This window comes from Passer domesticus, chromosome Z (genome assembly GCF_036417665.1).
Source record: "Passer domesticus isolate bPasDom1 chromosome Z, bPasDom1.hap1, whole genome shotgun sequence".
In the NCBI taxonomy this organism is placed as follows: Eukaryota; Metazoa; Chordata; class Aves; order Passeriformes; family Passeridae; genus Passer; species Passer domesticus.
Genome location: NC_087512.1, coordinates 76,107,935 through 76,245,836, shown reverse-complemented (window position 1 = coordinate 76,245,836; position 137,902 = coordinate 76,107,935). Strand labels below are relative to the sequence as shown.

Genomic DNA, 137,902 nt, shown 5'->3' with positions numbered 1-137,902 from the left:
CCTGGCCAGGGAGCCTGCCCAGAGCCGTGCCCTGCTGGCCGGGGCCTTGAGGGGCAGCTGTCCAGCTGGGCCCAGCTGTGCCAGCAGCTCCAGCCGTGCTGGGGAGCCTTGCCAGCTCTGGGCCCTGCTGTGCACGAGGGTCCCTGTGTGCCACTGGCAGCTGGGGCCTCAGCCACCTCCTCTCTGCACAGGAGCACCCCGGGACAGGAGTTGGAAGACAGTGGCTGCACCTCACACCGACAGCGTGAGCAGCCCCACCAGCAGCAGTAACGGCCTGGACAGCCCTCTCAAGTGTTCTGTGAAGAGGACCCCAGAACAACCATCTACGACGAAGCCACCTCTTACACTGTAGATCCCACTGTGACCTGCTCTCTCCATGGGCCTCCCCAAGCTGCCTTCATTCCTTTTTTTCTCTCCGTCTGTCCCATCCCAGTCAACCCGAGTTCCGCTAGGGACCCCAGGACCAGCCCAGCACCTTCCAGCACCTCCTGAGACCAACACATCCCTTCCTCTGCCCCTGAGCCCCCTGGCCTTGCCCTCTAGGCAACACTGAAGGTGATACCCCACCCCACCCCACCCTCCCCCCACCTCCAACTCCCGCTTGCAGGGTAGGCAATGGCCCATTCCTGTGTTCAAATAAAGAGATGGATTTGTGTCCTAGTTTGAAAGCAAAACCAGTGAGAGGCTCTCTTATTTAAACTGTGACCCTTTGGACGAGGACATGAGGCTTGACTCCATTTTCATCAGAAGGCTGATTTATTATGATATATATTATACTAAAATACTACATTACAACTATACTAAAAGGACAGAGAGAAGAAGATCAGAAGGCTACCAAGACAAGAATAGAATAGGAATCAATAACAAAAACCTGTGACTGCTCACAGCCTTGACACAGGTGGCTGTGATTGGTCACTGATTGAAAACAATCCACATGAACTAATGGAAGATGCACCCATGGCATTCCACAGCAGCAGATAGCCATTGTTTACATTTCTTTCCTGAGGCTCTCAGCTCCTCAGGACAGGAAAAATCCTAGCAGAGGCTTTTTCCCTAAATTATCATGGCAACATCTCACCCTTTTAAATTATTAAATTAAATAGAAAAAGAAATGTTTGCAATTTCTTCTACTAGGGCTTTGTAGAAGAGAGAACAACACCTCTTGAGGTTCATCTGTTGCCAGTTAAAATCTCAATCATTTGCTGATGTGGAATGGTCAGGGAAATTCTTCACCTGTAGAACATTCAGAGAAATTCTTCACTTATCAAACATCTAATTATATCATATCACTAAAGCAATCTTAAAAAATAAGAAAATGCAAAAACTCATGCAAGGAAAGTTCATTGTTTCAAGTCCAAGCAGCTGAATTTCAGGACAGAGTCTATGGACTGAAGAGGTTCTTTTTTGACATCTCTGGAAGTCCCCTTTGGTCCTGAAACAGGCTTGCAGAATTCTGAAATAAAGAACTGCTAAAGAAAACAAGAATTAGCAAACAATTCATTGACAGTCATGAAACAATTCAGAGAAAATTTCTGGAATGCCCTGGCCACAGCCCTTCATTGAACCACTTGGGCTGAGGCTAATTTTTGGCTTTTCAATGCTTTTGAGCTGCTAGCTCTTTCCACTTTTCTTTATTAATTTTTTTTTTTTTTTTTTTTTTTTTTTTTCATTAGAAGAAGAGTAGCAGCAGCAGAGGGTCTCAAGGACCCTTGGGTGGCTCTGGTCTTGGTGGGCGGACCAGAGAACTGAGACTTGGCTCACAGAATGGTGGCTTAGGTTCTTGTGGGGAAAACAAAGTTTTTAAACTCAGCACTGGACGGGGCGATGGCCCCGGCCCAGGGAAAAGAGTTAAACGGCTTAGAACTAGCTTGTGAGGCGGGCTCTGCACGCTCAGAACTTGGTAGGACTATGCTGCTAGTGTTTTGAGGTTTTGAGAGTAGAAATGACAAAATGTTGTTGTTTTTTTTTAGAAGCACTGGTGCACACTGGCAGCTGGAGAAGTTTTCTCAGGAATTGTTATTTTAGATTTGAGGGTTTCTTGTCTCCAGAGCAAGCGAGCAGTGCTTGCTTTGCTCTGTGTCTCTTGTTTTTGTAAGGTAAATGTTATTTTTTCTGCTTTTTACTTTTTGGCACTACTTTTATCTCTACTGGGCTGGGAACTAGAGGTAGATGTTACAGGAGCCAACTCTCCCACGCCGCTGGGGCGCTCGGGGGTAGGCAGGCACTTTAACTTCTAGGGAGAAGCTCTCGACTATACGCGAAGTGATTTAAAAACTAAATTGATTTTGAACACAGCCAGCCAAACTGCTCCTGCAGTCAGCTGGAGGGTTATGCTTTTTTTACGGAAGGATAGGCTTTTCGCAGGGTTTGATGTGAATGATGGAGTTTCGGAAACCTGCGGGACAACTGGGGTGGGTGGTGCGGGCAGCACGGGCGCTGGTGTCGACTCTTGAGGCGGTCTCGTGGGCTCAGCACTATTCTCAGCAAGCTCTTGCACTGCAATTGGATCGGCAGGGAGCGGCGGGACAGGCGGGGGCGGCGGGCTCGGAGCGGGGTCGGCCCGCACAGGCGCCGCCTGCACCGTTGCGAATTCAGTTGCCGGCTGGGATGCAGAGGAAGAAGACACGGAGGCAGCTCCTGCAGCTCCCGGGAGCAGCAGCACAGCCGGGGAATCACTGTTGTTGATCGCGTTGCCTGGCAACACGGGCGGATCGGCGGGAGGCGGTTCCGGGTGCCGCGGCGCAGGCGCAGTCATCAGAGCCGGCGGAGCTGGCTCGGGCGGCTGCGGGGCCAGGGGCGGAGCCGGCTGAGGCGGAGCCTCCGGCTGAGGCGCCTCCTGCGGGGCTGGCTGAGGCGGAGCCTCCGGCTGCGGAGCCTCCTGCGGGGCTGGCTGAGGCGGAGCCGCGGGGTCCGGCGCCTCCCGCGGGGCTGGCCGAGGCGGAGCCGCGGGGTCCGGCGCCTCCCGCGGGGCTGGCTGAGGCGGAGCCGCGGGGTCCGGCGCCTCCTGCGGGGCTGGCTGAGGCGGAATCGGATCCGCCCCCTCCCGGGGTGGGGAAGGCGGAAAGATCCGCGATGAAGTGGGCGGGGCCGGCCCGGAAAGCGGCGGCCTCGGCTCCCCATCCCCCCCAAGAGAAGGAGCTGGGGGGGGGGAAGGCAGCTCTGTCTGCTCCGAAGGAACAGAGAAAAACTTTTGCTCAGCTGTGGGCAGTGCGGGGGGGGCTGCAAACCCGCGGTTCGTCTTTTTGGAGAGGCTTCTCTCGTGCCGAACCTGGCGGGTACGGAGCGCGGCCGCGCCACCGAGCCATGACGTCCCCCCCAGCCTTTTTTACTGTCAAAACCCAGGATAAGATGTCTTGGGATACTGAATATATCAACGGGCGTTTAACACCCTGGTGCTCTGTCCACTCAACAGCAGCCTTCATGAACTCCCAAACATCTAAATCGAGGGAGTATATCACATTTGTAAAAAATCTATGAAATTTTGCCCATCTGAAAACGTCATAATAATCTTCCTTCCAATAAATCAAATCGTGTCCCCATTTGCACCAGAGTTTAATAACTTTCTCCTCTGACGCAGTAAACGGAACCTGAGCTTCCGAAGGTACATTTTCCCAACTTTCCTCCCACCTTTTGCGAATGGCAGGATCTTCAGGAAGGGAAAAAATAACAGTACCTTTAGACAGTGTCCTTGTGGATCCAGCTGTGCAGCTCTGCTGCTCTGCGGTCTCTGGACACAATCTCTAGGAAAGTCCAACAGGTTCTCCTGCTTGCCTTGGCTGTGAACTCTGCCCATCTTCAGGGTCTCGTTTCTTCAGCTCCAGGCTAGATTCCATGGTCACTCTTGGGGTGACCATCAGTTTCACACGTCCAGGGGTCACCAATTCTTGCTTTGACTGCAACCCCTGGTGCGAGGACACGAGGCTTGACTCCACTTTCATCAGAAGGCTGATTTATTATGATATATATTATACTAAAATGCTACATTACAACTATACTAAAAGAAGAGAGAGAGAAAGATCAGAAGGCTACAAGGACAAGAATAGAACAGGAATCAATAACAAAAATCCTGTGACTGCTCACAGCCTTGACACAGGTGGCTGTGATTGGTCACTGATTGAAAACAATCCACATGAACCAATGGAAGATTCACCTGTGGCACTCCACAGCAGCAGATAGTTATTGTTTACATTTCTTTCCTGAGGCCCTCAGCTCCTCAGGACAGGAAAAATCCTAGCAGAGGCTTTTTCACTAAAAATCCTGGCAACACCACATTTTGCCCATCTATGGTGATCCAGCAGAATGTCAAACTCAAGAGCAATGCCCCAAGAGCAGAGGTGGTGCTGGGGAAGAGGAGGCAGGTCTTCAAAGCATGTCAGGATGGGTCCCCAGCTGGACTTGGCTGTTATTTCAGCCAGAGCTTGGCCAGCTCTGTGTGACTCCAGCAACTGAAAGCTTAAGGACAATGACTCATCTTTGGGATTATGTTTTGCAATTCCTCCTTCATCACAGGGACCATGCTTAGAAGGTTTGCCTCCTTGCATGGTACGTCCATTCCCTCCCTTCTCTTTCTAGCTCCTCATATGTTCCTTTGTCCTCCATTTTCTCCAGGCCAAGACCCAGCACCAGAAGCCAAGAGAAGAGCCCGGAGTATGCAGGTAGGTACAGGGCTCCAGTGTACTTTTCACCTCACTCTTCCCATCTCCTGTGGTGGTTTGGCACAGTCAGCTGTCCCATGTATTTAGGCGAACTTTTCTGTATTCCACATTTTGTCCGAAAGTGGCCTTTCTAGTCTTCACACTTAGTTGACATTTGGAAATCTTGGTTAACACCCATTCATTTAAAGGTATCTTTAAATGTATTTCAATTTCCTAATGGGCTCAGTGGACTCTCCCAGAGCCCAGTCCCTGGGAGTGTTCTCTGGTGGTGCAGTGAAAACTCCTCCAGTGTTAATTGTTGATTGACAGGAGCTGGAGGGGTACCTTGGGCTCCTGGATGTGCTGTGCAGGAAGAGAAAACATTCCTCTCCTTCTTGGTCATGCCTTTTATCTCCCTGCAGCCTTTCTAGTTCCAAACTCAGAATGGAAAAATAAGACAATTAGCATGAAATGAGAAATGTTTCCACTCCTTCTGACTGCCCTTGAAGGAGAAAACCATTCCTTGGGGTAGTTTCTGATCTGAATCCCTTGAGATTTGAAGGAGGTTCGTGTATATTGCCTGGTTTTGCACTGGGAGGAATAGGGAAACCTCCTATGATGGAAAGTCCTTTTGAATTTTCCAGTGAAGGAGAAGGAGATTTCCAAATGGCTGCAGCCTAGGCAGGGTGTGAGTTTGTCATCCTCTGACAGCACAAGGCCAAAGCCACCTATGGCAGGTTCCCAATGACAAATCTCTTCCCCGGCTGTCTCTGCCTGTGTCAGTGCTGCAGGCTGAGGCTGGGAGAGGAGATGACTCCTGCCTTGTCCCTGTCCCTGCCTTGCCTGATCCCTGACAAGTGGAATTGTGCCAGACAAAATGCAGTCTCTGGCACCTCTGGGTCATCCACTGCTTTCAAGCTGTAAGCTTCAATGACACTGTTGTAGTTCCTTAGGCATCTCTGGTTGCGTAATGATAGGAGAGATGAGACTTGGAGAAGTAATTCTGCTGATGCAGAAAAAGGGATCAGATCACCTGGTCCGTTTGCTCAGGGTTTGTTCTGCCAAATGCTGGGTATGGCCCCTTTGGAATGACTCCTTCATTGCTGGAATGCAGCTGCAATACTTAATGCAGCAAGGGAGTAGTATCACTCATCAATGTCGTTGCCAATTTTGCTGTATGAATTCTGGACTAGGAATGAACCATCTCATTAATCCATCACTGTCTCTCTTTTGTTACTGACCGGGATGTTTTATAGCAGGAAACAAATCCAGTTTTAAGAGAGCAGTATTCCTCACTAATGACCTGTATACCACATGGTTTTATTCTTGGTGAAACTATGTAAAAACTTAGTTCTCTTACTTCCAACAGTTCAGTTGGAGAATATATCAGAATGACCTGCCCTGTACTATTTCCACTGAGAAAAATTTGACTTGATAGTATTAGCCAAGATCAGAAATGTTTTGAGGCAGATCATGTTTATGTAGGTTTTGGGTTTTATAATGGTAGTTTGTTGACTGCATGAAAGAAATCGGGAAGAAAAACCCATGGAGCAATGAAGCACAGCAAAAGTGGCAATTTCCAATTGAATGGCCAGTTTATGCCCTGCAAATGCAGACTCCTTGAGTACTGGGGACATGTAACCTGGATTGCAAAGCTTCTTCCAACATGAGGTGCCATTGTTCATGTGCCAGCACTTCCTCTGTTGTGAAGAGAAAGAAAAGCAATGAAGCAATAAAACCCAACCTGGAACTGAGTGGGAGTTACTGAAACAAAGGCCATGAACACTAACTTGGAAAGCAATTACTTCTGAGTTGTAATTGTCAGATTCTGTTGACCACTGTGGGTTGCCCACAGTTTAGAAGGAAAGGGATTTCAAAGTAGTGGATGGGTAATGAACAACACATAAGCAAAGTTGTAGAAGCTTTCTCTCCTAGTTTGCCAGCTCCATACATTTCAAAGGAATTCTAGTGATGGTAGTTCCATGAAAAGAAAAACAGAGAGATCTTCTGAATAATGAAAACACCCCTTGCATGCCTCAACCATTAGATGGATTGATTGTAAAGGTGGGAATTCACCGAACTCACTTGTTCCCTTGTGAGCGTGGCTCTGCCTCACACAGAGGTGAGGTGGGAGCTGGGCCGCTCTCTGTTGGGAGGAAGGGTCTTGTGGCAGCCCAGAGAGGCTGTGCACATTGGCAGGGAACAGCTGTGCCCTGCATGTGGCCCTGCAATGAGCTGTGCTGCTGGCAGTGCCCCGTGGAGCTGTAGGGCTGCTCAGCTGTGGGGCAGGGAGAGCAGCAGCAGGGTGCATGTGCAGCTGAGCCATGGCTGGAGAGCACAGGGCTCTGGGCTCCCTGCTGTCCCAGGGCAGCCCAGAGGCCAGGCTGTTCCTGTGGCAGCTCTATGGAAGTGGGGCAGGGTTTTCCCTCTGGTCTGCTTCAAGCTGCTGGTGGCAGTAGCATGTTTCCCTGTGCAGCTCTTTAGAAATTTCCAAGGAATCTGTCCCATGAAATACGGAGCTTCAGATGCCTTAGGTTGGCACTGAGGGCTCTGTTACATTTTTTGTCTCCACGTTGCAGATCTGACTGGCTACCCTTCTGCCACGAATCTTCCTCAGACACATCCCGCTTCACTGCTTCTCTTGAAGCCTTTGCCTCCCATCCAAGAGAGCTCATCCATCAATCTGAGCAAGATGTATGATGGGGAGGAAGGGAAAAGGAAAAGTAGCACTGACAACAAAGATGTCAGAAGAAACATCGCGGAGCAGAGTTCAGAGGGAAAAGGACATAAGGTAAGGAGACCAAGCTAAGTCCTGGATGGTAGATTTTCATTTTATGTGCTGTAGGCAGAGCATGGAGGCCTTTTCCTGTGCTGTGAGCCCAGGGAAGCAGCTGAGCCAAGCAAGCGCTCAGCTGGACGCTGCGCTTCAGGCTGTCTTTGCAATGGGTGTGTAGTGCAGACTTCATGTCCTCAGCATGTATCAATAGCAGGAGAGGTCTTTGAATGGTTTCTGGGCTGTGTTGTGGTTCCTCTTCTGTCTTATGGCTGAGAAAACACCAACAAGCAGTCAGAGCAGCTAAAGCTGTGCAATCTGGGAAAGCAGTCCTTCCCCATTGAGTAATCTACAGGTATCTATGATGCACCTGTATGTTTTGCTGATGTTTTCTGTCAGCTGTGTCTGCTTTGGATGGAAAAAGATGATTGCTGGAACCTGCAAAGTCAGGCTGTCTCAGCTTGTGAGTGGTACAGCCATGCCCCCTGCACAGCAATCTCTGATGCTATTTCCAGAGTTCATCAGATTCTGGGTAGCTGTGTGCTCTGGCATGGCTTTGTCCATAGGAAAGGGATGGCCTGTGGCCATCGGGAAAGCAGCCCGGATCCCAGGCACATGATTTTCTTTGCACCAGGGCCAGGACGTGCAGTTGTTTTGGGTTTGCTGTGGGGTGCAGGAGGAGACAGATGAACAACAGTTTTGATTGACAGAATGTCCAATCAAAGGCTTGGGCACTTGATTTCAGCCTTGCAGAGAAAGGGCTCAGTGTATACAGGAACTGACCCTTTCAGTGAACTTTGAACAGGTCCTGGCTTGGCTCTCTAGCGGGGCCAGAAATGATGGGATACTAAGCATGGGTGTGCATCTGCCCCTGCTGCCTCCACCCCCATTCCTGGCCATGGCATGGGGGCCCTGGAGCAAGTTGGGCAGGCAGAGACCTTGCAGAGAGCAGCAGGGCAGGGAGCTGTGCTGAACTCCCTGAATGGCAGTGAGGCTGAGATGATGGATGTGTGGGAGCTGGAGAGCAGCGAGCATCCCGAGAGCTCAGCAGCAGCATCTGGGCTGCAAGGCTGCTGGGGAAGTGTAGGAGGGAAGGGCAGCAGCAGCAGAAATGAGGGGCTTGAGACAAGCAGGTTTGGACATGCTGCAGAATGGCTTTGTGGGGACTTGGCTGGAGATCAGCACTGGCTGTGAGACACCTTAGGGGCAGGGAGAGAACAGTGATCTAAACCCACTGCCATGGCATCCAAAAGGCCAGGGGAGGCAGTGGCACCTCAGAACACCTTGATGTCAAACGTGTGGATGTCAGCTGGGAATGCAGACACACTTGCAAAGAAATGAGCATGAGGGGAGAGGTGTCAAATATGTGACATGGTCTCTCCCTGTCCAGTTCCCTTTGCATTCCCCATCCTGTGCCAAGCTGCTGCATCAGTTTGTCTTGTTTATTACTGCCAGGTCCCAGTTGAGGACATGTGTAAATGTCTTGAGGCAGAGTGGAGGCAAGTGTGGATGATGGATCTGAGCACTGTGTTCTACTCTTTCCAGACATCCTTGCCTTCTCCTGTTGGTAAAGAAATGAAGAAGAGATCATTGGGAAAATCTTTGATCCCCCGTCGTCACAAGGCAGGAATTCCCCGTGTGGGCAGTGCTGCTGGGTCTGTGCACAGCTCTCCCCAGATGGAATTGCAGGAGTCCCAGGAGATGAGGTAAGCCAAGGTGTCTGATGCTCCAGTGTGCTCTTCACTTCACTCTTCCCATCTCCTGTGGTGATTTTGCACACTCAGCTGTCCCATGTATTTAGGCAAACTTTTTTGCATTCCACATTTTGTCCATCTATGGTGATCCAGCGGAATGTCAAACCCAAGAGCAATGCCCCAAGAGCAGAGGTGGTGCTGGGGAAGGGGAGGCAGGGCTTCAAAGCATGTCAGGATGAGTCCCCAGCTGGACGTGGCTGTTATTTCAGCCAGAGCTTGGCCAGCTCTGTGTGATTCCAGCAACTGAAAGCTTAAGGGCAATGAATCATCTTTGGGATTATGTTTTGCAATTCCTCCTTCATCACAGTGACCATGCTTAGAAGCTTTACCCCCTTGCATGGTACGCCCATTCCCTCCCTTCTCTTTCTAGCTCCTCATATGTTCCTTTGTCCTCCATTTTCTCCAGGCCAAGACCCAGCACCAGAAGCCAAGAGAAGACCCTGGAGATGCAGGTAGGTACAGGGCTCCAGTGTACTGTTCACCTCACTCTTCCCATCTCCTGTGGTGGTTTGGCACAGTCAGCTGTCCCATGTATTTAGGCGAACTTTTCTGTATTCCACATTTTGTCCGAAAGTGACCTTTCTAGTCTTCACACTCAGTTGACATTTGGAAATCTTGGTTAAAACCCATTCATTTAAAGGTATCTTTAAATGTATTTCAATTTCCTAATGGGCTCAGTGGACTCTCCCAGAGCCCAGTCCCTAGGAGTGTTCTCTGGTGGTGCAGTGAAAATTCCTCCAGTGTGAATGTTTGAGTGGAAGGAGCTGGAGGGGTAGCTTGGGCTCTTGGATAAGCTGGGCAGGAAAAGGAAACATTCCTCTCCATCCTGCACATCCCTTTTCTCTCCCTGCTGCCTTTCTAGTGCCAAATGGGGAATGGAAAAATAAGCCAAATAGCATGAAATGAGAAATGTTCCCACTCCTTCCGACTGCCCTTGAAGGAGAAAACCATTCCTTGGGGTAGTTTCTGATCTGAATCCCTTGAGATTTGAAGGAGATTCGTGTATATTGCCTGGTTTTGCACTGGGAGGAACAGGGAAACCTCCTATGATAGAAAGTCCTTTTGAATTTTCCAGTGAAGGAGAAGAAGACTTCCAAATGGCTGCAGCCTAGGCAGGGTGTGAGTTTGTCATCCTCTGACAGCACAAGGCCAAAGCCACCTATGGCAGGTTCCCAATGACAAATCTCTTCCCCGGCTGTCTGTGCCTGTGTCAGTGCTGCAGGCTGAGGCTGGGGAGGAGATGTCTCCTGCCTTGTCCCTGTCCCTGCCTTGCCTGATCCCTGACAAGTGGAATTGTGCCAGACAAAATGCAGTCTCTGGCGCATCCGGGTCATCCACTGCTTTCAATGTGTAAGGCTCAATGACACTGTTGTTGTTCCTTTGGCATCTATGGGCATGCAATGATAGGAGAGATGAGACTTGGATAAATGATTCAGAAAAAGGGATCAGATCCCCTGGTCCCTTTGCTCAGGGTTAGTTCTGCCAAATCCTTGGAATGGCCCCTTTGGAATGACTCCTTCATTGCCGGTATGCATCTGCAATGCTGAATGCAGCACTAGACCAATATTGCTCTGTAAGCAGGCGGATAGTTTTTTCTGGATTAATTCTGGAGTGGAAATGACTTATGTCGTTGAATGTTTCCTGTGTCTCTTATGTTACTGACCAGAGGATTGCACAGGCTGAAAGGACCCAGTTTTAAGAGAAGTGTTTGTCTTGTATTTTTTGGCTGCCTTATTATTTTACCCTTTGTGAAACAATGTAAAAAATTAGTTCTCTTCCTTGTAACTGCTCTGTCACACAAAGGTGAGGTGAGGTGGGAGCTGGGCCGCTCTCTGTTGGGAGGAAGGGTCTTGTGGCAGCCCAGAGAGGCTGTGCACATTGGCAGGGAACAGCTGTGGCCTGCATGTGCCCCTGCAATGAGCTGTGCTGCTGGCAGTGCCCTGTGGAGCTGTAGGGCTGCTCAGCTGTGGGGCAGGGAGAGCAGCAGCAGGGTGCATGTGCAGCTGAGCCATGGCTGGAGAGCACAGGGCTCTGGGCTCCCTGCTGTCCCAGGGCAGCCCAGAGGCCCGGCTGTTCCTGTGGCAGCTCTGTGGAAGTGGGGCAGGGTTTCCGCCTGGCCTGCTTCAAGCTGCTGGTGGCAGTAGCATGTTTCCCTGTGCAGCTATTTAGAAGCTTCCAAGGAATCGGTCCCATGAAATATGGAGCTTCAGATGATTTAGATTTACTTTGTGGACTCTCTTATATTTTGTGTCTCCACTTTGCAGCTCTGACTGGCTACCCTCTTGCCAAGAGGTTTTCCCTGGCAAGTCCCTCGATGCTCCTTCCCTCCAAGCCGTTGCCTCCCATCCAGAGGAGCTCTCCTTCTGCCACGCCAAGCAAGATGTGCAGCGGAGAGCAGGAGACTGGGAATGCTGGCAATGTCTGGGATGAGGAGAGTAGAAAAAGCCAGGAGCTCAGAGCAGAGGGAAAAGGAAGAGAGGTAAGGAGACCAAGCTAAGTCCTTTGTGCTAAATTTTCATTTCATGTGCTGTCAGCAGAGCTCTGAGATCTCTTCCCTGACAGGAATTGACCCTTTCACTGAATTTTGAACAGGTCCTGGCTTGGCTCTCTAGCGGGGCCAGAAATGATGGGATACTAAGCATGGGTGTGCATCTGCCCCTGTTGCCTCCTCCCCCATTCCTGGCCCAGGCATGGGGGCCCTGGAGCAAGTTGGGCAGGCAGAGACCTTGCAGAGAGCAGCAGGGCAGGGAGCTGTGCTGAACTCCCTGAATGGCAGTGAGGCTGAGATGATGGATGTGTGGGAGCTGGAGAGCAGCGAGCATCCCGAGAGCTCAGCAGCAGCATCTGGGCTGCAAGGCTGCTGGGGAAGTGTAGGAGGGAAGGGCAGCAGCAGCAGAAATGAGGGGCTTGAGACAAGCAGGTTTGGACATGCTGCAGAATGGTTTTGTGGGGATTTGGCTGGAGATCAGCACTGGCTGTGAGACACCTTAGGGGCAGGGAGAGAACAGTGATCTAAACCCACTGCCATGGCATCCAAAAGGCCAGGGGAGGCAGTGGCACCCCAGAACACCTTGATGTCAAACATATGGACGCCAGCTGGGAATGTAGTTGCATTTCCAGGGAAGTGAGAAGGTGGGGAGAGCTCAGAAATGTGGGACATGGTCTCTCCCATTTCGCTTTGCATTCCCCATCCTGTGCCAAGCTGCTGCATCAGTTTGACTTTTCCTTCCAGGTCCCAGTTAAGAGCATTGATAAAATTCTTGAGGCATCAAAGGGGGCAAGTGTGGATGGTTGATCTGAGCACTGTGTTCTACTCTTTCCAGACCTCCTTGCTGTGCTCCACTGGTGGGGAAATGAAGAAGAGATCAGTGGGAAAATCTTTGATTCCTCCTCTGCGCAAGGCAGGAATTCCCCCTGTGGGCAGTGCTGCTGGGTCTGTACACAGCTCTCTCCAGATGGATTTGCAGGAGTCCCAGGAGATGAGGTAAGCCAAGGTGTCTGCTGCTCCAGTGTTCTCTTCACCTCACTCTTGCCATCTCCTGTGGTGATTTGGCACAGTCTCCCATGTATTTAGGCAAACCTCTGAGTATTCCACATTTTGCCCATCCAATGTCAAACCCAAGAGCAATGCCCTAAGAGCAGAGGTGGTGCTGGGGAAGAGGAGGCAGGCCTTCAAAGTGTCTCAGGATGGGTCCCCAGCTGGACTTGGCTGTTATTTCAGCCAGAGCTTGGCCAGTTCTGTGTGACTCCAGGAACTGAAAGCTTAAGGACAATGAATCATATTTGGGTTTAGGGGTTGCAATTCTTCCTTCATCACAGTGACCATGCTAAGAAGCTTTGCCTCCTTGCATGGTACACTCATTTCCTCCCATCTCCTTCTAGCTCCTCATATGTTTTTTTGTCTTCCATTTTCTCCAGGGCAAGACCCAGCAGCAGAAGCCAAGAGAAGACCCCGGAGCATGCAGGTGGGTACAGGGCATATCTATCCTAAAATGATCATTGGGATCTTGACTCAGAGGTGACACTTGGAAAGCTTGGATAAAACACATTCATTTAAAGATATCTTTAAATTAATTTCATTTTCTTGATGGTCTCAGTGGACTCTCCCAGAGCCCAATGACTGGGAGTGTTCTCTGGTGTTGCAGTGAAAATTCCTCCAGTGTGAAATGCTGAATGGCAGGAGCTGGAGGGGTACCTTGGCTCCTGGATGTGCTGTTCAGGAAAAGAAAACATTCCTCTCCTTCTTGTTCATGCGTTTTATCTCCCTGCAGGCTTTTTTGTGTCAAAATTAGAGTAGGAACTGAAGGAATTTTGTATGAAATGAGAAATGTTTCCACTCCTTCCTCCTGCTTTTGAAGGAGTAAACCATTCCTTGAGGTAGTTTCTGGTCTGAACCCTTTGAGATTTGATGGAGATTCATGGATTTTTGGTCTGCACTTGGTTATTCGTGGTTTTGCACTGTAAGGAATAGGGATACCTCCTATGATGAAAGTCCTTTTGAATTTTCCAGTGAAGGAGAAGGAGACTTCCAAATGGCTGCAGCCTAGGCAGGGTGTGAGTTTGTCATCCTCTGACAGCACAAGCCCAAAGCCACCTATGGCAGGTTCCCAATGACAAATCTCTTCCGCGACTGTCTGTGCCTGTGTCAGTGCTGCAGGCTGAGGCTGGGGAGGAGATGCCTCCTGCCTTGTTCCTGTCCCTGCCTTGCCTGATCCCTGACAAGTGGAATTGTGCCAGACAAAATGCAGTCTCTGGTGCATCTGGGTCATCCACTGCTTTCAAGGTGTAAGCCTCAATGACACTGTTGTAGTTCCTTTGGCATCTCTGGTTGTGTAATGATAGGAGAGATGAGACTTGGAAAACTAATTCTGCTGATGCAGAAAAAGGGATCAGATCACCTGGTCCCTTTGCTCAGGGTTTGTTCTGCCACATCCTGAGTATGGCACCTTTGGAATGACTCCTTAATTTTGTATATGCAACTGCAATGCTTACTGCAGCTAGGGAGTGGTAGTCCTCAGTAAGTAAATGACATTTTTTCTGGATTAATTCTGGACTATAAATCACTTCTCTCATTCATCCTTTCCGGTCTTTCTTTTGTTACTGACCCAATCATTCTGCAGGGTGATAGAATCCAGTTTTAAGACAGGTATACCTCTCATAGTGCTTGACTGCTACATGATTTTATCCTCTGTGAAACCATGTGTAGAATTTGTTCTCCTAGTTCTACCAGCTCTGTTGGGGAGTGTTTCAGAATGACCAGCCATCAGCTATTTCTATTAAGGACATTTTGAATTGTCAATATCAGCCAAGATCAAAATTATTTTGGGCTAGGTAATGTTTATTTGGGTTTGGATGTCTCTGCTGAAAAGAAAGCAGAGAATAAACCCCTGGAACGAGGAAGGAGAGCAAAAGTGGAACTTTTGGATGAGCACTTTGTTCCCTGCAAATACAGGATTGCAGAATACTGGGCACATCTCATGAGGAAAGCAAAGCTTCTTTTGCCTCCAACACGTGGTGTCAGAGATTTACAGGAACCTTTGCTTCCATTCCCAGGCCTCTCACTGAGTCAGGCCAAGGAGACAGATCATCCCAGCAGTCCTGGTCTTAGGAGTGACAAGGAGCGGAGGGACAGCTTTGGAAAGGTAAGGGATAAGAACAGGGATGAGCAGACTTCCTTTCCAGTGGCTGTTTAGTGCTTGGCCCAAAATGTCACTGAAAATCATAATCTTCCACTCCTTGGGGGATGGGGATTCTCTTGGGAATGTATTTGACAGCTACAGAGCAATTGCTTGGCTATTTCCAGTAGTGCCAAGGTGACTGGTTTGGAGATGGTGCTAAGGTCACACCAGAAGCATTCTTTATGTGCAAAGGCTGGTTTAGAGAAGTTCTGAATGGCAGATCATGCTAGACATCAGTGAATGTGGGAGAAGTGCATCCTTGGATGCAGAGAAACAAAGACTCTAATATTGAGTGTAAGCAAGGCTGCAAACTAAAATGGGAGAGTTTGCTTTTTCCTGGTTACCTTTGTGGCTGTATCTCACAGCCCTCTCATTCTCAAGTTTTCTGCTCATTAACATCTGCATTTGTGCAACTTGTTTTCACAAGACTCCTCCTTTTGGTCTGCTGGCCTCAGAGACCAAGTCCTTCAGAGCTGAGTCCTTCAGAAGCCAGGAAGTGAGAAACAGCTGCAATTCCTGGCCATGAGTGTTAAGCAACAGCCATTCCCCCTCCTTGCTGGGTATTGCACATGGTTTTCATTCTTCTGCCATGGCCTGTAGGAGCTGCACTGCCTGCTCACTGTCATGTGAGCTCTTCATCTGTCTTGGAGCACTCCTATGACTTTCATGCTTCAAGCAGGGCTTCCTGACATAGGTTGCAGTTGCAGCAGTGTGAGGTTGTGGCAGTGAAGTGTGTTCCACGTCACTCTGTGTAATTGCCAAGGTGAGCATGGGAGACATTCCTCTGAAACTATTGGAATGGATATGGAGCTGCATGGAAGACTATGGCACTCTGTGCACTCTGTGCTCCTGATGAGATGTTGTGTCTGTTGGTGTGTCTCTGCTTACAGTCTGTGATGTGTTTCCATTGCACCTAGACCCACGCTGAATTGTGCAGGTTGGCTAAAGAGAACTTGGAGCTGAAGAAAATGGAAATTTTGATGGAAGAGATGAAGAGGAGACAAAATGAAAAATCCTTGCAGCTTCCTCCAGAGACATTTGAGCCTGGGGATGCAGCTGAAGCAAGTAAGTGGTGGCTACACTTGTAGTGGTCCTTTTTGACCACTTGCTTGCCCTTTGCACAATGTTGCAATCAGACTGAGGGGGCTGTTCTGCTTGCATCTGAGTAAGAAGCTTGCATTAGGATTTAATTCTGTTTCCCAAAGAAAAACAGAGAGACATGAAGTGTCTTGCCCATGGCCTCATTGAGTCAGTAACAGAATATTAGCTTCCCACCTCCACTTGTAAAGTCTTTCAGAGTAGAAAATTCTGTCTTGCAAAGTACACTGGGGCTTCAGACTCTCTCCTGGAGAGCAGCCTCCAGGGAAGTTGAGGCCAAAAGGATCTTTTTCAACCAGGCTGCAACCTGGAAGGAACAAAATTCCATTCCTTCTGATGAAAACACCAGAGATCCTTCTCCTGCCGCTCCCTGCTGAGGAGCTGGCGCTGTAGAGCTGTGCTGAAGCCCCAGGCAGTGCTTCTGTTGTAGCTCCAGGAGCAAGCAGCGTTCCCCACTGAATCCTGGCAGAGGGGCTCAGCCTGCAGGGCTGTGAGCGCTGCCCGAGGGCGGCAGCGGGGCCCTCAGGGGCAGCACTCAGCCCAAGGGCATCACACCAGGCTATCTGCACTTTGGTAACTTCCCTGCCTGCCTCTGGAACAGGAGAACAAAAGCAAAGCAATACTCTGGGTTTTCTTTGTTTCTTAGGAGAAGCGTCACTGCAGTTTGCTTTTAAACTAGAAGAGGGCAGATTTACATTAGATATTAAGGAGATTTTTTTTTTAAATGAAGGGGATGAAAAGCTGGCAGGATTTGCCAAGGGAAGCTGTTGTTGGTCTATCCTTGAAGGTGTTCAGGGCCAGTTTACGTAGGGCTCTGAGAAACCTGATCTAGACAATGTCCCTGCTCACAGGGGTTGGACTAGATGGTGGTTAAAGGTGCCTTCCAGCCCAAACTCCTCTGGGATTCTGTGATCACTGTCCCATGTTAGTGTGCCATTGTTATACTTGAAGTTCTTTGGGACAACAAAGAATGTTACCCAGCTCTAGCAACTTCTCTGTCCTTTTCCATCGTCACCCCGTCCAGCACTCTCCACTTACAAGCTCCTCTTTGGTCCCTGCAGGCTTCAGCCTACCACCTATCAATGGCACAGCTCCCAGTGTCCAGAGAAAAGACCCTGGTAGCGCCATGAAGAAAATGGTTGTGAGAAAGCAGGACACGGTGCCCTTACAGCCCAGTACGCCCACCCTCCCTGGAGATGGCAGCTTCCCATGCAGCTCCTCAGGTAAGCCTGCTCCGTGGCAGCATTTTCCTGCAGGGGTTTGTCCTTGCAAAAGGAGCACAAACTGCCTCCTGCCTCAGCCAGCATAGCCGGGATCTTGGGTCCATAGTCTGTTCTAAGAATGAACAGCAAATCTACTTTGGAGTTACTCCAGCTTGGTAGTCTAGAATATTTGCAGTCAATGGAAACAGAGGCACTGTCAGGTGTGAAGGGTCAGGTGTGGCTGTTCCCTGGTTGTTGCTCCCTGGGGACTGAGCTGGGCCCAGCAGGGCTGGGTTCTTCAGGCTTGGCTTGGTGCTGTCATGAGGCAGCTGCAGGTCTCTCCTCAGGGATTTGCCGAGACCTCCTGTCCTCAGGACTGTGGGAAATCAGAGTGGTGAGACAAAAGGGGCACCTGAGGGGTTCCCTCCTGGGCTGTCCAGTCCTGCTGTTGGCACTGCCTGGCAGGGAGTGGGAGCTCTGCGGCCTCAGGAACCTGCCGCTGGCTGTGGCACCTGTGGCACTTGGAGCTGGGGCTGTGGGGCAATTGTCAGGTTTAGCCTGGAGCTGTGCCTGCTGGGGAGGCTGAGAGAAAGCAGGGAGCCCCAGGATCCAGAGAGCAGGGAAGTCTGTGCCCCAGTGGCAGTGTGTGCCACAGGGAACCCTGGCTGGGAGATAGGCTGCAGGCCGCTCCATGGCGGGTGCCTTGCCCGGGCCTGCAGCGCCCATGGCCGACCCTGTCCTTGCAGAGACCTCGCAGACAGCCACTGGTGCCCTGCGCCGAGAGGAGCCGCTCCGTGGGCACAGGCAGAAGGACAGAGCCTTTTCGGACCCACAGCAGGCCTTGCAGGAGGCACTGTCCTTGCTGGGCAGCGACGACTGGTAAGAAAGGCCCCATCACTCTGTGTCCCTCTTGGCGTTAAGGTCGGTCAGAAGAGAGTCTTGCTGGTGATTCTGAGCCCCGAGAGCCCAGAGGGCCAAAGGGCACTGCTGAAACCTCTGTGGAGCTGTGAGAGGATAAAGAGTGGAGAGCAGCCTTTTCTTGGCCTTGCTCTGCAGCACTGCTCCAACTGCAGCAGGTCCATGCTGTTTCCTGGCTTTGGCTGCTGCAACATGGAGCTGCAAAGGAAATGCTGAGGGAAGAGAGAAAGCTGTGGGACGAGATGCTTTGCTGGCTGAAGGCAGAAGCAGGATGGCAGCAGTTTTGAGTGTAGAGATTTGGGTGCCTTGGGCCACTGGCCCAGTGGGACTGAGTAAGATTCCTCTCTGCTCCCACTGCTGACAGCAATGGCAGGGACTCCTGCATGTGAGTCCCAGAAGCTGCTCCAGGCAGCTCCTCTTTTTGAGAAATGGACTGAGTTGTGCCTTCAAGTCCTTCTGCCTACCATTACTCCTGAAGGGCTCATGGCAGAAGAGAAGGAAAGAGAAATAAAATCCTCTGGGAATCTTGCACTTTTGCAATTCAACTTTTCCTTCTCAAGGAATCATACAGGCTTGAGATGTTTTGTCAATACTCACAATGTGTCCCAAAACTCTACACAGACAGAAGGAGGCCCAGAGGTGATACCCTTCCAAATGTTAGGTGATATTGGTTGTCTTTTTGATGTCTGGGTTAGCATCCACTCACTGGTGGATGCTTCATTCTCACAGGGAATGAAAAATTTCACAGCATGAAAAATTAGCCACGTTGCATCTCCTTGTGCAGTCTTCTTTGCTTTGCCCTTTCTCTTCTGCTTTCTCTTCCCCATTTCTCTTTGATGCCCTGGGAGGTGCAGAGAGCTTCTGCAGGTGTGGGGGTCCTGATGACACTCAGGGGTGCCCATGGGATCAGTTGCCAGCCCTGGCTGCAGCCCTGATGCCTCACACACCTTCCTGGAGCTGAGGGCCTGCACAAAGCAAGTGCTGAGAGATGGAGTTGTTTGCCCCTTTTCAATAACACTTTGCTGTTGTGGGCATTGTTTTAGGTCGGAGTGTTCTGGGAAAAGCCAGAGTTTTAACAGTTCTTGCCCAGGGGTGGAATCTTAATCTTCTGGGACATCCTGCTGCTTTTTTGGGGAACGTGTGAGGTGGAGTGGGTGACACACAGGCCTCAATTGTAGAGTGGAAACTCAGCTCTAGAGTGCCAGTGCAGACTCTCAGTGCTGAACTGCCTGCTGGGGCTGCCAAAGAAGGAAAATGTCCCAGTAACAGCCCAATGGGACTGTGTCTCAGGGACAGGTACAGGGAGGTGACAAGAACCAGCAGCATGGCCTGGCCTCACAGCTTCTAGGAAGCAGTGATGACAGAGGGACTTCATAGCAGAGATTTTCAGAAAGGTCACAAATGAAGAGTCTGAAAGCCCTCTCTTTGCCTCTTGGATTTGTGTATGCTTTTGACAGCCACAGCATCCTGTGGCAATGTGTTCCACGATTTCATTAAGTACTCCTTGAAAAGCACCTGCCATGCTTTGAGTGAGCTGCCAGCCTGGTGATTTCAAAGGGTGCTGCCAAGTGCTTGGGTAGAGAGAAAAATCAATCTTTTTTGTACTTGCCTTTCAGGGAACGGAAGAAGAAGGGACTCTTGAACATCACACTGCTGGCTGAGTCCCATTCAGAAGTCCTGCTCTGTCGACTTCGTGAGATTTGCTTGGCAGTTACCAGTGAGGTGAGAACATCGCTCTGAATTGTCCCCCATACTTGATACACGGCTTGTAGAGTAGAATATGTGCTTGTTCATCTCCATGTGTGCTCAGGGACTGCCTTCATTCTGGTTTTAGACCTTCTATTTCTAATGTCTGTCAGCCATCTGTAGGATCTGTGTGTACATGTAGCTGTATTTACTGGCAGGTCGGGTATCTGACACTTGTCTGTGAGTGAGGTACCATTATAATGCAAGGCAGAAAAGAGACACTAATGCCATGATATGCCAGATTCCCAATCTCTGCCCAAGCTGTAATTGAAGACTGCAAATGAGTCTGTAGACCTGAGCCTGTGTTTTCTGTTTTCTGCCTGGGTGCTTCAACTACAGGTGTTGCTTTTTTGAACAGGAGCATCTGACTGTTTTATCTTTATGCCTTGTGCCTTTATGGTTTGAAAGCATATGGTTTCTTTATTTTGCTTCTATGTTTTTCAAATAAAAGGGCCTAAAATCAAAGCAGTAGACATTATAGAAGGGTTAAGTGGAACACTTTAGTGAAGCCTATTTTTCATGCCTGCAGTAAGAAGGTGTGTGGCCAGAAAGTGGTGCCAGAGTAAGTGCCTTTCTGTGCTTGGGCTCTTCTGCTCCTACTGTGCTTTTATACACAGTGGGACGTGTTGTGATTTCCTGGGAGTCTTGTCTAAGGAAACTGGTTTTCTTTGCAAGGTGATGCTTATGTTTCCCCTCATGACTTCCCCAGGTGACCAACCTCCGGTCCAACGTGTCCTGCTCTGCAATTGTCACTCTGGGAGAGCTCTTTGCGATCTTGGGGAAGGACATGGACTCCGAGGTGGATCAGATTGCTGCAGTCCTTCTCCACATGTTGCGGAATTCCCCAGAGTTTATTCAGAAGGCAGCCTGTCAGAGCCTGGGCATGATGGTAGAGAACGTGACTCCTACACGAGCAATGACTGCTCTCATGGACAATGGAGTCAAGTAGGTTCTTCTTCTTTCTGTGATATTCTTGACCTTCTAGTGTGTGGGTGAGGGAAGGGATGACAGAGAGAACGGGAATGGTGGAAGGGAAGGGCCCTGTATCCTGCATCTCCTGTGGACTCAGTGACATGATTCTCTGATCAACCTCATTTCTCCTTTCTGAGAAATAAGGAGGGTACTTGCTGGGGCATGGAGCACATCAGGGAGAATGTGCTGGGTGTGGCATAGCCTGCACAGCAGGTGCAGCTCCTGCCAAAAGGAGACTTGTGTGACTGTCCTGGCCTTAGAGCTCTGCTTTCTATTCAAACTGATGTTTCATGTTAGCCCTGAGATGATGGAGCACTTTCCAGGCACCCTCACTGGCTGAGTGCCATGTGACAACTGAAGCAAATGCTGCCTTAAGTGTTGGTGCTGGGCCTGATAGTTCCCAAGAGACAGTCTCTAGAATAGGACAAGCTGGATAAACTGACTGCCACCCTTTCCTCAGCTTTGGAATAGGGTAAAACACTCAGACGTATCCCTTGCCAAGCTTTACAAAAGAAACAGGCTGCATTGCTGGGTGTTCCTCAACTTCATGGCCCACGGCGTGTTTTCTCTGCATTTGTGTTTTCTCAGGGGTCTGCAGATTTGGGGATGAATGGGTGGAAAGAGCCTCATCCTGCTGCAGCTCTGGGTAGTGGGTGCCCTCTGATGGGTCAGCACGAATTGTCCTTAATTTCTAAATAATTCATATGTAACCTATTACTTTAATCTTTCTCTGAGTAAACTTCAGGAAAGAAATTGAGCATCCGATAGTGCAGGGAGACTGAATGCTTCCCTATTCCGTGCAGACAGCCCTTCTGTACAATGCTAACTTTGTGTTTATCTGAGGACAGAACCTTCTACAGGTGTCTGCAGCTGCAGGGAGAAGCCAGGCTCCTTCCCCCAGCAAGGACAGGGAGCAGGCTGTGGTCAAGGCCTGTGCTGCTGCTGCTCCTTCTCCCTGTGTCCCAGGGTTTGCTCTCTCCTTCCCAGGAGCCGCTACGTCCCGGCACGGAAGTGTACGGCCGAACTCCTCCTGTCCTTGATGGAGAAAATGGGAGTCACAAAGCTTGCAGGCACACCCAGGGCTGAGAGCCTGGCACAGGTGGCAGGGACACTTGCTCAGGACAGTCACAAGGACACGAGGTAATGATCTTCTTTCACCTCCTAGAACAGGAAAACCGTTTTGTGTTTGGCTTTAAGCTAAAACCAGAAAGAGTGGAAACTCAAGGCAATAATAAGTGACCTCACAGTGTGGCTAAGGGGCACAGAATCATGGAATATGCAGAGTTGGAGGGGACCCATGTGGGTCATGCAGTCCAGCTCCTGGCCATGTGCAGGACAGGCCAAGAGTCACTCCACGTGCCTGAGAGCATTGTCCAAACGCTTCTTGAGCTCTGTCAGGCTTGGTGCTGTGACCACTGCTCTGGGTTGTCTGGGGACATGACTATACTGGGTAACCTGAGGTTGGCAGCAAGGAGCATTGCCAGCTCCCTGTGACTTGCGAGATTCTTTACTGAGATCACAAGAGCTCTGATTAGCCAGTCCAACAGTTTTGTTTAGCCTTAGGTGCACAAGAGAAAGCCAAGTGTAGGCTAATGTTCATCACTGAAGGATCCCAAACATCTGTTTCTCATTAACTTAAGACTTCCCTAGAAATATTTTAGAGGTCTTTAGCCAATGTATTCAGTCTTTCTAAACCTCTTCTGCAGATTTCTAGAGTGCTATTTTCTCTGGCTCAGTGACCTCCAAATTTCTTCTTGAAGAAAATTGTGGTTTCCTAGTGGCAAAATCACCCCAAGCCACCAAAATCCCCTTCCTTTGATGATGAAATTCCCATTAATAGCTGCCAAGAACACCAGAGCAACTAGCTGCCCATGTGTATACAGATAGTATAGAATAATCAAAAGCAAGGATGAGGTGTTTTGTCCTGGCTTCCCTGCCAGTTAAAGAAAGGAAAATGGATGTGCAAGGGCAGCAGAACACTGCTAATAGGCTCTGACAACAAAGCAGATGTGTTTCCCTTGTTGCCTGGGGTCCTTTGATCCCACAGAAGCACACCCCCAGTTTCAGAGAGAAATGGTATTTTTCTGTTGCCCCACATTCTCCTCTTGCCTCTTGTGTTCAGCTGACAGCACTGTGCAGTGTCAAGTGAGGTAAATCTCCCTCTTTGCTGAGTGTAGGTAACGCCTTCTCACGCAAACATTGCACCCGATGAGTTTAAGGTATCAGCTTCTTCTGTTAACACTCTTCCTTTGTTCACTTTTCTTTTGTTTCCTTCCTTCCTTCCTTAGGCATTATGGACAGGAGATGGTGAAGATGTTGCTTAGTAATCAAAAATTTAAAAAGCTTTTGGAACAATCTCTTTCCACGCATGACCTGGAAGATATCCTGAAGAGAATTAAGAAGAAAGTAAGTGCTTGGCAGGACAAATGTCTCCTTTGTGCAAGTATTGCCACTGCTAATAGGAGATCAAACATACCCAATGTGTCTGTATCTCATTCCTCTTTTGCTGAATCATTTTATTCCTGAAAATGAGCTGTTAATCCTCAGCCTGTTCTTCTGCAGACCACACAGGAACTGTATTCTTAGGGGAAAAGTAGGGTTTTGAATACTTTGAATATGGGTCACAAAGAGGAAAGGGAGAGAGGAGAAAATGGGTTTACATTCATGTGTAAGCCCCCACAGCACTCTCCCTACCCAGCCCTCAGTAAAGCAATTAAGTGACAATAGTGCTTCTGAACATAACAGAGTCTTTGCAAAAGAGACTCTAAGTCTCTTAGTAGTACCAAGAAAATTTCCAAATATACAAAAGATGTCCAAGTCAATCCTAGTTACTACAATTATTGTCTGTCTTTTAGGAATACTGCCCTGCTGTCAAGCCCTGTGGAGCTGGAAGAAGCTTGGTAAATTCAGCAGCATCCAGTGGAAAACCATTTCTTTGATTGGGAGGGATTTTATTCTTTTTATCTACATTACAGAAGGGAGTTTTTCTTTGTGCAGGGGCAGGGAGAGTAAGTGTTGAACCAAATCAACTTCCAACACAATGGGCCAACCCCCAAAGAGTCCAATTTTTTCTGCTGCTTCCTTTAAGACCACTCATTGCCTACCAGTTTGCATAATTCCCATTTATGGTCAAAACTCATAAATTTGGGATTTTAGACAGCAGCTCAGTCTGGTAGCACCCATAACCTGCCTTGGGCTACCAAAACCAAACAGCTGGCATCACTGAATCTCTGGTCTGTTTATTTCTGTAAGTTAGGAAATGTTTCCCTAGGCCTTGGTAGCAGTGATCCTGGTTCTAACTGGTGTTTTAAAGAGGGAATTTCCTAGTTCTATTCTAAAGATTGATGGGGTTTCTCTGTGTCTCTGTAGGGGATGGAAAACAACAAGGCTGAACTCCCACCTGTGCAGGAGCCGGTGAAGAAGAGGAATGATGGCTCCCAGAAGCCCCAGGCCACATCGCCTCCTAGCAAACGGTACTGAGCACTTTTGCCAGATGTGACAAAGCCCATGACAAGCTTCACATGCCTCTTCCTCAGACACATCTTTCTGATGGAGATGACCAGTGCCAAAGATTGTTTCCTTTCCCTACAAATGCTCTAGGATAAAAAATATCTATTTCTGCATTGTGTTGAACACAGTTTCTCTGGAGGGCTTTCCACAAAAACTGGGCGACAAAAAGTCGCCCATTGCTTGCAGTTCAGATGATCCAGTGCAGTGGCAAGGGCAGGGCTGTGGAGGCTGGGAGAGAGGGCCAAGTCTCTGCTGCCTCACTTGAGAGAAGTTGAATTTACTTCAAGGGTTTTTTTCATCCAAGTGGAGTCCTTTTTAGATGGGTGTTTTAATGAGAAGTCCCAGTCTAGAGGCAGGATGCCATTCCTCAAACAAGCAGTTCCCTTCCATGAGGTTTGGTCTAGCTGATTGTTGGTTTTCTTACCCTCAAACAGCAGTACCAAGTTTGAGTAGTAAGGACCAAGACAATTCCTAAGCCATTTTGGTCAACAGGTATCTCAAGGTGGACTTTTTGTCTTGCGATTCCTGTCCTTCCTACAGTTTGCTTGATGGACAGCGTGTTTGGTTTATTTCCCCCTGTGCTGCAATCAGCATTTAAGACAGGAATTTGGTCCTTGCTGTCTCTTCATGCCAGTGGCAGAGCTACTTGTACTGTTTTCCTCTGACAACAGAGGGGATTTATTTAGCTCTGTCATGCTCAGCAGTGGCAAGACAGTGACCACATGCCTCAGTAGCATAGCTAGCATCTTCCCATTCTCATGGAAGAGGCAGGTTGATCCAAGAGGATTATTCCCAGTGGGTTTGTTACACTGTGCATCTAGTTTCTAGGGAAGCAAATGAAATGTGAGCGTAGTTCTGGGATGTCTGATTTCTGTTTTTCTCTCTGTTACTGATTTTCTGGATCATTTAGCTATGCCCCTCTTCATCTGTTCAGATGCATCTGAGCTACTTTTGCAGATTGTCATGCCTGGTTGTAGAGACACTTCTCCAGAGTGATGAGTTTCCTTATTGTAAGACACACATGTCCCGTATGAGGAGGCATTTAAACTTGGAAGCAGTGTCTCTCTTTCCCCACAAAGCAACGTGGCCTGTGTGTCTTAGAAGCCATCTGAAGCTAGATCAGATGCATCTCATCCTTGGTTTTCCTGCGTGAGCACTGGGAGAATGTGACTTGCAGATTGTTTCCCATAATGATTGTCATGAGGTCCACGTTGTTCTTCACTTCAGAGCCTCATGATTTTCTAGCTTGAAACCACATCATTAGGAAAGCTCCCCAAGATGTTTGGCTCACAATTAACTGAAGGGATTATCAGAAACAGATCCTAATTTGACTTTGTTTTCCAGGGCAAAGTCAGCCACTGATGGACGCCACCTACACCATGCAAGAGCCCAAGTCACATTACCTGCATCTGTGGAAGAAAGGGAGCTGCTCCAGAAGCTTTACCATCTCCTGGAAGCCAAGGCGTTCCAGACACGGATGGAAGGAGTGGCACTCCTCCTAGACCTGTCCAAAACCAGACCCCAGCTCATCTCCACTAACATTGTCAAAGTATGTAAGATATCGTCATTGCTCCTTTCATTTAGCTCCTTTCCCAAGCCTGCAGAAGTAAAGTTAATTCAGTGTGTCTTGGCACTATATCCTGGCTGTTTGGGACAGACTGGCCCTTCTTATCCAGACAAATTAATTGAGCTCCAGGCTTCAGGACAAGTTATTTCAGTCCAGCTGTATTTGTCTGGCAGGTGCCTATTGCTGCTGTTCATCAGATGATGGCAGAATTTTCTGCTGGTGTAACCTCTGCTGTCTCCTACTCCCAGTTGGGTTAAGTGGAGGGAATTGAGCCATTGAAGACATGGCAATTATTCTCTCGAGAAAAAATGGGTTTGCATGGGGAAGAGAAATATCAGGTTGGATTGGTTTAAACAAAATGTTTTTAAAAGGATACTTCTGTGAACTCCATCTTGTCTTGCACAGGTAAAACTCATTTCCATCCTTGTCCCTATTCCTCTTGGTAAAGATGGTGCTCACCCTTCTTGGGGGGCCTTTTTTTCTCTTTGGAAAGGAAGAAAACAAATAAGGACAGATCCATCCGCTCTCCTCCCAGTAGCTGCTTTTCCCCTTTTTCCAGAAAAGTGTGCCTGATAATGTGGCTGTCAAGGGACTGAACCTGCTGGAATGAGAGCTGTACAGCACATTATATTTCACAAGTCCACCTGTTAGTCAGAGCAATGGTCTGGATCCTGGAAGAGTTGATCTGAGCCCTGCCCTTCTCCAGACACAGGTTCTGAGACAGAGAAAATAAAACTTAGATCTCCTCCAGCCATAGTTTAGGCAAAATCATAGCTGCCCTCAATACTTGAGGCAACTGTATAAAAAAATGGGCATTGTAAACATCTGCTTCCATACTTGTAAAGCAAAGGTAGTCTTTTGAATTAATAAATGGAATTGATTCAATGATTTATAGGTGGAGAGAAACACCATAGGAATTTTTCTGTCCCCACCCAAACATCTTAAAAACAGATGAAAATCTTTCAAGCAGCATGAGGTTGTGCAACCATTCCAGTGAGTGGCCCACAGGAAAACAGTGAAATTGTGCAAGCAAGGGCTGACCTGACAGAAAGGATCACTTTCATCTTTTAGATTCCTGAGTGCTCATTTCTACATCGCCTCTTCAAAAAAGGTCATTTTAATCAAGTTTTCATGTTGTTTGTTCTCTTCACAGATTTTTGATTATTTTGGCCTGAGAATCTGTGACACACATAAGAAAGTGAAGCAGAAGGCGCTGGAGGCGCTGGCAGAAATCATAGGACTGCTGCAGGATGCCATGAACCCGTTGATGATCCGTTTGGTTGAAGGCATAACAAAGAACCTAAACTCAAAGGATCCTGGGGTTCATGCTGCAGCTATGACGGCTCTGGACCAATCTGTTGTGCATTTAGGTAAGGCTGAGCCCTGGCATGGACTCTCCTCACCTGTGTCTCTGTCTCTCCGACACAAGAGAACGCTGAGTGCCTTGGTAGCTGTTGCTGTCTGTGGAATGCTCCAGCTGACACCCACCAGAAGCTGTGCAGGTGCAGTCCTTATGCACCATCCCCAACTGGCTGGAATGTGCAGCAGCATTTCACAACAGTCCCAGGAGCCCTTGGCTCTGTGCTGCTGGTCTGAAGAGCAAGTCCTGGACTACAGCTTTGCTGCAATTCAGAGGCAAAGGGGTTTTGGAGTTTGCTTGGGCCCCGTCTGACTTGCCAAATGAACAGTTTTGCTGTTGGCATGAAGGGACACCGGCCCATCAGAGCTTCTGCACAGCAGCCACCTGGAAGGCTCTACATTATAGGCAGTAGCTGCCTGTTTTCCACCTTTCTTCTTTGTATTCTTTTTTCAAAGGAGAACATAGGATTCATCAAGTTCATTTCTTTATAACACACGGGTCAAAATCCATCTGTCAATGATGCCTTGTTCCACACGTTGTTTTGCATGGGACAAGAAGGAAATGGCAAATACCTACAGAGGCAAGGGCAGCTGTAAATTTTTCTGCCATACGGATTGATGTCAGCTCTGAAAATGCCACACTGGGGGAATATGGCTGAACAATGGAGTGTTGAAGAGGCAGGTCTTCAAGGGTAGTTTCCACTTTCTCCACCTCAGCTGCTCTGTGAAGTCATGGACTGCCTGACTCAGTGCTTTTCTGTGTCCCAAGTATGGGCTTCTTCCTTTTGGCTCTGGGATGCAGAACCTTTTCACTGCTTCCATGTGACTGAACTCTCGAGGACCCTGATGTGAAATGTTTTAACATAGCTCCTGGTAGAGCAGACAACTTTGGATTTACAAATGTGAAAGGAGAGCTTTTCTTTTGGCGTTTTAAACACTGACAAGTAGGCTAGAAGGAAAGAAGAAAAGGATTCAAAAATCAGCAGAAATGGACTTTATTGTATAAAATGGGTTGCCCCTGTCCTTTCCCTCGCCACTGTCCTCTCTTCTATGCCCTCAGAAGAGTGAACAGAAACGTGTGTTTCACTTGTAGATGACGTATCACTGATGAAAGAGCTCTGCCACCAATGGAGTCATCTGAGTGGCCAAGCTCTGCTGGATGTCACAGAGCGTATCACAGGTACGGCCTCCCCTTCTAAGCCAAGAGGTCTCCGAGGGAGTATTTACAGGGAATGCCAGTGAACAGACAGTAGAGTAGCTCCTCCACATCAGGAGGTGCTGAGCTCTCACTGGGGCCCTTCTCAAGTCCCATAGTGGCCAGTGTCTTTAATTGCATTTAAACTCAAATGAAGTCCAGTTTTTGAATGGGTACCATAACCCTTTTCCTGCTTAGCCAAATTGGTTTGGGGTACTTTCAGGAGCTCTTTCAATGTTGATGACTGCTAGTGGATTAACAGCATAGAGGAAATGAAGTTTCTTCCGCCACAGAATAGTAAATGGCTACTACATAACAGTTTGCCTGATCAGGGAACAAGACTGGTCTTCTGAGCATTTCAGGTTTTGATCTTTCAGCCAAATCTGCCATGCAAGGAGCCTGTTGGTAGTCACTTTTTGTCTGTGTTTGGTATAGTTCAGTTCAGAAAATGAGCAGAGAGCAGATTCCAGAGGCAATGTGAGAAAACCCTCGTGTTTTGGCTAAATTTCAGTCCCCTGTGTAGCCTTTTTCTCTCTCTATGCCCCTATTTCAGTGCATGTTGTAAGAAGAAATGCTATTAACATTGGGAGGGGAAATGTCATTAAAATGTGGAGATGCTCAAGTGCCGGGGCAAATGCCAGGGCAATGGGTCTGGGTAATTCTCCAAGACACCCTGAGGTTTGAAACAGCTCTTTGTTGGAAGCCACAAAAGCATTCCACCAAAGACACTAGCTAGTCTCTGGTGGTTCTCATCCAGCTGTCAAGTAGCAGCCATCTCTGGTGGGCTGGAGTTTTGAAGTGTGTTCTAATACTGCCCTTTGCTGTGTGCCACAGAGCAAAGGGGAGAGCCAGATTAGACTTTTGGCCCTTGGCATCAAAGTTACAAAAATGGAATCATTGCTTTTATTAGAAATCTCTCAATTGTCTCTCTAGGGTGCAATTCCAAATCTTCTATGTGGCTTTAGACAACTTGTTAATGGAAATAGAAGGCAATTTGACGTTTCATTCATTGTTCATGCAGAAAGAAATTGTGCAATAATTGAGTAAAGGTACAAAGTCTGCCACAGGTACAAGGCTCTGGTTGGAGATATTAGTCCCGAGGGGCTGGTGGTTGTGTTTCAAGGATGATCAGCGGCTTTGCCCATTTCTGGGTCGTGGGGCTGTGTGTGCTGTTTCACTGATCTTGGCCCGAGAGGCTTCCAAGAAGCAAGAGCAGAGGTAGATCCCTGTTTGCATGGAGGTTGGTGGGTAAGCAGCTGTGTCTCTCTCCCGGCAGTGCTTGTGGAATGGGCTCATGCCAGGAGCCCTGAAGCGGTCGAGCGCTACGCCCTGCCCGTGCTCTGGTCCTGCCTGGAGAACAAGGCGCTGCCTGTGCGAAGCGCCAACGTCTGCGCTGTGGTCACCAAGCTGGCCTGTGCCCTCTGCGAGGCACTGGGCAGCCAGATCATTAAGTTTGCTGACAGCACACCTCCACACGTGCAGGAAAACCTCAACAGCCTTCTGGGCTGGTGAAGGTTTGATGTTCTCCAGAAAGTGGACAAAGTTCTGAGCTGGACACCACCGGACGTGACTTTTCAGCTGTGCCAGAAATGACAAAATACTAAGGAAGGGTGTGCATCTGCCCCCACTCTGTTATCAGCATTGCCCTTCCTAATCATGACATGGGGGGCCTCAAGCAGACTGATGACAAGGTGAAGATGAAGTATGGATCAGCCTCAAGTGAACCCAGACAGAGGAAAAGGTGAAGATTAAGCATGGATCAGCCTGAAGCAACTGCAAACTGAGGACAAGGTGAAGACCAAGCATGGATCTGCCTCACACAGAGGTGAGGTGGGAGCTGGGCCGCTCTCTGTTGGGAGGAAGGGTCTTGTGGCAGCCCAGAGAGGCTGTGCACATTGGCAGGGAACACTGGCTTGAATTGCACAATGGCTGTGCACATTGTGCCCTGCATGTGCCCTGCAATGAGCTGAGCTGGTGGCAGTGCCCTGTGGAGCTGTAGGGCTGCTCAGCTGTGGGGCAGGGAGAGCAGCAGCAGGGTGCATGTGCAGCTGAGCCATTGCTGGAGAGCACAGGGCTCTGGGCTCCCTGCTGTCCCAGGGCAGCCCAGAGGCCAGGCTGTTCCTGTGGCAGCTCTGTGGAAGTGGGGCAGGGTTTTCCTCTGGTCTGCTTCAAGTTGCAACCAGCAGGAGCAGGTTTCCCTGTGCAGCTGTTTAGAAGCTTCCAAGGAATTTGTCCCATGAAATAAAGAGCATCAGATGCTTTATGTTAAACTTTCTGTCTCCACAGATAAGACCGGCTACAGTCTTTCCAAGAAGTTTTCTCTGGACATTTCCAATATTCCCTTACCAAGAAAGTCCTTGCCTCCAGTCCAGAAGCGCTCTTTCCTCCAAGATCAGGAAGAAGATGCCGACTGTCCAAAGAATATTTCAAGAATAGGATTTAGGCTTTAGGATTATCAAGAATAGGATTCATCAAGAATAGGATTCATCTGCAATAAGATTCATCTGCAGTAGGAGTTAGGATTTTGGAATAGGTTTAGGCTTCATAGTTACAGATGTATCTATGTTCTGATAGTTTTGAATAAATGTGTTTGATTGTATATTTAAATTTTGATTAAATATTATATATATTTTATTTTGATGATTTAAAAAAAACCTAAATAAATCAATTAAATTTAAATAAACCAAAAGAAGAATGTGAGACCAGGATCTCCTAGCCTGGGGATTATGGGAGTGCAGCTCACTCGATGAGCCAGTGTCTCACCACATCCTTTCTTCACTGGGCCTCTCTTCTTGCTCTTTTGCCATGTTTTCTTTGTGTCACTTGTGCTGCTGTTTTTAACTTGTCATAACAACAGGGCCACATTGACATGTTTGGGGGACAATGGATCCAAAAGATCCTGTATGGTCAAAAGTTTTCTACCTAGATGGGTTCTGTGCTCACCAAAGGCCTGAGCAAAGCAACAAAGACAAGTGTGACCAAATGGCAAAGCTTTGCTCCTTTACAATCTCACACAGAGCTGGCTCAAAGGTGTCTTCAATCTCAATTACATAGGTAAGAAGAGGTCGTGTATTTCACTGGGAAACGATGAACTGCTTTGGAAAAGTCATCTGTATGTAGATTTACCCAGGCCAGCAGTCCAACTTTGTTTGCAACTTGTTTGCAGAAGGATGAGTGAACTGTGAGGCCAATAACGAGTGACAAGGTTTCCTCAAACCTAAAGTGCAGCCTGTGTGCCATTCAGCCCAGAGCTGAGGGATCATTTGTTCCCATGGACCACTGCCTGCCAGGGTAATGAATTCCTGCATAGCTGGAACAAGCAATTCGGGATTCCGCTCCAGAATTGCTTGGTGGGCTGCATGATCATTGACAATACTCCCTATCCAGAAATTCTTTTGCAGTTTCCTTTCATAGTCTTTTGAAGCTTTTAAAGTTCACATTTCAATTTGCTTTGCCTTAAGGGAAAACACTTCCTGGGCCCAATGCATATGGTAAGCTCTTGACAGCAAAGTCCTCATGGTTGCCAGCTTCTGATATTACAGAAGAAACTGTGTGTGAATGTGTTAAATAGGTTTTCTGATGGGAAAACTCTATATCACGTGGCTGCATGTGTTTGCTTAGCTATGAGTCTAGTCCTGGTCTAGTAAAGCCCAGGCAGGGTGGCGTGTTGCAGGGAAAACAAGTCCATGTGCTTATGGGGTTGCCATCAGCAGCAGAGTGAACGTGTGCTTTGGGGCTTTCTCTGGAGACACAATTAGGGACCTGCTCCATGCCACAATATTCTCTTAGATCTTTCTAAAATATTCTAAAAAGGGCAGTGAAACTTCACATCTCCTTGCACAGCCACTGTTTGAATAGGGGCATTCTTGTCCCTCCTCAAAGCCATTGCTGTTGCAGCCCTGAAACATGAACATCCACAAACAGGAACAATGCAAGGACCTCCAGCTGCTGCTTCAGAGCACTGGGAAGTGCAGACCTGGGTATTACTAATGTGAACACTTAATTAGCATTTCATTCTCCTTCATGATATCCAGATCTCAGGGCTTTTAGTTTCACCAGCCGCTGTACTGGCTCTAGGGAAGGACAGTAAATGGGAAACAGCAACTGCCAGCCTTGCAGGGGTGGGGGAAAACCTGGAGTGTCTGCGTCAAAAGATGAATGGGAAGAGTGTAAATGCCAAAGCCAAAGCTTTGTTAGGATAGCAGGATCAGTTCTTTACTGCATGCTTGCATGAAGGTCATGTGGGACCTCCTTTTTGTATCTCATGCAAAAAAGGAGGTCTTAATAATACCATGCTACTTAAACCCACATTGTGATGTAGCTCTGTAGTGGTTCACAATGAAGCAGATTGCATGCTTTGTCACTGCCAGCCCTGGTGATCCTGTGAGGACTGTAGTGTATGCCGTGCCTGTTTTACATCCAAGCAAAGCTTGATTTTGCTTATTAGTGTAGAATAAATACAAGAATAGTAAAATGGACAACTAAACTGGCCACTCTGGAGGATATGCTCATGGTTTCGCACATCACTCCTGTACCTCATGCTCTCGAGGCTTGCACTCATCATGAAATATTTTAATAGAAAAACTCAGATCCCATGTTACATTTGAATAAAATTTCATCAGATCATCAAGAATTCTGCAGGCAGGAACAAGACAAAAGCCTTCTGACTCTCGCTTTAAGCTGTCCTGGATTTCTGCAGCCCTTTCTGAAAGCTGCTGTAGGCAGTGTTTGGAGTTGTTTTTATGGGCTTTATGAAAGATATGTGGAACAGTCTGCAGGGCTCTCTGAGCAGAAAACTGTTTGTCCAAGCCCAGGGACATTGTGCTGGCAGAAGCGGAGCGGCCCCGCTCCCAGCCCGAGAGTGTGAGCTGTGCCACGCTGGGCAGAAAAGACACGAGGGGCTCCAGCCCAGCTGATTCCCCTGCCGTGAGCACTCCACAGAGCTCTGCCATTGGGAGAAAGTCCCAGATGCCAGACGAGCCACCGAACTTTCATCTGCTGCTGGAACTGCTCTGTGACAGCTCCTGTTCTTCCTGAGGGAGAACCCGGAGCCATCTTGTGACGCGTGTCCTGGGGGGATTGTCCTCCGGCATTTTGGGCCTTTGTTGCAGAGGGGGGACAGTGAGGTCTGACAGTTTGATATCTAGAAGTCACTGGCCTTTTTTCTTTAGTTTTCATTTCCTTTTGCTGGAAGGGGATTGTTGGAACAGTTTAGAGGACGCAACTTATGTTTTAAGTTGTCTCAAACTGCATGGGATAGATGGCTTCACACAGGAACATCCGCAATGCTGCTGAGGGGAAGGCACAGAGGGAGACAAACCCAGTCTTTCTGAGGGAAAGACACCAAACCAACCTGAGTCATCAAACAGTGCACCTGATGTTTCGAGACATGGGCCAAAGGGGAAACCTTGCAGTGTTTTTGGTCCAGGCCGGGCTATGCTCAAGGCAAAGGTGTGTCAGTGCACTTGGCTCCTTGTCTCCTCCTTGTGTCCAGCACAAACAGGAGCCCAGAGGTCCTGCAGAAACCATCGCACCAGCCAGTGGAAGCAAACTTTTGCCCAGTGCTCACACAGAGCTGTGGGGTCCAGCACTGCACCTCACTGGGATGAGGAACTCTTCCAGCCCTCTTGGGAGGAGCTAAAAGGGGGTTTGGCCTTCAGATCAGCTCCTTCCCTGCTCTGGATTTGCTGCCCTGGTTGAGCTGCTGCTTGTGGCAAGACTTGTTTCCCAGCTGCCAGCCCTGCTCTGCTGGCCAGCAGCCATTGCAGGAGCTTGTGCTAGTGACACTGAACCTTTCCAATCTTCCTCAGGAAAGCTCAGGGCAGAACTTGTCAAAAGAGCATTGCCTGGGCGATGCCTTTGATATTAAATCTTTCCTCTGTTCTCTGTGCCACACACAGTAAATATTTGAGGAAGCAAGTTCGCTGCTCCAGAAATTCCTTAAATCAGTCAGTTAAACGGTAAGAGAACATGATTTGGGATGTGTAATCTCACTTTAATTCATTGTGCAGAAAGCTACAGTGAGCTGTGTGTCTAACCTAAATGACCTTGCCACCAAGAACTTAGGAAAGTGGGAGAGATGGAATCAGTAGTACAAGGATCTGCATTGTGATTCTCCCACAGGCCTGAGGACACAGCCCACTTCCACTGGGCCATGGCTTTTTACCCTGCATCAAAACTTTGTGCTTCAGATTGTGGTGGTGAATGCCCCCGGCCCTGTCCAGCCACATGGTGGCCTGAGAAAGGCTTGTGAGGCCTGGGCCTTGCTGAACAGCCCCTGGGCCCAGCTCCTCCTGAGCTTGTCAGAGACACTGAGCGCTCCCAGGAGCTTGTGCTGTCTGACGAGCTCCTGGGGTGTCCTGTGAACAGCCTTGGAAACCACTTTTCTTGCCTCAGTGGCACAACATCCTTCTTCTCCCACTTTCAAAGACAGGCTGCTGACCCACAGTGTGGCCATGATGAAGCATTAACAAAACACCCAATAAATAGAGACCTATCTTGCAAAGTTGCCTTAGCCAAGGTGCAAAGCTCCATTCTTGGAACAGATCATCCAACCAGGATTCACCATCCTCTTTAATTTGGGCTGTCAAATCTTTCAGTTTTTGTACACTTTTGTGAATGGATTCCGAATGATCAGACAGGTTCATACAACACAGTCCTTCAAATTCCTCACAACCATGTCCATGTGCCAGTAAAAGAAAGTCAATTGCTGCTCTGTTTTGAAGGGTAGCATGTCCAACACTATCAACATCGGACAACATATCACTAATGGCAGAGGATGTGGCATTAGTTTGCTTGCTCAGCCAACACCCAACTGGATCTAATTGTTTCAAAGCCACTGCTGAAGTCAATTGGGGTAAAAATATACTTGCTGAAACCCTTCTTGCAGCTTTCCAAGGCATGAAATCACTCTGACAGTTCTCATCGTAATGATGAGCAGATCTTGTTTTCCTTTGTTTCCTTTTCATGACCGCTTTAGCTGAGGGTGCGATTACAGTGAGCATCCCAATGCCACAAGGGTCACCTTTAAGGTGTGCTGGAATGCCTTGCCAAGCCCTGTCTCCACAAATGAACCAATATCCCTTAGGCAATTGCCGGGGATATAGGTCAGCCTCAGGAAGCACATCCCAACTGTTTGAAGAATTACACCAAAACCTCAAATTTCTATATGCAAAGTAATGGGGAGTAACATTGAAATTTGGAGGATCACCTTTTCGCCAAGCACTAGCTATGAAGGTAAAGCAAAAATCTATTGTTAAAGAACCAAGGATTTCCAATTCTTGGGGTTCAGAAGCTGACCTCGGAAGTTTTTTGGCCCAAAGGTTCCAATTCAGTGTGGGATTGTTTCCATTGTCAATTTCACCTGGCTTACCATTGGATTGTTTTTTGACTAAAGGCAACTCTTTTACTGGCACACCAACCAGACAGGTTGAGAAAGGTTTTTCTGGTTCCGAATTAGACAACCATATGGTATCTGAGCCGGCTGCCTTGGCTAAGGTCACCCAAACATTTGGTTTTGGTTGTTCCACAGGCAAATCTGCACGACAAAAAAGAATTAAAACCCACCAATACCAACATACAACTTGCATTTGCTTCATCCTATCCATGAGCTAAATTTTGGCAGAATCCTTACATATATATCAATTTCTAAAATTTTGCTTTCAACGAAAACAAAAATCTAAACTTTAGCCAAAAGTCAGCTCTACAAAACAAACATTTGACATACAATTGACACACTTAAAATAACATTAATACAAAGCCAGAATTTGCAGGTTCCACCGATGAACAAGGAACGTCAGGCGTGACCAGGGATCTCTGTGCTCGGCTCACATCTGCGTACTTGCTTCCTCGGTTCTGGACTCGTCAACACGTTCTGGGGTGCGATATGGTTTGACATTTTTGGCTGGGACCCACCTAATTCCAGCACCTGTAGAGACAGAAGCATACCCTTTGCCCCAGGTTATTAATTGTAAAAGACCTTCAATTTGTCCAGATTCAGGGTTTCTAATTAAAACAGGTGGATTTTCTTTCAGTTTCGCCTGCGTGTTATTTGAAAAATGCCTAAAAATTGATGGATCAGGTTCTGCAAAACGAACTGTTTAGGAAATTAAAAACATACAAAGCTTTGTTCAGTCTCATCTGCGGTGTGACCTCTGCTCCCCCTCTCTGTTGATCTAAAATGCATTTTAATGTTTGATGTGCTCTTTCAATAATTGCTTGGATTGTGGGAGAGTGAGGAATACCACAAACTTTGATGTGATCTTTTGCTTGAGCGAGTGTGGCAGTTGCAGGCTCCTTTATCCCTGTTTTTGGACTTGACTTAACTTTTAGTTCAGGGAGATTAAGACTCAGGCAATATAGATGGGGGTATTTCCTGCTGGATTTCTCAAGTGATGGAATGTAGGAAGGCCTTCCAGGTGGAAAGAAGTGACGGAGTGCCTGTCTCAGATGAAGAAAGCGAGGCACTGCAAGAAACCAGCATGCCAGGGCACTGCTGTCCTGGGCTCACGAGTCCGACTGACGGTGGTCCTGCAGGCCTTTGCCCATGCCTGCTCCAGCTGGGCCATCTGCAGCCAAAGCTGGAGGTGTGAGTGCAGCAAAGCTGCTGTCCAAGGAACGCAGCACAGCTGCTGTTGAGGCTGACTGTTGCCTGCAGTGTGTGGGGAGGATATTGCCGGCAGCAATTGCCGGAGAGATGCTTGAAGGCATCTCTGGACAGTGGGCTTTTGGGGGGGTCCTTCTACTTCTTGCTCGGGTGGTAAAGACTGTCCCAAGACAATGCTCTTCCCTTTGAAGTGATGAAGAGGAACCACTGAGCTCCTCAGCCTTGTTCCTCTCCTCTGCTCTCCACAGCAGCTCCAGCTGCGCCTCTGCGCTGTCTCTCATGGGCCTGTCTGAGATAGCAGCAGCTCTGAGATAGCCACCTCCTGAGAGGGCAGCCCAAGGCTCTGTTGAGAAGAGAGCTGTGCCTCAAGCCTTGAAGCAAGCCTGACAAACTCTTCTCATATAGACACCCATACTTGCAGCCTTCCAGATGCACAACTGAGAGCTGTGGGACATATGCATGCTCATGCCCTGCAGTGCCCTTTCTCAAATGCCTCGGCTGCTTCTGAGGGAGCTGACATGCCACTGCGGCAGCAAAAGAGCTCTGGATTCAATGGGGTCCGGCAAAAAGCGTGCCTGGCATTTGCCTTGTGTGTTGCTCTGTCCAGTGGCCAGTGCTTTGGTTTGCCACCTCATCCCTGCTCTCTGCCACTGGGGCCGGGAGGGGCGGGCCCGGGGCTGTGGGGCAGTGCCGGCCCCGCTTCCCGGGCCACAGCTCCAGCTGCCGCCGCTGCCTGGGAGCGGCCCCGCTCCGGCACGAGGGCCGAGGCACCGGTGCCGGGCCCCATTGGCCGCTGTCGTGCCGCCGCAGGAGAGCTCCCCGCCGCGTCCCAGCTGCAGAGAGCGGCTGCCGGGGCGGTTGGCCTGGGAGTCTGAAGCGAGCATGGCCCAGGGAGCGAAGCCGAGAAATAGAGACCGAAGAGACAGGGGCAGGAAGCAGAACGGAGAGACAAGAGGAGCAAAAGAGGGCCAGGGAACGGGGCCGGAGCTGCGGGAAGGGGCAGCAGGGACAGAGGAAGAGACGCAGAATGAGCAGGAGGGAGCAGGAGAGAGCGAACGCTGGGCTGGGGCGGGATGGAGACTGTTGAAGAAGCTTTGGAGGGACAACAAAATAGAGAGCGAGTGGCAAAGAACAGGGCTATAGCGGGCAAGCAAGGGACGGGCAAGTGGCTAGAGCAACACAAAAGGAGAAGCCCAGGGGCAGTTTCTGTATGCACTCCAGTAAAGCCCGAGGTGTTTTCCTGCTGCAGTGGTCACTGCGAGCCAGCGGCAGCAGCTGGGGCTGAGGCCCGGCAGCCCCGTGCCCGCCCCTCAGGGCCCCGTGCGCAATGGCGGCAGCAGGGGACGAGGAGGCCGCGGGCTGCGGGCAGCGCTGCCGCCCCGCCGGGCCACACGCCGCGGGCGGCTTCAGCAGCAGCACAGGAGCTCTGGGGACACTGGTGCCACAGCTGGTGACGGGCTGCCGAGCAGCACAATGGCGCGGAGCGCGGTAAGGGAGAGCCTGGGCGTGTGGCCCCTCAAGGAACAAAGGAGGGCTGTGTTCATCGGTGCCTCCCCTCGGGCAGGAATGGAGGGCCCGAGATGACGCTCAGAGCCAAGGCCGAGGCAGCTGGGCAGCCTGCCTGGGTGCTACGTAGGAAGGAGATGTCACCAAGACACCCTCCAGCCTGCTCTGGCCCTCTGCTCATTATGGGCTGCGGACTTCACGGTGGGCAGTGATGTGTGCTTGATTCCAGAGGATGCCATGGGCCGAGTTTCTGCAGCTTGTCAGCTGCATAGGACTCTTACGAGCCTTGGAGAGAGACCTGAAGGGTGGAAATCTGTCAGTGCCTCTTTGCTTGCAGCTGGAAACACCTGGGGCTTAAGTGGTGCTTCAGGGACAACTGTACCAAAGGTGCTCTAGAAGGCTGTCCAAGAGCTTCTGAGCGGAGGTTGCCTGGCACACATAAGTCATGCATATTTATTTGCCAGAAGAGCTGCTCGGCTAAAAGGCCAGCAGTGTTACCTGATATCTGCAGCAACCAAGACATTTGTGTGTGTCCCGTGGCGGTGCCTGATGGTGTCCGAGGACAAGGCAGAGGGAGCTCAGGGGCTCTGGATGACTGCTTGAGGGATCTGGGCCGCATGTGGTATTTTCTTCCGCCACGTGCAGTGAGCCAGACCCAGGAAGGCTCTAGAGGTGAATGGCCGGCAGCCTGGTGTTCCCAGCAACAGTGTGGGAGTTTGAGCGTGGGTTACTCTACAGGACAGCAGGCCTGATGGTGGCACATGGGCTACATCTGCCTCAAAGGGAAAAAGGCTCTTGGCTCCAGAGTTAGCAGGGCTCCTTGAGAGAGCTTTAAGTAGCATTGGAAGTGGAAAAGGGAGTAAACCAGGCTGACGGGGGAGATGCGTCAGCACTGCACAGCCATGTTTGCGTGACAGTGGAGGATGGAAGCAGTGCTGCCATCAAAGGTCATGAAAGTGTAGCAGAAGTCATGGGAAAAGCAGGTTTTTGCCACAATTCTTTCAGACCAAAATACTACCAAAGAAACACTCTTGAATTTGGGCTTTTTACAGCAGCCTTCATCCAGGTCTTCTTCTAGGGAATTTCGGAGGAATAAGACATGAGTGCCTCTGCATTCCCATGCACAATGCTGCCTCCAAAATACTCCAGCCCTTCTCCATTTGGCTCCTTCCATTCCTGTGCAGAAGAAGGAAATTCAGTAGAGGGGAGGTGCAAGAATTCACAGGCAACGTGGGTGTACATTGGGGCCTTCACAGCCATCACTTTGGTATGAGGTCACAGAGCTCTGTTTGATGTCAGGTTCCAGAGCCCCACTGTGCTCTTCAGTGCTCACTCTGGGCAACACTGCAGCAGCAGCAGCAGCAGCAGCAGCAGCAGAAGAGTGTTTCTAGCAGGGGGGATCATGGTCCTGAGCCGCTACCTCCTGCTGCTCTTTCTCGTGGCCCTGCCCAGAATGCCCAGAGTGCTCCAGCAGCTGGGCAGGGAGCAGGTAGACAGGCAGGGGCCAGCACACAGCCCTGGCTGGCAGCAGCGGGGCCGGGAGCAGGGATGGCTGAGCCAGGAAGGCACCACGGGGCAGGCAGAGGGGCAGAGGCTCCAGGGGAGGTGTGAGGGGCTGCAGCTGCTTTAGGGTGCAGCATGGAGAGAGCTTCCTAAGGAGCAAGGATGTGGGGAGGGTCGGGTCAGGTCCGGAAGCTCAGCAGCAATTCTCCATCACTCAGCAGTGGCTGTCCGTCCTTCCGCTCTGGTTGGCCAGCCTTCTGGTCCGGCTCCAGGGCTGACCCGCACACAGATCATGTGGGCACGCCACGGCTTTTCCCTTCATGTGGGAGCTGCCAGCTCAGTGTCCCAAGGGCAGCCAGACCCCCCTGCAGCTGTGAGGATGCAGACCTGCCTGAGCGTGCCCTAGCAGTGCCTCCCACATCCAGGCCTTGAGGTGTGCCCATCAGGGCAGTGCACGTGATGGTAACTTCTTGTGGGTGTTTGCTTGTAGTTGTGGACACAGAGAGTGCTCTTTCAGCCCCTGAGCGAGGGGCAGATACCGTGCTGACTCCGAGCTGGTACCTCAAGCGTGAGTAGTCAGTCTGTCCTGCCTTCACAAAAAGGAGCGCCCCTTTTCCCCGTTTTATTCACGAGAAAAATACCGTCATAGGTTAACGTGCTTTTGTAAATCTAACAATAGGGATGAACGATGACAAGGTTCCTGAAGAGTTCCCTGAAGGATTGCCGGATGTTCCAGAGGAGCTCCTGGCAGCCTTGCATGAAGCCCCATCTGGTTAGTATATGCCACTCTGTTAACCCTGGCAGCCGGGAAGCTGAGCTTTTGCTTCCTGTAGGCATGTGCTGTATCCTGGACAGCCAGAAGCACTCAGTCAGAGCCTTGCTGCAGGCCCACTGCATTTCACACCTCCTGCAGGGAGCCCTAGAGATGGTCCAGCACAGCCTCTGCTCGCAGCTGTGCTTCCAGATGAGTGCCAGGGGCTTCTCCAGCTGCTGCTGCAGTTGTAGCATTCCTGGCCAGGGCTGCTCTGTGCAGACTTTGGCATCCAGATGTTGCGCAAAGGCCAGTGCTGAATTTGGGTTCGCCACACGCTCAGCACAGCATGGAGGCAGCAATGACATCAGAGCAAGCCTTGGCTGCCCCTTGCAAAGCTCAGGCTCAGGGACGGCTTGAAGCTGGAGTCCAAGGGTGAGGGGGAACCTGAAGGTACTCCTTCTGTGGGTCATTTGGTTGATTAAGTCTTGGCTGGTTTGGGTCTGCACTTCTTGTTGCACTGCAGAAAATCCAGCTGTCGATTCCTCCTGTCTTGGGGGGGACAGCGGCCTCGTCAGCGCCGCTTGCCGCAATGCCCAGGCCATGGTACCCTGCTTGTGCTGAGGGGCAGTGGCTTCTGCTTAATGTGTGCAATGTCTTGTTTTTCTGAAGAGACAGATTCGGAGACTGTGCCGGAGACCTTAGCTGTGGAAGAAAGTGACATTGTGCCAGGCTCACATGAAAAAAGAGAACCAATAGAGGACACCAGGACACTTGCTGAGCCTGAGGAATATTCAGGTGAGTGCTTGCTAGATGCTGTCTTGGGCAAAGAGCAGCATTTCTGCTGCATCCCTGCAGTGCTCTCCATGGGTGAATTGCAGGTGCCCAGCACGCAGCCCGGGCCTGCAGCCCGGAGGAGTAGATGGGGCAGTGCTGCTCCCTGGCACACACTGGCCTCTTGTGCATGAGAGCTCGATGGGATCCCTCTTGGTCCCTGATGCTAAGACACCAGAGCCAGAGGAAGCCATCTCTGAAGACAGCATCAGATGTCAGTTCTGATCCACTAGCAGTGCCAGTCCTTGGGCATCTGAAGCACACTGTGGGGTTATGCCTAGTGCAGAGCACAAACGCTGACTCTTGCATTGTCTCTTCTCCTACCAGGGTCATCCGGTGGGCAAAAAGCCGAGACTGCTGGACACCGTGACCCGAGCAAGTACTACATCCTAGTAGGGACAGTAGCAGCCTCAGCTTTGCTTCTGCTTGGGGCAGTGTCTGGCTATCTAGTCATGCATCAGCTGCTGAAGAGAGACAGGTGAGTTATGAATTGCTGCCATTGGCAAGGAAGTCTTTGCAGCATGCAGGAGCGCCCAGGCGGCTCCTAGCAGGGCTCTGAGGAAACTGTGCTCCAAATTCCTATCTGTGAGGAGTCTTCTTGGAAATCTGTTTCTACAGGAGGAGCCAGGAGGACAAAGAGGCAACAGGACAGGACTGGGACTCTTCCTGGGAAAGCTGTGGTCAGCCTAGAGGTGAAGCAGAGCCAGGAGAAGGAGCGGGAAGTGGCGAGAGAGCCCAAGGCAACGGGTTCAGGGACAGCTGCCGCCTGTTTCCTGAGCTCTTTGCAGCAGAGCTCGCCCAGCTGTACAAGAACATGAGCGCAGACCCGTCACCTCTGCCCACCTGCTCCTTCTGTTCTCTGGCTGACAACGCCTCTTCACGGGACCACTGGATTTCCCTGGAGTCACCTCAGCCCACAGCATCCTCTTGGCCCTCCTACCACCAATACCTGCAGGACTACTATCTCTTAGAGGATGATGATTAGTGATAGTGATAGCCATAGATAGTGATAGTGATAGCCATAGATAGTGATAGTGGTAGTGATTCTTTTAGTGATAGTGATAGGGACGCTTGATATTAGAGGGTGGTGGTTGTTTTAATGATAGTGATAGTTAATATTAGAGGATAGTGATGGTTTTAATGATAGCGTTCTTTAATATTAGGGGATAGTGATTGTTTCAATGATAGCGTTACTTGATATTAGAGGAGGGTGATTGTATTAGTGATAGTGATAGTCATAAATAGTGATAGTGGTAGTGATTCTTTTAGTGATAGTGATAGGGATACTTGATATTAGAGGGTGGTGGTTGTTTCAATGATAGTGATAGTTAATATTAGAGGATAGTGATTGTTTTAATGATAGCGTTCTTTGATATTAGAGGACAGTGATTGTATTAGCGATAGTGATAGTTAATATTGGAGGATGGTGATTGTTTTTGTGATAGTGGTACATTTAGTGATAGTGATACTTGGTATTAGCAGACAATGATTGTTTTCTTGATCTTGATAAATAAATATTTTTCCAAAAGCAGTAAGTTCTTGCCTGCTGCGGCTGTTTCTGTTGGGGCAGAACGCACAGAGCTGGGAGCAGGGCTGGGGCTGTGACAGGAGCTCTGAGAAACTTGCACTGCAGTGCAGGAGCTGCTTGTGCCACCTCAGCCTGCTTTCCCAGCAGTGGCCGTTCACAAAGCTTTCCTGCACCAGCATGGGGACACGCTGGCTAGCAGTGACATGCAGAAACTTCTCTGGGAGCTCATTTGGGATGCTGCCCTGAATCAGGAAGGTCTGGGCAGAGAGGGAAAGATGTTCTGCGAGGGATGGCTGTCCAGCAGTGAGCACATCAAGGAGACCCGAGGTGGTGACTTAGGTCGTGGCAGTCCCTCCCCGAAGAGCTTCAAGAGAGGAGCATCAAGGAGCGGAGAGCTGGAGCCGGGCTGTGTGAGAGGGGAAGGAATGTCCTATCAATCACAAGAGCCTTCTTAAAAATTAGATGGCTAACAGTGACTATAATTATAACAAAAATTACAGTCTTGTCGCACGCAGTATGGGAAAAAAGCCCAGAGCTGGAATACAACAGAGAACTTTTGTGGAGGATTTTGTGAACAGCTAGCTAGTTGACAAAGGTCACACTGATATAATACCGTTAGTTAAGCAAGTAGATGAGGATAGGAGTCAGCAGTCAATGTCCAAACCTGGCAAGGGCACTGTGCCCTTGGTGCAACATCAGGATGGGGGAGAGGATCGTTAGTTAGAAATATGAAGAAAAGATGTGGACAGCTGCAACATAGTAGCCACAAGAATGCTAAGGTAGGCGTAGTTAGCTGATAAGTAACTAAGCAATAATGAGCTCGCCTTTTGCAATATGTATTGGCCTCATTAACACCAATATAAATGTATGTGCCTACCAATAACGTTTTGAGATTTGCTGATCACTCATATTGAGTGCCGCATTTCTTCCGCTGATTACCACAGGCGTCAACCCACTACTTTTATCCCAGCAAGTACAGTGAGACAAGGGCACTCCTTTAGATCCAATGCATTGAATTCAGCAAAGCCTTCCCAGCCACTCCCAGCTGAGATGTTCAGGACTCAAAGGAGGAAGCTCCACCAGGATTTCATTGGCAGTAATGGGGACACGCCTCTGGAAGTGCTGCCAGCTGAGCCAGGGGCTGGGCCTGGGGGGGACTCCTGTGCCCCCATTGCTCTCTCAGGGCAAATGCCGTGTGTGCAACACCAAGGAAATGTAATGAACACTGCCTCAGGGATTTCATACAGACAAAAAGGCAAAATGGAACAAACTTTGGTTTAATGATACAGACAGATCATATCTCAACAAAGACAAAATGAGAAAAGATGGAGCATAGTGAACATATAACCTCTTACATGTCATGATAAATAACACACTATTAATCTACTAGTAATCTAACACAACTAATCATCTCATACTACTAATACATCTTGAATATTACTAATGTATCTTAACTAATAAATTGAGAAATTCCTATCACGTAAACTTAATGGACAAATAAAGAATCCTAAAAATTTAAAAAGCTATCTTATTTCTATCTAATCCTCTTGAGGCCTAACTGTTGCTAGTCCTGGACAAGTGCAGGGCTAATTTGGCCTTTTCTTCTTGGGGAGAGGCTGTGCATCCTTGCGTGGGCGATGTCTTCTCCTGTGCTTGTTCCTCTCCTTGATGGTTTCAAACTCTCTGGAAGACAGGAAACAAACCATCCATTGTTAACTTCATACACACCATTAAGCCAAGCGCCGAGATCTCCCTTTTTGGATGAATTTTTGTTTTTTCAGGCTGACACATTTGTAAACTGGAGAGCACCGTGAGTCTGATCTTGCTGGTTTCAATTCTTTGAAATGTCTTCCTCCTTTTGCTTCATCCTAGGTTTAATTGGATCAGCAGCATCAAAGCAAGCTTTGACGCATCTGTTCCTGCTTGTATGAACTGTGTCTTGTTGGGGCATGGCAAGGTTTCACTGGGAATGCTGGGTTTGAACGAAGCTGTTTGGGTTCCAAGTGGGCTGTAAGCTTGAGCACGGCTGCCAGGGGCGATCCTACAAGTGGCCTCAGCTTGCCTTTGGAAAGGGTCAGCGTGCTTTAGGCCAAAGGGGCAGCTGGGAGCAGAAGGAGGAGGAGCTTGTGCACCGTTGGCACTGCCCGCACGGAAAGGGGCCTCCCGCCGGCTGGGGCGGCTGGCGCGGTTGGCAGCAGGGACACTCCGCGCTGCCAGCCCACTTGCGGCTTCTCTTCCCTGTCTCCCCAGTCTCCTTCCTGGGAGGCCTGTTGCTCCTCTTCCGTTTGCCCGCAGTCTGGAAAATGAAAGAATGCTTATCAGCGCTTCTTTCCTCTCAGAAAGCTGGAATTCACAGCGCCCACCCCAAAAATCTATTGGCCTAAGCAAATTCTTCCAAACCGCGAAGAGCTGAGAAGAGGGCTGGATATGGCAGGGGGCTGCGGCACGTTGCCAACCCAGCACTTGCAGGAAAATACTCCTCTTTACCACAGCTCTAATAGATGGGATAAATACGTGGCTATCTCTAGTTGTACATGTCTGATTTCTACCTCTCTGCCTAACATCTGTTTATCTCTGGTTTTCCTCCCCACATGTCTAGGGCATGGCTTTTACATTCAGTCAAATTATTGAAGACACATGATTACCCATTTTCTGCTACCCCAAATAATCTCTCTCTTTCCTTATCTTCCACTTGGAATTTTTGCAGCATTGCTTTTTCTTTCCCCTTGATCAGTGCTAAAATGAAAGTTTCTCTTCCTAGCTTCAGTTTCTTCAGTGATCCTGTCAAGCATTTTCTCAGAAGCTTTTTTCATGCAATTGAGTGTTAATTTCAGCAATTTTGGTGATTTTCTGTGTGATTTCTGCAAGTCTCCTGTTTATTAGGGCACCGCTTGGGAAGGCAGAAAGAGAAAAAGGATGTTTCTGTATGTCAGTTCACTAGTGGAATATTCTTGGATAGAGAGAGTGATTAGCTGCATTTTACATGTATAGCTAACCTGAAAGTGCAACAGGTAACTTGGGGAGAAATCAAAGCCAGATCTCTCCTTCTACCAGCCTGTATTCAAATGGAAAGTAAATAGAGCAGGGTGAGAATGTTAGTGCTCCATTAGTGCATCCATAGATTCCTGCGATGCCTGGGAACCTGATGCTCTTCCATGACTTCCAGAGTCTTCCATGTTAAGGGGAACTGCATTTCAGCGAACTGCATTTCAGCAAAGAGAGTCCCTGTTCACAGGCACCAAAGGGAAGAGGGTCCCACGGAGAGTCGGCCAAGGAACGACACTCACAGCCCATGTGGCTACATGCTGCTCCCCTTTGTTAAGCAACTTTGGCACATTTATCCTTCTCTAGACACTGTATCACGCCACTAATGCTTAATGCCGCTTGGTTCAGTAGCTGCATTCACACATGCATGTTAATTACTGATTGGCTGTCACACCATAAGCATCTTTAGCTAAGGTGTGCCAAATTAGCAGCTCCCATTTGTGTGTGCTTGGCATTTGGTTTCATCTGGGCACAATGCTCCTTCTTCCTTGATGTATCTGTTGGAGGACAGTACATGGTCTGTCTCGTTCTGGGGACAGTACATGGTCTTCAGAGTAACTGTAAACTGCAGACCAGATTTTCCAATTCTCACAGGAGAATATCATGGCCTTGTTCAGTCAGGAATCCTTCTACAGTTTGTGGACCCACTTTCTGTATGGCCAGAGGCTTTTTCTTGTCACAAAAAAAAAAAAAAAAACAACAACAGAAAAACAACAACAACAAGAAGAAAAACCCACAAACTTTCAAATAGGAAACCAAACCAAAACAAAGCAAAAACAAACAAACAAACAAACAAAGACCCAAAACAAAACAAAACAAAACCACCACCCAAAATCAACAATAGCAACAATAGCAAAAAACCCAAACAAACAAACAAACAAACAAACAAAAACCCCCAAAAAATCAAAACCAAACCAAAAATGTAAAAAAAAAAAATCAAAAAACCAAAAAACAAACCAACTCAAAGAATTACCTCAAGTAATAATAAAAGAAAAACTACTAAGATTAAGATCCATTGATTCCTTTTGGAATGTCATCCATAGAGATTCTCATTTCAGAGCTGAAACTGTACAAAAGTTATGTAAAACACTGCCAGTTAAATGGGACCTACTCAGCCCATGGAGGTCATTTCCAGCAGCAAGGCTGAGAGAACAAATCAGAGTCTAAAACCAGAAATGAATAAAAGTGGCCAGGAAAACTCACTGAAGTGGCCGCCAATGTTTCCTCTTGCTCTCTTGAGGTTCAGAATTCCAGTGGCTTCTAAAGAAAAAAGTGAGCCCATAGGAAATGCTCTATGGAAGGCACTGTAAAGTTCCAATGCTTTCTAGAGAAAATCATATGATAGGAAATGATAATTTCAGTCCCTTATCATCTTCTTGGAAAGTGATCTCATCTTTCCACAAGCCTCTGCTGTGACCAACCCTGGTGACTTTGGATACTCAGATACACCCTCATCAACCTGGGGACTGTGTCTTATGTCAGAAAGCAGAGCAACAAGCCACCTAAAGAAAAGTGGAAAGGGCCATTTGAAGTGTTCCTAAGCACTCGTGCAGCAATAAAAGGGGATGGGATCAGTACATTGATACACCTGCCCCCAAGGGAAGACAGCCCCAACACATAACGGACTGGAGGGGAAAATATAAATGAGAATTTGAAGCCTCAATTTGTTAAAGCATGGAAATAAAACTTTCTAATGCAGTGTAGAGTGAGTTAGAAGAAAGTTTCAAGGGAAAGATATGTCATGAAGAGGTAACTATGAAAAGTCCTCAGTCTCAGCCCACCCTGGGCAGCAGCACTCTGGCACGCTCTGTCAAGCAGCAGCAGCCAGCAGGCCCAGGGGAGGCAGCCCAGCACAATTCACCCCATGCCCCCCACGGCGGCGTCCCTGGGGCTGCTGCACTGCAGAGCTGGAGGAGCACCCCCTGAGCCAGGCAAAAATGGACCCAAGTCTCAGGGTTTAGGAGGTGACATTTTCTTGAACTTGGCTTGAAGGAGAGCAGAAGGGCAACAACTGCTCAGGTGTTCAATCACAAAACACCCCAAGGGCTCTCAGGTACAGGGACTCAACATCGTTGGATTGGAGAAAATGGAGGAATTTGTAGAATGCTCTGCAAGGAAGAAAGGGGCATTCCCAGCCACCTTTGAGTGTTCCCAAATATTATCCTCCCTCAGACAATTTCATATCCTTTCCCAAGAGATGATTATGGTCTTGTTGCTAACATGTCCTCTTTTTCAGCTGAATAAATAAATGGCAAGAAATTTAGGAAAAGAACTAGACATCAAAGTCCCTATTGGTCTGTGCAGGAATCAAGATCTGTGTCTCTCTAGAAAGACAGGTTGTGACTGACTAGTTTGGAGAAATCTACAAAACTGGTAGCGATCCTGAAGGGACACTGGAACTGAATTTCTCTTTTTAAACCTATTGTAGTACCTTGCCTCCAACACTTCTCCATGTCTTTTATAAAATCCTTACAGAGATCTGGATCTTCCCTGGCTCATGACAAGGTGAGGCCATGATCTCCAAGCAGTCCTGAGAGCTGCTTCAGCTGACAGCTTAGAGCAGCCCATGTGCACTTCTCTGCAACCCTCAACAACAAGGTCATTTGGGGTGGAAGTTGTCCTCTATGCCTTCCACCCCTTAAGGCAAAGATCTTAAATTAACAAGAAAATCAGAAAACAGGCTTATTCTTATCATAAAGAAATTCCATTTGCTACAATATTTTCTTAATAGGTGCACAATATCATAATAGAAGTACTGGGCTCCCATTCTCTACTGATAAGTTTCATTCAGTGGACAGAGCTAAGTCTTGAAGAGAAGAATTGACCAGAAGAAAGACTCTCCAAAGATGATAAAACTGACAATAAGAGGAGTTAACAATAATGCAACTTCTTTATTGCTAAAGATCAAGACTAAATTCTCTAATCTTAGACTAACTAATCCTACATTTTTAACAAATAATCATCTCCTTATTACTAACTTGAAGAAACCTAAAAAGCTAATCTTCTTTCAAAATAAAACAGCTGGAGCTCATAGATGTTCCTTTGCTGAAGCAGAAGACTGGTGCCAGGACTCCAGGACTTGCTGCTTGCCAAATTCAGATATTCATTGCTGAATGTGGGACAGCTTTTTGTGGAGCTGCTGGCACCTGCTCTTCATCTCAGAGTAGCTGGGGCTATCCTATGAAGGAGAAATCAAAAGAAAATTAGTGCATGCCAACATTTCTGCGGAGTTTAGAATTTTATGACCTTTCCTACAAAACAGCCTTGAGGCACACTCAGTTAGTCCAGTCTGGCTTTATTCATGTAGAACAGTAAAAATACACTCAGTTTATCTTTTGAGCTATTTTTCTCTGTGAGCCACCACCCTTGAGGGAACTTGGCAAACTGAGGCTGTTATAATGCAGACCGAAAAATAAACTCTAGACAAGTCAGAAACGACAACAACAAAAACCCAAAGCACATCAGCTCCTCAGGCGGCCAAAACTCATTAATGCTCAAAGCCACCGATGGGAGTCAAACCTTCTCCATTCCCTTCTCCCTCAAATCAGCACGTGTGAGGTTTATCAAGCTCATGATCAAATCCAAGATGAAGTGGCAATGAGAATAATAGATGCCACTTCCCAGCACTCTCACACCAATGCTTCTGCTCCTATGGGTCTTAAGGTCTGGTTTTTATTGGATGACAAATCTCCCTCCACATGGAAATGAACATTTCAAATCACCCTGAAATGAATATTTACAAGCCACACATCTTTAACAAGTAGAAATTCAGTAGCAGGACAGACAACAACTTGTGCATCCCAGGCCAGCTACACCTGACTGGTGTGTTGGACAGGTTTGAAAAGAAAACTACAGATGCCTTTCCACATTTTGAGAGGCACCAGAGAAGCAGTAGCCTGCACTACTGGCTTCTGCCCAGTGACATTTGCTGGCAAGAACCCTGGCACGGGCCTCACTGCACTGCTGCCCTGCAGGGCCAGACCTGCCCTCAGCCTGGCACGGAGCATCCCTGGCTGTATCCAGTGTGAGCCGGGGCCCTGCCGCGCCTGCTCCAAAGGCCGCAGCTGCCCCAGAGCCCCAGAGCTGCAGGAGGCCTGGCTGCCCCTGCCAACATCACTGCCCTGACACAAGCTGCCAGCAATTTCCAGGGCTTTAGACCACACACACACTTCTCCCTCCTCTCCTGCAAATGCCATGAGGGGATGCAGCAGCACTGCTGCAGCTGAGCCTGTGCAGCTGCACTGCAGGAAGGGAGGGCCCCAAATAACATCTGTAGTATTAACTCTGAAATATGGTCTTGCTTGCACCAAAATTCGGGCAGAGGCTTCTCTTAATAATCAAATTTTGCTCCATCATTGTCCACACTGGAGTTAGGAAAAGCAGCACATTAATACCTTCATTGAAATCCAAGGGACACTACTGCTTCAGCCTCCCCAGCTCTCTTCACATCTTTTTGGATATGGCAGTCCTCCACACAAATGTTGGCATTCTAGAACTCCAGTATTTGTCTTTTTTTTAACCTAAAGGGTGCAGGGAAATGGAGCCCAGACTTGGAGGCAGGGTGCTGGCTTTGACATCCCATTCCATGGGGATGGCTCTGACATCCCTGTAGAATAGGATGTCAAAGCCAGCACCCAGGAAGAAGAGCGGCCACCAGCTGCTGCCTGGAGGTAACTGGGCTACTGCTCAGTTCTCTGCTTCTTGCTCCTCACAGGACTGATAAAGCCAGAAGCCCGAGGCCGTTTCTGCAACAAAAACAAAATAATTCATTCTTCTATGATCACAATCAGGTTTTGCTCTCCATTCTAAAAAAGAAGCATCTGTGAATTGGCAAAGTTTTAAAATGCACCATTTGAAATTAAAAATAACTGTCAAACCTGGAAGACCTGCAGGTAAATATCTGCTCTGCTGCATTCCTACTTTCTCGTCTTAGCACTTAGCAAGTCCTTCTCCAAGTCTACTGCTAAAAGGCTTTGGGAAGTAGACACTCCCTTCAGCAGCTCCAGCAAAGCCTCCCCAGAATGGGGATGCCAGGTAAGTTTTGACTAGGTCCCAATTACTGCTTGCACACACCAGGAAAAGACTCAGCTTTTGCTATCAAACACCCACATAATTTGTTACAGAGGAACATGGCTGTTTTAGAGTTTTATGCATTAAAAACAAGATTAATGCTTCACTATTACAACCCCTGAGTACAGGATGTTATGGTTGGTTGTGAATTCTCATCAGGATGAACACAGACACCAGTCACATGTCCAGAAACTCTTGTGCATTTAGCTACAGCTGTCTTAAATCCAGCAGGCTTACCCACTCCGCAGACTCAAAAGCTGTTGGCTAACAAGTCTTTAAACTTGTACAAGAGAGTTTCACAAGTGGTTACCAACGAGCCCTTGATGTTGCTCAGGGCCCTTCAGTCATCTCTCAGCTCCTCCCAAGGAGCTTCTCAAAGGTGCTGCCTCACGAGCCACAACACACGGCCACAAACTCCCCACAGGCACAGCAAACCTCAGGGCCAGGGATGGAGTAGAACAGGACAGCCGTGCTGTGCCCAGGCAGAGGGAGGGAGGAGAGAAATTAAGGCAGAGGAGAGAGTGAGGGAATAGCACCATTCCGTAGGTGCTGTGTTTGTCCAGCCATGTGGATAGTGCGGAGGTGGGGTCAACAATGACAGTGACAGAGAGACAGAGGGAGAAGAGAGCAAGAGGGCCCCATCTGCCCCACCTGGTGCAGCCTCTTATGCACAGGAGATTTTTCATGCAATTCTGTCACACAAGCAGAGCCAGAACTTTGAGCCCTTGTCCAGGGCATGAGTTGAGGGTGGGGACTGAGCTCAAGTCTCCAGGCAGAGTAGAAAGTTGGATCAGGACAATGCTGCTCCACCCCTGCTGGATCCTCTCTTCTTATCACAAGCTTGAGGTCACAGCAGTGTGTGGCAAAACATGCCCAGGCCTGGTCCTGCACATTCCCATCACAGCTTTTACATCACCAGCAAGTCTGCTAAAATGTAATACACAGTGCAGAATGTTAAAAATGCACAAAATACCTGAGCAGGTCTTGCTGGAGCATCTGTCTCAGAAGGCCTTGGAGATGTTGCTTGGCTGCTGCTGGTGGAGTTCTGAGATGGAGCTGATTTTCTGTATGGATGGTCCAAGAGTTCATGTTAAAAAGCCTAAATATCAACTGTCATAGTTCTTTCCTTGCAGGGAAAACAGACCTTCAGTGTCAGGACTCAAGGGAAAAACATGAAGCAGAGTTGAGGGAGCTTTAGACAGGACATCAGGAAAACATTCATGGCCCAGAGGGTGCTTGAGCACTGCAACAGGCTCCCCAGGCCAGTGGTCACTGCAGCAAAGGCTCAAGAACAGTTTGGACAACTCTCTTGGGCACAGGGTGTGATTCTCGTGGTGTCTGTGCAGGGCCAGGAGTTGGATTCCATGACCCTGATGGGCCTCTGCTGGTGCAGCATATTCTAAGAATCTAGGCTTCATTTCCCAGGGCTTTTTTTCTGAAAAGGCTCTTTTCCTTCCCCAAGAGACTGAACTTACCTAGAAAGTATTAACTTCAAACTCTTTCTTTCGATTTTACTGTAGCCAGGCCAATCAGTCTGAAGGGTTTGAAATAGATGTTCCTTCAGACTGAAGGAATTCTCCTTTGCATTCAGGTTGGCTACCTACAGGCAAACGTTTTGGAAAACAAATCTTCATTACACCTACATGCAAACTACAGAAATCTAAAGGAGCTACTTCAGCTGGGATGGCAGAACATGGTTCTCATTATGTTGTGATTGTCTGCAGGGTGAAAAAGCCCTGCCACTGCCCTGGGCAAACACAGCAACAAACTTTGCAGGTTCAGGGAATGAGTTCTTAAAAGTCACCCTGCGATCAACTAAAACTGTATCCACGTTGAATTTGAGTCCTTTGCCTAGGCTCCAAAACTCTTTTTCTTAGCTAAAGAGGAAATAATCCTATTTAATATAATAATGCTTGCATAATTCAGCAACAGCACCATTCAGGTGCATGGGGAATATTTAAAAAGGAAAGAAGGAGCTACGGCATCTTTCCATGGGTGTGCCTCTGACGAAAGCCTATCAGAAAGAAATACCAGTGGAACTTATCTTGAAGGAGTATTGGAAAAGTCTCTAATCTGAACAGGTGAGGAAGTAGTAAAATTATGAACAGCAGAACAGCATGATGGAAGAATTGCTGGCACAAGCTCCATGATCTCACCTGCTGAAGGATGTTTCCAAGGGAGTCCTTGTCCTTTGGCCTGACTCCATCTCTCTGCAGCCGAGCAAGTAACTCTGGCTCCTTGTAATCCCTCAGAGCAAGCAGATGAATCACCCTGTCCCTGTAGGGTCGGCCGTAAACAGCAGCGCAGCCGCTCCAGTCGATGTCTGCAAGTCTCACAGGCACCATCCTCTTCTTCTCAGGCACAGGACCTGGATTGTTCTGTTGGGCTCCTCTGACCTCTGCTTCTTCTCCTAAAGTGAGGGAAAACCAGAAACAGAGAGTTCAAATTGCAGGTTTGCAGAAGGCAAGGTAGTTGATTCCAAAGGATGCACCAAGAATGTTGAACCTCTATTGGTTGGGCATTTACAAATCTAAAAGAATCCAAATAGTAAATCATTAAAAAGAAACAGTTAGTAAAATGCCTGGTAAAGGAGTGATACTGGATGGGAGGTTTTCATGAAAAATTCTTTTATGCATGGTGCTTTTATATGATTTCCCCAGTTTGTAAGCTCAAGCATTGGCTATGGCAAGAATGGCATGGACAGTGGGAATATGTGCACTCTCAGCAAATTTGCCAGCACCAGAGGCATGGGATGCCATCCAGAGGGACCAGGACAAGCGTGGCAAGTGGGGCCCTGGGAACCTCATGAGATTCAACAAGGCCAAGTGCAAAGTGCTGCATCTTTGGGGCTGGGACATGCCCTGGCACTGAGGCACACTTGGGGATGAAGGTGGGGAGGACTTGGAGGTGCTGGTGGATGAGAGGCTGGATATGAGCAAGAAACCATATAGATATCCAGTAAAAAAATGAAATGGAAGCATATCTGAAAGGGGTCCATCAGTTTAATACCCTTTGCACTTGGATTGTGTGATTCCTTTTCTGCCTGGGTCCTGAGCTCTCTGCTCTTCTCTTTGGCTTTGATCATGGCAAGCATTTCATAAAAATCCAAAGGATGGGATTTTTTTACCCTGTCTCATTCTGTTTACTCACCCTTGGACTTGGGAGTCTTCCCCTGCACCCTGGCAGACACTGGGAATCCAGAATGTGTCTGAAACTTATTTTTCTGTTGTTCTTCCGGGGTGGAAGTTGAAATCAATCTGACAATTGGAGATGGGTTGAAAGTTGAACAGGATGTGGAAGGCAGGTCCAAGAAAGAAGGAGAGTGGCCACCAGCTGCTGGCTGGACATCACTGGGCTCTTGGTCAATCCTCTGCTTTTTGCCCATCACAGGACTGAGAAAGTCAGAAGCCAGAGGCCGTTTCTGCAAAGATGATCCCGATTAGTTTTGCTTCCATTCTGAACAAACAGCATTTCTGAACTGGCAATGGTTGAAAACACACCTTTCTTACCTAAAACAGCCTGTCAAACAAGGAGTGCTGCAGCTAAATATGTTCTCTATTTCATCCCTACTTTCTCACCCCAGTATTCAGCAAGTCTTTCTCCTAGTCTGTAGCTCAGAGGCTTTGGGACAAAGACACTCCCTTCAGCACCTCTATCAAAGGCTTTCCCAAAATGGGGAGCTCAGTCTGGTTTTATCTTGCTCCCTGTTTCTCCTTAGACACACCAGGAAAACACTCAGCTCTTGCTGTCACACACCCACACGATTCCCCAAAGCAGCCCCAAGGAGCCGCCGGTGCGGTGCCGATCGCAGCGTGTCCAGAGCAGAGATGATAACAACAGAGAGAAGCCCCAGTCTGGCTGCAGGTCTCATTCCTGGTGTTCTCCAGAGGAAACCCTGGATCACAGCCTATTCCCTACCGAGCAAACACTGCTCCTATCCGTGCACATCAGCAGCTCAGAGCAGGAGTGCCAGACACGGCTCCGTGCCTGCCTGCTGACAGAAATGCTGTGGGCAAGGAGCCAGGACATAAGAGGATGCTGGGCCCTGCAACATTTCCTGCTCTGGCTGGGAAAAGAGTAGGGAAAAACAGAGCTGTGTCCTCCCTCCTCTATTTAAAGAGTATTTTTAATCTTTAGGAAACTAACTTTTCATGCAGTGTTTTCCAAGATTCTTTCAAAAGGTTTGCCTTGCCCTCTTGTATTGGTAAGAAAACAGACCATGCTCTGATTTTAAGCCTGACAAGTCTGAGGTATTCCATGATGATTCAGAGTCCCCTCCTCTCACATGGGATAGTCTGAATCAAAATGGGAGCCTAAATGCTGCTTAGGACAGAAAAACAAGTTTCCTACAAATGCCTTACTACTGGAATTTGTCCTTATTCTAGACTTCCCTAAGATTTCTCTTCAAACAGTAGCACTGGCATGTCTGTGCATGTTTTAAGGACTAGAGGTGCCATATCATCAAGAACCCTGCACAGACACAGCCAGGTACCAGAAACATGTCCACATCTTGTCCTTAGCAGAGTTTCCTATGCACCATGAGAAACAAGTCATGTGTGCAAGCTTGTTGCAGGCTTTGACATTGCAACCATCTGGAAAAGTATACAGGAATCCCATTGGAAGTACATGCCTCAGGTTCATACAATATAAAGAGAGCACTACTGCTTCATATCACAGCTTGGGCACCAGGAGCAAGTGGGATAAAACATCATTCATAGTAGAGAATGTTAAAAAAGTCACAAAATACCTGAGCAGTTCTGAGTGGAGTATCTCCTTCAGAAGGTCCCAGAGATGGTGACTGGCTGGTGCTGGTGGCATTTTGAGATGGAGTTGGTTTTCTGTAAGGATGGCCCAACATTTCAGGTTACAAAGCAAAACTATCAACAGTCATCGTTCTTTTCTCACAGGGAAAACAGAGGGTTTCATTTCCCAGAGGGTTTTTTGAAATTATTGTTGTCCTGACTGAACTTACCGAGAAAGGGTCACCTCCAATGTCTGTCTATCTCTTTCAGTGTAGCCAGGCCAATCTTCCTGGATGTCTTTAAAGAAATGTTCCTTCAGGCTGAAAGAATTCTCATTTGCATCCAGGTTGGCTACCTAAGGACAGACATTTAAAACATAAATGTTCATTACACCTAAAGGCAGACTATAGATGTAAAACTGGTACTGCAAAGCTAAAGCAAAGCTGAAAAGAAATCATGCACCAGTTTTCCTGGACTTTTGTTCAATGTGAAGAACAAAGGAGCTGACATGTAAGAGGTAACAATATTAAAGAGGTGTGGTCCATTTGGGCTCTAGAAATTTGGAGGTAAGTAAATGCCAAAGTGCTGCAAGCATGGAGGAAATGGATGCTATGAAAACCTCTCCCTGCACCAGGGATCCAGGTTTTTTGGTCTTTAACACAGCTTTGAGAGTCAAAGTCCCCTATGCCAGAACTCTCAACCTTCACCATTTGAAATACAAGGAGAGGCCAGGCTTTTCCTTTCTGTTTCCTTTTCTTACTCAAGTAAGACCTGAAGAACATCATCTCCATGGGCAAATCCATATTTTTCCACCCTCAGGAGGACACTGGCTACCCTCTTGTTTCACCCAGCTGCATTGCCATGGCAGAGCACAGCCTGGGCCTCTAACGGGGCATGCTTTCACCATCCCGTGAAGCTCCACAGGATGCTGGCATTTGTCTCTGCAAACAGAACTGCTTTTCTTTCTCAAGTGCTTGCTCAGAGGAAACTACAGCTTCCTATGGAACACTTGTAGGACATAACCTACCTAGAGCTACATTTCAACAGCTAAAAAGTAACCAAGATACCCAGAATCAGGAATTCACTTCTTAAAAGCAGAACTAAGGCTGTGTTGGAAGAAAAGGAAGGCTGGGAGTCTAAGCGCTCAGCAAGTTCACCCTACTGGTTTTTCATCTATACCCCAAAAAAATGCCACCTCCTTGTGAAGCTAAGAATAATGTGAATAATCGTTTTCAGGATGAAGTGCTGTGTGCTGAAGTTCACACAGCCCTTTCAGAATGCAAACAGTACCTTGAGGCAGTTCACACGGCAAACAAGAAAATACTCCTTCAAAATCTCCTTAAACATTGACAAGAAAAAAGGGAAAGGAGAAATTTTTTTCACCTCTTACCCTCTAAGGAGCTGAGCTTTGAAATCCTATAATCCCTTCTTTCATAGCTAAAAAGGAAATATTGCTACATGATATGCTACCTAATACTTGCATGATTCAGTAACAGCCTACATGGACGGGGAATATTGAAAAAGGAAGGAAACAGCCACTGAATCCTTCCATCAATGTGAATTGTAGGAATGATCAAGAAATAAAGTGATAAAGAAATACCAGTGGAACTAAACAAACACCTGGAAAAGTTACTGAAAAATAATAGGTGCCAAGGACTTTGAAGACTCGATCACATAACAGCAAAGAACCCCTGTGCTCAAAGCTGGCTACCACCCTTATCATGGAGGATTTGCCTGGAACACCCTCCCCTGGAAAGCAATCCCCACAGATCCCAGCAGCAGCCAAGTACCATCGAGTGGCCACCAAATCCTTCAAGTGAAATACTGCCCTAGGCAGCTACCAAAATTCTCTCCTCTGAAACTTGTCCCAGGATATTTTAAGGACCTTAACTAAGTGTTTCATCCAGTTGAGACTTTCACCCTGTGGAGTTAGTCCATGAAGCAGTTAAAGAGTGCAAGGAAAAGACAGAGGATTACAAAAAGGCACGAGAAGCAAGTACATTACAAAAAATTTATCATTGCCAGCCATTCTAGAAAAACAACAACAATGCCTCCCAAGTTTGGAAGGTTTCTTTCTTTCCTCACATGGGCTTGCCATTGGGGGGGAACTGGGTAAAGCTGATGGAAAAACCTAAATCAGGAGTATTTCCCAAGCCTCTCATTAGTTTCCAATTGAAACGCTGAAGTAAGACAGCTGAGAGTTAGCATTGCTGGCAGTGACTCCAGGATCTCATCTCCTGAAGGATCTTTCCAAGAGATTCCTTGTCCTTTTCCACAACTCCCTCTCTCTCTAAGCGGGAAAGTAGCTCTGGCTTCTTGTAATTCTTCAGAGCCAGTAAATGAATCACCCTGTCTCTGATGGGTCGTTGTGAAACAGTCCTGGAAAGTCTCTGGAAGAATTTGGCAGGGTTCGTGGGCATCGTTCTCTTCCTCTCAGGCACAAGATCTGGAGAGCTGCATGGGGCTCTCCTGAGCTCTGGTATTTTCACTTCAGTAAAGGAAAAACAGAAAAAGAGATGTTAAATGGGGTGTTGGGAGAAGGCAAGGAAGTTGATTCAAAAGGATGTACCGAGACTGCTGAAACTCTGATTGTTCAGCATTTATAGATCAGTTTTAAGAATCCAAATAGTAAAGCATTAGGAAGAAACATTCCTTAAAAATACCTGGTAAAGGAATGCTATTGGAGGGGTGGTATTTGTGAAAAATTACTTTTATGCATGGTGCTTTTATATGATTTTCCCAGTTTGCAAGCTCAAGCAGTGAGCTCTGTCAAGAATGATATGGACAGTGGGATTAAATGCACCCTCGTCAAGTTTGCCAGCACCAGAGGCATGGGATGCCATCCAGAGGGACCAGGACAAGCTTGGGAAGTGGGGCCCTGGGAACCTCATGTGGTTCAACAAGGCCAAGTGCAAAGTGCTGCATCTTTGGGGTTGGGACATGCCCTGGCACTGAGGCACGCTTGGGGATGAAGGTGGGGAGGACTTGGAGGTGCTGGTGGATGAGAGGCCAGGCATGAGCTGGCACCGTGTGCCGGCAGCCCAGAAAGGCAACCGTGTGCTGGGCTGCACCAGGGGAAGCGTGGCCAGCAGGTCGAGGGAGGGGATATGACACACCAGGCACTGCTTTGAAACCAGGAACTCGTGCTTGGTGTCTGATGGAGACTCTCTGAGTCCTGGTGAGACATCCGGGAGCTTTGTGTCTTCCATCACACACACAGAGACTGACCTTTCTTTACACGCTCCTTCAATCTTTCAATGTAGGTCAAACTTTTAATGCCTTTCTCCACTTCCTCTTCCTTGGACCATGCCTCTCTGATATTTGCCTGCAAACCTAATGACACAAACATCACACACTTCAATTACTTAGAACAAGGTAAACATGCCAGTTATGGAGTGGGGGCACTGCTAGTGTTTTCAGAAGTTCAATCTGATGGAGTTACAGAAACTTCCCACAGCATTCAAGCAAAAGAACTCCCAAAATGATATCCCTGAATGACTTCTAATGAAAATTACCTGAAACCATAACCAAGCATTAAGGTGAAGATTAGGTAAGAGTTCTTCACCACAGGGTGGTCAAGCATTGGGACAGGCTCCCTTAGTGGGCTCATGGCACCAAGTCCAGCAGAGCTCATGAAGTATTTGGACAAGGTCCACAGGCACCTGGTGGGATTCCTGGGGACAGAGCTGCACTTGCATGTCCTCGTGGATCCCTTCCAAATCACATATTCTCTGATTCTGTGACAAACACCAGTCCCAAACTGATACTGCATGGAGCATGTTGCAAAGGCACCCTGTACACTACCAGCAACCAGAGCTGTCTCACCTGAGATTCTCTGTGCCAGCCCAAAGCAAAATTGCCACCAAGTTCCACAACTGTCTCACTACTGCCAGCCCTCAGACCCCAGCTACTGAATGTTAAATATTCCCTTAGGATCTAAGTAGACCACCACCAAGAATCACACAAATCTTCATTCACATGTGAAACAGAATGTCCTGAGTGAGAAATTCAGAAGTTTAGTTTTGTCTCTCCAAAAAGCCACCATTGTGCTGCCTTAAAATGCTCTGCACTAGGCTAAGGCAGAGCAAGAGCTGCACGTGCAGGGGCAGGGATGTCCCTGCAGGCAGGTGACCGCAGCCACAGCCAGGTGAGAGCCTGTTTTTCTCAGGGCAGCTGGCTGTACCTGGCTCAGCTCACTGCTGCAGGCAGCACCACAGAGTGCCTGCAAGGGGAATGTGCACCTGGTGTCTGCCTGGAGCCAGGCTCCTTGGGGAAACAGCACTCAGAACAAGTTAACAACAAATGGCAGCCCCTAAGCACATTGTGCTTTGTGGGGAGTGATGGAATCCACTGGGAAGATGACATCAATATCTTCCATTCAATTTCCTTGAAAAGAACCCAACACAGTAATATGGCAGCACTGACTTATTAATGACCAAGACAAAAAAAATTAAATCAAGCATGGTTCTCCCCAATGACTTTATTGAAATTCTCTATGCGACTTCCTCACAGTCATTTTTCTTTCAATTTGCAATTAATTCTTATGGATAGGCACTATGCCTAGGTACTCCAAAATCTACTTGCAAATCCAAAACATTAGCTACCACAACTGTGAATTTAAATGCATAAAGGTGCTCCAAACCTTGACCTTTATGCTCCAAACTCCAGCCCATCAAGCAGTATGGGAACAAGGAAGGACTGGCAGTCTTTCTCAGGGGAAAACAAACCAGTGCCTGAATGCACTGACAAGAGACTGCAAGGCTGACCTGAGGCCAAACCACCTCCAGCTGAGAGCTCTGAACACAAGAGATCCCCTCTCCCAAGAATATGCTGCAAAAATGAATTGCCAAGGTGAAAATTATACAGACATTGAGCAAAATATGAAAGACAACCATACCTCCAAGTGGGTTATACAATTTGATATCATGCGCACTTCCATTGTACGACGCCTCGCTGGCATTTGGCTAAAAGGAAGAAGAAATTTTCTGTAAAATCTTCAGCCTACTCTCCATCACTGCTGATTAACTCGGCCCTTCATTTTAAACAAGAGCTGCACTTGCAAAGGTTTGCTGTCCCATCACTCAAAAGGGCTGCTTTGACACAGTTCTCCCTCTGAAAGCAGCCGGCTACAAAAGTGCCCTGAGAGAGCGACCCTCACTTAGCCTCTAATGCAGCCAAGCCTTCAAGTAGCAAGTCATCCTTTCCCAATTGCTGGAATTTATAGGCACAGGCTTCCCTTGAAATCAAGTGCCTGAGTACAATTGAACTGGGCAGTGCTCAGCTAACAATCCAGGTGAGAGTGGTTCACAAAAAGATTAAGAATTCAGGGCAGGACCTGACACTGGGATTTATCTGGCACTATGGAAGTACATCCTGGAGTCAGCTCCAAGAAGAATTTCACCTGCATGAGGTGAATTTCGACTCTCAAGAGGCATGAAAACCCTTTCTCTTTTCCTCACCTCTAGATGCAATTTTGTATAGATGTGAAGTGGAAACAGTTTCTCCTTGGCAAGACAGATATACCAAAATTGGGGTTACTTGGCTGATCTCATCATTTAGTAAAAATTGTGTCACATTCCAGTGGAGTTTAAAAATCTGTAAAATCTTTTTCAGCCTAAGTACATTTTTTAACAAAAACAACTGCTGCCATCCAACTGCTTCATTCTGAAGGCACAATTGGCTGAGATAAAATCGAAAATGTATGATAAATGGACTGAAAAATGTGGACTAATTAGCATGAGAAAGGAGACATCAATTCCAAATAGAGGATGGCATATTACTTAATGGTATTGTACTTTAGAACCCATGAAGGTTAATTTCTATGTTTGCTAAAACTGTATCAAAGAGTGGAAAAGCTTTGAAAATGATGTGCATGTGGCTGGAGTTCTCCACTAGGCATCACAGCTGGGAATATACTAATACCTCCTCCTAATACTAGAAAATACTGTTAGAGAGTTTCCTTTACCCTGACATGCTCGGTGAGTGCAGTACAATGTGGAACAATGAGAAATCCATGCATTGTGGCCAAGAGCCATGCCCAGAGCATGAATTTCCCAAGTGTCCCAGCATGGAGAACATGTGACTTTCACTGGCACCTCCTCAGTGTCATCCCTGAGTGTCACATCCATCAGAGATCCTCCCACTTCCACTGGCACCTCCTGCGGGTCATCCCTGTGAGTGGCTCCCACCCGGGCAGCTGCCTCCAAGGGGCCCTGGAGCAGCAGTGGGGCCCCAGCCCTGCCCAACATGTCCTGCGGGCTCAGCAGCACCTGACACCAACACCATGGCCAAGCCCCCACCCGCTGCCAGCCCGCAGAGCCCCACAGCTGCCCCTCACCTCTTGGTCCTGGGGCCTCTGGGTCACCCTGACGGGCACGGCAGTGCTGCTGGGCGCCCTGCGGGACGCAGCGCGCGCTGGGGCCCTGCGGAACACACTGGATCCTGCCCAGGCCCGCAGCTCCGCCATCCCGCTCTGCCTCGGCTGCTCCCGCTGCCACAGACACTGATCCTGCTGCAAAGTCTGCAAAATGCAAAATCCTTCTTAGCAAAATGTGTTCCTGGATGTTTGGCCTTGGTGGCTTTCAAGGCTCATCAAGAAGAAGGGAGATCACCCCCATGAAACAAGAAGCAGCCACCAAGCTCAAAGGGATGGCCCGGCCTTTGAAAGGCAGGATACTTGTTGGCTCAATTGCCTTGGTGAGGTGCAGGGCTTGACAGCCTTCAGTGACCTCAGACAAAGGGGAGGTCAGCAAGGCTTGGGAGGAAGGATGCACCTCTGATAGTGGACACAAAGAATGCCAGATTTATGGACACAAGGACATTTGGCAGAACCCCCAAGAAAAGGAACAAACTGATGAAGCCAACACAGCAACTGTGCTGAATCAGCTGTGACAGGGTAAAAGGCCATTTCAGCAGGGGCAGACCATGGACACCCACTCAAAAAACCTCTCACTGTGAATAAGGGGGAGACTGAGCATGCAGACTATTGGGCATGAGAAGTGAGAGGAAATTACCCAACAGCAGACACAATACTAATTATGAAAAGAACTAGGAGATTTGCAGTCAATGAACACTAATTCATTTCTTTGCTCAATTGTATAAATACTAAGACACTCTGGCTCTTATGGTGCCAGCTTTGTGAATTTGCCCCTCAGCCCCTCCTTTCTGCCCAGAACTGTAAATACCTCCACTCAGTGTGTGGATTGGCCTCTTGAACAACGAGTGCTGGAACCACCAAAGCTGGAACAACACTCGCTGTTGCTCTGACACCTCCGCTCTGGTTGCAGCCGCCGAAGGGTCTGAGCGGTCCTGCCGTGTGCCGGTGACAATGGCCACGTGTCCTTGGAAACGGGGAGTTCCATGTTCCAGGCTGGGCGGGATGTCACTGAGGAGCGGGACGCGTCACAGTCGGGGCAGAGGGAATTCACAATGGGCACAGGTCGGGAATGCCCTGCCCTGGCCCATGACTGACTCAGCCCATTTCCACGTGCAGAAAGGGGCACTCCACCAACCCCAGGTGCTGCAGCTGTGCAAACCAGGCCTAGTGAAGGGTTTCTGCACTAAAGTGCTGCGCTTGGCTCTCTCGGAGGTGAAGGAGCAGCTTAACACCTCTAACCAGGGCAGCAAGGTGCAGCCCTCCCAGCACTGGGCGCTCCTGTCGTGGGCCCGTCAGTCTGTGAGGCTTCCAGCACGTACACAGTCACTCAAACATCATTTCTTTAACAAAATCCCCCAACTTTTCCTCATCCCAGTCTCCTAAAAGGAAACAAGCCAGCAGCATGCCCAGGCCCCCACAGCCTCTGCAGGAGGAGCTGACATGGAACAGCCAGCTCTGACTCTGATCACAATTACAGGCTGACATTTCTGCTGACTGCAAGTGGTCATTGAAGTTATTGACACATGTAGAAAAACATTTTGTATTCAATTCATTATGATTTTGTTGTCGTTTCCCCCATACCCAGGATTATTCCAGATTTCAGTCAGCTGGCACCAAAAATAAGTGCCAGCCATAAGTTGTCCAGGCATTACAGGGAGAAGTAATAAAGCATGTTGTTTAAAATGTGTTGAATATTACCATCCAAAGCTCATTTTCAATCATATCTTGTGTTAGTTTTGAAGTCCATGTCTATATCTACCCATGTCTCATCTCCTGGCTGCCACACTCACAAGGACAGTGTAGTCTGGGGACACAAAGGGAGGAAGCAATTTGTCAAACACCAGAGCCCAGATCTGTAAAAGAACTGTGTGCTTTTTTGGGAATGACTGGTTTGTGTTGATTATGGAGCCCCAGTTAGGGACTGTTGGAAAAGCCTTTGTATGAATCATGAAAGGAATCCATGGAGGCTGTTACACTGGACTCGAATGTCCAACAGCCTTTCCATATCTTTCAAAGGTTATTGATGACAACCCCTGCTCTGGAGTTACCAGATTTGATGGAACCCAATGCACTGTTCATCCATGAGTGCCTTTGCCCTGCACAGTAGCCCCATATTTAGCTCAAAGAATGGGAATGAAGGAAGGAACCCTGTGGTATTTTGGGCGTATTTCTCAAAAAATAACTAAAAAATGTACTCAAGGCATGGTCAATGCACCTCAGAGCAGGAACCACCATGGTCCTGATTAATAGAATATACTTGAAAATAAATGGGAAAGAAAAGTGACAGTTTATGTGCTGCAAATGGTTATGTCTGGTTCAGCACAAAAAGGAGGTCACTGGTTATCCCTGAACAGAACCTGAAAGTAACAGGTGGTGCTCCTGGAACAAAAGATGTGGTGCTAAAGGCAGCTACTGCCTTGAGCCCTGAGTAAAGGTTACAAATTGCTGGATTTGTTACAAGAATGCTGGTTGATTTGATATCCAGCAATCTGGCATATCATCAATCAGAAAAAGGAATGTAAGAATGGGAGAAGACTAGAAGTTCCCACTCTAGGTGGGACTGGCTTTCCTCATGGCTACCAGACCTTTAAAGGCTTACAGAACTATTTCTAACCAGTGCTGGAATTGTTGCTGTTTGCATTTTTTTGTGTGTGATAATTCATTGTATGTCAGCTTTCATGAGATGTTTTGCAAATATTTATAATAACAAATATTATTGTCCTAGAAAAGAAAATTAGTTTTAGAAGTGAGACTTCCAAGACAAATCTCAAAAGGATCTGTGTGAGGGATTGTTGCAAATAGCTTAGGAGGAAGGAGTGGGTAGTGGAACTCTGAAAGCTCTGAAACCCTCTATGTCCCAAGCCAAGCCAGAGCAAGACAGTTTCCTCAAGAACACATTCTGCAGCTCAGATAACCAAGATGAAAATGACTACTATATGGAAGACCACAATGAAAGGTCAACAAAAGTCCAAAAGCTCAGTGAACACCCAGGGTCTCTAAAGATCCCCAGCAGACCCTCAGAAACTAACTCTGCAGACTCAAGCAATTTATACATATTTAATGATTTCTGAGAAACAGAATGCCTGTGTGCTGCATACTCCAGTAAAGCACAGCAAGCTCACCCCAAAGTGTGCGTGTCCCCGCGGTGCCTGTGCCCCAGCAGCAGGTGTCACTTGGGGTCTGCCCGGTGTCTGCGTCTCTCTGCTCCCCCAGGGTTTCCCTGGCTCAGGAGATGCCCCATTCTCCACGCGTGACTGCTCCACTCTTGGCTGTGCCTCTCAGAAACAGGGCTCCTATTGCATGAGTGAATGCCTTGAGAGCCAGCCCCTCAAACACTTTCTTTGTCCTTGCTGCACATGTGCCTAGAGCGACATGTGGGTCACCTTCCTGCCACTTCAGGATGTGCAGAACTGTACTTAAGTGCTACTTCTGTTCAAAGATTTCTGGAGGCAAAAAGGGAGCTGGGGCAGGGGCAGAGGGGCTGATGTCAGTAAGTGAGAGGTTGTCCTCAAGTCCCTTTTGCCGGGGCAGATGCCATGGGGGTCTGTCACCCAGAGCAAGAGCCAGGACCCGCAGGAAGGATCCTGTGTCCTGTATCCAGCCAGGAGGGTGATCTTTGCAGCAGCTCGGAGGAACACGGCCAGGACCTTGGGGTAACTGGATACCACCTGCCACGTGGCAGGGGCAAATGGAAGGGTTTGTTCTTCCTCCACCTGTGTGCTGTAAGTCACAGGGTGTGCCAAGTTCTGTGTGGAGAACGATCACGTGTGACTCGTTCGCCTCTGGTACACTCTCCTTTTAGTGTTGTTATTACCGTCTGTGTTCTTTTTCCATTGCTGTTTCCAGTAAGTTGTTCTTATCTCAACCCGTGATCTTTACCCATTTGTGCCCTTCTCTCCATCCTGCCACAGGGAAAGTGGTGGGGAAGTCAGTGAGGGGCACGTGCTCTGAGAGGCATCAGTCTGAGCACTCAACTAGGGAATACCATTCCTACACTGCAACAATGTGGAAAACTCAGTTTCCTAAGGTACTTTCCTTGGCTGGTCCTACAGGGAAATCAGCCTGCTGAAAAGCAACTGCTGTCATTGAACTGAAAGCCTGCTAGGTAACACTTGTTTTAAAGTACAGATTTAACAAAGTTACACAAGAAGCAAAAATTAAATATTGCCAAATAGTCTTTATAATAACATTTTAAATTGTTTTAAAATCTAAGATGGGAGAAATTTCTGTGAACTTTTTCCAAACCCACAGTGACAAAGAATTCTATAAAGCAAATTACAACTGAACATTTTCAGCCCCTAAAAAAAACTTTAGCAAAATAGCAGAAAGAGCTACATTTCAGCTGCATTTCCAAAGCAGATGGTTGACTTTAATGGTTAAGGCTACAGAAGGGGAAATGAGGGAATCTGTGTGTTGAAAAAAAAACAAAACAACCCAAAATGGAACTGTGTAAATGCATTCTGTTCCTCCCTGAAATGCAAATTTTCATATTCAAAATATCATTGAAAGTTGAGGCCAAAATTTCAAGCGACTTGATGTCAATCAGCTGTGTTAAATCTTTGAAGAGAGCATTGCTGGTCTGGCTTCACAGGCGCCTGAATGAAGGATGCACAGAAAATCTGTACATTCCAAATGATACTGTCTTGGATAAGTCAGATTTTCCAAAGATTCAGAAAACAGGTTTGGGTTTGGTTTATTTTCTCCCTCTAAAAAGAGCTAAAAGAGTTCATGCACTCGCTTAGTCAGGTCAAGGTTCTGAAGGGTCACTCGTGAGTATTCAGGTCACAGACAGGAGATTCCAGAAAGATGTCCTTCATTTTCAGACTTTTCACAGACAAAATACCAAGAAAGAAAAAATTGAAATCAATTGAATTCAGACACCGCTTTGCTCTCCATGAAACCACAAACCCACACTCTACCCTTCTTATCAATACAAACACAGAAACACTGGCAGCCTTGGTTGGCAGAAGATGGAAAACTGTCATTTCCAGACGCTCACTGAGAGCAGTCAATGTGAAAGCCCCGCCCTGGGTTTCACAGCCACTCCCCTCCTGTGCCCATCCCTTCAGGGCAGGCCCAGCATCAGGACAAGCTGTGGAAAGAGCTGGTGACAGTGGCAGGTCCCTGTGCCCAGGGCAGAAGGCACAGCACCTCTGCTCCTGGCTGGAACAGGGGCCACTTGCCCAGCTAGACCTGGTGTCCCAAAAAGAGGAGGGGCCCTGGCCCCAGGGCTCTCCCCAGCCCTGCAAGAGGCCAAGCCACCAGCAGCTCTAGCAGGGCTCTTGCAACTCTTTACTCAAGGAAAAGGAAATCAATTGTTATTTCCCTCACACACTCCCTAGACACTGGTTTCTCTCCCTCCTAATGCCCTTTCCCCTTCCCCTTGTGCCCCCCCGTGGGTGACACTCCTGTGCTGGGGGCACAGCCAAGGGCCCCTGCAGTCTGAGGGCCATGGCAGCAGTGCTGCCTCTTCCCACAGGAAATCCTGCTGCAGCTGCCACACCTGCAGCATATCAGATGCCAAAGGCAGAGCGGGCAGCAGGAGCAGCTGCTCTCTCACAGGACCATGCCCTCAATCTTCCTATCCAAACATCTGGATACACAGTGACTCCACAGCCCGAGGTAATCCAATCGGGGGCACTCCCCTCTGATGTTTCAGCCCAGAAGGTAGAACTAATTTCAGTCACCCGAGCTTTGGAACTGAGTAGAGCAAAATGAGTTAACATTTGAACTGATTCATTATACACCTTTGGAGTGCTACGGGTACTTCTGGTATTTCTGGAAAGAAAGGGACCTTTTGACCTCTCAAGGCACATCAATCAAAAATGGAAAACAAATCTCAGGTACACTTGAAAGTGTCCAGAAACCAGAGGAAGTTGCCATCAGGCATTGCAGAGGACACCAAGTGGATAAGACCAAACTGGAATTGGGGAAACATTTAGCCAACGAGGCTGCAGAAAAAGACTTGTTAGAAAACAAAGCTTTATCTTTAATACCCTTGCCAGAGATACCTCTCCAACTAGAAAAACCAGAGTATAATGCTAGAAACTGTCAATTAATTGAAACTGTAGAAGCGTGATTTGATCCACAAGGCTAGGCACTTATCCCAGCTGGGCAAAGAGTAGTCCCAGAAACACTCTTCTGTGAAGAAATGGATTGCAAACACAAAGCCACTCGTTGGAGTACTGAAAAACTTTGGAAACATTTGCAAAAAACTTTAGCTGGGTCTGAAATGGCTCAGATTGTACAACCAAGACTCTAAAATGTATAGTTTGTAAAAGAGACAACTGTAACACAGCTCACAATGTAGTGCTAAGAGCCATAAAATCTGGAGGTGTTCCAAGGGAATAGTGCCTGATGGATTTCACTCAATTTCCCAGAAAATGGGGGTATCAATCCCTTCTAGTTCTGGTGGATACCTTTTCTGGGTGGCCAGAAGACTTCCCTTGTCATATCAACCAGTCTAGGGAAGTGGCTAAAATACTGTTGAATCAAATAATACCTAGATTTGGGGTACCTTTGGGAATGTCATAGATAGAGGTTCCCACTTTCTTGCAGAAGGGCTACAAGAGGTTAGGAAAGCCTTGGGAATAGCTTGGGGTCTTCATGCTCCTTACAGACCCCAAGCTAGTGGCAAAGGAGAGAGAATGAATTACACAATCCAACTGAACTTGGGTAAAATATGTCAGGAAACCTCCTTGACATGGTTCCAAGCCTTACCCATGGCTCTGCTTTGAATCAGGATTCAGACATGGGGCACCAGCAAAATCTGGCCCTGTAAGCTGCTGTATGGTTGACCCTACCAAGTACCACACATTTCAGGAAACACACACATATAAGGAGAGGTTGATTTGAATAATTACCTCATTTCTCTTAGCAAAACTTTACAGGACTTACAGCGAGCAGTGGCGATCTCCAGACCAACAGGACTGAACATAGCAGTGCACAAGTTCCAACCAAGAGCTTGGGTGTACTTGAAAGGCTGGGGAAACTGCTCTGCTGCAGCCAAAGCAGGACCTTCCCAAGTTCTGCAGACAATATTGCTGCATTGAAACAGACAGGGTAAAATCCTGGATACATTATTCTGGAATAAAAAGAGCCAAAGCCTCTTAGCTCAAGACAACATCTTGGGATTTGAAGAAACCTTTGTAAAAATCTTTGTGCTTTGTAACATCAGCTGAGCCTGCCCCCAGCCGGGCTGATGGGACCCTGTCAGCAAAGGAAGTGCAGGAAGCCTGGAGAGGAGGCAGCGGTGCTTGAGGAGGCTCTGTGCCCTGCCAGCTCAGCAGAGGACTGGGAATCCAACCAGCTGACTCCTGCACTCCGTGGGAGCATTCCCTTCCTGGCCAGGCTGCGCTGAAGCTGTGCTGTGCCTGGCGCTGTGCATTGCCCTGGCGCTGTGCGTGCCGCACGGACAGTCCCGTTTGTGGCTCCGCACTGCCCGAGGCTCTCCCCCCTCACACAGGGGCCCCGCCCCGCCCCGGGCGCCCCCTGGCGGCTGCCCGGCCCCGCCCGCCCCGCGCAGGCGCGCTCCCTGCCCATGGCGCCGCCCAGCGGCAGCCGCCCCTCCCTGCAGGCCCGGGCCGGGATCGGGCCCTGCTGCTCGTCCTGTCCCTCGGCTCCCTTCTTTCCAGAGAGAGGGAGGCTCCAAAGGAAGCGTTTGCCAGCTGTGGCCCTCTGCTTTACTCTGTGGGGCCGAACGTCTCCCCTGAAGGTGGCCCTGGTGCGTCCATGAGTGCAGGAAAAGGCCCCTTCCTTCTGCCGCCAGCTGTCATCAGTGGCTCAAAAGCAGCGCCCAGCTCTGGAAGGAGAAACAGCCCGTGGCACAGTGGTGCCATCCCTGCCCAGACGGGGCTTTCTGCCACAGCAGCAGCAGCAGCAGGGCTTGCCTTGGCTTCACCTGGAAAGCCAGAAGCGTCTGTAAGTCAGCAGGTTGCCAGGCTGCATCAGCTCCTGGTGGGGGTGAATCCTGCTAGCTCTGACCATTTCCAAAAGGTTATAAAGGCAGCAGTACAGACATACATGCAGAGCAACCAGCGTTGCATAAATGTGTAAAACTGTGTGGGTTTTGTGGCATTCTTAGGGCTGTCATGCTGACAGTGCCTCCTGCACAGCTTGTGTGCCATGCCATTGCTGGGCCAGCCTTGTCCCCAAGCTGTCACCCCCAGCCTCGTTCTCTGGCTGCTGTTGCATCTCAAAGCACAGTTGCCCAATTGCTGAGTTCCAGCTCTCAGGCTGGAGCACCAACCCATGCTGTTGCATGTGAACGAATGGTCTGTGTCCACTTCATTGTGCTGGCAGAAGCCACTTTTGCTGAGACACAGGACAAAGAAAGTAAGTAGAGGAAAAAAATCAGTTGGAAACTCTTGTATGGAAAATCAAGGCGACTGACATTGTGGAGAGGGAGAGAGAAGGATTCATCTGACTCCACCTTATCAGAAGGCTAAATAATTACTTTCTTATACCATACTATATACATTGCATCTAAACTGAATCTGCCACACACTCACCCTTGCTCACAGCTGCACAGAACTGCATCCACTCTGATTCTCTCGTGTCTGTCTCGTGGCAGTCCCGACACACACATTCTCCTGGCCCTGATAGGCCAAGGGAACAAAACATCCTCACTTTGGGGAAACAAACTCCATATTGCATTCTACTTTGGCACAACACAGTCATAAGAATTGTGTTTTCTCTTTCTCTGATGTTCAGAAAATGTGAAACCCAGAAATATTCCTGGGAAGAATTGTGCCTTGCTTTTCTCTGTGAAGAGAATGTGGAAACACTCTTGGGCTGGGGCCAGGCTGCTGGAGCTTTCTGTTGCTTTCCTTTGAGGAAACAGCAGTGTTTTGTGAATGGTGGGCAGAAAACGGTATGCCTGGCTCTGGGGACTGTTTTGTAAGCAGTGCATGTTTGAAACTGTTCCCTGATGTCTAGCCTGGAGGAATTTAGGGTCACCCAGCAACATATAAAAGCTTCAGGATTATGACACCAGTAAGGCACAAATGTGGGGTGTGCAGATCCACAGGCATTCCTCATCTAATCAGACATTTCTTGAGAATTGTCCTGACTTTCCATGTGACACGCAGAGGGAATTTGCATCAGGACAATATGCAGCCTCCCAGCTGTCACATGTGGTGTCTGACCAGCTGCTCTCTCCACTCCACTTGCTGGGCTCATGCCAGAGGTGGTCCTGGAGCTGGGAAACACCTGGACTTGTGTAGAGCCCTTCCAAAATGCTGCCATGGCTGCAAGAGCAGGCAAACAGCAAAAGCCCAGATCTTTCTCCATTCCTTTAGTTTTTAACTGAGACCTGGTGGTTTTTCCAGGCACTTTCTGTTCGTGCTCATGAAGTTATTTTTAGGAGGGAGAAAAAAAATTGGTTCCAAGGGCAGAGGAGAGGAGGGGGAAGGAAGCTTCTGAACTTTGGAAAGCTTGTGGTTGCTCTGTTTTCCTGAGCCTGCCTTGCTAAGGTGTGCCCACCAGCTGAGCTATTTGGTCTCTGCCTCATAACTCCCTTTTAGGTGGGACTTGCCCATTTTGGTGGTTTTCCTCCCCCCACCAGCTTCTACATTGTCCCACATTGGGATTTAAGGTTCTTTTCCTTCTTTCTGTGTGTCCATTGGAGTCAGATCCCTGTGACTGCCAGATGCATACTGCAGGGAAGCTGCCAGAAGTGAGGCACAGGCCCCAAAGGCTTCTTTGAGGTGCTGTAATTGTGCAGCAGCAGTGTGCTGTGTGTGCAGCAGGTTGGTTACTTGGCTTTTTCTCCCAACTTAGGTGTCATTCTTCCTTCAGCAAGCCCTACAGTTTGCTGGTTGATGTTAGCCATGCAGCAAGTGGGTGGGAATGACAGGCATTCCAGTTGAGAGAACTCTCCAGGATATTAGCAAAGCACAATTTCATCCACAGCATTTAACCAAGAGTTCTTGGTTTTAGTCAGAAGCACTGCTGGGCAAAAGGGCACATTGCCTTTGGTTTCCTGACATGCTGGCTCTTTCTGAGTGTTCAGCTTGGCGAACAGGGTGAATGGGCTTGGTGCCTGTTCTGTGTTACTCTGGGATCCTTTGAGCTGTGGGTTATGGACTGCAGGGGGGTTTTGTGCTCCTTTGGGGCAGAGGAGAACTTTCGGGGCTTTTGTTTTGCATTAGCTGTAGGGAAGGTTTGGTTGCCATGCATGAACTCACAGAGCAAGCCAGAGCGGCTGCTATTGTGATGTCAGCAGAGGGCTGCCACGTCACAGCGTTGTCAGCAGGAGGTTTTCCTGGTGCCCACAAGGCCTCAGCGTCCAGAGCAGCTCTTGGTGTGCTCCTTGCAGGAGGATTACCTCGTCTGAGCTGTTCTCAGATTACAGACAGTGTTGTTTTGTCTCTGTATTTGCTTGCACAGTCCTTGGACTGGTGCAAGTGTCCTGTTTTTCCCCTTTTTACTTGCACAGTCTCAGGACTTGTGCAAGTGTCCTGTTTTACCCCTTTTTTACTTGCACAGTCTCAGGACTTGTGCAAGTGTCCTGTTTTTCTCCTTTTTACTTGCACAGTCTCAGGACTTGTGCAAGTGTCCTGTTTTACCCCTTGTTACTTGCACAGTCTCAGGACTTGTGCAAGTGTCCTGTTTTTCCCCTTTTTACTTGCACAGTCTCAGGACTTGTGCAAGTGTCCTGTTTTTCCCCTTTTTACTTGCACAGTCTCAGGACTTGTGCAAGTGTCCTGTTTTACCCGTTTTTTACTTGCACAGTCTCAGGACTTGTGCAAGTGTCCTGTTTTCCCCCTTTTTACTTGCACAGTCCCGGGACTTGTGCAAGTGGGGATTTTTTCCATTGTTGTTTCCTGGCCTACGGACTCGAGCAGCCCTGCTCAAAGGATGGAGCGAGTCCGTAGAGCAGTCAGAAGCGCCTTTTCATTGGCGGCTTCTCGGAAAGCTTTTCTTCATTTGGCTGGTAAATAGAAGTTGTTTTTCCCCTTGGGGCAGCACGTTGGAACAAAAATGGCATAAAGATGCCATTTGTTTGGTAAAGCTCCTGTCAAGAGCTTCCGCTGGAGGCGGGGGTGTCTCTTGCCCAGCAGGGTGTAGGAACCTCCAAAATGCAGACTGGGAGAGCTTTGCAGGCATCCTCCTAAAAACTATGCAGGTCTCTCCAGAACTGAGGAAAAGCATCTTTTGATTGCATTCCATCCTTCAAGGATGTGCCTGTGTAACTGGACCCCCTCTGTGTGCTCCAAGAGCCATTGGCTCTGTGCTGAAGGGCAAACTGCCGAGCACTTGGTGTGTGCTCCTGAAGCCCAGAGCTGGGCCTGTGCTGTGTCCCAACAGAACTGCAAGTGCTGAGAGGGGTTTGGTGGAAGGTTTTGTAGGGAATTGTTTACGGCAAGCACATGGCACATGCTACATGCAATTTACAAAAAGAAAAAGCAAGTCCAGGAAAGAGAGGAGAAAAAAGCTGCTTTAGCTGCAGGCTCGAAAATGAGCTCCAATGTAGGCACTGCCTGCTAAGGAACAATTTGCATCTTCAAGGCCAAGTTTCTAGTTCCTTAGTGGCAATGCCGAGCAAAAGGTAGACACAGCCTAGGGTATTGGCCTGCAGTCTTGCTTGCTGTGTTAAAGAAGTGTTGCTCCTGGAGGGATGTTGTGAAAGGAGAATGCTCTCTGCTTGGGTGGGCTTGTTCTGTGGGATTCCTCAGCACAAACAGTTTTCTAACAGCACCTGGTTCATTTTCCCTTGCCCCCGGCAGCTCGCCTCAGAGGTGGAAGGAGTCAAGCGCGCGCTTCGGTGAGTGGGATGGGCACCCTTGACATTCCTGGTGTCTGAGGAGTGTGGAGAAAGCTGTGGGCTTGGCCTGTTGCAGTACAGTGTCAGCCTGGCAAGCTGAAAGAAAGTCCACATCAGCATCTGCATGAACACTACCAGAAGGATTCCATCCCTTTCCTCCTTTTCCACTGAGGAGGTTTTAACTAATGAAAGTCAAGCTTTGCAGACAGGAGGCTGCATGCTGATTGTAGCCAGCCTGAAATATCTCCTGCAGAAGCATGCACAATCCCGTTTAAACATTAGACTTATCAGCCCTTTTTAATTGAGTTTTAATGCCTGAGTATCTCACTTTTATCCAAATTCATGACTTGTGCTTAGGACAGCTGGGAATAGAGCTCAGAAGAAATCAGGTTCTAAATGACAGGTGACTCCCTGTCCCTCACACTGCTGCCTGTCTGCAGAGCACCACAGCAGCAGCAGAACCTCCTCTGGCTCGCTCTCTGCCTCCAGAGGCTAAAGGGGACACAAAGGACAAGAAACCTCTAGGTGTTGTCAGTCCAGGGCCTGAGCATCCTGCAGCAATCAGTGGCAGCTTTGGTTGGTTGAGTGCAAAGCTTTGGGGCAGTGCAGAGCTGCAAGTTTCCGAGCAGGCAGCCCTTGCCCTTTGTGGCTGAGGATGCTGGGGGCTGGAATCCTGCCATGACCTCACTCTTCAGCCCAGCCACTGACCCGTGGGAAATGGCATCTGAAAATTGACATGCAGGCATCGTTTTCCTGGCATTCTCACAGGGACTGTGAACTTGCCTTGGTGTCAGAGAAGCGGTAGCATGATGTCCTTTAGTGCTACTGGTGTGGAAGTCAGCCCCTTTGTGCACAGAGTCTGTGCAGGCTCCCTGCTGTCAGCAGAGAGAGGTCCCCAGGTGCAGTTCACAGCCTTGTGGGGTGCCGAGGAGCCGCTGTTGCCTGCAGGGACCCACCCCTCTCCACGCCCTATCTAGGTAGCTACAGGCACTGCTTCGACTGCCTCCTTAACTTTGACATGACCCAAGTGTGTTGAGGAGACTCCTGAGCAGCTCTGCATGGCAGAGACAAAATCTGTCTGTGAAGGGCTGGAATGCAGTTCCTGTTGGCTGCTCTTGAAGGCCTGAAATCCTGAGGGGAAGCCACTTGAGCAGAGCTGAGCAGAGAAATGTTCCCTGCTTCTACTCAGATACTCCCTGAACAACTCCAGGGTTAGTTGGGACATAAACACCACATCAACACCACATAAACAGCCCCACACAACAGCTTTTGCCTTCAGGTGAGCTGCTGCTTGCTGCTTCTGCCAGCTCTCAGGAGCCAACTTCCCTGCTCCTGATTGCTTGTTTGTGCTTTTTCCCTGCCTATTCCTTGCAGGTTCCGCTAGGAGAGGATCTTGCCAGTCAGGACTCCTGGGCCCAGGCAGGAAAGGCGGAGGGGCAGGAGAGCACGGACGGAGTGCACGGCGCCCAGGAGTTCAGGTGTGTGTTGAGCTTTCTCGCTTTCGCTGAGCAGGGGTGGGCGTTGCTGGGCTTTAGGAGGCCCAGTGTCAAAGGACAAATTTGGCTTTCTCCTTGTTGGACTTGCTGAGCACAGACGGGGGAAGGCAGCCCAGGGCAGGTGTGGCTGCTGAGCAACCTAGAGCACAGATGCCTCCTGGGACTCACTCCTTAAACCTTGACAAAAAGCATTCCAAACTAGACCAGAGTAAAAGCAAGGGAGGATCAGGCTGGGCTTAAGGAGAGCAAAGCATTGACCTGCAAAGGCAGTCATGCAGCATAACAAGTGTCTCAGAGAGCTTGTGTAGATTCCAGCCCTGGAAATTCAGAACCCCAGCTGGATGGGGCCTTGAGCAGCCTGTCCAGATGCTGACCCCAAGTGCTTGGAACTGAAGACTGGGCTAGAGGCTTCCTGGCATCTCTGCCAGCCTAACCATCCTTTGATAACTGGATTGGAAAATCATCCCCACCTCCTCCCCAAGCTATGGCTTGCAGGCTCTTTCCTTGTTTCACTAGTGAAAGCAAGAGTAATTGTGGCAGTACTCATCTCGACTTAGCAAGCATGTCTTAGCCAAAGAAGAACTTTTGCAAGTCCAGTATCCACCGTAATCAGAAAGGAGTGTAAGAGCTAGCAGGCAGGAAGCTGTTACTCAACTGAGAGTACCTGAGCTTTCTGGAAGTGTTCTGTGGCTTCTGGAAGCTTGTTTGACTTCCTCAGTGGTGACTTTCACCTACATGAACAACAAAGAGAGATGCTGGTCTAGGGAGGGAATTGCAGCATTCACTTGAGGGGGAAGTAGAGGGCTGTTGGAAGCCCCTGAGACTGCCTCGTGTGGGACATGCTATGCAGTCCTGGTCTTGCAAGGAGACTGTGTTGCAATTAAAGGCTTGTTTGTCTGTCTGCTTGCCGTAGGTGGAAGGAGTTGGCTGCATTTGAGAGAAAGCGCCACTCCTCACTGGAGAGGGTGTCTGAAGTGGCGGCAGCGACAGCGGAGGAATGGCAGCCTCAGAGGGATCTGCTGAAGGAAGCGGTTCCTCTGGCAGTGCCAAAGGTATGCTCACCTTGTTCCTAGGCAGCACTTGTGGGAGAGGGATTTGTCCTAGCAAGACCCCCCCGAATGCTGCTTCTGGCAGCAAGCTGAGACCGAGCCTGTGTTGTTGTTGTTGTTCCTCTTGAAAAATGGTGCCCCTCCACTGCCAGGTTTTCCGGCGGCAGCGGCCAGCCCACAGGGGCCTGGAGAAGCTGCTGCAGGAGTTCTCCTGCCAAGGGCACACCCTGTCCCAGGTGTGCAGAGAGAAGGCGGTGATGGCACAGGAGAACGCTGCCCTGGAAGCCCGACTGGCAGCCACGGAGCGGGACCTGCGAGGCCTTTCAGAGCAGCTGGCAGAGGCCAGGTAAAGGCAGGGAGGAGACCCTGGGTGGGACATTACTGAAGGTCTGTAGTTACAAAGGTGGTGAGCATTATGTCAGGATTTACTGCCTGCTCTGTGCTCTCCAGATGTTTGTCGGACAGAGAAACAAAGAGATACAAGCAAAAAGGGAAGGATACTGTGATGTGAATATTACTTTTCTGCCAGCTCAAGCTCTCAAAGCATTTTTTGGGTGCCTGCTTGGGACCCCTTGCACATTCCTGTGACAAGTGCAAAGCAAGCCAACTTGGCACTGAATTGAGGACCAGGGACACTGTGCAGATGTTTGCTGAAACCAGAAGTTTCCCTCTGGTTTTGCTTTCTCCTTCAGTGCATCTCACCATCAATCTTTGCTTGCCAAGTTGTTTGACATGGGGTTTTTGGAATTCAAGGCTCTTAGATGTGAATGTTGTGAATAGGGTGCTGACGCTTCAGGTGAAGCTGGAGGGTCATGCTGAAAATCTTGAGAGCCTGCAGAGCTGACTCCTGTGAAGGATGGTGCAGAACCTAGAACTGCTTACAAAGAGCAGCAGCAGCAGAAGGGAAAGGTCTTGTGACTTCTTGACAGTGTCTGGGGATTCTTGCTGCGCACTGATTCTTTCCCACTTGTCCAGCCACCTCTGTAACCTGTCAAGGATCTTTTTGGCTGGTCCTTTTTCCTTTTTAAAGAGTGCCCAGATATTTGGGCACTGCTGGCTTAGTTAGCCAAACATAAAGGTAGCAAGTGGTCTTGTTCATCCAATTCCAGTAATTTAATTGGCCGGATATCTGTCCCTCCTCCTAGTGAGTTCTTGTGCAGATAGAAACCTACTTCTGGTTTCCTACTCATGCTGCTAGAAGTCAAAGGTTTTGCTATATGGTTTGGTGAATGCCTTTAGTCCCTTTTACTTAGAGAGTGCCTGGCCAACAAAGTACCTATACATCCACTATGAATGGCATGAAGCATTGAGGAGTCAGCCAGAAGAGCCCTGTTCTGTCCTGCACCTGCAGAGTGACTTGGAAGTGCTGATGAGCTCAGGGCTGTGAGCAGAGGCTGGGCTTTTGTCCCTTTGCAGATACTTGGTGGGCACACCCGTGTGTGATAGGTCAGGCAACAGCAATTTCAGCTTTGGCTGCTGAGACCAAACTGAGCTGGGCTAGGTCATGAGGAAAGGCTGCCCAGTCACCTGGAGGGGCCTGCTTTGCTATGTAAAGTGGCAAAATAGTCCTGCTGTATCTGAGTTTCCATGCAAGCCATTTTCCATACTAAGGTGTAGGGATCTTAAGGCACATCTTACTGGAGAAGCTGCCCCTGTGTGCCAGGAGCAATTGCTCTTCATCTTCACGCCTTGTAGGTCAGAGAAGGAGAGCCTGCAAAGCAGCCTGCTGGAGGCACAGCAGCACATATGGGAGCTGGAGATGGCCAGGAGCCGTGTGGAAGCCCAAGTGTGCAGGGCCAGGCAGGCCAAGGAGGCGATACTGGGTGAGAGCCTGGTGTGCTTTGTTTCTGCTGATGGCCCTGCCCAGTGCAGTGGCTGCGAAGGCAGCTCTGTGCCCAGGGCTTCTGAGCAGTGAAGCAGCTGAGGGCAGGTCCCTCCTTGCCTGAAACTGGAAGGGCTTAAGGCCAGCAGATTGCTCTGCTTGTGGAGTGTCTGACTGCTGCTGTGTGTAATGTTTGCAGAGGATGTGAGGGGCCTTCGTCGTGAGCTGCTGGCTGTAAGAGCTCTCAGCCAGCAGCGATGTGAAGACATGGCTGAACAGCTCCGCTGGGCACAAGAGCAGTGCTGCAAGGCTCTGAGACTCTGGCAGTCTGCCCAGGAAGAGGAAAAAACGAATCTCATGCAAGAACTGGTAAGAAACAAGAGGCCCCTGAAGATTTCAGGCGGGTTTGGTGGGCTGTCTCAGCAGAAGAGCAGCCTGAGTATGTGACATGGCCACAAGCATCTGCTGTAGGCCAGACGTTGCTGGGCCAGGCAGCAGGGGCCTTCAAGGGCTCATACTTGAAGGCCTGTGAAGAGCCAGAGGATAATGCTGGGACAGTATATGCATGCACAGGTTGAGGATGGGCATCAGCCAAGTTCCCCAGGAGGCTGGGTGGTCGCCACCCAAAGCATGGCAGAGAAGGGGCAGGATCTTGCCCACAGCCTTGTGCCATGCAGCAGGCGGCTGCTGACCTTGCTGCCAACTGCAGTCCCAGCAACTGGGTTCCTTGCTTTCAGTCCTCCCATGGTGGACAGATGTCTTTGGGCCTGAATCATATGCAAGGGGCCCCGTGTTGCTGGTATTTCAGCTGGTGGCCTGCCTTGTGACTGGATCATCGAGGCGCTGGCCTCATCCTCATCCTGCAGTCCATGTGCAGCTCTTCCTTGATCAAAGGGCAGGGGGAATGTGAGCACAGAGCCTCTGAGAACAGGCAGAAATGCTGAGGAGAGAGGGGCTAGAAAACGGGCAGCCATGAGAGCAGGGAAGGAAGGTGGCATCTCCTTCCTTCCACCTGCTGACACTCCCTCTACATTTTGGGTTAGAACAGCATTGCTGGAGGGCACAAAGTCACAACTCATGTGCACTTTCCAGGTGGGGGGGGTTGTTGGAGGGATGAAGCTTCCATTTCTTTCTATGGGGAGCATTGCTTGGACTTCATCAGGAAGTGTCTGTTCCCCTCATCAGGAGAGACAACTGGAAGAGCAGCATGTGGAGGCATGGAAGCAGCTGGAGGAACGGGCAAACTTCCTGGCAGAGGTACAGAGGGAGCAGGAGAAAAGGCTGCTTGAGATGAAGGGGGAAATTGCCGTCATGCAAGCTGAAGAAAAAAAGCTACTAAGCAGAGGCAGTCAAGAGGCACAGAGTGTGGAAAGAGAGTTTGTGTGCTGTTTTGGACTCCTCTGGGCTCCTTATGGGCACTGCTTCCCTGGGCACTGTCTGTCTGGGTGGCATTGTGTCCTGGTTTAGGGCAAGTTTGGGAGATAACCCCCAAAGGGGCTTCTCTACAAAAGCAGATTCAATTGCCCCTGCCCCCTCTAACCTGTTCGGGAGAAAATATCTCCTTGGAGAAAAAGTGGAAAGAAACCTGTTATTAAACAATAGAACCCAAACAATATTAAACAATAAAACTTCTCACTGCTCCAAAGAAAGCAAACTCAGAACAGTCCCCTCCCCGGGTTGCAGCTCGGCTCACTCAGTCTTTGACCAGTCTCTGGTTCTGGAAACGCCGCGGCCCAGGCCTGGCCAGGGGGCCACAGGTGGAGCTGCCGGTGCTCTTCTGGGTATTCAGTCCAGAGCAGGCTTGAACAGGTCCAAGAAAAAAGGAAAAAAATCACAGTCCAGGGAACTTCTTTGCCTCAGCTAGCTAAAACTAACTAAAAGCAGAAAAAAAGGGGAAAAGGAGCACTGTCCGGCTGTCTGTCCATCCGCAGACAACACAGTCCAGGAGCAGGAATGTGGAGGAGTGAGAGCAGTCTGAAAACAAACTGCGCGCTTCTTCCCTCCCCTCTTCACTGTCTGGAAGAGAGTCTTAAAGGTGTAAAACTTATTATTCAGTATAAACAGAACAAGACAATTGGGGATAAAAGCATCATATAGTCAACCCAGGACACAGCAGAGCTCTGACACCTTTTCCCTGACAGGAACCGACCCTTTCAGTGAACTTTGAACAGGTCCTGGCTTGGCTCTTTAGCTGGGCCAGAAATGATGGGATACTAAGCATGGGTGTACATCTGCCCCTGCTGCCTCCTCCCCCATTCCTGGCCGTGGCATGGGGGCCCTGGAGCAAGTTGGGCAGGCAGAGACCTTGCAGAGAGCAGCAGGGCAGGGAGCTCTGCTGAACTTCCTGAATGGCAGTGAGGCTGAGATGATGGATGTGTGGGAGCTGGAGAGCAGCGAGCATCCCGAGAGCTCAGCAGCAGCATCTGGGCTCCAAGGCTGCTGGGGAAGTGTAGGAGGGAAGGGCAGCAGCAGAAGGAATGAGGGGCTTGAGACAAGCAGGTTTGGACATGCTGCAGAATGGCTTTGTGGGGATTTGGCTGGAGATCAGCACTGGCTGTGAGACACATTAGGGGCAGGGAGAGAAGAGTGATCTAAACCCACTGCCATGGCATCCAAAAGGCCAGGGGAGGCAGTGGCACCCCAGAACACCTTGATGTCAAACATGTGGATGCCAGCTGGGAATGTAGTCGCATTTCCAGGGAAGTGAGAAGGTGGGGAGAGCTCAGAAATGTGGGACATGGTCTCTCCCAGTTCCCTTTGCATTCCCAATCCACAGCCAAGCTGCTGCATCAGTTTGACTTTTCCTACCAGGTCCCAGTTAAGAGCATTGATAAAATTCTTGAGGCATCAAAGGGGGCAAGTGTGGATGATTGATCTGAGCACTGTGTTCTACTCTTTCCAGACCTCCTTGCTGTGCTCCACTGGCGGGGAAATGAAGAAGGGACAATTGGGAAAATCTTTAATCCCCCGTCTGTGCAAGGCAGGAATTCCCCCTGTGGGCAGTGCTGCTGGGTCTGTGCACAGCTCTCCAAAGATGGAATTGCAGGAGTCCCAAGAGATGAGGTAAGCCAAGGTGTCTGCTGCTCCAGTGTGCTCTTCACCTCACTCTTCCCATCTCCTGTGGTGATTTGGCACAGTCTCCCATGTATTTAGGCAAACCTCTGAATATTCCGCATTTTGCCCATCCAATGTCAAACCCAAGAGCAATGCCCCAAGAGCAGAGGTGGTGCTGGGGAAGAGGAGGCAGGGCTTCAAAACATGTCAGAATGGGTCCCCTGCTGGACTTGGCTGTTACTTCAGCCAGAGCTTGGCCAGTTCTGTGTGATTCCAGCAACTGAAAGCTTAAGGACAATAAATCATATTTGGGTTTATGTGTTACAATTCCTCCTTCGTCACAGTGACCATGCTAAGAAGGTTTGCCTCCTTGCATGGTACACCCATTCTCTCCCTTCTCCTTCTAGCTCCTCATATGTTTTTTTGTCCTCCATTTTCTTCAGGGCAAGACCCAGCAGCAGAAGCCAAGAGAAGACCCCGGAGCATGCAAGTATGTACAGGGCATGTCTGTCCTAAAATGATCATTGGGATCTTGACTCAGAGGTGACACTTGGAAAGCTTTGATAAAACACATTCATTTAAAGATATCTTTATATTAATTTCATTTTCTTGATGGGCTCAGTGGACTCTCCCAGAGCCCAATGACTCGGAGTGTTCTCTGGCAGTGCAGTGAAAATTCCTCCAGTGTGAAATGCTGAGTGGCAGGAGCTGGGGGGATACCTTGGCTCCTGGATGTGCTGTGCAGGAAGAGGAAACATTCTTGCACATGCCTTTTATCTCCCTGCAGCCTTTCTTGTGTCAAAATTAGAGTAGAAAATGAAGGAATTTAGTATGAAATGAGAAATGTTTCCACTCCTTCCTCCTGCTTTTGAAGGAGTAAACCATTCCTTGAGGTAGTTTCTGGTCTGAACCCTTTGAGATTTGATGGAGATTCATGGATTTTTGGTCTGCACTTGGTTATTCCTTGTTTTGCACTGTATGGAATAGGCATACCTCCTATGATGAAAGTCCTTTTGAATTTTCCAGTGAAGGAGAAGGAGATTTCCAAATGGCTGCAGCCTAGGCAGGGTGTGAGTTTGTCATCCTCTGACAGCACAAGGCCAAAGCCACCTGTGGCAGGTTCCAAATGACAAATCTCTTCCCTGGCTGTCTGTGCCTGTGTCAGTGCTGCAGGCTGAGGCTGGGGAGGAGATGACTCCTGCCTTGTTCCTGTCCCTGCCTTGCCTGATCCCAGACAAGTGGAATTATGCCAGACAAAATGCAGTCTCTGGCACCTCTGGGTCATCCACTGCTTTCAAGCTGTAAGCCTCAATGACACTGTTGTTGTTCCTTTGGCATCTCTGGTTGTGTAATGATAGGAGAGATGAGACTTGGAGAAGTAATTCTGCTGATGCAGAAAAAGGGATCAGATCACCTGGTCCCTTTGCTCAGGGTTTGTTCTGCCACATCCTGAGTATGGCACCTTTGGAATAACTCCTTAATTGTGTATATGCAACTGCAATGCTTACTGCAGCTAGGCAGCGGTAGTCCTTAGTAAGTAAATGACATTTTTTCTGGATTAATTCTGGACTATAAATCACTTCTGTCATTCATCCTTTCCGGTCTTTGTTTTGTTACTGACCCAATCATTTAGCAGGGTGATAGAATCCAGTTTTAAGACAGGTATACCTCTCATAGTGCTTGACTGCTACATTTTTTTATCCTCTGTGAAACCATGTGAAGAATCAGTTCTCCTAGTTCTACCAGCTCTGTTGGGGAGTGTTTCAGAATGACCAGCCATCAGCTATTTCTATTAAGGACATTTTGAATTGTCAATATCAGCCAAGATCAAAATTATTTTGAGATAGGTCATGTTTATTTGGGTTTGGATGTCTCTGCTGAAAAGAAAGCAGAGAATAAACCCCTGGAATGAGGAAGGAGAGCAAAAGTGGAACTTTTGGATGAGCACTTTGTTCCCTGCAAATACAGGATTGCAGAATACTGGGCACATCTAATGAGGAAAGCAAAGCTTCTTTTGCTTCCAACACGTGGTGCCAGAGATTTACAGGAACCTTTGCTTCCATTCCCAGGCCTCTCACTGAGTCAGGCCAAGGAGACAGATCATCCCAGCAGTCCTGGTCTTAGGAGTGACAAGGAGCGGAGGGACAGCTTTGGAAAGGTAAGGGATAAGAACAGGGATGAGCAGACTTCCTTTCCAGTGGCTGTTTAGTGCTTGGCCCAAAATGCCACTGAAAATCATAATCTTCCACTCCTTGGGGGATGGGGATTCTCTTGGGAATGTATTTGACAGCTACATAGCAATTGCTTGGCTATTTCCAGTAGTGCCAAGGTGTCTGGTTTGGAGATGGTGCTAAGGTCACGCCAGAAGCATTCTTTATGTGCAAAGGCTGGTTTAGAGAAGTTCAGAATGGCAGATCATGCTAGACATCAGTGAATGTGGGAGAAGTGCATCCTTGGATGCAGAGAAGCAAAGACTCTAATGTTGAGTGTAAGCAAGGCTGCAAACTAAAATGGGAGAGTTTGCTTTTTCCTGGTTACCTTTGTGGCTGTATCTCACAGCCCTCTCATTCTCATGTTTTCTGCTCATTAACATCAGCATTTGTGCAACTTGTTTTCACAAGACTCCTCCTTTTGGTCTGCTGGCCTCAGAGACCAAGTCCTTCAGAGCTGAGTCCTTCAGAAGCCAGGAAGTGAGAAACAGCTGCAATTCCTAGCCATGAGTGTTAAGCAACAGCCATTGCCCCTCCTTGCTGGGTATTGCACATGGTTTTCATTCTTCTGCCATGGCCTGTAGGAACTGCACTGCCTGCTCACTGTCATGTGAGCTCTTCATCTGTCTTGGAGCACTCCTATGACTTTCATGCTTCAAGCAGGGCTTCCTGACATAGGTTGCAGTTGCAGCAGTGTGAGGTTGTGGCAGTGAAGTGTGTTCCACCTCACTGTGTGTAATTGCCAAGGTGAGCATGGGAGACATTCCTCTGAAACAATTGGAATGGATATGGAGCTGCATGGAAGACTGTGGCACTCTGTGCACTCTGTGCTCCTGATGAGATGTTGTGTCTGCTTGGTGTGTCTCTGCTTACAGTCTGTGATGTGTTTCCATTGCACCTAGACCCACGCTGAATTGTGCAGGTTGGCTAAAGAGAACTTAGAGCTGAAGAAAATGGAGATTTTGATGGAAGAGATGAAGAGGAGACAAAATGAAAAATCCTTGCAACTTCCTCCAGAGACATTTGAGCCTGGGGATGCAGCTGAAGCAAGTAAGTGGTGGCTACACTTGTAGTGGTCCTTTTTGACCACTTGCTTGCACTTTGCACAATGTTGCAATCAGACTGGGGGGGCTGTTCTGCTTGCATCTGAGTAAGAAGCTTGCATTAGGATTTAATTCTGTTTCCTAAAGAAAAATAGAGAGACATGAAGTGTCTTGCCCATGGCCTCATTGAGTCAGTAACAGAATATTAGCTTCCCACCTCCACTTGTAAAGTCTTTCAGAGTAGAAAATTCTGTCTTGCAAAGTACACTGGGACTTCAGACTCTCTCCTGGAGAGCAGCCTCCAGGGAAGGTGAGGCCAAAAGGATGCTTTTCAACCAGGCTGCAACCTGGAAGGAACAAAATTCCATTCCTTCTGATGAAAACACCAGAGATCCTTCTCCTGCCGCTCCCTGCTGAGGAGCTGGCACTGTAGAGCTGTGCTGAAGCCCCAGGCAGTGCTTGTGTTGTAGCCCCAGGAGCAAGCAGCATTCCCAACTGAATCCTGGCTGAGGGGCTCAGCCTGCAGGGCCGTGAGCGCTGCCCGAGGGCGGCAGCGGGGCCCTCAGGGGCAGCACTCAGCCCGAGGGCATCACACCAGGCTATCTGCACTTTGGTAACTTCCCTGCCTGCCTCTGGAACAGGAGAACAAAAGCAAAGCAATACTGGGTTTTCCTTGTTTCTTGGGAGAAACGTCACTGCAGTTTGCTTTTAAACTAGAAGAGGGCAGATTTACATTAGATATTAAGGAGAATTTTTTCTTAAATGAAGGGGATGAAAAGCTGGCAGGATTTGCCAAAGGAAGCTGTTGTTGGTCTATCCTTGAAGGTGTTCAAGGCCAGTTTACGTAGGGCTCTGACAAACCTGATCTAGACAACGTCCCTGCTCACAGGGGTTGGACTAGATGGTGGTTAAAGGTGCCTTCCAGCCCAAACTTCTCTGGGATTCTGTGATCACTGTCCCATGTTAGTGTGCCATTGTTATACTTGAAGTTCTTTGGGACAACAAAGAATGTTACCCAGCTCTAGCAACTTCTCTGGCCTTTTCCATCGTCACCCTGTCCAGAACTCACCACTTACAGGCTCCTCTTTGGTCCCTGCAGGCTTCAGCCTACCACCTATCAATGGCACAGTTTCCAGTGTACAGAGAAAAGACCCTGGTAGCGCCATGAAGAAAACGGTCGTGAGAAAGCAGGACACGGTGCCCTTACAGCCCAGTACGCCCACCCTCCCTGGAGATGGCAGCTTCCCACGCAGCTCCTCGGGTAAGCCTGCTCCATGGCAGCATTTTCCTGCAGGGGTTTGTCCTTGCAAAAGGAGCACGAACTGCCTCTTGCCTCAGCCAGCACAGCTGGGATCTTGGGTCCATAGTCTGTAATGAGAATGAACAGCAAATCTACTTTGGAGTTACTCCAGCTTGGTAGTCTAGAATATTTGAAGTCAATGGAAACAGAGGCACTGTCAGGTGTGAAGGGTCAGGTGTGGCTGTTCCCTGGTTGTTGCTCCCTGGGGATTGAGCTGGGCCCAGCAGGGCTGGGTTCTTCAGGCTTGGCTTGGTGCTGTCACGAGGCAGCTGCAGGTCTCTCCTCAGGGACTTGCCAAGAGCCCCTGTCCTCAGGGCTGTGGAAAATCAGTGTGCTGAGACAAGAGGGGCACCTGAGGGGTTCCCTCCTGGGCTGGCCAGTCCTGCTGTTGGCACTGCCTGGCAGGGAGTGGGAGCTCTGCGGCCTCAGGAACCTGCCGCTGGCTGTGGCACCTGTGGCACTTGGAGCTGGGGCTGTGGGGCAATTGTCAGGTTTAGCCTGGAGCTGTGCTCAGCTGGGGAGGCTGAGAGAAAGCAGGGAGCCCCAGGATCCAGAGAGCAGGGAAGTCTCTGCCCCAGTGGCAGTGTGTGCCACAGGGAACCCTGGCTGGGAGATGGGCTGCAGGCCGCTCCATGGCGGGTGCCTTGCCCGGGCCTGCAGTGCCCATGGCCGACCCTGTCCTTGCAGAGACCTCGCAGACAGCCACTGGTGCCCAGTGCCAAGAGGAGCCGCTCCGTGGGCACAGGCAGAAGGACAGAGCCTTTTCGGACCCACAGCAGGCCTTGCAGGAGGCACTGTCCTTGCTGGGCAGCGACGACTGGTAAGAAAGGCCCTATCACTCTGTGTCCCTCTTGGCGTTAAGGTCGGTCAGAAGTGTGTCTTGCTGGTGCCTCTGAGCCCCGAGAGCCCAGAGGGCCAAAGGGCACTGCTGAAACCACTGTGGAGCTGTGAGAGGATAAAGAGTGGAGAGCAGCCTTTTCTTGGCCTTGCTCTGCAGCACTGCTCCAACTGCAGCAGGTCCATGCTGTTTCCTGGCTTTGGCTGCTGCTCCATGGAGCTTCAAAGGAAATGCTGAGGGAAGAGAGAAAGCTGTGGGACGAGATGCTTTGCTGGCTGAAGGCAGAAGCAGGATGGCAGCAGTTTTGAGTGTAGAGATTTGGGTGCCTTGGGCCACTGGCCCAGTGGGACTGAGTAAGATTCCTCTCTGCTCCCACTGCTGACAGCAATGGCAGGGACTCCTGCATGTGAGTCCCAGAAGGTGCTCCAGGCAGCTCCTCTTTTTGAGAAATGGACTGAGTTGTGCCTTCAGGTCCCTCTGCCTGCCATTACTCCTGAAGGGCTCATGGCAGAAGAGAAGGAAAGAGAAATAAAATCCTCTGGGAATCTTGCACTTTTGCAATTCAACTTTTCCTTCTCAAGGAATCATACGGGCTTGAGATATTTTGTCAATACTCACAATGTGTCCCAAAACTCTACACAGACAGAAGGAGGCCCAGAGGTGATACCCTTCCAAATGTTAGGTGATATTGGTTGTCTTTTTGATGTCTGGGTTAGCATCCACTCACTGGTGGATGCTTCATTCTCACAGGGATAAGCATGAAAAATTAGCCACGTTGCATCTCCTTGTGCAGTCTCCTTTGCTTTGCCCTTTCTCTTCTGCTTTCTCTTCCCCATTTCTCTTTGATGCCCTGGGAGGTGCAGAGAGCTTCTGCAGGTGTGGGGGTCCAGATGACACTCAGGGGTGCCCGTGGGATCAGTTGCCAACCCTGGCTGCAGCCCTGATGCCTCACACACCTTCCTGTAGCTGAGGGCCTGCACAAAGCAAGTGCTGAGAGATGGAGTTGTTTGCCCCTTTTCAATAACATTTTGCTGTTGTGGGCGTTGTTTTAGGTCGGAGTGTTCTGGGAAAAGCCAGAGTTTTAACAGTTCTTGCCCAGGGGTGGAATCTTAATCTTCTGGGGCATCCTGCTACTTTTTTGGGGAACGTGTGAGGTGGAGTGGGTGACACACAGGCCTCGATTGTAGAGTGGAAACTCAGCTCCAGAGTGCCAGTGCAGACTCTCAGTGCTGAACTGCCTGCTGGGGCTGCTAAAGAAGGAAAATGTCCCAGTAACAGCCCAATGGGACTGTGTCTCAGGGACAGGTACAGGGAGGTGACAAGAACCAGCAGCATGGCCTGGCCTCACAGCTTCTAGGAAGCAGTGATGACAGAGGGACTTCATAGCAGAGATTTTCAGAAAGGTCACAAATGAAGACTCTGAAAGCCCTCTCTTTGCCTCTTGGATTTGTGTATGCTTTTGACAGCCACAACATCCTGTGGCAATGTGTTCCACGATTTCATTAAATACTCCTTGAAAAGCACCTGCCATGCTTTGACTGAGCTGCCAGCCTGGTGATTTCAGAGGGTGCTGCCAAGTGCTTGGGTAGAGAAAAATCAATCTTTTTTGTACTTGCCTTTCAGGGAACAGAAGAAGAAGGGACTCTTGAACATCACACTGCTGGCTGAGTCCCATTCAGAAGTCCTGCTCTGTCGACTTCGTGAGATTTGCTTGGCAGTTACCAGTGAGGTGAGAACATTGCTCTGAATTGTCCCCCATACTTGATACACAGCTTGTAGAGTAGAATATGTGCTTGTTCATCTCCATGTGTGCTCAGGGACTGCCTTCATTTCTGGTTTTAGACCTTCTATTTCTAATGTCTGTCAGCTATCTGTAGGATCTGTGTGTACATGTAGCTGTATTTACTGGCAGGTCGGGTATCTGACACTTGTCTGTGAGTGAGGTACCATTATAATGCAAGGCAGAAAAGAGACACTAATGACATGATATACCAGAGTCCCAATCTCTGCTCAAGCTGTAATTGAACACTGCAAATGAGTCTGTAGACCTGAGCCTGTTTTCTGTTTTCTGCCTGGCTGCTTCAGCTATAGGTGTTGCTTTTTTGAACAGGAGCATCTGAATGTTTTATCTTTATGCCTTGTGCCTTTATGGTTTGAAAGCAGCCCTTCCTATATTTTGCTTCTATGTTTTTCAAATAAAAGGGCCTAAAATCAAAGCAGTAGACATTATAGAAGGGTTAAGTGGAACAGTTTAGTAAAGCCTATTTTTCATGCCTGCAGTAAGCAGGGGTGTGGCCAGAAATTGGTGCCAGAGTAAGTGCCTTTCTGTGCTTGGGCTCTTCTGCTCCTACTGTGCTTTTATACACAGTGGGACGTGTTGTGATTTCCTGGGAGTTTTGTCTAAGGAAACTGGTTTTCTTTTCAAGGTGATGCTTATGTTTCCCCTCATGACTTCCCCAGGTGACCAACCTCCGGTCCAACGTGTCCTGCTCTGCAATTGTCACTCTGGGAGAGCTCTTTGCGATCTTGGGGAAGGACATGGACTCCGAGGTGGATCAGATTGCTGCAGTCCTTCTCCACATGTTGCGGAACTCCCCAGAGTTTATTCAGAAGGCAGCCTGTCAGAGCCTGGGGATGATGGTAGAGAACGTGACTCCTACACGAGCAATGACTGCTCTCATGGACAATGGAGTCAAGTAGGTTCTTCTTCTTTCTGTGATATTCTTGACCTTCTAGTGTGTGGGTGAGGGAAGGGATGACAGAGAGAACAGGAATGGTGGAAGGGAAGGGCCCTGTATCCTGCATCTCCTGTGGACTCAGTGACTTGATTCTCTGATCAACCTCATTTCTCCTTTCTGAGAAATAAGGAGGGTACTTGCTGGGGCATGGAGCACATCAGGGAGAATGTGCTGGGTGTGGCATAGCCCGCACAGCAGGTGCAGCTCCTGCCAAAAGGAGTCTTGTGTGACTGTCCTGGCCTTAGAGCTCTGCTTTCTATTCAAACTGATGTTTCATGTTAGCCCTGAGATGATGGAGCACTTTCCAGGCACCCTCACCGGCTGAGTGCCATGGGACAGCTGAAGCAAATAATGCCTTAAGTGTTGGTGCTGGGCCTGATAGTTTCCAAGAGACAGTCTCTAGAATAGGACAAGCTGCTAAACTGACTGCCACCCTTTCCTCAGCTTTGGAATATGGTAAAGCACTCAGACGTATCCCTTGCCAAGCTTTACAAAAGAAACAGGCTGCATTGCTGGGTATTCCTCAACTTCACGGCCCACGGCGTGTTTTCTCTGCATTTGTGTTTTCCCAGGGGTCTGCAGATTTGGGGATGAATGGGTGGAAAGAGCCTCATCCTGCTGCAGCTCTGGGTAGTGGGTGCCCTCTGATGGGTCAGCACGAATTATCCTTAATTTCTAAATAATTCATATGTAATCTATTACTTTAATCTTTCTCCAAGTAAACTTCGGGAAAGAAATTGAGCATCCGATAGTGCAGGGAGACTGAATGCTTCCCTTTTCCATGCAGACAGCCCTTCTGTACAATGCTAACTTTGTGTTTGTCTGAGGACAGAACCTTCTACAGGTGTCTGCAGCTGCAGGGAGAAGCCAGGCTCCTTCCCCCAGCACGGACAGGGAGCAGGCTGTGGCCAAGGCCTGTGCTGCTGCTGCTCCTTCTCCCTGTGTCCCAGGGTTTGCTCTCTCCTTCCCAGGAGCCGCTACGTCCCGGCGCGGAAGTGTACGGCCGAACTCCTCCTGTCCTTGATGGAGAAAATGGGAGTCACGAAGCTTGCAGGCACACCCAGGGCTGAGAGGCTGGCACAGGTGGCAGGGACACTCGCTCAGGACAGTCACAAGGACACGAGGTAATGATCTTCTTTCACCTCCTAAAACAGGAAAACGGTTTTGTGTTTGGCTTTAAGCTAAAACCAGAAAGAGTGGAAACTCAAGGCAATAATAAGTGACCTCACAGTGTGGCTAAGAGGCATAGAATCATGGAATATGCAGAGTTGGAGGGGAGCCATGTAGGTCATGCAGTCCAGCTCCCGGCCATGTGCAGGACAGCCCAAGAGTCACTCCATGTGCCTGAGAGCATTGTCCAAACGCTTCTTGAGCTCTGTCAGGCTTGGTGCTGTGACCACTGCTCTGGGTTGTCTGGGGACATGACTGTACTGGGTAACCTGAGGTTGGCAGCAAGGAGCATTGCCACCTTCCTGTGACACTTGAAAGATTCTTTACTGAGATCACAAGAGCTCTGATTAGCCAGTCCAACAGTTTTGTTTGGCCTTAGGTGCACAAGAGAAAGCCAAAGTGTTGGCTAATGTTCATCATTGAAGGATCCCAAACATCTGTTTCTCATTAACTTAAGACTTCCCTAGAAATATTTTAGAGGTCTTTAGCCAATGTATTCAGTCTTTCTAAACCTCTTCTGCAGATTTCTAGAGTGCTATTATCTGTGGCTCAGTGACCTCCACATTTCTTCTTGAAGAAAATTGTGGTTTCCTAGTGGCAAAATCACCCCAAGCCACCAAAATCCCCTTCCTTTGATGATGAAATTCCCATTAATAGCTGCCAAGAACACCAGAGCAACTAACTGCCCATGTGCATAAAGATAGTATAGAATAATCAAAAGCAAGGATGAGGTGTTTTGTCCTGGCTTCCCTGCCAGTTAAAGGAAGGAAAATGGATGTGCAAGGGCAGCAGAACACTGCTAATAGGCTCTGACAACAAAGCAGATGTGTTTCCCTTGTTGCCTGGGATCCTTTGATCCCACAGAAGCACGCCCCCAGTTTCAGAGAGAAATGGTATTTTTCTGTTGCCCCACATTCTCCTCTTGCCTCTTGTGTTCAGCTGACAGCACTGTGCAGTGTCAAGTGAGGTAAATCTCCCTCTTTGCTGAGTGTAGGTAACGCCTTCTCATGCAAACATTGCACCCGATGAGTTTAAGGTATCAGCCTCTTCTGTTAACACTCTTCCTTTGTTCACTTTTCTTTTGTTTCCTTCCTTCCTTCCTTAGGCATTATGGACAGGAGATGGTGAAGATGTTGCTTAGTAATCAAAAATTTAAAAAGCTTTTGGAACAATCTCTTTCAACGCATGACCTGGAAGATATCCTGAAGAGAATTAAGAAGAAAGTAAGTGCTTGGCAGGACAAATGTCTCCTTTGTGCAAGTATTGCCACTGCTAATAGGAGATCCAACATACCGAATGTGTCTGTATCTCATTCCTCTTTTGCTGAATCATTTTATTCCTGAAAATGAGCTGTTAATCCTCAGCGTGTTCTTCTGCAGACCACACAGGAACTGTATTCTTAGGGGAAAAGTGGGGTTTTGAATACTTTGAATATGGGTCACAAAGAGGAAAGGGAGAGAGAAGAAAATGGGTTTATATTCATGTGTAAGCCCCCACAGCACTCTCCCTACCCTGCCCTCAGTAAAGCAATTAAGTGACAATAGTGCTTCTGAACATAACAGAGTCTTTGCAAAAAAGACTCTAAGTCTCTTAGTAGTACCAAGAAAATTTCCAAATATACAAAAGATGTCCAAGTCAATCCTAGTTACTACAGTTATTGTCTGTCTTTTAGGAATACTGCCCTGCTGTCAAGCCCTGTGGAGCTGGAAGAAGCTTGGTAAATTCAGCAGCATCCAGTGGAAAATCATTTCTTTGATTGGGAGGGATTTTATTCTTTTTATCTACATTACAGAAGGGAGTGTTTCTTTATGCAGGGGCAGGGAGAATAAGTGTTGAACCAAATCAACTTCCAACACAATGGGCCCACCCCCAAAGAGTCCAGTTCTTTCTGCTGCTTCCTTTAAGACCACTCATTGCCTACCAGTTTGCATAATTCCCATTTATGGTCAAAACTAATAAATTTGGGATTTTAGACAGCAGCTCAGTATGGTAGCACCCATAACCTGCCTTGGGCTACCAAAAACAAAGAGTTGGCATCACTGAATCTCTGGTCTGTTTATTTCTGTAAGTTAGGAAATGTTTCCCTAGGCCTTGGTAGCAGTGATCCTGGTTCTAACTGGTGTTTTAAAGAGGGAATTTCCTAGTTCTATTCTAAAGATTGATGGGGTTTCTCTGTGTCTCTGTAGGGGATGGAAAACAACAAGGCTGAACTCCCACCTGTGCAGGAGCCGGTGAAGAAGAGGAATGATGGCTCCCAGAAGCCCCAGGCCACATCACCTCCTAGCAAACGGTACTGAGCACTTTTGCCAGATGTGACAAAGCCCATGAAAAACTTCACATGCCTCTTCCTCAGGCACATCTTTCTGATGGAAATGACCAGTGCCAAAGATTGTTTCCTTTCCCTACAAATGCTCTAGGATAAAAAATATCTATTTCTGCATTGTGTTGAACACAGTTTCTCTGGAGGGCTTTCCACAAATACTGGGCGACAAAAAGTCACCCATTGCTTGCAGTTCAGATGATCCAGTGCAGTGGCAAGGGCAGGGCTGTGGAGGCTGGGAGAGAGGGCCAAGTCTCTGCTGCCTGACTTGAGACAAGTAAATTCAACCAGGGTTTTTTTTCATCCAAGTGGAGTCCTTTTTAGATGGGTGTTTTAATGAGAAGTCCCAGTCTAGAGGCAGGATGCCATTCCTCAAACAAGCAGTTCCCTTCCATGAGGTTTGGTCTAGCTGATTGTTGGTTTTCTTACCCTCAAACAGCAGTACCAAGTTTGAGTAGTAAGGAGCAAGACAATTCCTAAGCCATTTTGGTCAACAGGTATCTCAAGGTGGACTTTTTGTCTTGCGATTCCTGTCCTTCCTACAGTTTGCTTGATGGACAGCGTGTTTGGTTTCTTTCGCCCTGTGCTGCAATCAGCATTTAAGACAGGAATTTGGTCCTTGCTGTCTCTTCATGCCAGTGGCAGAGCTACTTGTACTGTTCTCCTCTGACAACAGAGGGGATTTATTTAGCTCTGTCATGCTCAGCGGTGGCAAGAAAGTGACCACATGCCTCAGTAGCATACCCAGCATCTTCCCATTCTCATGGAAGAGACAGGTTGATCCAAGAGGATTATTCCCAGTGGGTTTGTTACGCTGTGCATCTAGTTTCTAGGGAAGCAAATGAAATGTGAGCGTAGTTCTGGGATGTCTGATTTCTGTTTTTCTCTCTGTTACTGATTTTCTGGATCATTTAGCTATGCCCCTGTTCATCTGTTCAGATGCATCTGAGCTACTTTTGCAGATTGTCATGCCTGGTTGTAGAGACACTTCTCCAGAGTGATGAGTTTCCTTATTGTAAGACACACATGTCCCGTATGAGGAGGCATTTAAACTTGGAAGCAGTGTCTCTCTTTCCCCACAAAGCAACGTGGCCTGTGTGTCTTAGAAGCCATCTGAAGCTAGATCAGATGCATCTCATCCTTGGTTTTCCTGCGTGAGCACTGGGAGAATGTGACTTGCAGATTGTTTCCCATAATGATTGTCATGAGGTCCACGTTGTTCTTCACTTCAGAGCCTCATGATTTTCTAGCTTGAAATCACATCATTAGGAAAGCTCCCCAAGATGTTTGGCTCACAATTAACTGAAGGGATTATCAGAAACAGATCCTAATTTGATTTTATTTTCCAGGGCAAAGTCTGCCACTGGTGGACGCCGCCTACACCGTGCAAGAGCCCAGGTCACGTTACCTGCATCTGTGGAAGAAAGGGAGCTGCTCCAGAAGCTTTACCATCTGCTGGAAGCCAAGGCGTTCCAGACACGGATGGAAGGAGTGGCACTCCTCCTAGACCTGTCCAAAACCAGACCCCAGCTCATCTCCACTAACATTGTCCAAGTATGTAGGATACCTTCATTGCTCCTTTCATTTAGCTCCTTTCCCAAGCCTGCAGAAGTAAATTCAATTCAGTGTGTCTTGGCACTATATCCTGGCTGTTTGGGACAGACTGGCCCTTCTTATCCAGACAAATTAATTGAGCTCCAGGCTTCAGGACAAGTTATTTCAGTCCAGCTGTATTTGTCTGGCAGGTGCCTATTGCTGCTGTTCATCAGATGATGGCAGAATTTTCTGCTGGTGTAACCTCTGCTGTCTCCTACTCCCAGTTGGGTTAAGTGGAGGGAATTGAGCCATTGAAGACATGGCAATTATTTTCTAGAGAAAAAATGGGTTTGCATGGGGAAGAGAAGTATCAGGCTGGGTTGGTTTAAACAAAATGTTTTTAAAAGGATACTTCTGTGAACTCCATCTTGTCTTGCACAGGTAAAACTCATTTCCATCCTCGTCCCTATTCCTCTTGGTAAAGATGGTGCTCACCCTTCTTGGGGGGCCTTTTTTTCTCTTTGGAAAGGAAGAAAACAAATAAGGACAGATCCATCCCTTCTCCTCCCTGTAGCTGCTTTTCCCCTTTTTCCAGAAAAGTGTGCCTGATAATGTGGCTGTCAAGGGACTGAACCTGCTGGAATGAGAGCTGTACAGCACATTATATTTCACAAGTCCACCTGTTAGTCAGAGCAATGGTCTGGATCCTGGAAGAGTTGATCTGAGCCCTGCCCTTCTCCAGACACAGGTTCTGAGACAGACAAAATAAAACTTAGATCTCCTCCAGCCATAGTTTAGGCAAAATCATAGCTGCCCTCAATACTTGAGGCAACTGTATAAAAAAATGGGCATTGTAAACATCTGCTTCCATACTTGTAAAGCAAAGGTAGTCTTTTGAATTAATAAATGGAATTGATTTAATGATTTATAGGTGGAGAGAAACACCATAGGAACTTTTCTGTCCCCACCCAAACCTCTTAAAAACAGATGAAAATCTTTCAAGCAGCATGAGGTTGTGCAACCATTCCAGTGAGTGGCCCACAGGAAAACAGTGAAAATGTGCAAGCAAGGGCTGACCTGAGAGAAAGGATCACTTTCACCTTTTAGATTCCTGAGTGCTCATTTCTACATCGCCTCTTCAAAAAAGGTCATTTTAATCAAGCTTTCATGTTGTTTGTTCTCTTCACAGATTTTTGATTATTTTGGCCTGAGAATCTGTGACACACATAAGAAAGTGAAGCAGAAGGCGCTGGAGGCGCTGGCAGAAATCATAGGACTGCTGCAGGATGCCATGAACCCATTGATGATCCGTTTGGTTGAAGGCATAACAAAGAACCTAAACTCAAAGGATCCCGGGGTTCATGCTGCAGCTATGACGGCACTGGACCAATCTGTTGTGCATTTAGGTAAGGCTGAGCTCTGGCATGGACTCTCCTCACCTGTGTCTCTGTCTCTCCGACACAAGAGAACGCTGAGTGCCTTGGTAGCTGTTGCTGTCTGTGGAATGCTCCAGCTGACACCCACCAGAAGCTGTGCAGGTGCAGTCCTTATGCACCATCCCCAACTGGCTGGAATGTGCAGCAGCATTTCCCAACAGTCCCAGGAGCCCTTGGCTCTGTGCTGCTGGTCTGAAGAGCAAGTCCTGGACTACAGCTTTGCTGCAATTCAGAGGCAAAGGGGTTTTGGAGTTTGCTTGGGCCCCGTCTGACTTGCCAAATGAACAGCTTTGCTGTAGGTGTGAAGGGACACCGGCCCATCAGAGCTTCTGCACAGCAGCCACCTGGAAGGCTCTACATTATAGGCAGTAGCTGCCTGTTTTCCACCTTTCTTCTTTGTCTTCTTTTTTCAAAGGGGACCATAGGATTCATCAAGTTCATTTCTTTATAACACATGGGTCAAAATCCATCTGTCAATGATGCCTTGTTCCACACGTTGTTTTGCATGGGACAAGAAGGAAATGGCAAATACCTATAGAGGCAAGGGCAGCTGTAAATTTTTCTGCCACACAGATTGATGTCGGGTCTGAAAATGCCACACTGGGGGAATATGGCTGAACAATGGAGTGTTGAAGAGTCAGGTCTTCAAGGGGAGTTTCCACTTTCTCCACCTCAGCTGCTCTGCGAAGTCATGGACTGCCTGACTCAGTGCCTTTCTGTGTCCCAAGTATAGGCTTCTTCCTTTTGGCTCTGGGATGCAGAACCTTTTCATTGCTTCCATGTGACTGAACTCTCGAGGACCCTGATGTGAAATGTTTTAACATAGCTCCTGATAGAGCAGACAACTTTGGATTTACAAATGTGAAAGGAAAGCTTTTCTTTTGGCATTTTAAACACTGACAAGTAGGCTGGAAGGAAAGAAGAAAAGGATTCAAAAATCAGCAGAAATGGACTTTATTGTATAAAATGGGGTTGCCCCTGCCCTTTCCCTCACCACTGTTCTCTCTCCTATGCCCTCAGAAGAGTGAATAGAAACGTGTGTTTCACTTGTAGATGAAGTATCACTGATGAAAGAGCTCTGCCACCAATGGAGACGACTGAGTGGCCAAGCTCTGCTGGATGTCACGGAGCGTATCACAGGTACGGCCTCCCCTTCTAAGCCAAGAGGTCTCCGAGGGAGTATTTACAGGGAATGCCAGTGAACAGACAGTAGAGTAGCTCCTCCACATCAGGAGGTGCTGAGCTCTCACTGGGGCCCTTCTCAAGTCCCATAGTGGCCAATGCCTTTAATTGCATTTAAACTCAAATGAAGTCCCATTTTTGAATGGGTACCATAACCCTTTTCCTGCTTAGCCAAATTGGTTTTGGGTACTTTCAGGAGCTTTTTCAATGTTGATGACTGCTGGTGGATTAACAGCATAGAGGAAATGAAGTTTCTTCCACCACAGAATAGTAAATGGCTACTACATAACAGTTTGCCTGATCAGGAAACAAGACTGGTCTCCTGAGCATTTCAGGTTTTGATCTTTCAGCCAAATCTGCCATGCAAGGAGCCTGTTGGTAGTCACTTTTTGTCTGTGTTTGGTATAGTTCAGTTCAGAAAATGAGCAGAGAGCAGATTCCAGAGGCAATGTGAGAAAACCCTCGTGTTTTGGATAAATTTCAGTCCCCTGTGTAGCTTTTTTCTGTCTCTATGCCCCTATTTCAGTGCACGTTGTAAGAAGAAATGCTATTAACATTGGGAGGGAAAATGTCATTAAAATGTGGAGATGCTCAAGTGCCGGGGCAAATGCCAGGGCAATGGGTCTGGGTAATTCTCCAAGACACCCTGAGGTTTCTTGGAGGTTTGAAACAGCTCTTTGTTGGAAGCCACAAAAGCATTCTGCCAAAGACACCAGCTAGTCTCTGGTGGTTCTCATCCAGCTGTCAAGTAGCAGCCATCTCTGGTGGGCTGGAGTTTTGAAGTGTGTTCTAATACTGCCCTTTGCTGTGTGCCACGGAGCAAAGGGGAGAGCCAGATTAGACTTTTGGCCCTTGACATCAAAGTTTCAAAAATGGAATCATTGCTTTTATTAGAAATCTCTCAATTGTCTCTCTAGGGTGCATTTCCAAATCTTCTACGTGGGTTTAGACAACTTGTTAATGGAAATAGAAGGCAATTTGACGTTTCATTCATTGTTCATGCAGAAAGAAATTGTGCAATAATTGAGTAAAGGTACAAAGTCTGCCACAGGTACAAGGCTCTGGTTGGAGATATTAGTCCCGAGGGGTTGGTGGTTGTGTTTCAAGGATGATCAGCGGCTTTGCCCATTTCTGGGTCACGGGGCTGTGTGTGCTTTCACTGATCTTGGCCCGAGAGGCTTCCAAGAAGCAAGAGCAGAGGTAGATCCCTGTTTGCATGGAGGCTGGTGGGTAAGCAGCTGTGTGTCTCTCCCGGCAGTGCTTGTGGAATGGGCTCATGCCAGGAGCCCTGAAGCGGTCGAGCGCTACGCCCTGCCCGTGCTCTGGTCCTGCCTGGAGAACAAGGCGCTGCCTGTGCGAAGCGCCAACGTCTGCGCTGTGGTCACCAAGCTGGCCTGTGCCCTATGTGAGGCACTGGGCAGCCAGATCATTAAGTTTGCTGACAGCACACCTCCACACGTGCAGGAAAACCTCAACAGCCTTCTGGGCTGGTGAAGGTTTGATGTTCTCCAGAAAGCGGACAAATTTCTGAGCTGGACACCACCAGACGTGACTTTTCAGCTGTGCCAGAAATGACAAAATACTAAGGAAGGGTGTGCATCTGCCCCCACTCTGTTGTGCATCTGCCCCCACTCTGTTATCAGCATTGCCCTTCCTAGTCATGACATGGGGGGCCTGAAGCAACTGCAGACTGATGACAAGGTGAAGATGAAGTATGGATCAACCTCAAGTGAACCCAGACTGAGGAAAAGGTGAAGACTAAGCATGAATCAGCCTGAAGCAACTGCAGACTGAGGACAAGGTGAAGACCAAGCATGGATCTGCCTCACACAGAGGTGAGGTGGGAGCTGGGCTGCTCTCTGTTGGGGGGAAGGGTCTTGTGGCAGCCCAGAGAAGCTGTGCACATTGGCAGGGAACACTGGCTTGAATTACACAATGGCTGTGCACATTGTGCCCTGCACGTGCCCTGCAATGAGCTGAGCTGCTGGCAGTGCCCCGTGGAGCTGTAGGGCTGCTCAGCTGTGGGGCAGGGAGAGCAGCAGCAGGGTGCATGTGCAGCTGAGCCATGGCTGGAGAGCACAGGGCTCTGGGCTCCCTGCTGTCCCAGGGCAGCCCAGAGGCCAGGCTGTTCCTGTGGCAGCTCTGTGGAAGTGGGGCAGGGTTTTCCCCCTGGTCTGCTTCAAGCTGCAGCCAGCAGGAGCAGGTTTCCCTGTGCAGCCGTTTAGAAGCTTCCAAGGAATCTGTCCCATGAAATACGGAGCTTCAGATGCTTTAGGTTTGCATTCCAGGCTCTGTTAAACTTTGTGTCTCCACAGATACGACCGGCTACAGTCTTTCCAAGAAGTTTTCTCTGGACATTTCCACTATTCCCTTACCAGGAAAGTCCTTGCCTGCAGTCCAGAAGCGCCCTTTCTCCAAGATCAGGAAGAAGCTGCCGACTGTCCAAAGAATATTTCAAGTTAGGATTTAGGCTTTAGGATTATCAAGAAGAGGATTCACCAAGAAGAGCATTCATCAAGAATAGGATTCATCAACTATAGGATTCATCCAGATTAGGATTCATCAAGAATAGGATTCACCCAGGTTAGAATTCATCAAGAATAGGATTATCCGCAATAGAAGTTAGGATTTTGGAATAGGTTTAGGCTTCATAGTTACGGATGTATCTGTGTTCTGATAGTTTTGAATAAATGTGTTTGATTGTATATTTAAATTTTGATGAGATAATTTAATTGTATATATTTTATTTTGATGATTTTAAAAAACTAAAAAAATAAATAAAATTTATATAAACCAAAGGAGAATATGAGACCAGGATCTCCTAGCCTGGAGATTATGGGAGTGCAGCTCACTTGATGTGCCAGTGTCTCACCACATCCCTTCCTTGCTGGGCCTCTCCTCTTCCTCTTTCGCCATGTTTTCTTTGTGTCACTTGTGCTGCTGTTTTTGACTTGTCATGACAACAGGGCCACACATTGACATGTCTGGGGGACAATGGATCCAAAAGAACCTGTCTAGTCAAAAGTTCTCTACCTAGATGAGTTCTGTGCTCACCTCCTGCTCACTGCTCTGCAAGTGTGGCTGCATTCCCAGCTGGCATCCATACGTTTGACATCAAGGTGTTCTGGGGTGCCACTGCCTCCCCTGGCCTTTTGGATGCCATGGCAGTGGGTTTAGATCACTCTTCTCTCCCTGCCCCTAAGGTGTCTCACAGCCAGTGCTGATCTCCAGCCAAGTCCCCACAAAGCCATTCTGCAGCATGTCCAAACCTGTTTGTCTCAAGCCTCTCATTCCTGCTGCTGCTGCCCTTCCCTCCTACACTTCCCCAGCAGCCTTGGAGCCCAGATGCTGCTGCTGAGCTCTCGGGATGCTCGCTGCTCTCCAGCTCCCACACATCCATCATCTCAGCCTTACTGCCATTTAGGGAGTTCAGCAGAGCTCCCTGCCCTGCTGCTCTCTGCAAGGTCTCTGCCTGCCCAACTTGCTCCAGGGCCCCCATGCCACGGCCAGGAATGGGGGAGGAGGCAGCAGGGGCAGATGCACATCCATGCTTAGTATCCCATCATTTCTGGCCCAGCTAGAGAGCCAAATCAGGACCTGTTCAAAGTACACTGAAAGGGTCAGTTCCTGTATACATTGGGCCCTTTCTCTGCAAGGCTGAAATCAAGTTCCCAAACCTTTAATTGGACATTCTGTCTACCAAAGCTGTTGTTCATCTGCCTCCTCCTGTATGCCAGAGCAAACCCAAAACAACTGCACGTCCTGGCCCTGCTGCAAAGGCAATCGTGTGCCTGGGATCTGGGCTGCTGTCCCCATGGACCAGCCATCCCTTCCCTCTGGACACAGCTTGAAGCACAGTGAGCTCGTCCTTGGCCAGCTGCTTCCCTGGGCCCACACCACAAGAAAAGTTCTCAGAGCTACACCTACAGCACATGAACCAAAAATCTACCACACAGGACTTAGCTTGGTCTCCTTACCTTACATCCTTTTTCCTCTGAACTCAACTCCTCTTTTTTTCTTCTGTCATCATCATTGCCGGTGCCATTTTCCCCATTCTCCTTCTCTCTGCTGCATGTGGGGCTCAGAGGAAGGAGAGCTAATCCCGATGGAGGCAAAGCTTTTGTGAGTACATGCATATAGGCAGCCTCTAAATATTGCAAACATCAACAGTCTAGTAACTCGGACTCTGCGTGCTCTTGGAGCTCCAGACTCCACCTCTGACCCGACCTCGAAACACTGGGGGCTGAATTTTGTTTCCTGTAGAAAAGGGCCACCGTTTGTAAGAAGGTGCATCCTCGTCTTGAGACACCCAGGGTGGAAAGAAGAGCTAGCCCCTGACGATGTCCTCATTGCTGTAGAAATGAAAGTGCCTGCAGACCAGGTCATGGAGCAGAATGCCCAGGGATCAGATGGTGGCTGGCTGGCCATGGCAGCAGCTGAAGAGGATCCACTCCGGTGGGCTGCACTCCTATGGGACTCCTATGGCGTTCCTATGGGACGCAGGTGCAGCTCATCAGGCGATGCTGCTCCCTCTCCCTGCCAGCCAGCTCCCGTTCCACAGCAGCCAGCCCCTGCCCCGCCAAAAAGCAACTTGGCTGCAGCCGGCTGAAGGAGTATTCCCCCTCCATCCCTCCCTCCCTCCCTCCCTGTTCCCCCTCTGCCAGCAAAGGGGGAACCTCCCCTGCCCGGCTGGGCCCCGGCTTTGGGCTCACCTGACATCTAGGTGTAGAACATGTCCTGGAGGATCGTGCCGCACCTGAAGTCGATGAGCTTCGCCTTGCCCGTGCCCAGGTCCACAAGGACGTTCTTGTTATGAATAGAAAATTGTATTTTTTTTAAGTTTCAGAGTTTAAAAAAAAAACAAAAAAAAAAACAAGTCAGACCGGGTCAGACTCCTTTGGTTTCGCTGCCAAAGAAAAAGTTTCTAATTACCCGTTAATGGCCGATGATTAACTATTGTTCCTCTGATGTTGGTCCTTTGCCAAAAAGATACCAAGGGAAACCCTCCAGGGTAAAGAGAATGGGCAGTGACACCAGAGACAACATGCAAATGAGAAATGCATTGCACCCCGGGTTTTTACAGTTTTACAGTTTTTACAAGAAAAACCCCTAAAATCACGAGCCAGCAAGTGACTTAAGTGACGTCTAAGAATGGGAGCATAGTCCCGTACCTGCTTGGACCTTTTGTTTCTCATCCTAACCTGAAAAGATACTGATTAAGAAGACATCCCGGAGTGTTAAACAAACAAGTCAAGGACTCCACGACTCTCCCGTGAGGACAGAGTCCCCAGCTCTGTCTGCAGACCAGCGGACAAAGCTGCATCATCCTCCTTCTCCGTGCCATGCCTGGGAGCAACGGCGGTGTGGGTGCAACCCATCGATTGCTCCCCACCTGAGCTGATTCTTCTTAATAAAGGCATTAAAAAGGAGAAAGATCTCCTGCCCATTTATTTCAGCTTGGGGACTCGTCCGGGATAGCCACGCCTGAAGAGGACACCAGGACTGGGACGGCCGCCCACCCTGGACCTGCAGGACAGCTGGCTATCGGGACCAGAGAAGATCGGCTTGGGACAGTGACACGGAGCAGCGCCGGATTGGTGAGAATATCCGGCGGTGGGAGAGGGAGGCGAGCGAGTGTGTGTGAGTGAGACGAGGGCCGGCAGCTCGGCCCCTTGAAGCGAGTGAGGACCCCTCAGTACCGCGGTTCCGCACCCCCGTGAGGGGGCCGGACGGGAACAGGGGAAAGCGAGTGGAATTGGTGATTGAGGCGCCTCCAGAGGGGTAAAGAGGACCGCCCTCCGGGCGTGCGGAGGAAATACTTTGTGAGTGGCACGCACCCCAAAGGCTCTGATACAGGTCCTAACGAAGGAAGTTAGGCGATTTAGGATATCAGGCAGTTTGGCCCTGACAAAGGAGGTCAGGCGCCCCTCAGAAGCCAGGGTTTCGAGGTTTGACTGTTTGAGCCTTGGCAAAGGAGGCCAAGGTCTCTCTAAGTCCTGGCGAAGGAGGTCAGGCAAACCTCAGAGGTCAGGACCTCGAGGATGTTTTTTTGTATTTTGATTGTTTGTTGAGTCTTGGCAAGAGAAGGCCAAGGTCTTAACAAAGTCCTGACGAAAAGGGTCAGTGAAATTGGAGTTTTGGCAGGAGGTCGAGACTTCTTAAATAATTAAGACTTCTTAAATATTTCCTCTAGAGAAAAAAAGACATCTTTGTGATTTGTTTAGAGGCAGAAAAATATGGGAGGGTGCGGTAGTAAAAAAAGTGGCCAAAGATTGAAGAATATACCTCCCCACAGTCCCCTAGGTGAACTATTAGAGAAATGGGACTTTATAGAAGGCACAGAAGGATTAGATAAAGTTAAGATGATTCATTACTGTTCAGAAGTGTGGCCAGAATTAGAAGTGCAAGGAGGATGGCCATGGTGTGGGACGAAAGACAAGTGGATGTGTCAACAGCTGAGTAATTATCTGACGGCTCGAGATAGTGATCCTGAGGAATTATTGTATGTAGCTTGTTGGTTGAATGCTATAAAGAATGAAGGAGTGCAAATTTGTAAAGTGCAGAGCAAGAAAGAAGGGAATGAAAGAGGAGATGCTGGAATTAAAGAAATTGGTAAAAGGTGGCACCCCCTAGACTACTTGCCTCCTGATGCCCCTCCACCTTATAACCCTCTCCTTCGAGCACCTCAAATAGCAGATCCAGTTCTTCTCCCGGCTGCCATGGGGGCCATTCCCTCACCACCCCCTTTGACTCCTTTAGCTGCTTCGGCACCACCACTAATACCTACTACACCTGCTGCACGCTCCACCCCTTCTCCAGCTCCACCTAATATGCACCCAAGCTCTTCTCCCCCTCCTACTGCAGTCCCTCCACCTCCTCCTAACTGGGACACAAATTCCTCCTTATCTAGTAACCCCTTATCACCAGGTACAGCCATTAGCCTACAGCAAGTCCAAGCTAATGCTAATACCCCTCAAATGCTAAATATATTATTTTCCCCAGAAGAGTCCCGAATGATTAGGGCCGCAAGCATAAGAGTTTGGGAAAAAGATAACCGTCCAGGGCCCCAAGTGCCATCAGGAGAAGAAAAATTGCCACTAGTGGATCCCAATTGGAATCCTAACCAGGAGGAAGGGAGGAAGGCCATGATGGAGTACAGGTCCTTGATAATTCGAGGGATAAGAGAATCAATTCCCAAAGGAACTAATACAAAACTGGCATTTGAAGGTATACAGGAGAAAGATGAAACTCCGGCCACTTGGCTTAATCGCCTGAGGCAGAACTTTCAATTGTACTCCAAAACAGACCTGGACACCAGCGAAGGTGAAATGCTACTAAAAGTCCAATTTGTTACTAAATCTTGGCCTGATATACGGAGAAAACTGGAAAAGATAGAGGATTGGCAAGAAAAAGATATTAACGAGTTATTGAGGGAAGCATTGAAAGTGTATTTAAGGGGGGAAGAAGAAAAAGCGAAGGCCAAAGCTAAGATCATGCTTGCTATAGCCAGAGAAAGTGTGGGAGCAAACAACTCTTTCCTACAGTACGAGGCCACAAAAGAGTGGGGGGGTCCACCACCAGGAGCAGGCAAGGATACGGCAGTACTGTCAGGGGCAGGAGGCATGGAGAGGCCTCGAGTCCCTTTGAGTGAAAGCTGCTGCTATTACTGTGGAGCAACTGGACCCCCCTCAGACTGTTTAGCCTAAAGTTGTGAAATCTTTGCTAGCTGATCAAGATAGCAAAGGAAGCAGCTTTAAGACCAGAAGATCTGGTAAAAGTTTTTTTAAGCAGAAACCACACCCGAGAAGGGAAAAAGAAAAAAAGAACTCATATTTTGTGAAATTTAAAGTTACATCAAGGGATATGGGGGAGTGGTTAATATCTGACGGACGGGTGTTGCTAAACAAAGCACTTGCTGGGATGGTGCTAACAGAACTACAGAAACTAACCCACTGGGGAGTCCAAGGACTATGTGATTATTTCCTAAGAAATAACCTGTGCATAAGCGTATATGACCTAGCAAAAAACAATTATAAAAGAGTGTTTAACTTGCCAAAAAGTGAACCAGAATAGAATAGTGAATACCATAGACTCAGACCGAGGTCCACATTTTGTGGCCCAAACATTGCAAATTATAATTGAAGCTTCAGGAATAAAATGGAGATTACGCTCCGTAGCACCCCTAGAGTTCTGGGAGGGTGGAACAAATGAACAAAACTCTCAAAAATGAATTGGCTAAAGTGTTTGCCCCTAGCGCTCTTGCGCATCAGAACAAGACCCCGGTCTGATATAGGGATTTCACCCTATGAAATAATGTTCGGATTGCCATTCTTGTTAACACCCTATAGCACAGGAGACTATCTGGAAGGAGAAGAAGCTACAAGGAAATATTTAGAAGTAATTGGAAGAACCCTAGAAGGACTTAGAAAGAGAGGATACCTCCCCCAAACCTCCCCTCTTGATACAAAAGCACATGACATCAACCCAGGAGATTGGCTTTTAATAAAATCCTGGAATTATAGACCATTAATGCCTAAATTTGAAGGCCCCTTTCAGGTACTCCTCATCACTAATTCGGCTGTGCGAACCAGAGAAAAAGGTTGGACCCACATCACGAGAATTAAAGGACCAGTCCCACCCCCGAGCATGGGACAAAATTCTTCAGTGTCTCCCTCTGGTATTGGACCAGATTCCACACCACCCTCACACTCTAACTCAGGACAGGATTCAACCGCATCAGGAGTTAATTCAGCTGAATATACTATTATAAAAGGACCAAATGACTTAAAATTGACATTCAAAAAGACTGATGAACTGCATAAGAAAAAAGTTTAGAATCATAACATGTCTTGAAGTGTTTTAAGAAATTTGTAAAAGTTAAAAATTGTTAATAAGTAATTCTGGTTAAGTCGTCCCAACTTAGTACTAAAGACCCCAGGTTAATCTTCTCCAGAGTGCTCCCCTAGGAGAGACCAAATTAGCACGGACAGATCAAGAGAGGTTTAACCAGAGGAGCAAGAGACTCTAAAGAGCTTGGAGACTTCTTCTCAGTAAAATCCTCAAGAGGCAAGGCCAGGTGGGCACGCTGTGCATGATGACCCATACCGGACTCTTGGGAAGGGTAATAGTGCTGGCTCTGATTGCTAGTGGTGCTCTGGAGAGCCCAGGAGAGCTGTGCAATGAGTACTACCAACCTTTCTATGAGAAAGAAGTAAGCTCCTTGCTGAGAGTCCACAACAATTGTGTTAACCTCTCCCAATTGATCTTTTATCAAGAGAATAAAAAAATATATTGGATGACCCGGAACACTGCCACCTTTAGGCAGCCACTCCTGGGAGAGCACCCTGTAGGAGAAACCTGGTGGTGCTTTGAATGTGATGCTACTGAAGCAAACCTGGTAAATCTGATAAAAAGAAAAAGTATTTCTAAATATTGGGAGGGCACGACAAAAATTAATATCTTTCAGGAAACCCCTAAACACCTGTTTTGGGTCAATGGTACCACAACATCCACTGAATTGCCAAGAGGCTGGTCTAGTGGTGGCATCATTAGAATTCTAAAACAAACTGTCTTTATATTACACAAAGAATCTGGATCAAGTTTAAGAGTTCCTATATATGAGGATTTGAGAAAAACAAAACTGAAGAAACAATATATGTTAAACAAAATTTTGAAGCTACAATCAGAATTAGAAGTAATATCTAATCAGACCGCATTAGCTCTTAATCATATTAATGACCAACTCAACCAAACCAAAACAGTAGTTTATCAAATCAAATTAATTGTAGCAGTCATTAGAAACACTTTAAACTAAATAAAAAAACTAGCATATTTAGGAAATCAAAGGACTCTTACACTTGATTCCAGTTGGTGGGATAATCTATGGATTTTCAAAAAAAGTTGGAAAACTATAACCTTCACTGTGGGCACACTTGTTAGTCTGTTCTTATTTCCATGTTTAACAAAAATAGTGACATCTGCTGTACAGAATAACTTAAGGATCTCTAAAGGAATTAACCTGAAAAAACCAAAAAGGGTAATGAAGTTTAGTAAATATGATCACCTCAGTGCTGAGGAAAAGTATAATCAATATAAAAAATATAGGAAATTCTATGTTAATGAGCCAAAAATTATAAGTTGATGCAAGCTTAAGCTTAAGCCTGATCAAAGAAAAAAAGGGGGGAGCTGTTATGAATAGAAAATTGTATTTTTTTTAGTTTCAGAGTTAAAAAAAAGCAAGTCAAACCGGTCAGACTTCTTTAGGTGTGCTGCCAAAGGAAAGCCCTTAATCACCCGTTAATGGCCGGTGATTAACTGATTGTTTCCCTGATGCTGGCCACTTGCCAAAAAAAGACACCAGGACAGACCCCTCCAAGGTAAAGAAAATAGGAGTGACATCGGAGCCAGTATGCAAATAAGAAATGCAGTGCACCTTGGGTTTTTACAGTTTTACAGTTTTTACAAGAAAAACCCCTAAAATCACCAGCCAGCAAGTGACTTAAGTGACGTCTAAAGATGGGAGCATAGTCCCGTACCTGCTTGGACCTTTTTGTTTCTCACTCTAACCTGAAAAGAAACTGATTAAAGAGACCCCCCGGGTTTTTAAACAAACAAACCAAGGACTCCACGACTCTCCCGTGAGGACAGAGTCCCCAGTTCTGTCTGCAGACCAGCGGACAAAGCTGCATCATCCTCCTTCTTCGTGCCACGCCTGGGAGCAACGGCGGCGAGGGTGCAACCCGTCGATTTCTCCACACCTGAGCTGATTCTTCTTAATAAAGGCATTAAAAAGGAGAAAGATCTCCTGCCCATTTATTTCAGTAGCAGCGGACCTGGTCTTTAGAAGCTATTACTGCATATGCACTAGAAACTCCTTCTGCAACACCCTTAGTTACTGCTTGGGCCACTGTATCTTCAGTGGACAAGTGGCGTGTGCAGCTTTCCAGCATTTGCTCTATGGTAGGTTCTGTGTCTAAGTGTAAGGCTCTCAGAATTGCTTTACATTTTTCATTTGAATTACTCGTGGCAAGTTTACACAACAGTTCTTTTCTTGCCTCTGTGCTCTCTATCTGTTTTTCCAGAGCATCCTTAATTCTATCCACATATTTGGTAAAGCTTTCATCTATTCCTTGTTTGATAGTGGAAAAATATTGGGTAGGGGTAGGGTCATCAGGGGTAAGGAGTAAGGAGGTTTTTGCTGCTATAGCCACGTCTTGTAATGTTGCCTTAGGTAAAGTATCAGCTTGGTCAGAGGGCTTTTGCAAATCCCCTTCACCAGCCAGCTGTTCGAGTGTAAAATTTGACTTATCAGCATCTGCAGCGTAGTTATCTGATAATGTTTTTAATTGCTTTTTCCAATGCCTTTCCCAAAGCATGTACTCGGCGGGAGAAAGGAGGCACTGGGCAATATTTTTAATATCGTGGGGTACCAAAACATATGCTGAGAACGTAGCCTCTAGGAAATTTCTAAAAATATGTGAACTTCTACCATGTTCTGTGGCTGTATTTCTTAACTGCACAAGTTCTTTATTTGTAATAGGTTCCCATGTCTTTCTAGTAGTGGCACCTCCTCTTTTTCCCTTCTTATAATCTACTGGAAAGGCAGTAATTCTCTGAGCTAATTGCCACTCCCCTGGCTGTGTGGCTTCCATTTTTATTATTGCCCAAGGATCAACATATTCTATTTCCAAATCAGAATCGCTGTCACTGCTGTCATCAGATGACGAGAAGTGAGAGCTATCAGGCCTTGCCTTATGTTTCTTATGGCTGGCTGGAGCAACATTTGGCAGAGGTGCATGTGTCTGTGGAGAGTGTAAGGCAGCACATGGCAGAACGTGGCTACAGGGAGGCAGCAGGGCTGGAGTGGCCATGCAATGCGTGATACAGCAGGCACAGGACTGGGGGGCGTGGGGAGGGGGGGCAGAACTGAAGGAAGTCTGGGGGGTCCCGACCGGGGGCTGTGGAGCGTGGGTATGGGGGCAGGGGAGGTGCGGGATGGAGGAGGCGGCGGGACTGGAAGAGGGTGCGGCGGATACAGGGTGGCTTGGGTCTGGGGCCGATACGCGGGCAGGCACGATTCCGGCGGCAGGCGAAAGCGCGATGGTGGGGGGGGGCGCGGATACGCAGGCAGGCTGATCCCCTGCAGCAGCCTGGATGATGCCGGGGGCAGGGAAAGACACGATGGTAGCGGGGGGGGCGAGGGTGGGGGAGGGAGTGGGGGCGGGCGTGGCAGGGGCAGGAGGGACGGCAAAGGGGGTGGGGGGGGGCCCAGTAGGGTCGGGGGGAGCAGGGGGAGGGGTGGGGTTTGGGTCGGTCCTGGCGGGAACTGGCGCAGATGCTCTCGGAGATAACACAGAGCAAGGAGGCGCGCAGGGTGTGGCTCCCGAGGGGCAGGCAGGGGGGAAGAGGGGGTGGGCAGGGGCCATGGGCGCCCTGGGGTCGGGGGGTTGCGGCGCAGATGGCAGGACGCTTGGATCCAGAGGAGTACTGGAATCCATGGTGGAGGGGGTGTTATCTCCTCGATTAGCATTTGAAATAGGCGCTTCTGTTGAGTCAGATAAGAACTTCCCCTTTCGTTCAACAGAAGTTAGCCCTGAAGTTACTATCTTTTTGTAAGTTTTTTCTACAGCTTTAGTGATAGCGTGAAATATAGGTAAAAACCGGGTTACAGAAAAGTCTTGGTTAGTTTGAAACTTATATATCGTGGTCCCAATTGTATCCCAAAAGGAGTCTAAGGTAATAGTCTGTGTATTAGTGTTTGGGAAGTGGCAGAGAATCCACTTTATAAATTTTTCAGGTTAGTTTTTGAAAGGTTACCTTTAGAAAAAGAAAAGTTGTTAGAAGATAGGATTTCTAGGATTAGGGAATATAAATCTCTCTCGTTCTGGGATGGCTTAAACGTACTAAGCTTTGATCCCATTTTTCAGTTCCCGCCAGCAGAAAAAAGAGAAAAAAAAAAGAAAAAAACCCAAAAAAAAAGGACCCAAGGAAAAATATTTTGTGCGCAAGAAAGGCTGTGTTAAACTTACACTTTTCAGCCTGTTGTGGGTCAAAGTTCTGCTGGGGGTCGTCTGCTCATCAGCCTCCATGAACAAGTGTTCAGGTGTCGGGGTGCGGGTCGGCTGACCTCCTGTCCAGAAGAGTCCTTCTATAACGGAGAGCTTCTCCTTCCAGGATTTCTGGCGCGGAGGCAGTGACAATTTCACGAAGAAATGCTGCTCCTCTGAAATGCCAGGTCCGGCATTCAGTTCCGCGGCCAGGATATCACGGCGGTTCAGATGTCGGCCCAGGGGCCCCTCGCTGTTCGGGCGTCCGCTATGTTCAGTGCACCATCTATGGCTGGGCTATTACCCTCAGGGCAGAAGCCCAGCGGGGAATGCCGGCCGGCCAGGATAGCTCAGCGGAGGGCCAGGATAGCTCAGCGGGGGGCTCAGGCAACCCAGGCAGGCTATAGTGATTTGCAGTCAGCTCTTTAGTGATTTCAGCTCTTTTAGCTTGCCTGGTGCCGTCGGTACCGCCGCCGCAGCAGACGCAGAGAGAGAGGGAGAAGCGCTGTATGGGTTCCGCAGGGTTCTTTTATTCGGGTCTCCGCGAAGGGTCCAGTGACAGCTCTTCTCTCCCGAAGTGGGCAGAGTTAGGGGTTTTATACCTTACAGGGGTTTTGAAAACTGTCCAATAGTAAGGGTCAGGGGAAAAGTGACCTATGGATATACAGGGAGATAACAGGGTCCGGAAAGGCGGAAGAGAGGGGTTTCTAAAGCCTTAGTCATGCTACTCTTTGGCATTTCCTAGCTCAGGCTTCTGATCGCCAGGGAGGCCGTGCAGGCCCTGTGCCTGCTACAATAAACATTTTCCTGGTGTCCAACCAAATTCTCCTCTCTTCCAACGAAATTTAGTCATAGTTATCTCTTGCTTCCTCCTGTTCTGAACATCTGCAGGAGAAGGTTGGGGGTGGACCCCTCCTCTCCCTTTCTTGCTTGGCATGACACCTTTAACTGGTTTTTTATTTCCAAATATTAATTATCAATATTGATTACTGTTTCAATTTTGTCAGCATGAATCATATCTATTTATCCATTGTTCTCTGCTATCTTGTCCTCATCTTTCCACAATTCCTGTGCCTATTCAAGTCCAGCCTGGGACCGTGCATGCATTTGCTTTAGTTCTGTAGTGATTTATGCCCAGCCATCCTGCCAACCACACCCATTTCAATGTTGCAACAACCTAACTCTGGGCTGCAGTATGTGAATCACACTCTGCTGTGTGAGATGGCAGAGCACCAGAGCAGGCACTGAAGAAGGGGCATTCAGTACATTAGTGAAGTGAGTGCTGGAACCTGGGCTAGCTCTTAGAACTCCGGCACTACGGCAGGAGTCGGGAACTGCCTCGCTATGGGGATTTACCAGAGGCAGAGCCTTTAGTGCCACTTGCTCTCCAGTGCCAGACACAAGCCACGACAGGGACGAAGCACAGGAGAAAGGAGGAGGCGTCCCGTCTTCAGGTTCCACAAGGAACAGTTTAGTCCAGGCGAAGAGAACAGGATGAAAAGCCCCTAGCTGTACTGCCCAAGGCGTTTTGTACACATACAAGTCATGGGGCGGATGCAAACAATGAACCAATAGGGAATCCTCAGGAGAGGAGTGAGGGGATTACATCAAGTGTCTGGGGCAAATTGGGGTAGGAGGGTGGAGAGGATGGGTCACAAGGGCCAATGGGGCTCCCAGGAGTAGGGGAATTCCAAAGGGGAGTTGCAGTCAGGGATTGGCCCAAAGGTTTGGGAACCAAGGGGCTGGGTTGCCTTGACAGGCAGGGAAAGAGCTGGAACAAGGGGTGGGGAAGTGCACGAGGGACAGTTTGGAGGGAGGGTAAAACCCACAGGTAAACCAACTCAGGAAAAACATGGGGGATAACAGAGCCCTTAAACAACACTTAAAATGAAATCAATAAAATAAATTTGAACTGCAACAATCAAGAGCATCTTGAGGGACGCAGCCTGACCAGCAATGTCAGCAGGCAAAAGAAAGGTTTTGCTGAGCAATGGCCCTTTGATGAAGCAAAACATTGACAATCAGGGCAGTCCATTCATGCAGACGGGCGCACACTCTGGGGGTACAGCTGAGGCCATGAGGTCACAGCAGGGCTCTGGGGTCACAGCAGGCTGAGCTCTCAGCAGGCCCTGAGGTCACAGAGGTGCCAGAGGTGCCAGAGCTCCGTGGTTGCACAGCAGCACAAGGAGCCAGCACTCAGTCCCTGAGCACAACTGTTGCGGCAGCAGCGGCGGTGGCAGCAGCGGTGCTGACGTTGGGACAGCGGTGTCGGGACAGCGGTGGCAGCAAGAGCTGCAGGACTGGCGGAGGACAAGGCACCATGGCCCTTGCTCTGCGCCTCCTACTCCTGCTGCTCCTGGCCGTGGCCCTGCCTGCCAGGGCTGCCCAGGCTGCTCCGCTGCAAGCGTGGCGAGCAGGTGAGCCGGCAGCCTGGCTGCCGTTTCCCGGGACAGCGCTCCCTGTTCCCTGGGAAGTGCTGGGGATGGTTTTGCCCAGGGCTTTTGGGAGGGTTTCCTCTGTGGGAGGGTAAGAGACCCCACGGGCCCTGGGCTACTCCAGCCACCCCTCCAGAGATGTTGCAAAGGGCCTGCAAAGAGGTTGGAGAGTGACCAGGAGCCAGCCCAGAGCTCCCCAGGCCCCTAAGAACCTTTGGCCATGTCCATTCACATCTGGCTCCCACAGCCTTACCCAACACCCCTGCATTGCCCAGTTCTCTGTGGCAGAAGGGGATCCCAGCATGCCACAGATATGGTTCTGATCTCCGCTCCCTTTTAGACTGGAATCGTGACATGGGTTCTCAGGAAATCCTGATGAATGATGGTTTGAAGTTCCTGGAGGATGCTGGAGGCAAGTTTTCATTCTGCCTTTCCTTAGTGAATAATCAGGGTCAGTGCAACAGAAGCTCACTTATAAACCATTTCCCTTAATATAATCTTAAGATTAAAAGAATCTGGAAATCTTGCCCTGCTCCCTTCTGGAGGCCTGCGGGCTCCCACAGGATCACTGTCAGTGGGAGGAAGGAGCATTTAGCTTTCAATCTTCCTCCCGTGTGCTGTGCCAGTGTGTCCTTCCGTGTGCTCTGTGCAGTCACAGAGAAGAGCAGAGAGGGAAGGGGCCGGGCCCAGGGCTGTGCCTCGGGGCTGAGCCTTGTGGGCAGCCTGAGGATCTCCTGCAGTGCCACAGGAGCTCTTCTGTCCTGCCTTTCTTTGCAGCTGAACCTGCCGGTGAAGGTCCCACATCCAGGACTGAGGCTCTGGGAGATGCTGAGGGTAGGTCAAGGCCTTTCCCCTGGGAGAGCTGCCAGCTCAGAGCCCAAAGCTGGGCCAGGGAGGCAGCGCTGCAGGTGCCAGCACAGAACCATGCACGTGTGTGCCCTCGCCCTGCATGATCCCCTCACCGCTGCTGCGGCTCAGTGGTGCCCGTGCAGATCAGCAGAGATGGCAGAAGCTTCTGTGGCTGTTGAGTTACAGGTGTGTCTGCGGGGAGGACTTCTCAAGCTCCAGGGTTGGATGCTTGGCCCCAACTCAGCTCCCATGGCAGGGGTGAGTAGTGTGTCCCTGCTGACCCCACAGGCTGAGCCCCGCTTTTGTGGGATCCATTCCTGGGAAATGGAAGTATTTTTCTCTAAGTTCTTCTGACAGGGAAGATCCAAGACACAAGAGACAAGATATCCCTGGAACCACCCACACAGATGAAGCAAGAGCTGATGAAAATGCGGCAGGGAGGACAAGGTGGGTGCATTTCCCTCGTGCTTCCCGTGGAACTCAGCAGCCGGGGGCTTTGGCTGCACATCTGGACACGCTGTGCCCGGCACATCGGGAAGGGATCCATGGCAGCCTCACTGCCCCGCTGCTGCTTTCACGCCCTGCAGGGCTGTTTCCCAGCCCGCCTGGCTGCAGCTTCTGCCCAGCCTCTGCCGGAAGGCATTTGGCATCAGCTGACAGGAAGCCCAAACTGTAACACACCCTGAGATCCCCCACTATATCCAGCCCTGCAGATTAGGAAAAGGGTGGCTGTTTGGAGGTGGAAGTGCTCTCATCATGCCACTCTCACCTGGCCATTTTCCTGCTCCGTAAATTTCACAAATATTACCTCTGATGCCACCGCCCAAGTGGGGAACAGCTCCATCTGATGCAGCTGTCTCACTTCCTTTGTCAAGAGATAGACATAGAGCTTCAGTGGAAGTTGGCATTTCCTGAAGGAAGTACTCCATCTTTGGTGCCAGCCCCAGCTGCAGGAAAGAAGGCAATGCCAGACATGGGCACAGGCACAGAAGGTAATTGCTGTGCCGGGCTCAGCCCTGGCCGGGGCTGTGTGGCAGCAGCTCTTCCCCCAGGGCCTGCCCTTGCCTGGCCCAACAGCAGCCAAAGCTGGAGGTGCCTCGGCTTCCAGGCCTCTGGAGCTGGTTCAGAGCCCCGGGGAAATGGGACTGGTGCAGCAACGTCCCTGGCGCTGCAGCTGCTGCGGAGCTGGCCCTAAGTGCCCAGAGGCCCAAGGCACAGGAGCAGCCCCGAGCGGGAGCCCTGCCGCCAGCCCAGGGCCAGAGCCAGCCCTGGCACACAATGGAAACAGTTCTCATCTTGGTTTGCTTCCAGACTGGGATGCTGGGACGGTTCCTCCATTAGCATGGCCCTCTGAAGTTGTGAAGCCCTCTGAGCATTCTGCAGGTATGTTCTCACTGTCCCACCAAGGCGTAATGTTTGACTGACTGGTAAGAACTAGGTGACAGAAGCTTCTGTGGCTGTTGTTTTACAGCCATGTCTGAAGGGACAACTCCACCAACTCCTACCTTGGATGCTGCACAAAAGCCCAGCTCCCATCACAGGGGTGAGTAGTGTGTCCCTGCTGACCCCTCAGGCTGAGCCTTGCTTTTGTGGGATCCATTCCTGGGAAATGGAACTACTTTCTCTTAAGGTCCTACGACAGGAGAGACGAAAGACATGGCAGGCAAGAAATTCCAGGACCCATTAGAAATCATGTGGCAAATGCTGAAGGAACGTCTGCAAAGAAGGCAAGGTGGGTGCATTTCCCTCATTCTTCCCCTGGGACTCAGCAGCCAGGGACTTTGGCTGCACATCTGGACACGCCGTGCCGGGCACAGCTGGAAGGGATCCATGGCAGCCTCACTGCCCCGCTGCTGCTTTCACGCCCTGCAGGGCTGTTTCCCAGCCTGGCCTGGCTGCAGCTTCTGCCCAGCCTCTGCAGGAGGGCATTTGGCATCAGCTGACAGACAGCCCAAACTGGACCAACGGACATGCCCACCCTCAGATCCCCTGCAATTTCCTGGTGTCCAGGCAGATCAGATGTTGGGGCTGTTTGAGGAAGGAAGCAGCCATGGGTTGTCCCAAAATCCTGGGTGTTTTCTGATCCTTATCCATTCCTTTCACAAGTGATGCCTCCTGAAATTGTCCCCTTCCCCATTCCCAGTGAGGAATGTTTCCATCTGATCCAGCGTCTCTTTTCCATTTTCCAGAAATGAAAGGAGAGCCTGTGCAGATGGAAGCATTTCCCAGAGGAAGTAGTGGTTCCGTGCCAGCCTCTGCTGCAGGAAGGGAGGCCATGCCAGGCACAGACACAGGAGGTAATTGCTGTGCCTCTGGGCCTGAGCCCTGCTGAGGCTTGAGCTGCCCTCTCTGCTGCTTGGCAGTGCGGGCACAGCCTGGACTAGAGCTGCGCAGCCCAGGGGAATTATCCCCAGCAGGCTCAGGGCACTCGGGTCCTGAGCAGTCCTGCTGGGGTCCCTCCATGGGAGACATGTCCTGAAACCTGGCAGTGACTGCACGGGGTGCCCACGGTGGGGAAAGGACAGAGGGGGAGAGCAAGGCTCCAGTGTGTCCTGAGAGGGCCTGGCTGTTTGCCCTTGGGATCTGGGGGGTGTCCCCACAGAAGGAGGGCAGGAGGGACAGAGGGAGGTAGGGAGGCATAGCTGTGGCACTGCCTGCTGCAGTCTGCCCCAGGGCTTTAGGGAGGATTTCCTCTGTGTCTGAGGGAGAGAGCCCCAGGGCCCTGTGCTGCTCCAACCACCCCTCCCTGGGATGTTGCTGAGGGCAGGGAAAGAGTGTGGAGAGTGAGCAGGAGCCAGCCCAGAGCTCCCCAGGCCCCTGTGCACCTTTGGCCATGTCTATTCACATCTGGCTCCCACGGCCTTAGCCGACCCCCTTGCAGTGCCCAGTTCTCTGTGGCAGAAGGGGATCCCAGCACACTCTGGAAAGTGTTTTCATGTGTGCTCCGTTCTAGATGAGGTTGCTGGGAAGGCTTCTCCATCAGCTTGGATGAATAAAGTTTTGAAGCCCTTGGAGCCTCCTGCAGGTATGTTCTCAGTGTGCCACCAAGGAAGAATTGTAGACAAGCGGGCAGGAACCAGGTGACAGAAGCTTCTGTGGCTGTTGTGTTACAGATGTGTCTACAGGGAGGACTTCTCCAGCTTCTCCAGCTCCTACCTTGGATGCTATACGCAAGCCCAGCTCCCATCACAGTGGTGAGTAGTGTGTCCCTGCTGACCTCAAAGGCTGAGCCTTGCTTTTGTAGGATCCATTCCTGGGAAATGGAAATATTTTTCTCTAAGGTACTCCAACAGGGAAAGTCCAAGATACAACAGATAAGATGTCCCTGCAAACTTCCAAACAGATGAGGCAAGAGCTGAAGGAACCCCTGCAGACAAGAGAAGGTGGGTGCATTTCTCTCATGCTTCCCCTGGGACTCAGGAGCCGGGAGCTTTGGCTGCACATCTGGACACGCCGTGCCTGGCACAGCGGGAAGGGATCCATGGCAGCCTCACTGCCCCGCTGCTGCTTTCACGCCCTGCAGGGCTGTTTCCCAGCCTGGCCTGGCTGCAGCTTCTGCCCAGCCTCTGCCGGAAGGCATTTGGCATCAGCTGACAGGCAGCCCAAACTGTAACACACCCTGAGATCCCCCACTATATCCAGCCCTGCAGATTAGGAAAAGGGTGGCCGTTTGGAGGTGGAAGTGCTCACATCATGCCACTGTAATCTGGCCATTTTCCTGCTCCATAAATTTCACAAATATTACCTCTGATGCCACCGCCCAAGTGGGGAACAGCTCCATCTGATGCAGCTGTCTCCCTTCTTTTGTCAAGAGATGGACATAGTGCTTCAGTGGAAGTTGGCATTTCTTGAAGGAAGCACTCTATCTTCGGTGCCAGCCCCTGCTGCAGGAAAGAAGGCAATGCCAGACACGGGCACAGGCACAGCAGGTAATTGCTGTGCCAGGCTCAGGCCTGGCCGGGGCTGTGTGGCAGCAGCTCTTCCCCCAGGGCCTGCCCTTGCCCAGCCCGGCAGCAGCCAAAGCTGGAGGCACCCGGGCTTCCAGGCCTCTGGAGCTCGTTCAGAGCCCCGGGGAAACGGGACTGGTGCAGCAACGTCCCTGGCGCTGCAGCTGCTGCGGAGCTGGCCCTGAGTGCCCAGAGGCCCAAGGCACAGGAGCAGCCCCGAGCGGGAGCCCTGCCGCCAGCCCAGGGCCAGAGCCAGCCCTGGCACACAATGGAAACAGTTCTCATCTTGGTTTGCTTCCAGACTGGGAGGCTGGGAAGGATTCTCCATTAGCCTGGCGCTCTGAAGTTGTGCAGCCCTCCGAGCATTCTGCAGGTATGTTCTCACTATCCCAACAAGGCGTAATGTTTGACTGACTGGTCAGGACCAGGTGACAGAAGCTTCTCTGGCTGTTGTGTTACAGATGTGTCTGCAGGGACGACTTCACCAACTCCTACCTTGGATGCTGCACAAAAGCCCACCTCCCATCACAGGAGTGAGTAGTGTGTCCCTGCTGACCCCTCAGGCTGAGCCTTGCATTTGTGGGGTCCATTCCTGGGAAATGGAACTACTTTCTCTTAAGGTCCTACGACAGGAGAGACCAAAGACATGGCAGGCAAGAAATTCCAGGACCCATTAGAAATCATGTGGCAAATGCTGAAGGAATGTCTGCAGAGAAGACAAGGTGGGTGCATTTCCCTCATGCTTCCCCTGGGACTCAGCAGCCGGGGGCTTTGGCTGCACATCTGGCCACGCCGTGCCCGGCACAGCGGGAAGGGATCCATGGCAGCCTCGCTGCCCCGCTGCTGCTTTCACGCCCTGCAGGGCTGTTTCCCAGGCTGGCCTGGCTGCAGCTTCTGCCCAGCCTCTGCAGGAAGGCATTTGGCATCAGCTGACAGACAGCCCCAATTGCATCACAGTCCATGGCCACCCTCAGATCCCCTGCAATTTCCTGATGTCCAGGCAGATCAGATGTTGGGGCTGTTTGAGGAAGGAAGCAGCCTTGGGTTGTCCCAAAATCCTGCGTGTTTTCTGATCCTTATCCATTCCTTTCACAAGTGATGTCGCACCTTCCCCATTCTCAGACAGGAATGTTTCCATCTGATCCAGCTGTCTCTTTTCCATTTTCCAGAAATGAAAGGAGAGCCTGTGCAGAAGGAAGCATTTCCCGGAGGAAGCAGTGGTTCCGTGCCAGCCTCTGCTGCAGGAAGGGAGGCCATGCCAGGCACAGACACAGGAGGTAATTGCTGTGCCTCTGGGCCTGAGCCCTGCTGAGGCTTGAGCTGCCCTCTCTGCTGCTTGGCAGTGCGGGCACAGCCTGGACTAGAGCGGCACAGCCCAGGGGAATTATCCCGAGCAGGCTCAGGGCACTCGGGTACTGAGCAGTCCTGCTGGGGTCCCTCCATGGGAGACATGTCCTGAAACTTGGCAGTGACTGCACGGGGTGCCCACGGTGGGGAAAGGACAGAGAGGGAGAGCAAGGCTCCAGTGTGTCCTGAGAGGGCCTGGCTGTTTGCCCTTGGGATCTGGGAGCTGTCCCAGCAGAAGGAGGGCAGGAGGGAGTGTAGGAGGGAGGGATAGCTGTGGCACTGCCTGCTGCAGTTTTCCCCAGGGCTTTAGGGAGGATTCTCTGTGAGTTTGAGGGAGAGAGCCCCAGGGCCCTGGGCTACTCCAGCCACCCCTCCCTGGGATGTTGCTGAGGGCAGGGAAAGAGTGTGGAGAGTGATCAGGAGCCAGCCGAGAGCTCCCCAGGCCCCTGTGCACCTTTGGCCATGTCTATTCACATCTGGGTCCCATAGCCTTACCCGACCCCCTGGCAGTGCCCTTTTCCCTGTAGCATTAGGGGATCCCAGCATGCCACAGATATGGTTCTGATCTCCGCTCCCTTTTAGACGGGAATCGTGACATGGGTTTTCAGGAAGTCCTGATGAAGGATGGTTTGAAGTTCCTGGAGAATGCTGGAAGCAAGTTTTCATTCTGCCTTTCCTGAGTGAATAATCAGGATCAATGCAACAAAAGATCATTTATAAACCATTTCCCTTAACATTATGTAAGGGCCGAAGGATTCTGAGAATCTTTCCCTGCTCCCTTCTGGAGCCCTGAGGGATCCCACAGGATCGCTGTCAGTGGGAGGAAGGAGCATTGATCTTTCAGTCCTCCTCCCGTGTGCTGTGCCAGTGTGTCCTTCCGTGTGCTCTGTGCAGTCACAGAGAAGAGCAGAGAGGGAAGGGGCCGGGCCCAGGGCTGTGCCCCGGGGCTGAGCCTTGTGGGCAGCCTGAGGATCTCCTGCAGTGCCACAGGAGCTCTTCTGTCCTGCCTTTCTTTGCAGCTGAACCTGCCGGTGAAGGTCCCACATCCAGGACTGAGGCTCTGGGAGATGCTGAGGGTAGGTCAAGGCCTTTCCCCTGGGAGAGCTGCCAGCTCAGAGCCCAAAGCTGGGCCAGGGAGGCAGCGCTGCAGGTGCCAGCACAGAACCACGCACGTGTGTGCCCGCGCCCTGCACGATCTCCTCACCGCTGCTGCGGCTCAATGGTGCCCGTGCAGATCAGAGATGGCAGAAGCTTCTGTGGCTGTTGAGTTACAGGTGTGTCTGCAGGGAGGACTTCTCAAGCTCCAGGGTTGGATGCTTGGCCCCAACCCAGCTCCCATGGCAGGGGTGAGTAGTGTGTCCCTGCTGACCCCACAGGCTGAGCCCCGCTTTTGTGGGATCCATTCCTGGGAAACGGAACTACTTTCTCTTAAGGTCCTCCAAAAGGAAAGACCCAAGTTTTTGCAGCCAAAAAGTCTCATGACTCAGATGAATTCCTGAGACAAACACAGAAGGAAGCACCTGGAGGACAAGGTGGGTGCCTTTCCCTCATGCTTCCCCTGGGACTCAGCAGCCGGGGGCTTTGGCTGCACATCTGGACACGCCGTGCCCGGCACAGCGGGAAGGGATCCATGGCAGCCTCGCTGCCCCGCTGCTGCAGTCATGCCCTGCAGGGCTGTTTCCCAGCCTGGCCTGGCTGCAATTCCTCCCCAGCCTCTGCAGGATGGAATTTGGCATCAGCTGATAGGGTGCCCCCACTGTACCGTGGGCCTGAGATCCCCTGCCATTTCCCAGTCTCTGAGAAGATCAGGCGGTGCAGCTGTTTGCACAAGGGAGCGCACTGGCCCAGCCCCAATTACCTGGGCTTTTTCCTGATCTTTACCTTTGACTTAGACAAGCATTGCCTCATGAAGGTGCCACCTCTCCAGTGGGGAATATTTCCATTTGATCCAGTTGTCCCGTTTTTCCTTTTTCAAGTGATGGACCAAAAGGCTGTTCAGGAGGAGGAACACTCAGGGAGAAGCAGTGGCTCATTGGCAACCCCTGCTGCAGGAAGGAAGGCGATGCCAGACACGGGCACAGGCACAGCAGGTAATTGCTGTGCCGGGCTCAGCCCTGGCCGGGGCTGTGTGGCAGCAGCTCTTCGCCCAGGGCCTGCCCTTGCCTGGCCCGGCAGCAGCCAAAGCTGGAGGCGCCTCGGCTTCCAGGCCTCTGGAGCTGGTTCAGAGCCCCGGGGAAACGGGACTGGTGCAGCAACGTCCCTGGCGCTGCAGCTGCTGCGGAGCTGGCCCTGAGTGCCCAGAGGCCCAAGGCACAGGAGCAGCCCCGAGCGGGAGCCCTGCCGCCAGCCCAGGGCCAGAGCCAGCCCTGGCTCCCGACTGGGCAGGGGCTGCGCTGGGTCCTGACAGGGCCTGAGCCTGTCCCCTGGGGCTGGGGGTGCTGTCACGGGGCAGGGAGGGCCAGGGGTGGCAGTGGCTGCTCAGGGATGGCTTTGGCCTGTGTCCCTGGCAGCAGCCACTGCCCAAGCAGCTGCGCTGCCCCCGGGCTCTCCTCCCGGCCTGCTGGGCTTTGTTGGCTGGCACAGCCTGTGCCAAGGGCCGGCAAGGTGCCTGCAGGCCCCAGCTCTGGGGGAAACAGAGAACGTCCTGCCCGTATCCACCATGCTGCCAGCTCAGCAGTGCAGCACAGCATGGGCTCACGCTCCCCATCACTCCCACAGATGCAGCCAGCACCACAAGACCTGTTACCGATGCCCAGGATGGCCTCAGATGGGGTTTCTGTCAGGGAACAGTCTGCTGGCTAGGGTTACTGGCAGGCGTCCTTTATTTGGAGCTTGTCTTCATGTTCTGCTGCTTTGGAATCTGGTATTCTTGGAACAGAGAACAGTGAGTGTTTGTTGCTCTCCAACAGCGTCTTTTAGAAGTCTAATTTGGACAGGGAACATTCCCATTGAGAGTGCAGTGGGGTTATGGCCAGTCCATGATTGTCCAAATAACTCTACTGAGGGTTCTGCTGCTGCCCAGTGCTTCCATTGGCCTCTCAATTGCTGGGCCTTGTCCTGGGGGGCCCGCTGGGGCTGCAGCCAGAGCTGGCTCCCACTGAGTCTGCCTGGCCAAGAGCAGCCCCAGGGGCACGGGGCAGAGGCAGAGGGAGGTGGGGAGGAGAAAGAGCAGGGCCGAGATTGCCCTTGAAAGGCAGAGGCGCTCTGGGGCCCGCTCCTGGCCAGGGACCCTGCCCAGAGCCGTGCCCTGCTGGCCGGGGCCTTGAGGGGCAGCTGTCCAGCGGGGCCCAGCTGTGCCAGCAGCTCCAGCCGTGCTGGGGAGCCTTGCCAGCTCTGGGCCCTGCTGTGCACGAGGGTCCCTGTGTGCCACTGGCAGCTGGGGCCTCAGCCACCTCCTCTCTGCACAGGAGCACCTCGGAACAGGAGTTGGAAGACGGTGGCTGCACCTCACACCCAGACAGCGTGAGCAGCCCCTCCAGCAGCAGGAATGGCCTGGACAGCCCTCTCCAGTGTTCTGTGAAGAGGACTCCAGAATAACCGTCTACGACGAAGCCTCCTCTTACACTGTAGATCCCACTGCCACCTGCTCTCCCCATGGGCCTCCCCAAGCTGCCTTCATTCCTTTTTTTCTCTCCGTCTGTCCCATCCCAGCCATCCCAAATTACTCTAGAGACTCCAGGACCAGCCCAGTAACCTCCAGCCCCTCCTCAGACCAACACATCCCTCCCTCTGCCCCTGAGCCCTTGCCCGCTAAGCAACACTGAAGGTGACACCCCACCCCTCCACCCCCCCGCTTGCAGGGTAGGCAATGGCCCATTCCTGTGTTGAAATAAAGAGATGGATTTGTGTCCTAGTTTGAAAGCAAAACCAGTGAGAGGCTCCAAGTCAGAAATACAATTTATTAGGAAAAGGGAAAAAAAACCAAAATACATGCAATAATACAAAAGAAAAACCACTGACAGGGTCAGAATACAGCCTGACACCCTGCTAGTTAGGGTGGTGGTAGCAGTCCAGCTGAAATGGATTTGTGGTAGTGGTGATCCTGTAGAAACAATCTGGTAGCTCTCATCCTCTGGAAAAGCAGTGGGTAAGGGCAGCGGTTCCTCTGGGAATCCAGTGGAAAGACTGCTTGTTGTGTCCCAAAACCCAGATTATATCCAGCTGGGGATGCTTAGCTCCTCCCCCATGGGCAGAGCATCTCACAGTGGGCTGATATCATTCTGCCTCATGCTGTGGGTCCTTGATTAGCCATGAAACAAAAATGGCTCTGGGAGGGAGTTATCTCTGAGTCATGTGGCAAGACATTGATGGGCCCATGAACAGGAGATAAGGAAGAAACAATGCCCCTCCTGGTTTCAGCAGCTCTTCAGGATGGCATTAGAATACATCTTTACACTGCAACCCAGGACAAGCGGTCACCCCAGTGTCCAGGTGGCAGCAGCAGCAAAGCCACCCAGCACCAGCACTGACTGAGCTCCATGCCCAGGAGGAGCCGTGGATGCCCACGGTGTGGGCAGGCAGAAGCCAGGCTGGGCCTGCTGTTAAAATGGAGGTTTTGGGGGGTTCAATTAAGTTAGCAATATGGACTAAGCATTTAAATTTTAAATTGTAGAATTATGTGTTGAATTTTACCCTTCTACTTAAGAAACCTCTGCCATGGTACAAAGGGCATAGGAAAATGCAAATTTCTGAAGCTTCTTGCTATGAAGGACAATACCAGTGTCATAAATAGGGCAGGAGATCTTTCTCCTTTTTAATGCCTTTATTAAAAACGTTCAGCTCAGGTTGGGGAGAAAGGACAGGTTGCCCGCACCCCCACTGCTCCCAGGAGTGGCACAGAGGAGGAGGATGATGCAGCTGTGTCCGCTGGTATGCAGGCAGAGCTGGGGCTTCCATCCTCGAGGGAGTAGTGGGAATTCCGCTTTTTTGGTCTGACATTCCAGGTCCTCTTTCTAGATGACATCCTTTCAGGTTAGGATGAGGAGTAAAAAGGATCTTAGCAGATACTAAGGATTAAGTTCCTCACCTTTAGACCTTACTTAGGTTTCTTAATTTTATGTCGGCTCATTGTTTTTAGGGGTTTTTTCCTGGAAAATTGCAAAATTTGGTGAAATGCATTCTCATCTGCATACTAGCTCTGATGTCCCCCCCCCCCCACCCTGCTACCTGCAGGCTCTGGGGAAGCAGCAGGGGGACAATTGCTCTTGATTTCTAACCATTAACAGGTAATTGAAGAAAAACTATTAACAAGAGGTGATTGCAACATGAAGCTATCAACAACAAATAGTCAACATTTCAACTCACAACAACTGGCCCAACTTGTTTAACTTTGCAGCCTTAAAAAAAATGGATAAATTGTTGGGGCGAACACCCCAGGTGTGGAGACACGAGACTTGACTCCATTTCAGAAGGCTGATTTATTATATATTCTATTAAAATACTACATTAAAACTATACTAAAAGAACAGAGAGGAAAAAATGACCAGAAGGCTACAAAGAAGAAGAATAGAATGGAATGCATAACAAAAATCTTGTGACTGCTCACAGGCTCAACACAGTTGGCTGTGATTGGTCATCAAGTGAAAACAATCCACATGGACCAATGGAAGATGCACCTCTTGCATTCCACAGCAGCAGATAGTTATTGTTTACATTTCTTTCCTGAGGCCCTCAGCTCCTCAGGAGGGGAAAAATCCTAGGAAAGGATTTTTAATAAAATATCATAGCTACAGATAACTTTTTTACTCATAACACCAGGAGAAGACCAGGGAATGCAGGAAGCCTAGACTAAGGAGCTCCTCTGTCTCCAAGCTGATCCAAACCAACAGACATACTCAGATAAGCACCAGGGGACCACAGTGCACGCACAAAGGAGAAAAGTTCAAAAGTTCAGTCATGACCAAGACCACAGCCTTCGGCCTCAGAGACCACCAAAGACCCCAGTGTGACCACCACAGGAAACAACGCATGCCCAGAAGGGCGTGGATCTCATCGCCATGTGAGGGGAGGACAGGCGGGGCCAGGGGTTGAATGTGCATGAAGAGATTGTGTAATGCATTGCATATGGAACAGGTTTGTGAACAAAGATGTGGCTCGGACCAGGGCTCGGGGCACAAGTTTTCACAAGAGCCATCTCACCTGTGCCAGGCCCTGACACGCATCCCCACTTCATAACTACATCAGGTTGTGGAGTGTCGCTATAGGACATGAAATAAAGCAACGCAGACACGCATCTCTCCAAGGTAGAAAAGGGGGCAGTTAAATTTCTGACTCGAACATTTACAGATTTCCAAATGTGAGAGTGGATTGGAGGGTGAAAGTGCCACCTCTCCAATGACACTGGACAAACCAACAGTCCATCAAATTTCTCCTCCTGCAGAAAAGAATGCATAACAATACGTTATTTGCATAAAGTGTGTGAGAAAGTTTGTTACAAGAATGTAAACATCAGAAGGCTGAGAAGAACTTGTCCTAGGGTGAGGTTATGATGCTTGCATCCCCAGTCGTGTGTTCTGTTAATGCTGGATATTACGTACTGTGCCTTCACGACTGGCCCTGAAGAGCAAGGTTTGTTTTGGTTTGTTATCAGCCTGCTCCCCCACAGCTGGCAGGACAGACAGATGGCGCAGTACATAGTGCAGCTTTTGCATTTTGCTTTGCTTTCTGTTGCTTGCTTTGCTCTTGCTTCTGCTGTGCTCCCGCTTTGCTTTTGCTTTTTGGCTTCTGCTTGTTAGTTAGTTTAGCTAAGCAGTCCAAATTTTTCCCTGGACTGTTTTTCCTTTCCCTTTTTGGAACCACTCACACCTGCTCCAGACTGGGACCTGGGAAACATTGAGAGTTTGCATCCTCTGGCTGCAGCAGCTATCCCCAGTGCCGGATGGAGCAACAAGAGAGCCACCACTGCCAGGAAAGACTTTCTGAATTTGTCATCCTTTTCAGATGGGTGAAAGCATTGTCATCTGGTATTGTTCATTTTGTGTGCTGGGGGTGTTTTGCCTGTCAAATAAACAGGTTCTTTCCACTTCTCTGCAAGGAATCCTACCCGAACCGCTGGGGGGAAGGGGCCATGTGGGGTTGCTTTCTGGGGGGGCCCATTGGAGGTTTTCTCCCAGATTTACCCGAATCCAGGACAGAACATTAAAAACCAGGGCGACAGTGGAGTCTATTTATTCTGCATATGGCTTCACTGTGACCAGTGGTGGGGCCCCGAGGGGATGGGGCAGCCCATGCTGAGCGTCCCTGGGCTGAGGGACATTTCCTTCCGTGGGATCATCTGGGCCCAGACCTCCTCCAGTGCCGTGCCCAGGAAAAGAGGGAAGCCATCAAGAGTATCTCCAGGGACACAGCCTGACCAGCAATGTCAGCAGGCAAAACAAAGCTCCTCCCTAATTAACACACACTGGATAGGACCTAATTGATGGGCCATCACCAATGCAGGGTGCTGCACAGGGTCTGCTGCTCTCAGCGAGGGCGGAAGGGAAGGGAAGGGAAGGGAAGGGAAGGGAAGGGAAGGGAAGGGAAGGGAAGGGAAGGGAAGGGAAGGGAAGGGAAGGGAAGGGAAGGGAAGGGAAGGGAAGGGAAGGGAAGGGAAGGGAAGGGAAGGGAAGGGAAGGGAAGGGAAGGGAAGGGAAGGGAAGGGAAGGGAAGGGCTGTGTGGCCTCGGGGTCCGACAGGGCTGGTGAGCAGCCCCAGAGACACAACAACCCAGGTGCAACCAGACTTGATTTCCAGGTCAAAACACTCGGCATAGCTGGCCTGGACTTCCCTGTAGGGCACGTGGGGGCTTTGGAGTCCCCAGTAAGGTGCACGAGGGGCTGGGGTCCCTCATGGCACACCCAGGGATATTTTAGGTTTCCTCTGAGGCATGGAGGGCACTGGGGTCCACTTCAAGTCATGCAAGGGATTTGGAATCCTGTGTGAGGCATGCAGAGGGTTTGGGATCTCTCCCAAGGTGTGCAGGGTGCTGGGATCTCTCCTGAGGCACATGTCGGGGTCCTGGGGTCTCATTTCACATGTAGAAAGGGCTGTGGACTCTCGTAAGCATGCAGGTGCTTTGTGTCCCTCCTGCTGCACGCAGTGGGGCTGGAGTGTCTACTGAGGCACGCAGGGGACGGGGATCTCCGGCAGTCCCTCCCGGGCCCGTGTGGCTCGGGGCTGCCGCGGCCCAGGGCCAGCCGCCGTGCCGGGATGGCGGTGGCGAGGCGCCGAGGCGGAACTGCCCCGCCAGGTCACGCTGCACCAGCACGGCACGGGCCATGCTGAGCGCCGTGCAGGCGGCACCGCCAGCCCAGGGGCCACAGCCCCGGCCCTGCCTCTTTTGGGGCCGGGCACAGACAGCCCTGCGGGACGGGTACCGCTCAGCGCCTGAGGGGACAGAACAGATGCCAGAGGAGCCCCAGGAGCCCTGGACAGGGCCCTGGCGTTGCCCGCCCGGCTGCCCCGGGCCTGTGGCCATCCCGGGCAGCAGGGGCTCGCTCTGGGCCGTGCTCTCCCCGGCCAGCGGGGCTCCGGGCCAGCACCCGGCTCCTGCCACTGCCCTGAGAATGCTGAGGGGCTTTCGCGGCGGAACTGAACTTGACAGGGACAGAATTCATAGGAGACTTGTTTTGGCCTTTTACACGGTTAACTGAGAAACAACTTAAAATCCCAGGCTAAATCGTCTGCTTTAACGCGTGGGGATTCCTTCAAGACCCTTCCTAACTCCCGTGGTGCCGGGCCGGGCCGCGTCCCAGCGAGCACCAACACCAGCAGCTCGATGTATGCAGCATGGCTGGCACCAGGGAAACGAGTCAGTATCCCTACAGCTGCCCGCTCTGCCTGCACGGCTGTAACACAACAGCAATGTTCCAGAAGGAACAGGCATTTTTACATCCTCACGACCGTGTGATCTTTGGTCCTGGTGGTGGATCAGAGAGAAAAGCCAAATGTGACAGACTAAACATGACTCTAGGAGAGGGATGCCTCAGCAGAGGGTCTGGGGACCTGTGGTGCCAGCCAGTGGCCCGGCACTCGGACACAGCAGCAAGACCCCAGACTATCATACTTCACCTGGGAGGGTAGAAAAGCTCAGGAGTTCTTTGTTCAAGGTCCTCCAGAGGCACCAGCTGAAGCTGCCACAGTTCCACCTTGATAAAATTGTTTAAAAAGATCCAGAGGTCTGACACTCTGCTGTGGAGGACATTCCACATGTTATATTTGCCCAATTATCCAATTAAAAAAAAAAGCCACAAAAACAACCAAACAAAATGAAACAAAACAGCAATTTGAATTATGTAGCTTAATATATATACAATTGAATACAATCAAAATATTGACAGTATCATTTGCTGGAAGTAACGAATAATTTGGTCCTGATAATAGCGTATAAGCAAAAATAACCATGCGGGGTATGCGTGGGGTACGGAGTGCAGGGCTTTTGGACCCCCGTCACCTCACGTACTAGCGTGTCAAGCCAAAATTTTCCTTTTTATGCTGTATGTCATTACCATCTCCTCCCATTTTCAATTCATCACACTTGTATCACTGCCCTCATCATCACCTTTACCACGCATGCTCCACACTTCTTTAAGTAAGTTGTACCACTCTTTGGGGATCTTCTTTGAGGAAGGCCTCTCCTCTTCCTCCATGTCCTGGAGTTCACCTTTTGGATTACACATGCGCACCAAGCTGCTACAGTATAAGCCAATACTGTGTTCTAACATTAAAGCAGTGAATCTCATATAATCAACATTTGCCTGGTGTCCAACCAAATTCTCCTCTCTTCCACTAAATTTAATCATAGTTATCTCTTGCTTCCTCCTGTTCTGAACATCTGCAGGAGATGGGGACAGTGCACACGTTTGCTTTAGTTCTGTAGTGATTTATGCCCAGCCATCCTGCCAACCACACCCATTTCAATGTTGCAACAACCTAACTCTGGGCTGCAGTATGTGAATCACACTCTGCTGTGTGAGATGGCAGAGCAACAAGCTGGCACTGAAGAAGGGGCATTCGGTACATTAGTGAAGTGAGTGCTGGAACCTGGGCTAGCTCTTAGAACTCCGGCACTACGGCAGGAGTCGGGAACTGCCTCGCTATGGGGATTTACCAGAGGCAGAACCTGTAGTGCCACTTGCTCTCCAGTGCCAGACACAAGCCACGACAGGGGCGACGCACAGGAGAAAGGAGGGGGCTCCCTGTCTTCAGGTTCCACAAGGAACACCTTAGTCCAGGCGAAGAGAACAGGATGAAAAGCCCCTAGCTGTACTGCCCAAGGGGTTTTGTACACATACAAGTCATGGGGCGGATGCAAACAATGAACCAATAGGGAATCCTCAGGAGAGGAGTGAGGGGATTACATCAAGTGTCTGGGGCCAGTTGGGGTAGGAGGGTGGAGAGGACGGGTCACAAGGGCCAATGGGGCTTCCAGGAGTAGGGGAATTCCAAAGGGGAGTTGCAGTCAGGGATTGGCCCAAAGGTTTGGGAACCACAGGGCTGGGTTGCCTTGACAGGCAGGGAAAGAGCTGGAACAAGGGGTGGGGAAGTGCACGAGGGACAGTTTGGAGGGAGGGTAAAACCCACAGGTAAACCAACTCAGGAAAAACATGGGGGCACAACAGAGCCCTTAAACAAGACTTGAAATGAAATCAGTAAAATAAATTTGAAGTGCAACAATAAGAGCGTCTTGAGGGACACAGCCTGACCAGCAATGTCAGCAGGCAAAAGAAAGGTTTTGCTAAGCAATGGCCCTTTGATGAAGCAAAACATTGACAATCAGGGCAGTCCATTCATGCGGACGGGCGCACACTCTGGGGGTACAGCTGAGGCCATGAGGTCACAGCAGGGCTCTGGGGTCACAGTAGGCTGAGCTCTCAGCAGGCCCTGAGGTCACAGAGGTGCCAGAGGTGCCAGAGCTCCGTGGTTGCAGAGCAGCACAAGGAGCCAGCACTCAGTCCCTGAGCACAACTGTTGCGGCAGCAGCGGCGGTGGCAGCAGCGGTGCTGACGTTGGGACAGCGGTGTCGGGACAGCGGTGGCAGCAAGAGCTGCAGGACTGGCGGAGGACAAGGCACCATGGCCCTTGCTCTGCGCCTCCTACTCCTGCTGCTCCTGGCCGTGGCCCTGCCTGCCAGGGCTGCCCAGGCTGCTCCGCTGCAAGCGCGGCGAGCAGGTGAGCCGGCAGCCTGGCTGCCGTTTCCCGGGACAGCGCTCCCTGCTCCCTGGGAAGCGCTGGGGATGGTTTTGCCCAGGGCTTTAGGGAGAGTTTCCTGTGTGGGAGGGAGAGAGACCCCACGGGCCCTGGGCTACTCCAGCCACCCCTCCAGAGATGTTGCAAAGGGCCTGCAAAGAGGTTGGAGAGTGACCAGGAGCCAGCCCAGAGCTCCCCAGGCCCCTGTAGCTTTGGCCATGTCCATTCACATCTGGCTCCCACAGCCTTACCCAACACCCCTGCATTGCCCAGTTCCCTGTGGTAGAAGGGGATCCCAGCATGCCACAGATATGGTTCTGATCTCCGCTCCCTTTTAGACTGGAATCGTGACATGGGTTCTCAGGAAATCCTGATGAAGGATGGTTTGAAGTTCCTGGAGGATGCTGGAGGCAAGTTTTCATTCTGCCTTTCCTTAGTGAATAATCAGGGTCAGTGCAACAGAAGCTCACTTATAAACCATTTCCCTTAATATAATCTTAAGATTAAAAGAATCTGGAAATCTTGCCCTGCTCCCTTCTGGAGGCCTGCGGGCTCCCACAGGATCACTGTCAGTGGGAGGAAGGAGCCTTTAGCTTTCAATCTTCCTCCCGTGTGCTGTGCCAGTGTGTCCTTCCGTGTGCTCTGTGCAGTCACAGAGAAGAGCAGAGAGGGAAGGGGCCGGGCCCAGGGCTGTGCCCCGGGGCTGAGCCTTGTGGGCAGCCTGAGGATCTCCTGCAGTGCCACAGGAGCTCTTCTGTCCTGCCTTCTTTGCAGCTGAACCTGCCGGTGAAGGGCCCTCATCCAGGACTGAGGCTCTGGGAGATGCTGAGGGTAGGTCAAGGCCTTTCCCCTGAGAGAGCTGCCAGCTCAGAGCCCAAAGCTGGGCCAGGGAGGCAGCGCTGCAGGTGCCAGCACAGAACCACGCACGTGTGTGCCCGCGCCCTGCACGATCCCCTCACCGCTGCTGCGGCTCAGTGGTGCCCGTGCAGATCAGCAGAGATGGCAGAAGCTTCTGTGGTTGTTGAGTTACAGGTGTGTCTGCAGGGAGGACTTCTCAAGCTCCAGGGCTGGATGCTTGGCCCCAACCCAGCTCCCATGGCAGGGGTGAGTAGTGTGTCCCTGCTGACCCCACAGGCTGAGCCCCGCTTTTGTGGGATCCATTCCTGGGAAATGGAAGTATTTTTCTCTAAGTTCCTCTGACAGGGAAGATCCAAGACACAAGAGACAAGATATCCCTCGAACCACCCAAACAGACGAAGCAAGAGCTGAAGGAAATGCGGCAGGGAGGACAAGGTGGGTGCATTTCCCTCGTGCTTCCCGTGGAACTCAGCAGCCGCGGGCTTTGGCTGCACATCTGGACACGCTGTGCCCGGCACAGCGGGAAGGGATCCATGGCAGCCTCGCTGCCCCGCTGCTGCTTTCACGCCCTGCAGGGCTGTTTCCCAGCCTGGCCTGGCTGCAGCTTCTGCCCAGCCTCTGCCGGAAGGCATTTGGCATCAGCTGACAGGCAGCCCAAACTGTCAAACACCCTGAGATCCCCCACTATATCCAGCCCTGCAGATTAGGACAAGGGTGTCTGTTTGGAGGTGGAAGTGCTCTCATCATGCCACTCTCACCTGGCCATTTTCCTGCTCCGTAAATTTCACAAATATTACCTCTGATGCCACCGCCCAAGTGGGGAACAGCTCCATCTGATGCAGCTGTCTCCCTTCCTTTGTCAAGAGATAGACATAGAGCTTCAGTGGAAGTTGGCATTTCCTGAAGGAAGCACTCTATCTTCGGTGCAAGCCCCTGCTGCAGGAAAGAAGTCAATGCCAGACATGGGCACAGGCACAGCAGGTAATTGCTGTGCCAGGCTCAGCCCTGGCTGGGGCTGTGTGGCAGCAGCTCTTCCCCCAGGGCCTGCCCTTGCCTGGCCCAGCAGCAGCCAAAGCTGGAGGCGCCTCGGCTTCGAGGCTCTGGAGCTGGTTCAGAGCCCCGGGGAAATGGGACGGGTGCAGCAACATCCCTGGCGCTGCAGCTGCTGCGGAGCTGGCCCTGAGTGCCCAGAGGCCCAAGGCACAGGAGCAGCCCAGAGCGGGAGCCCTGCCGCCAGCCCAGGGCCAGAGCCAGCCCTGGCACACAATGGAAACAGTTCTCATCTTGGTTTGCTTCCAGACTGGGATGCTGGGACGGTTCCTCCATTAGCGTGGCCCTCTGAAGTTGTGAAGCCCTCTGAGCATTCTGCAGGTATGTTCTCACTGTCCCACCAAGGCGTAATGTTTGACTGACTGGTAAGAACTAGGTGACAGAAGCTTCTGTGGCTGTTGTTTTACAGCCATGTCTGAAGGGACAACTCCATCAACTCCTACCTTGGATGCTGCACAAAAGCCCAGCTCCCATCACAGGGGTGAGTAGTGTGTCCCTGCTGACCCCTCAGGCTGAGCCCTGCTTTTGTGGGATCCATTCCTGGGAAATGGAACTACTTTCTCTTAAGGTCCTACAACAGGAGAGACCAAAGACATGGCAGGCAAGAAATTCCAGGACCCATTAGAAATCATGTGGCAAATGCTGAAGGAACGTCTGCAGAGAAGGCAAGGTGGGTGCATTTCCCTCATACTTCCCCTGGGACTCAGCAGCCGGGGACTTTGGCTGCACATCTGGACATGCCGTGCCTGGCACAGCTGGAAGGGATCCATGGCAGCCTCGCTGCCCCGCTGCTGCTTTCACGCCCTGCAGGGCTGTTTCCCAGCCTGGCCTGGCTGCAGCTTCTGCCCAGCCTCTGCAGGAGGGCATTTGGCATCAGCTGACAGACAGCCCAAACTGGACCAACGGACATGCCCACCCTCAGATCCCCTGCAATTTCCTGGTGTCCAGGCAGATCAGATGTTGGGGCTGTTTGAGGAAGGAAGCAGCCATGGGTTGTCCCAAAATCCTGGGTGTTTTCTGATCCTTATCCATTCCTTTCACAAGTGATGCCTCCTGAAATTGTCCCCTTCCCCATTCCCAGTCAGGAATGTTTCCATCTGATCCAGCGTCTCTTTTCCATTTTCCAGAAATGAAAGGAGAGCCTGTGCAGAAGGAAGCATTTCCCGGAGGAAGCAGTGGTTCCGTGCCAGCCTCTGCTGCAGGAAGGGAGGCCATGCCAGGCACAGACACAGGAGGTAATTGCTGTGCCTCTGGGCCTGAGCCCTGCTGAGGCTTGAGCTGCCCTCTCTGCTGCTTGGCAGTGCGGGCACAGCCTGGACTAGAGCGGCACAGCCCAGGGGAATTATCCCGAGCAGGCTCAGGGCACTCGGGTACTGAACAGTCCTTCTGGGGTCCCTCCATGGGAGACATGTCCTGAAACCTGGCAGCGACTGCACGGGGTGCCCACGGTGGGGAAAGGACAGAGGGGGAGAGCAAGGCTCCAGTGTGTCCTGAGAGGGCCTGGCTGTTTGCCCTTGGGATCTGGGGTTGTCCCCAAAGAAGGAGGGCAGGAGGGACAGAGGGAGGTAGGGAGGCATAGCTGTGGCACTGCCTGCTGCAGTTTGCCCCAGGGCTTTAGGGAGGATTTCCTCTGTGTCTGAGGGAGAGAGCCCCAGGGCCCTGTGCTGCTCCAGCCACCCCTCCCTGGGATGTTGCTGAGGGCAGGGAAAGAGTGTGGAGAGTGACCAGGAGCCAGCCCAGAGCTCCCCAGGCCCCTGTGCACCTTTGGCCATGTCTATTCACATCTGGCTCCCACGGCCTTAGCTGACCCCCTTGCAGTGCCCAGTTCTCTGTGGCAGAAGGGGATCCCAGCACACTCTGGAAAGTGTTTTCATCTGTGCTCCGTTCTAGATGAGGTTGCTGGGAAGGCTTCTCCATCAGCTTGGATGAATAAAGTTTTGAAGCCCTTGGAGCCTCCTGCAGGTATGTTCTCAGTGTGCCACCAAGGAAGAATTGTAGACAAGCGAGCAGGAACCAGGTGACAGAAGCTTCTGTGGCTGTTGTGTTACAGATGTATCTACGGGGAGGACTTCTCCAGCTTCTCCAGCTCCTACCTTGGATGCTGCACAAAAGCCCAGCTCCCATCACAGGGGTGAGTAGTGTGTCCCTGCTGACCCCTCAGGCTGAGCCTTGCTTTTGTGGGGTCCATTCCTGGGAAATGGAACTACTTTCTCTTAAGGTCCTACGACAGGAGAGACCAAAGACATGGCAGGCAAGAAATTCCAGGACCCATTAGAAATCATGTGGCAAATGCTGAAGGAATGTCTGCAGAGAAGACAAGGTGGGTGCATTTCCCTCATGCTTCCCCTGGGACTCAGCAGCCGGGGGCTTTGGCTGCACATCTGGACACGCCGTGCCTGGCACAGCGGGAAGGGATCCATGGCAGCCTCGCTGCCCCGCTGCTGCTTTCACGCCCTGCAGGGCTGTTTCCCAGCCTGGCCTGGCTGCAGCTTCTGCCCAGCCTCTGCAGGAAGGCATTTGGCATCAGCTGACAGGCAGCCCCAATTGCACCACAGTCCATGCCCACCCTCAGATCCCCTGCAATTTCCTGGTGTCCAGGCAGATCAGATGTTGGGGCTGTTTGAGGAAGGAAGCAGCCTTGAGTTGTCCCAAAATCCTGCGTGTTTTCTGATCCTTATCCATTCCTTTCACAAGTGATGTCTCACCTTTCCCATTCCCAGTCAGGAATGTTTCCATCTGATCCAGCTGTCTCTTTTCCATTTTCCAGAAATGAAAGGAGAGCCTGTGCAGAAGGAAGCATTTCCCAGAGGAAGCAGTGGTTCCATGCCAGCCTCTGCTGCAGGAAGGGAGGCCATGCCAGGCACAGACACAGGAGGTAATTGCTGTGCCTCTGGGCCTGAGCCCTGCTGAGGCTTGAGCTGCCCTCTCTGCTGCTTGGCAGTGCGGGCACAGCCTGGACTAGAGCGGCACAGCCCAGGGGAATTATCCCGAGCAGGCTCAGGGCACTCGGGTCCTGAGCACTCCTGCTGGGGTCCCTCCATGGGAGACATGTCCTGAAACCTGGCAGCGACTGCACGGGGTGCCCACGGTGGGGAAAGGACAGAGAGGGAGAGCAAGGCTCCAGTGTGTCCTGAGAGGGCCTGGCTGTTTGCCCTTGGGATCTGGGAGCTGTCCCAGCAGAAGGAGGGCAGGAGGGAGTGTAGGAGGGAGGGATAGCTGTGGCACTGCCTGCTGCAGTTTTCCCCAGGGCTTTAGGGAGGATTCTCTGTGAGTTTGAGGGAGAGAGCCCCAGGGCCCTGTGCTACTCCAGCCACCCCTCCCAGGGGTGTTGCTGAGGGCAGGGAAAGAGTGTGGAGAGTGATCAGGAGCCAGCCCAGAGCTCCCCAGGCCCCTAAGAACCTTTGGCCATGTCTATTCACATCTGGGTCCCATAGCCTTACCCAACACCCCTGCATTGCCCAGTTCTCTGTGGCAGAAGGGGATCCCAGCATGCCACAGATATGGTTCTGATCTCTGCTCCCTTTTAGACTGGAATCGTGACATGGGTTTTCAGGAAGTCCTGATGAAGGATGGTTTGAAGTTCCTGGAGGATGCTGGAGGCAAGTTTTCATTCTGCCTTTCCTGAGTGAATAATCAGGATCAATGCAACAAAAGCTCACTTACAAACCATTTCCCTTAACATTATGTAAGGGCTGAAGGATTCTGAGAATCTTTCCCTGATCCCTTCTGGATCCCTGAGGGATCCCACAGGATCGCAGTCAGTGGGAGGAAGGAGCATTGATCTTTCAGTCCTCCTCCCGTGTGCTGTGCCAGTGTGTCCTTCCGTGTGCTCTGTGCAGTCACAGAGAAGAGCAGAGAGGGAAGGGGCCGGGCCCAGGGCTGTGCCCCGGGGCTGAGCCTTGTGGGCAGCCTGAGGATCTCCTGCAGTGCCACAGGAGCTCTTCTGTCCTGCCTTTTTTGCAGCTGAACCTGCCGGTGAAGGTCCCACATCCAGGACTGAGGCTCTGGGAGATGCTGAGGGTAGGTCAAGGCCTTTCCCCTGAGAGAGCTGCCAGCTCAGAGCTCAAAGCTGGGCCAGGGAGGCAGCGCTGCAGGTGCCAGCACAGAACCATGCACGTGTGTGCCCGCGCCCTGCACGATCCCCTCACCGCTGCTGCGGCTCAGTGGTGCCCGTGCAGATCAGCAGAGATGGCAGAAGCTTCTGTGGCTGTTGAGTTACAGGTGTGTCTGCAGGGAGGACTTCTCAAGCTCCAGGGCTGGATGCTTGGCCCCAACCCAGCTCCCATGGCAGGGGTGAGTAGTGTGACCCTGCTGACCCCACAGGCTGAGCCCCGCTTTTGTGGGATCCATTCCTGGGAAATGGAACTACTTTCTCTTAAGGTCCTCCAAAAGGAAAGACCCAAGTTTTTGCAGCCAAAAAGTCTCATGACTCAGATGAATTCCTGAGACAAACACAGAAGGAAGCACCCGGAGGACAAGGTGGGTGCCTTTCCCTCATGCTTCCCCTGGGACTCAGCAGCCGGGGGCTTTGGCTGCACATCTGGACACGCCGTGCCCGGCACAGCGGGAAGGGATCCATGGCAGCCTCGCTGCCCCGCTGCTGCTTTCACGCCCTGCAGGGCTGTTTCCCAGCCTGGCCTGGCTGCAATTCCTCCCCAGCCTCTGCAGGATGGAATTTGGCATCAGCTGATAGGGTGCCCCCACTGTACTGTGGGCCTGAGATCCCCTGCCATTTCCCAGTCTCTGCGAAGATCAGGCGGTGCAGCTGTTTGCACAAGGGAGCGCACTGGCCCAGCCCCAATTACCTGGGCTTTTTCCTGATCTTTACCTTTGACTTTGACAAGCATTGCCTCCTGAAGGTGCCACCTCCCCAGTGGGGAATATTTCCATTTGATCGAGTTGTCCCTTTTTTCCTTTTTCAAGTGATGGACCAAAAGGCTGTTCAGGAGGAGGAACACTCAGGGAGAAGCAGTGGCTCATTGGCAGCCCTAGCTGCAGGAAGGAAGGCGATGCCAGACACGGGCACAGGCACAGCAGGTAATTGCTGTGCCGGGCTCAGCCCTGGCCGGGGCTGTGTGGCAGCAGCTCTTCGCCCAGGGCCTGCCCTTGCCTGGCCCGGCAGCAGCCAAAGCTGGAGGCGCCTCGGCTTCCAGGCCTCTGGAGCTGGTTCAGAGCCCCGGGGAAACGGGACTGGTGCAGCAACGTCCCTGGCGCTGCAGCTGCTGCGGAGCTGGCCCTGAGTGCCCAGAGGCCCAAGGCACAGGAGCAGCCCCGAGCGGGAGCCCTGCCGCCAGCCCAGGGCCAGAGCCAGCCCTGGCTCCCGACTGGGCAGGGGCTGCGCTGGGTCCTGACAGGGCCTGAGCCTGTCCCCTGGGGCTGGGGGTGCTGTCACGGGGCAGGGAGGGCCAGGGGTGGCAGTGGCTGCTCAGGGATGGCTTTGGCCTGTGTCCCTGGCAGCAGCCACTGCCCAAGCAGCTGCGCTGCCCCCGGGCTCTCCTCCCGGCCTGCTGGGCTTTGTTGGCTGGCACAGCCTGTGCCAAGGGCCGGCAAGGTGCCTGCAGGCCCCAGCTCTGGGGGAAACAGAGAACATCCTGCCCGTATCCACTGTGCTGCCATCTCAGCAGTGCAGCACAGCACGGGCTCACGCTCTCCATCCCTCCCACAGATGCAGCCGGAACCACAAGACCTGTTACCGATGCCCAGGATGGCCTCGGAAGGGGTTTCTGTCAGGGAACAGGCTGCTGGCTAGGGTTACTGGCAGGCGTGCTTTCTTTGGAGCTTGTCTTCATGTTGTGCTGCTTTGGAATCGGGTATTCCTGGAAGAGAAAACAGTGAGTGTTTTGTTGCTCTCCCCCTCAAACAGCTTCTTTTGAAAGT

The 137,902-nt window shown here is 49.9% G+C and overlaps 4 protein-coding genes and 4 long non-coding RNA genes across 15 annotated transcripts in view; 6 read left to right on the top strand and 2 right to left on the bottom strand.

The window, feature by feature from the left end:
• The first annotated feature begins 3,689 nt into the window (after positions 1–3,689).
• LOC135290338 (uncharacterized) lies at positions 3,690–9,607 on the top strand. Its single transcript, XR_010353086.1, has 4 exons — positions 3,690–4,655; positions 7,214–7,425; positions 8,953–9,113; positions 9,568–9,607. It is a non-coding gene; the product is annotated as an uncharacterized LOC135290338 (long non-coding RNA).
• A 1,819-nt stretch (positions 9,608–11,426) lies between these two features.
• Positions 11,427–31,101, top strand: LOC135291265 (TOG array regulator of axonemal microtubules protein 2-like). Its single transcript, XM_064405297.1, has 18 exons — positions 11,427–11,640; positions 12,485–12,645; positions 13,080–13,126; positions 14,715–14,803; positions 15,757–15,904; positions 16,999–17,160; positions 17,859–18,018; positions 19,674–19,779; positions 20,513–20,748; positions 21,763–21,915; positions 23,064–23,181; positions 23,631–23,675; positions 24,145–24,248; positions 25,630–25,834; positions 27,006–27,222; positions 28,305–28,391; positions 29,683–30,231; positions 30,693–31,101. The coding sequence occupies exons 1-17, from the start codon at positions 11,476–11,478 to the stop codon at positions 29,916–29,918; spliced, it is 2,439 nt and encodes an 812-aa protein (XP_064261367.1). The 5' UTR covers positions 11,427–11,475; the 3' UTR covers positions 29,919–30,231; positions 30,693–31,101.
• Positions 31,102–39,951: 8,850 nt separating this feature from the next.
• On the top strand, positions 39,952–43,140 carry LOC135291087 (uncharacterized). Its single transcript, XM_064405086.1, has 6 exons — positions 39,952–40,006; positions 40,511–40,588; positions 40,700–40,792; positions 41,444–41,569; positions 41,933–42,083; positions 42,224–43,140. The coding sequence occupies exons 3-6, from the start codon at positions 40,702–40,704 to the stop codon at positions 42,588–42,590; spliced, it is 735 nt and encodes a 244-aa protein (XP_064261156.1). The 5' UTR covers positions 39,952–40,006; positions 40,511–40,588; positions 40,700–40,701; the 3' UTR covers positions 42,591–43,140.
• A 2,219-nt stretch (positions 43,141–45,359) lies between these two features.
• Positions 45,360–69,790, bottom strand: LOC135290239 (RNA polymerase II elongation factor ELL2-like). Of its 6 annotated transcripts, none has more exons than XM_064404134.1 (11): positions 69,264–69,788; positions 59,219–59,323; positions 58,339–58,478; positions 56,221–56,345; positions 55,996–56,086; positions 54,399–54,669; positions 53,405–53,658; positions 52,724–52,848; positions 50,573–52,312; positions 49,157–49,356; positions 45,360–45,429 (listed from the first exon to the last, which is right to left on the bottom strand). In XM_064404134.1, the coding sequence occupies exons 1-9, from the start codon at positions 69,301–69,303 to the stop codon at positions 52,156–52,158; spliced, it is 1,308 nt and encodes a 435-aa protein (XP_064260204.1). In that variant the 5' UTR covers positions 69,304–69,788; the 3' UTR covers positions 45,360–45,429; positions 49,157–49,356; positions 50,573–52,155. The 6 variants fall into 6 exon arrangements, with proteins under 6 accessions (XP_064260204.1, XP_064260203.1, XP_064260208.1 ...); XM_064404133.1 differs by lacking the exon at positions 45,360–45,429 and having other exon boundaries at positions 49,050–49,356; positions 50,573–50,923; positions 52,222–52,312; XM_064404138.1 differs by lacking the exons at positions 45,360–45,429; positions 52,724–52,848 and having other exon boundaries at positions 49,050–49,356; positions 50,573–50,923; positions 52,222–52,312; positions 69,264–69,786.
• Positions 69,791–72,620: 2,830 nt separating this feature from the next.
• Positions 72,621–100,040, top strand: LOC135291264 (TOG array regulator of axonemal microtubules protein 2-like). Its single transcript, XM_064405296.1, has 26 exons — positions 72,621–73,302; positions 74,096–74,133; positions 75,508–75,611; positions 76,543–76,681; positions 76,831–77,024; positions 77,129–77,180; positions 78,342–78,501; positions 78,700–78,869; positions 79,686–79,757; positions 81,403–81,563; positions 81,998–82,044; positions 83,624–83,712; positions 84,667–84,814; positions 85,907–86,068; positions 86,795–86,927; positions 88,569–88,674; positions 89,406–89,641; positions 90,655–90,807; positions 91,959–92,076; positions 92,526–92,570; positions 93,040–93,143; positions 94,523–94,727; positions 95,899–96,115; positions 97,199–97,285; positions 98,586–99,162; positions 99,643–100,040. Exons 1-25 carry the CDS (start codon positions 73,227–73,229, stop codon positions 98,819–98,821), a joined length of 3,252 nt encoding a protein of 1,083 aa, XP_064261366.1. The 5' UTR covers positions 72,621–73,226; the 3' UTR covers positions 98,822–99,162; positions 99,643–100,040.
• Positions 100,041–100,876: 836 nt separating this feature from the next.
• On the bottom strand, positions 100,877–110,609 carry LOC135290762 (uncharacterized). Its single transcript, XR_010353560.1, has 4 exons — positions 110,356–110,609; positions 102,040–102,133; positions 101,555–101,817; positions 100,877–101,423 (listed from the first exon to the last, which is right to left on the bottom strand). It is a non-coding gene; the product is annotated as an uncharacterized LOC135290762 (long non-coding RNA).
• Positions 110,610–120,196: 9,587 nt separating this feature from the next.
• Positions 120,197–123,166, top strand: LOC135290359 (uncharacterized). Of its 2 annotated transcripts, XR_010353131.1 has the most exons (5): positions 120,197–120,297; positions 120,385–120,483; positions 120,928–121,041; positions 121,670–121,835; positions 122,359–123,166. It is a non-coding gene; the product is annotated as an uncharacterized LOC135290359 (long non-coding RNA). The 2 variants fall into 2 exon arrangements; XR_010353130.1 differs by lacking the exon at positions 120,197–120,297 and having other exon boundaries at positions 120,334–120,483; positions 122,359–123,164.
• A 13,141-nt stretch (positions 123,167–136,307) lies between these two features.
• Positions 136,308–137,902, top strand: part of LOC135290360 (uncharacterized) — a 2,547-nt gene continuing 952 nt past the window's right edge. The window contains exons 1-3 of one of the 2 annotated variants that reach the window (XR_010353133.1): positions 136,308–136,504; positions 136,949–137,062; positions 137,691–137,856. This is a non-coding gene — a long non-coding RNA (uncharacterized LOC135290360). Of the gene's footprint in view, positions 136,505–136,729; positions 137,063–137,690; positions 137,857–137,902 lie in introns of those variants that run through there. The other variant, XR_010353132.1, reaches the window with a different exon arrangement.

What these genes read in the sequence shown, in the direction of transcription:
- LOC135291265 (XM_064405297.1), top strand. Translation starts at nt 11,476, where the DNA reads ATGCTCCTTCCCTCCAAGCCGTTGCCTCCCATCCAGAGGAGCTCTCCT. An exon ending in GCTTGGCAGTTACCAGTGAG is followed by an intron (nt 19,780 to 20,512) that starts GTGAGAACATCG and finishes TGACTTCCCCAG; the next exon opens with GTGACCAACCTCCGGTCCAA. An exon ending in CCAATCTGTTGTGCATTTAG is followed by an intron (nt 27,223 to 28,304) that starts GTAAGGCTGAGC and finishes TTTCACTTGTAG; the next exon opens with ATGACGTATCACTGATGAAA.
- LOC135291087 (XM_064405086.1), top strand. Translation starts at nt 40,702, where the DNA reads ATGAACGATGACAAGGTTCCTGAAGAGTTCCCTGAAGGATTGCCGGAT. An exon ending in TGAGCCTGAGGAATATTCAG is followed by an intron (nt 41,570 to 41,932) that starts GTGAGTGCTTGC and finishes TTCTCCTACCAG; the next exon opens with GGTCATCCGGTGGGCAAAAA. An exon ending in CAGCTGCTGAAGAGAGACAG is followed by an intron (nt 42,084 to 42,223) that starts GTGAGTTATGAA and finishes CTGTTTCTACAG; the next exon opens with GAGGAGCCAGGAGGACAAAG.
- LOC135290239 (XM_064404134.1), bottom strand. Translation starts at nt 69,303, where the DNA reads ATGTTCAGTCCTGTTGGTCTGGAGATCGCCACTGCTCGCT. An exon ending in AACGACCCATCAGAGACAGG is followed by an intron (nt 56,346 to 58,338) that starts GTGATTCATTTA and finishes GTCTGTCCTTAG; the next exon opens with GTAGCCAACCTGGATGCAAA. An exon ending in GAAGACTCCCAAGTCCAAGG is followed by an intron (nt 53,659 to 54,398) that starts GTGAGTAAACAG and finishes CCCTCACTTTAG; the next exon opens with GAGAAGAAGCAGAGGTCAGA.
- LOC135291264 (XM_064405296.1), top strand. Translation starts at nt 73,227, where the DNA reads ATGGAGCGAGTCCGTAGAGCAGTCAGAAGCGCCTTTTCATTGGCGGCT. An exon ending in CAGGAGTCCCAAGAGATGAG is followed by an intron (nt 81,564 to 81,997) that starts GTAAGCCAAGGT and finishes CATTTTCTTCAG; the next exon opens with GGCAAGACCCAGCAGCAGAA. An exon ending in GACAGTCACAAGGACACGAG is followed by an intron (nt 90,808 to 91,958) that starts GTAATGATCTTC and finishes TTCCTTCCTTAG; the next exon opens with GCATTATGGACAGGAGATGG.